The 132,300-nt window shown below is 45.3% G+C and overlaps 2 protein-coding genes and 3 long non-coding RNA genes across 9 annotated transcripts; 4 read left to right on the top strand and 1 right to left on the bottom strand.

The window, feature by feature from the left end:
• The first annotated feature begins 39,187 nt into the window (after positions 1 to 39,187).
• Positions 39,188 to 62,752, top strand: ONECUT1 (one cut homeobox 1). Its single transcript, XM_061446978.1, has 2 exons — positions 39,188 to 40,647; positions 54,840 to 62,752. Exons 1-2 carry the CDS (start codon positions 39,567 to 39,569, stop codon positions 55,130 to 55,132), a joined length of 1,374 nt encoding a protein of 457 aa, XP_061302962.1. The 5' UTR covers positions 39,188 to 39,566; the 3' UTR covers positions 55,133 to 62,752.
• Positions 62,753 to 64,190: 1,438 nt separating this feature from the next.
• Positions 64,191 to 66,239, top strand: LOC133265690 (uncharacterized). Its single transcript, XR_009742081.1, has 3 exons — positions 64,191 to 64,360; positions 64,841 to 65,017; positions 66,136 to 66,239. It is a non-coding gene; the product is annotated as an uncharacterized LOC133265690 (long non-coding RNA).
• Positions 66,240 to 72,325: 6,086 nt separating this feature from the next.
• LOC133265986 (uncharacterized) lies at positions 72,326 to 79,741 on the top strand. Its single transcript, XR_009742213.1, has 4 exons — positions 72,326 to 72,680; positions 73,384 to 73,512; positions 73,837 to 73,987; positions 79,605 to 79,741. It is a non-coding gene; the product is annotated as an uncharacterized LOC133265986 (long non-coding RNA).
• LOC133265987 (uncharacterized) lies at positions 78,902 to 82,591 on the bottom strand. The gene is made up of 2 exons (XR_009742214.1): positions 81,116 to 82,591; positions 78,902 to 79,214 (listed from the first exon to the last, which is right to left on the bottom strand). It is a non-coding gene; the product is annotated as an uncharacterized LOC133265987 (long non-coding RNA).
• Positions 82,592 to 84,533: 1,942 nt separating this feature from the next.
• On the top strand, positions 84,534 to 132,073 carry ATOSA (atos homolog A). 5 transcript variants are annotated; one of them, XM_061446974.1, is made up of 13 exons: positions 84,534 to 84,928; positions 107,539 to 107,626; positions 115,746 to 115,930; positions 116,817 to 117,019; positions 117,440 to 117,565; positions 117,844 to 119,692; positions 120,191 to 120,307; positions 121,252 to 121,331; positions 122,081 to 122,189; positions 123,006 to 123,164; positions 125,036 to 125,104; positions 125,935 to 126,134; positions 131,475 to 132,073. In XM_061446974.1, exons 2-13 carry the CDS (start codon positions 107,575 to 107,577, stop codon positions 131,626 to 131,628), a joined length of 3,303 nt encoding a protein of 1,100 aa, XP_061302958.1. In that variant the 5' UTR covers positions 84,534 to 84,928; positions 107,539 to 107,574; the 3' UTR covers positions 131,629 to 132,073. The 5 variants fall into 5 exon arrangements, with proteins under 5 accessions (XP_061302958.1, XP_061302959.1, XP_061302960.1 ...); XM_061446973.1 differs by lacking the exon at positions 84,534 to 84,928 and adding an exon at positions 96,583 to 96,628; XM_061446975.1 differs by lacking the exon at positions 107,539 to 107,626.
• The last annotated feature ends 227 nt before the right edge of the window (positions 132,074 to 132,300 follow it).

The following is a 132,300-nucleotide window of genomic DNA, read 5'->3' as shown; positions in this document are numbered from 1 at the left end:
AATCTATTCTTCTAATGCTATTGAATTTAATTTGGTAGTCTAAATTAAAACACAGGAGTAAAAACTTAGTGTTTTCAATAAAGTTATATTTGAGCTTAGTCTTTGATGATAAATAAGCCATTCACTTATGTACATCTGCCAGAGCATTCATAGGAAGCATTGGGCTTAAATGAGTTGTGACCTTATGAAACAGTCTACTGTTCGGAGACTATATAGGTGACTGCTGGGTTTTGAGTCTTGACCTTTCTGTTTATATTCATCATGAATGTGCAGATACTTTTATTCATTCTGGAAAAAGGCTGTCAATCTTCACACTAATTTTAATGCCTGTGCAATGCAGAACAGTGGTGGATCTTAGCAGTAACAATCACCGACTGACTAAAATTAACTAATTCAGACTGCTATGCTAAATTGAGTATGAGCGGGTTTGTTTCAGGCTCGGCATGGAAGCACAGGTGCAGTCAATAAATAGGGACACATACGGTGCCTAAATACACTCTTGCTCATAGTGACCTCCCAGAGAAAAAGCTTTGACAAATCACTTGTGACTTTCCAGAGCTCGTCGAGCTGCTGTTCAGTTGATCCGTATTTCTCTAGACTGGAAGTGACAGGAAGAGGCACTGATACTTGTGAGCTCGGACAGGACTTGAATTCCTATCCCAAAATCATGGTGCCTTCCAAGGACTGGCTGTGTGAACAGCACCTGACGCCTCAGGCAGGGACACAGCTTGTCATTCTCTGTCCTTCATCACATCTCCTTCCTTATTTCTACCACAGAAGTTCACTGCTGTTCAGCGACCATCTCAGGACCTCTTCCACCATCTGCCCCATGAAGCTGGGAGACCCTTCTTTCCCCTTTGCCCACCCCAGGCAGGTTCAGGTGGTCTCCTTGGAGTGCAGCCTGGGCAGGTTGGCATCCTGACATTGCTTCTGCCCCCAGAGCTGCTGAGATTCCCCACTGCTGTGAGGTCCTAGCTCAAAACATCCAAATAGCAATGCAGAATATAGCCTAAAATTATGATGACCCTGTTCCAGGTATGTGATACCGAGGTGCCTGTGGGGCTCTGGAGCAGCCACCCTCTGTCTTGCTGGGACAGAGGCACAGGAAGGATTATTTTTGGTAATCTTCAGAAGTGTTCTTCTATAATTTTAACCCAGTCTAGTGCTGAATAGAAAAGGAAACTTCTACTGGGGCTTTGGTACCCTGAGCAGAAGAGCTCTGTGTAAGCCTAACATCTGATTCTGTGTGGCAGAGCTGCCCTGAGCCCTCATTTCCCTATGGTGTTTGTGCTGGCATCATCTGCTCTTCCCCAAAATCCCTCTCTGCTTTTGCCACCCCCTTCTGCGTTCTCATGCTCTTTCTTATCCTCACCAGGTGTTTTCCTCCCAGGTTATATCTTCATGTATAACTTCTTTAGCAGAAAATCATCTCTGTGTTTCTTCAGAGGAACTTCCACTGAGGAAGCAATTATCTGAAGAGGGGGAAAATAGAAAAAGAAAGAGTTTTCCTTGGCTGCCAACTTTCCAGGAGGGGGGGGCAGTCTGAGCAAGGATATATAAAAGTGTTTTTCAAGCAAGTATAACAGAGATCTTTCTCTAAAGGTATATTGGCTTAAAAGGGCTCCAACCCCACTGGTATCTGAGCTTCTTTCACCCAGCATTGCCCAAATCAATGCAAGTTATAGTGCTCTTTTCTCCCATGCTAGCCCAAGTAAGCTTTTATTACCTTCTGTACCTTGCCAAAGTCATTGTGATCCCAGTTGGTACCCAGCCGTTCACTGCTGGCAGCGCTTTTCTGTCTGCCATGCCCTGTGCAGAGAATTATGCACAAGCTGTTTCTTAAGCAGGGTGCAAAAAATACCGCTGTGAGGCAGCTTCAGAACGTCTTCGCTTGCTTGTTTCTACCAATATCCCCATCCTTGTTTGCTTTACCAATGGAAAAAGGTAAATTAAATTATAGTAAAATGTCTTCCTAAATATGCTTTCTCACTCCTCCTTCATGTATACAAGCGCTGCGGACATAGCGAGAGATTATGTATCCCAAAGGAATTTGGTGCAATATTTTGTAATTCTGATTGAAATGTGTTCTGTCTGGTCCCCATAGTTTAATTTAGAACAATTAAGGTTCAGAGTACATGAGCTTGCAAAGCACATTACAAACAATGGCTGCAGAATAAACTGCAAATCAATCCACACTAAATCACCCTGAAAATCCCTGCGAACACAACAAAGAGGTCTAGATTCACAGTCCTTCAATGCAATCTCCTCTGTCTTTGTAGCCATAAGTAGTTCAGCTTCTTCCTTTATGGAAAAATGTGATCAAATTATTTCAATTTGGGTTTTTTTTCGGTTGTTTGTTACCTGAAATAAGCAGTAAAGGATTGTCCTATATGTGTTTATGCAAGCATGTCAAATCAAGCCGCAAGAGAGAAGCCGCTGCTGTGCTTCGTTCTCTGCTTTACCTTGCAACGTTTATTTCTAATGATTGCCTTGCTGCTTTTATACAGGATATAGATGAGCAGCGGGTACTAATATAATTAAACCTGATAAGAGGGTGTCCTGAATATCATGCACGTGCGTGCACAGCCTGTGTAATAGGGCTAGTACATGTTACACATCAACTTTCTATGATTTTTACATTACCTTTATTGCACTGGCTGACACACATGTTCTCTGCTTTTATGACAGTAGCTTTGCATTAATACTGTACCTAAAATATTATTTTGAGTGGGGTGAAGTCAGGTTAAAAAAAAAAAAGTTCCTCTGATCTCTGCAAAGCTCAGATTTTATTTCCTGTGTGTGCAGACTCTTAAGTCTTGGAAGCAGAGAAGAGTATATGATGGTTTTTAGCAGATAGTCTCGTACAGCAGATTCCCATATTCAGATGAACAGGCAGGTGTGTGTAGCTTGCATTGCAGTCGTATGCAGCCATCAGAAAACCGTGGTTTCGTTTCGTTTGGGCTAAGAGAGTGAACTGGGTGCCTCAACCCACCACGGCCTCGTGCACGGTCTCCTCTTCAAACCCTGGACAATAACCTATTCCTCATAATCAAAGTTCAGTGAAGGGAAATGGCTTCCAGGAGAGCTCAGTAGCCTGTCCAGCCCCAGAGCAATCACACTACGTGACAGAAGGCAAAGCAGGAGCTATCAGAATAATTGCCTCTGGAAATGACCACGAGGGAGGGCCTGATCCAAAACCCCCACCGGTCAATAAGAGGCTACTGCTGACGTGGGCTCTCATCATCAGTTGTTGTATCGGAAAGATTTTTTTCTAGGACATTGGCTCTGATTTAAATGTTCTTTGCACAGAGCAACAAACACAAATACCCAGCCACCGGACAGGGCAGAGGCTGATTTAAGGCAGTGATGAGGCTGGCATGTGGCTGATATATTCATCAGCACTTCACTAGGGCCCGCAGGTCTCTCCATACTTACCTTAGTCACAGTAATATTGACACTACTGATACACAAAGAAGGCAGTAAGACAAAAAGATGTGGATGTTTTCCCACATGGCCATTCTGCTGCATCCCCTAGCACTGTGTGTGTGTAGCTCTGTACTCCATTGTGGTCAGGGGAACATATAGCCTGTGTGCTGTCCTTGCAGACAATACAAAACCCACCGCATCAAGACCGCCATCCCCACAGAGCAGATTCAGGGTTATGGATGCTGGGCCTGTCGGGTGTTCCCCGTGACACCTCCCACCACTGCAGCACCCTAAACAGAGTGCAGCCCTGAGCCCCAAAATGCCCTCGGCATATGTCAGTCACATCCCCATTGTGTTCAGCCCATTACAGGTTTTACATTTTCCAGCAAGGGCAATGTACAGCCTAGCTGAGGCCAATCAATACGCTCCAGGACCATTATCCTATAAAATGCCCACTTATTTAAAAAGGGGGTGGGGGGTACAGACCTTCAGATCTGATCCAGCTCTGTTAAAGTCAACAGCCAAACTTCCATTGATTTTCAGACGCAAAGAGTTGGCATGCGTTTTAAAATATTCACAACCCAGGAATAACAGCAACAAGCAGATACAGATGTGGTGTCTTCAATCTGTATGCTATAGTCCGTGTGATACTTCTATCATTAAAAATAAACAATCAACTGTTTGGGAGAAAATAAGTGTGCATAAGCAGTTGTGCACTGCAGAACTCCTCAAAGCATAGGCAATGATTATAAGGGCAAGTCATAAAACCTGGTAGGTGTTTTATTTGCATGTTCTCACACTGGTTTCTGAACCACTTTTTCCTTCCCCCTAGGTAGCACTCTGCTCATCCCTGCTGTTGTGCTCATTAGTTTGGTTAAGCTGCGCTGCAGGATTCAGCTTGTTATTTTAAGTAAAATTATTGAATTAATCTGGGATTCCATAATTATTGCTTTTTGGAAGATAAACATATTTAATCTGAGTACAACAGTGTTTGTTCCTTAACCTGGAAGCCCTGGATTTTAAGCAGAGCCAACAGATGATTTTCAGAGAGGTATTAGCACAGCACTTCTATCTGCAGTGGTGTCTGTGTCATGCCCCTAATCCTGCACTGCCACTGTGCAGAAACAACAGGGAGTGCCGAACTTGTAAAGACCTTTAGGAATTAGGTAACTTCCTCCAGGGTACGAAGCTCTTCTGTCAAAGGTTCGCGGCATCTGTGGGGTTAGTGCTGATTTGTGAGGATTGCATTAACTGATTTTCACTGTCACGGTGCCACTGGTGAAAAGGGAGATGATAAAAGACTTTCCTGATGAAAAAGTGCAGCCATTTTCATTTCAAACAAGGCACTGGTGTGGTTATTTTAGCCTTATGTTCACTGGGACAGCATGGATGAAAAGGAAGCATAAGCATTCTGTTTTGTAGCTGTAGAGGTAATGGCTGGTAGCTTCTGGCAAGCCTCTCCTTGGATGCTGGATCCATGGGGATGGCTGGAGGGGGGCTTCCTCCCATGTGGGTCACATAGCTGGGCTGCTGGGGCATTTCCTTGGGAGCTGCTCACGTGCAGTGGTGATGGGGGCAAGCTCTAGGCAGAGGAAAAAAAAATCACTCTTGTCCTCCAGAAAAAGTTTCTAAAGATTTTTCTCAGTTTGGAGCCATGGGCACTCAGCTGCTCACTCCCTGGAGCTGCACTCCGCGGCTGTCCTTATTCTGCAGCAGGGTTTGTGTGTTTTGACTCCATTCAGAAACGTGTCTGCTCCCTTTTGCTATTTCTCCTGTAAATGCAGTGGTGCTGCAGCTTCATGGGGCCCCACTATGGAGGAAACAGTTTTGTCTTAACAGCCGGTGACCCAGGAGGTTTATATATATGGGAGGACACTAACCTTTGGTCTAACTATTTCATCCTTGTTCTCAGCTCAGAGAGGGATTTTTATTTTCCTCTAAACATCTGTGATATACTTCTTGGCCATTTCAGAGTCCTTCACATGTGTGGGACTTGAAGGGACACTTCCTTCTCTGTCAGTAGTATTTCAGACGCTTTTATACAAGAAGTAACATCAGATGACTATTCGCTTGTGTCTTTTCTAATTACATCAGTCCTTGAATGAAGTGCACAGCCAGCGAGGCCCATCCTGCCTCCTAGGTGTGTGCCTTACTCTCTCAGTGAGGTGGCCGGGCTCATGACTGCTCCTGCTGCCCCCAGGGACCCTTCCAAATTGCATTTCTCAACAGGAGGGGTGAAGAGCAATTTCTCTCCTGGCCTCCCCACAAGCTTTTCCTATAGAAGAGGAGTACAGTTCAGTAGCCATGACATCCCTGTACGCAAGCTTCTCAGGCAGAAGAAGAGAAACCCAGGTCTCCCTCTGCCTTAACCGCAGGGTTTCTCTAGAAAAGAGGCATCACCTCTTCCCCCAGCTGTGAGAAAGGAAAGGAGACACCAGATAGCACAGGGGAGGCTGAGGGTTATGAAGGAAAGCACAGCGAATTGAAGAGCGTCCCCTTCTTGGACCCCAAGAGGTGCCAACCTACTGAGCCTGGTCATGCCAGAGGAGCTTCTGGCAGCATGGAGCTGTGGCCACTCAACCTTCAATTTTGAAAATGAAGCTTAAGCACCTCAGAAATCAAAATACAGCCAGATAGTAATTCTGAGGATGGTATTTCTGGAGTAAGGAATCTGAATTTCACCTAAATCTCTTTTTGGATTAAACCTTTGACAGCTTCTACAAGACATTACATGAAAATTCACTTTGTTGGATTTGACAGAATTTCCACATGATTTGAGAGTGCTGCTGTGTAGGAATGGACAGAAACACTTGCTTAAAGCTTAACCAAATACACAGATGCTCCTTTGAGCTTGGGGTCCCAAAAATATATCTTGAAACTTTTCCTGGCCTGACCTGTGCAAGCAGGAACAGAATGAGGGTCATCTCTTAATCTGTACTTTATCCCACCCATTTTGCTTGTTGTTTTCCTTCTCTTTCAAAGTTGCATTGTAATCAATCAAGTAGAACATTCCCAAGACATTAGTGTATCCTGAACAGGAAAGCCATGCCAAAAAAAGCAAGAGGACAGGGCACAATGGCACCACGTAAGGGTCCTGGCCAATGGCCTGTCCCTTTGGCCACCACCACAGTCTCACCAAGAGCGAGAGGCACAGGCTGGAGCTGCAGGGTCCCTCCCATGCTGGGGCTCAGGGTGGCAGGGCTGGTGGCTGCCAGGGCTGCTGCTGGGTAGAATACTAATTTCATAAGGGATTTATTGAAAACAAGACTTCAGATTGAATTATGGTGTAATTATGAACTGTTTTTGTGGGTGCTACAAGGCTGGGCAACTTGCCACTGGGCACAATTCGCTGTGCATCAAGGAACCACAGGAGAACCTGACAGTGCTGCCAGCCCTCCCCTCTCCCTCAATTAAACACTCCTCCTGACTGCCAGTTACATGAATTAAACTGGTTTAGCCTCATTTACAATATCATAAGAGAAGAGCGACAGGCTGAAACCATCAAACACCCTCAGCTTTCAGCAGCCTTATTCCTGCAATGACCATATGCTTGTGCACAGTTGTCTTTCTCAGCTGATCTGATACAGAATTAATTGACACTCAGATTTTAGCTTTAACATACCAGCTGTTAGCTGTAAAACAACAATCAGGGCCACTCTTTAATCAGAAAATGTACTAGCTACCTTAAGGGTCTAATTTTTTTGACAGCTATGAGTGATTGCTTATGCTTATATGATCCAGGCATGATTTTAGATGAAGTTGAAATACTGCTAAATGTGCTGCTTAGAAAGGCACATCCCCCTCTTTTCCTTTTTGGCCAGATGATGTTTGGCAGTTGGCAGAGAGACAGACATGGAGTGAAAAGATAAAGGATGAGTTGCTGTGATGCTGGTGCGAGGCAAAGGACTGGATTTTTAGCCAGGGAAATCCTGCCGTGGTCCGCACTGATTCTGGCTGCTTCCAACAAGCACCCTCAGTCTATGAATATCTGGGAAACCCTGGACAGCTTCTCAGCTGGTATGATAGAGCACGAGTGATTTACCCCAGCTGGAAGAATGAGTTTGAATTTGGCAAATACATTTAACAAAAAGTGACTGCTCTTAAAAAGCAGTTGTGTCACAGGATGAACTAAGCTGCATGGGCATAAATTGGATGGGGAAGCTGGTTTTTGCAGTACTTGGACATCTCACACGGACAGCCAGCTTCTAAATTTGGGCCCCTAAGTCTCAGCACATATGAAAATATGATATTTCTTCTGTTCTTTTGGTTTTGCTGATCTTCCATCCTGCTTAGAATTATATTTTTCCGTGTGTTTTAATAAAATGAGTTAAATAATTAATGCCACAATCCAATAACTGATTATAGAATTTTTTTCAGAATTGCATGTAGCACTGTTCACACACTAAATCTTTTTGATTAATGACTCCTAAAGAAGGCTTGTTACATTCATAATGTAAAAAAGTAGAGGGATGTGAGGCACTGAAGTAAAATTCTAAATACCTTTAACGAACAGTAATTTATTTTGTTTGATAAGCTTGATTCTTCATGTGTGTGTAGGAAATACTAACACAGAAGAAATATGCAAAGGAAACTGCAGATAGAAGCCTCCTCTTCCATACCCCCCTGAAATCTAGTTTATGTCCATAGGTGAATTGCTGCTGTGAAGCCACTGCAATTTGACTTTGTACAAAAAGGGTCATTGAACAGAAGGTCAGGCAGCTGGCCATTTCCATTTCAAAGATGCTATCAAAAAGGGCAAGAGGCAGTTCATCCAGCAGCCCTTTAGCAAACAAGATTTTCTCCTTTCTCATTTATGATATTTTTTATGCTAAAATAGTTTATAGGCTACTGAGAAAAGGGCCTTGATTCATTTTCTGCGGAAGGAAAGTGGACTAAGTGGAGCTTGGAAAGGACTTTGGTTCAAAAAATCAGAGGAGCTTTTGAGTAATGAGGAGCCATTTGGTGTCCACTTATCAAGAGCCTGGCAGTAAGGCAATAAATCATTACAGGGACTCTCTGCTTCAGCTGAAGACAATTGGAAAAGGTAGCTCTTTTATTACAAATTATGGCTTATCGCCTCCTTAATGGCAGGCCTCAGCTTTATGAATACTTGAGCTTATTAATCAAGATAAACCAAACAAGTTTGGAAAAGTTTGGGGCTCCTGCACACCAACATGCCATCACGGAGGAAAGGCCACCGCCAGGTTCGCAGCACTGCCTGACAGCTGGAGGCTGCCAGTTGCTGACAGCTCAAATGATACTGGTTCTTCTGGGATTAGAGAATTGCCCCTCGCCAGCGAGCAGCTAAAATTTTCCCATTACCGTGATTTAAAAATAGGCTGTTCCTCCTCCAGTACTTAGTGCACTTGTGCAGTGGGACAGACCCAGCCAGAGGCTCTCACCAGCATCTTGCCCAGGCTGGCGGCTCCTGTGAAAATGCCCCTGCTCATTTGGTAGCTTAGTTGGTCATTTTCAGAAAAAAAAACATATCTTGCTCTCAGGGAAAAAAAATGCTTCAGAAAATGTAGGTCCCATATTTTACTCTACATACCATGCTGCTTGTTATCCCAGAGAGCTGTTACACTGCCTCTTCACGGATTTTATTTCACAAATACAAGGAGGGAGAAGGCTATCTTAGCAACATGCTTTGGAGCTGAAACATCAGGCTGCTCGTGTGTCCCTGGTTCCACCATGCAGCCTTTGAGAGGAGCAAGATGCAAATATTGAAATTTCTGAAGGTCAAATAAAGCAACCTTTCTTAGAAATCAGTGTGAGAATTTGGGGCTTCAGAAACCTATTTTTTATCAATGGATAGAAAGGAGGATCATTTATGGGGCAAATTGTGAAAGTGAGTCCGCACTGCAAACAGACTCCTGACCCGTGCTTGGGCTTGTACATGCAAAACAACTGATAACAGCCCAAAGCTCTAGTGAATCTTTGGTCATCCTGCCAGCCATTGTCATGTCAGAGATAACTGAGTGAGCACACAGCTTCCCCACCAGCACAAATATTTTTGGAGGCATGTCAGTGTAAGTTCAAAATATATCATTGTAAAATGTTTATAAAACATTGAGTTGAAAATCTATTGATATATCTGTGCTGTACCAATACATCCTGATAATAAGAATGCTTCATCACAGCGGGTCAATATTTATTGGAGTAAATCAACCCCTTGCCAATGTGGAAGTGAAGGTGTCCGTTACCTGAAATTGGAAGAGTTGTATATTCAATTATAAAAACTAACAAGTGAAGGCTTTAGCTACCATACAACAACATCACTCCATTGACTTGATGGAGCTGCATCAGTCTGAATCAGGTAAGTCCAGTCTTAAGAGCCTTACCAGAATATATGGGGAGGACTTGACTGACCTTTATGCAGCATAGGTACGCAGGGTGGCACAGACAAGTATGCAGTGGGCAGAGCAGTCTCCTGGCACATGGCAGAGGAGGTGTGACCCACCACCAGTCCATTGAGCAGCCCTTAACCATTTCAGAGCCCCTGCCCTCTATCTGCCCCCCATAGCAGTGCTTCCCCCGGCACCCTGAGGCACAATGGTGTGGTTTGGCAAGCCCTCCTGTAATGTGTAGGGAACACAGGAGGCTCCATGGCCAGGGGCAGCATGCGAGGGGAAGATCCTGGTCCTTTGAGCACGCCTCTCCCAGTGCTCTGTGAGCACTGCTGCCAGTGCATCCTGCTGCTGCTGGGGTCCAAAACACTGCCCACATCCAGCAATGAGGTGCATCCCTCAGTGGAGGGTGGCTGAGAGCAGGAATGTGGTAATGGAGGGCTGGCGATGGCTGCACAGAGAGGAATGAATAAATATTTTCTATTATCCCTCCATAGCTTTATCCCTGTTAACAATATTGATTGTGTAAAGTGAAGGTGAAGTATATGATTTTAAATACAGCTGTTGCGAGTCATAATTCAAATAAGAACATTTCAAACATGTCTGAAGCATGGCAGCGGCAATCAGCAGCATGGGGCCATGTGGAAATATGGCCACTAACAGTCGTCTGAAAAGCATAAGGCAAATTGCCAGCTAAATAAGAGCTGGAAGAACACCACAGCCCACTGTGTTTTCCAGAGTGGCCAGTGATGAGTTTTTCATTGTGTCCTTTGGAGAAGTAAAAGCATTTCCCAGCGGCTCGTTTCTCCCATGCTTCTGCCCCACAAGCCTGGCTGCCACTGCCTCCCAAGGCTGCAGAGAAGGGACGCAGTGCCGGAGGCAGCACTGCTTCCCCGGAGGTACCCTGCCCTGCGCCGCTAATGACGCTGCCCCTCTCCTGGCAGCAGCAGCTGATGCTGCTATTGTTTCTTCTACAATAATACAGATTTTAGACTTACTAGTCACGGAAACATTTTTCTTCTTCTCTTCCTAGCGCAGAATAAGCTACTTTGACACCCCAGGGACAGGCTTAGGCACAGCTCTGCAGTAGGTTTGGTGCCGTGGCAGTGAACCTGTGACCCCTAGCTCTGCTGTGGACATGCAAGTAAATTCACAGGGACCAAAGGTAGCTCTGGGGCTCTGCATTTCCTGCTCATTGTCTCTGCTTCAGCATCACAGCTACACACTGTGCCCTCAGACTTACTCGGTTTCCACTTGCCAGGAGGGGAATGAGGAAAAATGTCAAGATCTGCAGATGTAGCTAGACCTCAGAGTGCTGCTTCCCCGGGTGAAGAGCAGGGCTCCTCCGGGATTGTTCACAGCAATTATAAAATGAACCATAAGAAAATCCTCTGGAGTAACTCAGCAGCTCTGCATTTGCTTTGTAAGTGCTGGAAATTGTGGTCAGGTGTTTCAGAGGGGCTCCCAGGCAGCCCTAAGTTGTGACTTGTTATGCTGAGGGTTGTGTTTGGCATTTAGGTAAACCACCAGCTCTACCAGATTTGAAGGTCTTGAGAACGTCAGACTGTCATATTTAAGGCATAATTAATGTTTTGTCCTTAGAGTTCAACAGTGGGTTTTATACCCATCAAAGTCTATGGGAATTTTGTTGACGGTGCCATGCTTGTAAAAATACTACTTGAGGTTTTGTATTTTAAAAGTGTAAAACACAAAGACCATTCTTTCTACGGAGCAATAATGTGTCAGAGATCCATGGACTTATAACCAAGGATCTATACCAAAAACCTGTAAAGGGAAAAGCTAACAAGAAGTTGTGAGAAAAGGTCAATGAAGCTGTACAAAAGGGTAAATATTCTGATGGTTTCCTCTCAAATGCGTTGATATTAGGCTCAGAAAGAATTCTCCAGGTATGTCTGGTGCTCAGTTTTCCAAGTAAATACTGGTTATGTCTGCTTTTAATCCAAGGTAAGGCAACTGGCTGAAGGTCTGAGCAGTTTGTGAAATTTCACCTGAAATTTTCCATCCCTTTCAGTGTGAATTCATCCAGGCTGCAGAGCTGGAACAATTGCCATTTCATTGTATAAAACAAGAACATTAAACTTGACAGCAATTCCAGGGCATAACATTTCAGCAAAGCTGTGGAAGTGGTAGAGCAGCTATCTTCGACCTTTGGTCCATCATAAATGGTAAAAGAGATGTTTGTCTGAAAGGGAGAAAGTATCGTGCTTCTGGAGGCTGCTGCTGCTTTTACTGACATGGCTGTGCTCCTCCAGCACTGCCTGGTGGGGCTCACACTTCCAACAAGGGGGTATACTGAGTGGTGTTGAGGGTGGAAGGCACAATTTGAGGCAGAGATACCAAAACAGGTCTGCACCAAACCCTCTTGAGGGAGACAGGTGGGAAAAGCACCCTGATTAGGCATGTTAGGTATATAAGCTATACTGAGGAATCAGTATGAGATGCCAAAAAGTGGTCACCAAACAGGGCTGATGAGTGACTTATGCTGAGTGGGCGTTGGTACTGAGCCAAAGGTCTAAGTGCTACTTGAGTCCTACTACAAAAACATGGTTTTAGGAGCCTTGAGGCGCTGGGCACAGAAAGCGTTAAAGAAATACAAAGTACCAGAGACTTCTGATTGAGCTGGGGGTTGAGGCAGGTCCAGATTTCAGGGCAGGAGTAACAAAGGAATACCTAAATCTGTGATATCATCTGCAATCCGTTCTTCCCCCCACCTCCCACCCCCGAGCTGAATAAGCCACCGATTATGTTTTGCTTGTGCCCATCAAAACCTCACCGTATCCCTCTCCTTCTTTGCTCTCCAAAAGGCACTCATTTTCCTGTTTGACTGCTAAGCGTGTAAGCAGTTTTTCACATGGACTGTTCTCAGGACAGTGATGAAGCTGTGTTTGCATTCACAGCTTTGGAGCACCCCCCTGGTAGAAATACCTTTTTCTTGTGTGCTGCATGAGTGTCCCCTCAGTACACTGTGAGCTCCAGTTGCTGTCAGAGGAGTGGCAAACCTATCACTGATGTTCTATGGGTATGTGATATAAGGGTTTTTTTAAAGTCCCAAAGCTAGAGCCAGGCAGCCTAATTGGAAAAGGCTAACTGCAACAGTTTTGTTGCCTTTGCAAGCAGAGAGTGAGGAGAGACATGGGTTATCCTATGGAACCCATGGCCAAGACAGACAATATGAAGCTGTAGCCTCAGAATCAGCAGGGTTTGATCCTGGTAGAATTTGTTAAGTGTTCCCAGCTCCAGGAAAGCAACCTCACCTGCAGCCCATGATCGTGAGAGGTCTGTGCTGACGGGGGGATGCTGCAGGGCAGCCAGACACCTCCATGGTCTCTGAAGAAGTACTCAGCCATGGCCATGCCTCCCACCATGTTCTCTGCCCACACGCAACCATGGCACTAAAAATGACAGTTCGCAAGCCCAAGGCCTGGGGAGGAGGTCCATGACCCCACTGGGCTCAGAGCACCAACACACAGCAGCAGCACCCAGGGAAGCCACTGCTTTGCAGGTCCTGGAGAGGCCATGATGTACCCATGCAATGGGAGCCCCTTGGCCAGCCCTACTGCTGCCCTGGGGGCTGAGAGCACCCTCCTCCTGCACCTCCCAGCCCCTCTCCTGGCTGGCTGCTGGCAGGATGCAGTGATGATTCTAGCTCTTCATCTGCTAAGCCTGCAAAGCAAAGATAATCCCCTTCCCGCTCACACAGTGTTTGACCTGCCCAGTGCCCCAAGGGAATAAAGCAAAGGATGTGGGGCGGTGCAGGGCAGGGGGGGGATGGCTTTGTCACCTGAAGGGGGAAGGCAAGAGAATCTAGTTAGTGGAGTTAAGGCTGATTTTTGCCACTAGGCCTGCTTCAGAGGAGCTATAACCTGGTACCTCTTGTTTCTGCAAATTGTGTGAGCACTGAAACTGGTGAATTTGAAACTGTCCTAATGACACATCAAATATTTCACATGGTGCTAATGACAGATGTAATATCACAGTTAAATAATTGGCACTTTTAAAAGCACTATGTTATTTCAACTGTGTTCTTATGGTTCAGATATTCCTATGGAATAGTCATATTTTCTTCTGACACCTTTACAAGTTGGGTTCAAAATGTATCATTTCGAAATATGGTCAGATGCATTAAAATTATAATTAAAAAATTGCTTTTCACCCTGACATGAAAAATTTAAAGCTGGTACCAAGGAACAAAGCACTTTAACCTACTGGATAAAAGGAAAGCAGTGTTTTATTTTAAAAGTGAATTATTTTTCAGGAGTTTATTTTATAATGGTATAATGACATTTGTGGACCCTAAACCAGAAATATTAGTCTTCACAGTTAATTAGCTCTTAAAGGGAATTTTGCACTCCCACATTATGAGTTATAATTGCCTGCTTCTGGGTTCACAGTGAGGACACCAGAGGGGAAGCAGCACCCCCAAAACCTGTGTGAAGGCCGTAGCAACAGCACTGAGGGATCCTCCCCATTCTGCGGCTGCCAGAGGCCACTGTGTCCCTTGAACCACCACAAGCTGCAGCAGTTCCTGCTCCTGGTGCAGGATCCCTCCCTCTGATTTCATGGTAACCCTTTCTGTAGAGGTACAGTCAGAACCATATAAAATGTGCAAAGTCAGGGGTTTTTTTTATTATCACCAACTAAAAAAATAAGAAAGGGGATTTTGCTCTAAAAAGGTTGCACAAAAAGGTTAATTGTGAAGGGACTCAGTGTGCGAAATACGAGCTTCAGGAGTGGTTCTCCTATGAAGCCACGAAGTTACAGAAAGTGGGAGAGGATCAGGACTGACACGGTTCCAAAACCATAACTATCAAACCTGTGTGAGCCGAATGGTCTTGAAGGGGAGAGACGGTCACAACTCAGGACGTGCAGGAAGCCAGAAGAGGGTGCTACGATATCTAATTATCAGAGAACTTATTTAAATTACTATTTAAATACCTCCGTGAAGCCCTCCATCTGTCGTGCACGCAACCCAGCCCCAACTGCTCCCAACTGGGCACCGGCATAAATTCAGTTACCTCAGGGGTCAGTGTGACCCCAGTGGTGTGGACGTTACTGGGTTGATGCGGTTTGGGCTGGAGACTGTGTTCAAGGAGAAGAAAATGCCAGATAAAGATACTGTGCTGAGATCTGTGTGAAAAACACCTCCCTCAGCCCCATCACTTCCCTTGTCACCACTGCCTGCTTTAGATGAGTTGTGCCCTTGACTGCACCCATGGTTTCATCACTTGGAGGCAAGGTTTAGGGGACTGTTGCTTTGTTGCTTGATTTTTCACTGTCTTGTAGTGTTATCTCCAGGTAATCATTCCTCATACAAGCAGTGCAGTTTCAGGGATGCTGTGGTGCACAGGCCATAGTCCAGATGATATCAGAGATGGCAGCTTTGCATCTCATCCATTTTAACTTTCTAAGTTGAACTTTCACCTGCCCAAGAGTGACATAAAATATAAGATTTACACTGTTCATTACTTCAGAAAGTGCCAAATACAGGAGGGTGGGACAAGCCCCATTGCAGATGGTGAATTATTTTTCCCTACTGCCAACTAGGAGGGTGCAGGAAAGGACAAACAGCCCTGATCCCAATGGTAACATGACACAAAAGCGAAAGTCAGTATAAGTAGTTTCTGCAGGTGCAGGTTTCATGTTTGTTCTCCTTGGGACACTGCAGAAGTTCTATTGTATTGAGCATCTTGTGCTGGGCATGTTGACTCTACAGTCTATAAACAGGAATTCTGGAAACGAAAATAAGCACTAAATTAGCCCAATTGCTACTGCTATTAGTAAATGTAAACTGCTAAGAGAGCAACTAGTGTTTTTTGAAGTGTGAAGAGAAGCTATGGCTTCCTCAGGAGCATTGCCACACAGGCACATAAAGCAAGTCAGGCGCAAGATGTACCCTAATACTGTCTGCATACCAGAAGCCCCTGTACAGTAATTACCAAGATGTCTAGAAGCGTCATAATTATTAAGAGCTGTCAGCATTTCCATTACAATCCCCTCTGTGCATGGAGTGAGCCTCAGATGCCTCAAGGCGGTGGGCTGGAGGCTGTGTGCAGACTGTGGGTGTGTGTCTCTGAGCTGCATCAAATCACTGCCCAGGGTTCTCCCTGGCCACCCCAGTGCTCCTAATGCACCTGCGCTGGGCAAGGAGGGAAATAGCTGTTCAACACTTGTGCTTAAATGATGTGCTCAGCTCTTGCAGACATTGAAATGAATCATAGCAAGGAAAGGCATTTCTAGAGGACAAAAGTATAATGTTTAGGATGTCAAGCTAAATCTCAGGTGCTGGGTCTGTGAGCTCAAACTGCTTCCTTCACAGAAGCCGAGTGGCACTGCACACAGTTTCCAGAGCAGAATTCAAAGCGGCAATGGAAGTTGCTAGGAAATACTTTTAAAACTTTTACTTCTTTTCCTAATTTTTGCAAGGTTTTCTAGTTTAGGATTTGTAAGAGCAAATGTAAGAAACAAAAAATGTACAAAATTTTCCCTGCTTTTTGTCAGAAAGTTTGATTATTGACCACATTAATACTTCATAGGAAAAAGATGTTGCCTGGTTCAGTCTCCCTGACCCCCTGACCTGGCACAAGATTCACAGTCTTCTTCCAAAGATGGAAATCATCTATCGTTTTTTGGAGATAATTCTACTGGTGCAAAGGGTTATTGGAATGTGGGACACTACACAGTGTTTTCTTGCCAATATTATATAAGCAGAAGAATGGAGATACAGGGTGAAAATAGAGTGGGTTTTCTTGTTTCTATTCCTATTCTGTTATAGCTCAAATATAGGACAAATATGATTTGATGCATACTACCTTATGAGGGTGGTATTTTAAGCCATATGTTAAAATAGACATAAAAAATACCTGAGTTCTTGTTCTTGTTCTGCTTGTTGCTCCTGTAAGTCTAAATACAGCTTTCTCTCCATAGTAATTTACACTGATAGAAAAAATAGTCAGTGAAAGAAAAAGGCTCAAGATATTCTAGGTAAATATGTGGCAAATAAGATGCTAGTGAAGCTAGGAAGTATGTTAAGTGCCATGGAGATATAAACAGAAACTGCAGGCCCTTTTTCTTTCTGGTCCATAGGGTAGACACAAGTGTGGCATGGATCTATGGAGTCTCTCTTCAGTGTTGGTCAGAGCATTGCATCACCAGCTCTCACATGCACCCCAGCAGGGATGTGCTGTTGTCTAAGGGGATCCACTAAGTCAAAAATTACCCGGAAAATCAGGAGCTGATAACCAAAAGGCATTAGTCTGAAACTACAATAACACTAATGGGTTTAGAGAAGAAACAGATATTAGAAATCCCTTTCAGATTGCGCAGGGAGAAAAGGTGGGGGCAGCTGTTTGTGTTTTGAAGTGCCTTGTTATTCTGGGGGGGGGAGATTGTATATTTGTCACTGGTGAATGACTGCCTCAGCAGAGTGACTTCACTTGTGAGCACTATTTGCTGCATCAGGATCTGACCCACAGTGCTTGCTGGGGCTGTTCCTAGGCCAGGGCTGTGACACAAGGGCACAGCCACCCTGCTCTGTTTCCTGGGCTGAAACACCAGCCCGGGTTTGAGAGCTGCTGGGTGCATGCAAGCAGATGTGAGGGCTATCTGTGCTTGTTTAGTGACTGCTCTCTGCAGGCACTGCATGGGGAATTGAGAGGCAAAGACATCCTGCAAGTGTCCATTTCAGCTCAGCCTAATTGGCTGTGGCCTTTCAGTCAGGCACTTCATGAAGACACTTAGGAGTGTGCCTGCTGCTCTTCTGCATGGGCAAACTGGAGATGATTTGAGCCACAGGTTAAGAAGGGTTGGGCCACCCCTCTGCCATAATCAGCCTTCATCAATCACCGCGTTCAGCGTGGATGCAGAAAGGCTGAAGTGCAGCTAACAAGACTTTGTCAGTTAAAAGCTGGAGCTGAGGGTATCACAAGTGTTAAAACACTCTATTTACTATACGTGAAGGTAAAGCAATCTATATCCCAATCGCTGGAGTCATTTGAGGCGCAGGGGCTGCTGACAAATGTGGATGGACAGATATGTAAAGATGATGCGTCATGAGCTCTGCTGATGAGTTTACAGCAGAAGCCTCTGAATTCACATCAAATGTGTCAAAGGGTGACAGAACTACATCACACAAACTCTGGCAGTTTAATTTGGTGTCAGCTATTAGTGTTGACTTTCAGCACTATTGCTGCTCAGTGTTTCTGCCAGCAAGGTGACATAGCCTCACAGATTGCTAAATTTCTTTGTTGTAAGAAATAGGGTTTGCTCACTGCAGAGTAGTCCTGTAATAGAGGAAATCCAGAAGGTCAGAAAACTATTTTACCAGGCTGCAGTACTCTATTTTGTGACCTAGACTTTTCATTACATTATTTTTAGTTAAGTACTTGATTGTGTCACTACATGGAGAAAACGTCTGTGTTTTGGATTTTTTAATTATCCTTAGTTGCTTGGAAAGGTTTTATTCGTGTTATGGGCTCAGCCCACCAATGCTGGAATTTACCAGATGTATTTGAGGATTGTGAAAGTGTGGAAGGCTTTGAGAACTGAATTTTCCATTCAAAGTGTTTTTCATGGCAAAGTGGTATTTTTTAATATGTGTTGCTCATCAAACACTTCCTTTGGAGATGGTTTGGCAGACTGGCAATAGACTCAAACCAGAAACATTACAGCCTCTCCTTCTTCTATCCCTTCTTAGCTATTGTTGCTGAGCTTTGCAAAGGATTGAAGAAATGAATAAAGTGGAGTATAGTGGGAAGAGTGGGAAAATGAAAGCTGCACTACTTGAGAACAGAAAACGTTTTAGGGAAAATACATCCAAACCCAAAACATTTCAAAACATGTTATGTAAAATGGTTTCCTTCTTCAACAGAATAGGGTGGGCAGAAAGAACAGTTGTGTCTTCTTGAAGGACTTAAAATGGTTGGTATCCACTTGCAGTTCTTTAAAACTGCCCAGTGTGAACACCCAAATGTGAAGGCAGAGGTACCCAGACCCCCTGCTCCAGGAGCCCCTGCCGGGCTGACAGTGAGGCGCGTTGCTGCAGTGCTCCCAAAGCTAGAGATGAGAAAATACAGCTCCCGTTGCAATGAGATTGTTTAATACATACTCTCTATCATTCACCAGCCGAAGTTTAAGCAGCACATAAGCCACTTTGACACAGCAATATATCATTCAAAAACAAAACCTGTGCACTCTGCACGGGGCATGGGCGGATGGATAGCTCATCAGAGGGAGAGAGAGTCTTTCATCAGCTGCCTTTCACCGGGTGATGACAATAATCATTTCAACACAGAGTACACAACCTAGAGTGATGAAGGCAGCAGAACACATCTGGCCTGATCTCTTTAATACCGAATATTTTAAAAACCTGAGAACATTTGTCGGGGTGGTTCAACACAGTGCCTGAGCCATGGGAGAAAAGGTTACATTTATTAAAAGTGGAGCCAAGAAAAAAGAAGACAAACTGCCTGTGACAGAAAAGCATGGCTTGTGCTGCATCCAGCTCTGAGCGTGCTAGTAACTTCACAGTGGAGATGTCAGAAGGCCAAAACAATTTTACAGCTTTTAGCATCTGATCCAAACCCGACCAAAGTCAATGAAAAGCTCCCATGTATTTCAATAAGCTTTGGCTTGGTGCAAAGTAGTTACATCAACCAAGTGCTGTTCTACACAGCAATATTCAGTCCTTACATTGTGTTTGTCCTCTGGGCACAGCAAAATGCTGTATAAAGGTGGTCAGCATCATTCCCACAGGTTACCAAGCAAGAAATGGAAGCAGAGTAGTGAACTTGCTTGACCAAGGTCACCCAGGAGATTCAAGGAAAAGCCAGAAAAACTCTGAGACTTTAAGCAATGCTCAAGTGTGTTTGGGTTGGTTTCAGCCACAGAGCAAGCTGCCAGGTCTGGAGAAGGATTTTGCCCAGTGCCGTTATTTGCTTGTCACTCACAGGTCCAATACATGTGCAATCCCATATGAGAGCTGCACATGGATACCTCCCAACACAGCCTTGATGGATGTTTTTGGTCTAGAGCTCACGGGCAGTTTGCTGCTTGTCCTCTCCGCTCAAACAGGACACATGAGAAGGAGGTAAAGACATTGCCCAGCTTCTGTGGTAGCCAGTAAAGGATTCGGAGTATGGGAGGGAAGGCTGCATGAGGGAACATAGGGGCATGAGCTTTCTCTGCTGTTCAGAGACTGATGTGCAGGAGGAAACAGCCTGTCACAAGCAAGAGATAGCTTCTTAGTGTCTGAAAAGAACTCAGTGGATGTGCACACATGCAGCTCCCAGGACACACTTTCATGTGGAGTACAAATAATGTCTCAAAGAAATCTGTTCACATTCAAGTTAAATGGCAATGGGCATAATTTAGGTTCTTGATGACCTTCAGGAAAATAGGAGAACCTCAGCAAGTCTAGAAATAAAGCACTAAAATAGAGCAAAATATTGTCTTTGAGTTTCTCCAAGAATTTCTTCTCAGTGTCATCTACATACAAACCTGTTCTCTGCTCTGCACTAGGAGGTTTTCATTTTCTGTATTTGACACAGAGCTTTTACTAAAAGTCCTCTGTTAAAAAGGCATAAAATCGCAGTTAGAAATGGATTAAAAATGAATTAGTGTATTAACATGCTAGTCAGAAAAAAAGGAGATGGAGAAGGGCATAATAAACAAGACAATATGAGGAAACAAAGCTAATTGCCAGCCTGGGAGAGCCGTGCAGCACATTCCTAGTAAGCTGTCTGTCTTAAACCCTCTGGATCAAAAAGTGATTAATCCTACAGACAAATGTAGCCTTGATGGTAGAGATACGCAAAATCCCCTAAACAGAGCGGTGCAGTGTTGTACTTGCCATTCTGAAGGCCTCAATTACAGGGTCTTTAACTCCAGCCTTTCCCATTATGTTCCCTGGCGCACCAGGGAGCCCCCTCCTCACAGCAGCCCAATCTGAGCCTCAAAAAAGATGCTCTTGGCAGTGCCTGATGCTGCTGAGCCAAGCTTTATCCCTCCCTCAGCAGTCCCCTTCCCTGCTCCAGCACTGAATGAACCAGCCAGCCAGCACAGGGAGGAGCAGGCACTTCAGCATCCCCATCACCCCACATCTCCTGCAGGCCCACAAAGCCCAGCAGCTCCGAGGCAGCCCTGAGCACTGTTGGCACAAAAGCCAGGAGGTGCATGAGCAGGGGCAGCAGCAGGGGTGTAACAACACACAGGCTACTGCAGGACACATCGGTTGTGCTGTGCACGAGCAGGGGCACGGGCTGGGGGACAGCGTCTCATCAGCCTCTGAGAAAACCTAACAGAGAGTAACTGGGACAAGGGAAGCAAAATGGGAGTTTCTATGGTGCTGTTTCAACCTATAACCACAGAATTTTAACCATGTTTCTCGCCAGAAGGACCACGTGTCTGCAGGATGGGACCAGGCAACACTTGCTGGCATGTGGGGATTTTGTCCTCTGGAAGGGACTCAGGCTGGTGCCAGTGGGAGGCTGTGGGAAGGAATCCCCAGCACTGCCCTAGCTAGGGCACGGGAGCAGCACTTGGGAAGCCTGAACTGAGCAGGACTTCATTTGCTGTGCTAGATCCTTTTTAGAGTCTCATATTATCTTGTGCTCAGCTCTAACCATGCTGATCAAAACTGTTTTCTAGAGCACTCTTCTGATCTCTGCCTTTAATTTGATTATGTCCAAGGCTGCCTCTATAAACATTCTCTTTTTGTTTGTGGGTTTGCACACTCCTTGCTTATACGAGACAGCCAGCTGCCCTGGGCAGCCCTGCAGAGCCCACCCTGCCATTCTCTGGGGTAGCATCTGCCCTGAGCTGCTCCCTGCCTGTGCACAGGCTCCACCACCACTCTCCTGGCCAATGGACCTCTGCCTGGGAACACAGCCCAAAGGCAAATTACATCAGGTTAGACACAGCTCACTGAGAGCACTTCTACAAAACGTGGTTTTGAAATGGAAACTATTTTAGATGCTTTTTAACTTTTTTGCATTTTTGTAAAATAATACCAAACCCCTGAAAATGACACTTGAGGAATCAAAAGATCTCAGGTTAAATGTAGGTGAACAAAAAAACTTCTCAAATTATTTACTTGTTTAAATGAATATCTACATTTAGGAAAAGAGGAGCTATTTCTGGAAAAGATCTTTTTTAAGAAGTAAAAGGTATTTCCCTCTTTAAAACATAGAGAGAACTTTTTGACTGTATCTGCTAGATTTTATAACTCAGTACCTAGTAATAAACCTTTTTAGTTTATTACACATTGCGTTAAGTGAGTCCTTTTAGACTCATCAGTACATCACTGGTACAATGCACTAAAAGGCTTTAGAAAACACATCACGCTAAAAGTATGGGTGCTAGAGAATGCTCTGGGCATTATATGGCAGAACACAGGACTGAAAGTCTTTATCAAAGCCAGACATCCATTAAACAGGTCGTTGCCTTGCCAAATGCCAGCCCCTTGGCTCTGACTCTGCCATTTAGCACCGGGTAGATGCTGCAGTGGCAGCTGCTGAGGAAGGTGTTTGCTGGTGGCTCCAGCCACCACTCACAGTCAGTCTCAGTGTTAAAGAAGGGGTCAAAACAGACTTGCTAATACAGTGAGTGAAAACACAGGAAGGTGAGGAAAGTCTAAGCAAGCACCTTCAGTGACTGAAAAATTGGGATGCAACTTACATGGCCGTGCTTCGGCCATTCAGAAACAGGAGGTTTATACATCCAAGTCCAGGGGGCTTGAGCAAACAGACCCAAAGTGAGCCCCATATATTAACTGCTGAGGTAGGAGATAATTGGAGTGAAACAAATACACAGTTCAAATCTTTCACTGCATTTACCAACCAAAACCAGAGTTCCTACGCTTATAAATAAGATCCTTGCTCTGTTCCGTGTGAGACCCTGAACTTTCCTGCAGCACTGTGCTGTTTTACATCCCAAACACTGCTCATCTCCTGAACCAACCGGAAAAGACAGTGGTTCCCAGGGGAGGAGGGCAGAGAGTGAATACCTTCCTGACCCCTACAGTTGCTCATTTTATGCCGTGAAACATGAAATTTGATTACTCTTATCATTAGCTTAGCTCACATAGCTACAAATGTTATTAGTAGCCATAAAATTATCAAGGCCCTTTTAAAATCCATTTTTAAAGAGTGTGTGACATGTATTAGCAGATCTGAAATCCTGATTTCAAATACCCTCACTCGAACATCAGAAACAAAATGTCGAGCTAAGCAACAGTGACAGGGCTTGAGAAGCACTAATGAAGAGTGGTGCCATTGCCTAAGAGAAACATTACAGATTATTAACACATTAGCCCGCTAAGGCACTGTGCCAGCTGTAATAAGCAACCAATTTGGCATGCTAACTTAGATACACAGGACCATTCAGAAAATCTTCCTCCGTTTTTTAACTCCCCGGTGGACAAACACATGGTGCAACCTGTTCCCAACTCTCTAATGCCCAGAAAATCGCTGCTTAGCTGTGCCGTAATTCCTGCGCACGGTTGGCACCTCGCTGTTAATACTTTGACACCGATCTTTCCGACGCAAGGTCCAGTTCACAAATTGGCTACATATATTATCTGTGCATGGGAGTGCGGGAGGGATAAATCATATTCATTATTCACATTCATGAAATTCCAAACACATGGGAAGTACTGATGGTGTCCTTGGGGAACTAGAAACAGCTTGTCAGAGATATCCAAGTAAAAGGGGTGCAAAATCAATTATGAAAGGAGGTGTTTCCTGCTCTAACAAGCTAATTACTGTACATCAAGTCACAAAGGGAAAACTGATGCTTTTTATTTTTTTAATGGAGGTGCTGTCAGATTAAATCAACTTGGGAGGACGACTGAGTTTAATGTATTCCCTCAGCTGATGCTCTCTTTAACACATTTACATATGCAAACATGTTAATATTCCGTCAGAACCCATGAAATAGGAGTGACAGGGCAGAACCTAACAAAACGGTTATGTGACCCTGCTCTTGCAGCTTATTTACGTCATTTACATAGGCTGGTAGCTCCAGCTCACACTGAGAGTGATTGGCTTGGGAGTCGCTCCTGTGAAAGCAGGAGCATCTCAACAGGGAAATGACACATCCCTGCTGCTGGAAGGATCCATTTTAGGAGGCAAACCAAATGTATAAATTGCTAATGAGCTATCGCTTCCTATCCAGCACAGCTAGCAAACTGCAGATGGCTGATTCCCCCTGGGATAAGAAATAGGTGAAGCAGGGGTATTTGTTAGATGGCTTCCAGGTTATCTGCCAGGAGCAAACAGCTATGTCATGCTGCCTTTTCTGCAGCAGGAATCAGAGAGAGGGGTATTTGCTGCCTGCCTCTCCCAGCCCCTCTGCCAGGCTGCACCCAGCAGAGCTCCCTGGCTTTCCTCGGGGTTCCTGCCCCACTGCTTGCCTATGATGGATATGATGGCTCTCTGCTTCCTTATATCCATTTCTCCAGCCTTCTGGGCCTTTCCTTACAGCCACACAAGCCTCCAGAAGCTAGCAGTCAGCAAAGGGTCCCTGTGCAGACAAGCCATTGCATTGGGCAGTGATGCTCACCTGTGTTAGGGCTCGAAACACTATGTTTCCATTTGCTGCTCTCTGAAAGACTAATTGTTTTCATGCAGCCATCTGCACCAGAGACAGGGTTACACCCTGCCTACAACAATCTTGTGTAGGAGCATATACCCAGAGAGCAGTGTACAGATGAAGGCTTGCTCCTCTCAGGCATCCAGCTGCTTCCCCGGCATGATACTTTCCACAGCATCAGGGCTGGATGGCAGGAAAGGGATGCATTGCCTGATGTGCCCAAGAGCCCTTGCCTGCAGGCACCAGCCTGCTGCCAGCAATCACTGCCCTCAGCACAGTGCCAGGGGCTGCAGAGACTGCTGCATGGAGAAAAGGTCATGTCACCCTACGTGCCTACAGGACAGAATCAAACCCTGTCTTAGGTCTTGCTAGCTCTTCAGAGCAGGCTCAGTAGAAAGCACCTTCAGCGCTCTGGCTGGGCTCTCCTAAGCTGGTGGCCAAACCCCCACAGCCAAACCACTTCCAAGGGAAACGTGCAGGCTGTGCCCTGTGCCTGCTGCAGCTCTGCTGGACGGCATTTGCAGGCTCCAGCATGATGGCTGCACCCAGCTGTGTCAATCTGTTTCCACCTCTGAGCTGTCTATAGCTGAAAGACAGATGACCTGTTATATATTTTCTTACCTTTTAACTATTCCCACATGATCGGAGTGTTTCTGGGATATAGATAATGGGTCCACTCTTGAAGTCTTTATCGGGGCCAGGTTGTCGCTGGTCCCTGCAACACCAGGTGTACAGGGGAAGATTAGGAGGAACAATCAGATTTCCATTTGTTCAGAGCAAAGACAGGAAAAATTTCTATACTTAGAGGTGGTAATAGGCTGCTTTCTATTGTATTCAGTGGGGAAAATCTTGTCCTAAAAGAGCTGGAACATCTCCCACTGCATACCTCCCACCTGCAGAGCAAGCCAGGAGAGAAGGCTGCATTTTCCTGAAGGTGTTTCAGCTTGGATGCTATCACACTGCTCTTTTGAAAGAGGAATGTAATCACAGTCCTTATTCAAGCAAGAATTCCAGCATAGCTCCATGTAAGTACAAAGGGAGTGAGGATTCAAAAGCTGTTCCAAGATCAGCCAAACATCTGTTTATTTGCCTGTTGTCTTCTCTCCTATTGAGTAAGCATGGGCAACGCTAGGGAAACCATGTCATTCATAAGGTGGATTGATGTCCTTGAAGCTGTTCAACTCCTTCTTGAGGAAAATGCACAACCTGTGTCTTACACTCAGATGGATTCACTCACTTGTGGAATTTATCCCTTGATACTATTGCCTGACACAGGCTTTCCTTCACACACACATCTGCAGACAGCAATTTCCTATTATAGATGTTGCCTATCACCTCCATGTTCCTTTCTTCCCCTCACAAGGAATTCAGATGTAGGCACTTGAGAGCAAACTGTAATGGCCAAGGGTGTCTGGCCCCAGCTTGCCTGTGGTTTAGCACAGAGAAAGGCCTTGTGGAGAGGGCAGATTCCAGCCAGCACACTGTGACCCAGGCCAAAGGCTGCTGCACGACAGAGCCCTTTTCTCCAGGCTCCATTTGCGGAATGCTCCCTGGCAGCCCTGGGAGCGATGTTATTGATGAGGGGCAGTCCCTGTAGGGAGTGGGGTGGCTGAAACCTCCAGAAATTCATCCCAGAGCAGCATGCGGGCTTCCAGGCAAATGGGAGAGGATGTTGCTGTGTGCACTGTGCAACAGTAAGCATGAAAACACAAAATAAAGGGAGTGGGAGCTGTTGGGTGCTTCAAACCTGCCTTGCCAGAGAATGCCCACTTGCTTCTCCATGGCTGGAGCAGATGAGTTGGGCATCTGGGAGTTCTCTGAAGAGCTTGCATTGACCCCACACACTAAGGTGCACTCTGCAGTGAAGTCTGTCTCCTCAATAAAGGAGAGAATGGAGAAGATGGAGACATCTGCTGGGAAGCTGTCAGATTTATTAGACACATGCGGGTTTGGGGACGGCACAGCAAGAGGATCTCAAGGAGTCTGAGCTCAAAGAAATGAAGGCAACTTCAAAAGGCACAAGCAGACCAGCAGAATCGCTTAACAACAGTATTTTTTTGCTAACAATACAATTGAAAACACCTGAGAATCAAATAGGGATTCAACCTATCCCCCTGCCTAGAATTGCAGCTGCTATTGATGCTGGGCGGTAGATCTTAGGAAAGCGCTGCACACTCCTGACACTGGCCATTACAAGCGATCCCAGATGTGGAAGGATTTATGGGATCCCCACACTTTCAAATATGTGCATATATAAGACCGTGCTGATTCTAAAGATGGAGGGAGATCCACTCCACTCTCCTCGGTGCCAGGGTGTCACAGCAGTGCCACTGGTGGCAGGGGCAGGGTGGGAGCAGCCTGAGGACCCTGGAGCTGTGGCAGCTCATAGAGTGCCCAAGGTGTCCACAAGTGTGGACTGGGAAGAGCACTCCTTTATAAATGGTCTGTTACAATCCACGTGAAATGGCTTAGCATCTCTCAGGAAACCTGGTGCAAACCACAACTGCAGTTAACAGTCCTCATGCAGGAGAACTCTTTCTCATGACTTGAGATACCTTCTCTCCATGGCACAGAGGAGGAGTGGGCACCCCTCTCTCATGTGCTGGGGGAGCCCGAGTGCTGGGACAGTGCTGTAACCTGCTAGAGCTCCTACATCCCACAACTCTCATCCAGGGATTCTACAGCAGAAATAGGGGGACTGAGGAACGGAAACAATATCTGTAGCCTTTGCAAAGCAAAAAAGCAACCTGGACCACCTTCCACCCAGGACAGGGCCCCTAATACGGGGAAAACAATTTGCCTTGACTCAAGTAGGGACAAGATCAGCCCCTTCAGGCTGTCAGAATAAATGAGGGTGTTCACAGTGGTAAATACTAGAGAAGGCAGCTTTTTTTCTGTGGTAAAAGGCAGGAGTGTATCTCCTCACTGTGTACTCCAGTGAGCATCACTGCAAACAGCAGCATCACAAAAGGCAGGTCAATGTCATATAAACTCCTTGTTCTTTGTCTTTAACAAAAGAGTAGTCTTTAAGGTAAAGAAATTAAACCCTACCTGCTTGGAAAGCTGGGTGTGCAGCCATTTGGTAGGGCTTGGGTTTGGACAGCAAATAAAGGAAAACTGTGGCTGCCAGCTTGTATTCACACACATTTCTGAATTGCCTGTGATGTCTCAAAACTAATGATCGATACATTGTCTGTCGTGGTAAACAGACATTTTTAAAAGATTCCTGCTTCATAGTCCACAGAAGAATTTGATTTCCATGCCTATTAAATAATGATAGATTTTATGACAGCAAATGTAAGATCTATCATGTGACTGGGATTAACTTTAGCTGATAATCCAATATCTGACCCCATAGCAAAGTAACTGGTGCTTCATATCTCTGGTGCGGCACCCACGCCCCTTTTGCAGCATGAGCTCAGGGCAGGTTTCAGGCTGGATCCTCCCTTCTCCTGGGACCTTACCAGCCTGCTGCCAGCTCGTCCTGGGCAAGGGAGAGTCAGTGAACACAAAAGTACACCAACATCCCCTGTGTTTCTAAACAATTGAGGGGTGAGAGGGGGGAAGGAAGCCTCCCAGATTTGCAGGATCATTCCAAGATATCATTTCCTGTTCTTGTGTGTATCTTAACGTAGGGATTGATGTCAGGTCCCTGTGTGTGCTCAGGTAAAGACAAGCCACAATTATTCCCATTCTCTTGACACAGCTAGCACAACATGAGCTGTGAGCCCTGTTTGTGTGGTGGCACATGGTGCCCACCTGAGCCAACTAACAAAACACCAGGGCACTCTTCCTTAGAGGAGAACTTCACTTTTTGCTAGCAGGTGAGAGCCAGGATCAGGATAAGTAACAGGTGCCATAAGTGTCTCATTAACAAATTAACAGAGCTCAATACTAGAGAAGCAGTATTCCAAGATCCGCTGCTTCTGATAAGTGGCACAGATGCCACACAAATGCTTTAAAACTGCCAGCCCAAGCCCCAGCTGAGCTGTTGGAACCCCAGGCCCCTGTACCACTCTGAGTAACATTTTCTTTTGCTTCTACAGTCTCTAAGGTGAATAACTCGTAAAACTATTACAGCCAAGGGTATCAAACAGCTGCTCAAGCCCTTCACAAAAACCAAAGCTCTGCAGTCACTAACAAATACTTGTGATGTGCTACCACACTGAAAGAGAAAACTGCTCCCTTTCAGCAGCAAACAGTAAGTATATCAAACAAGAAAATCTATCAAATGCTGATGTCATGAGGGTATATAATCTGTTGTCAAAATGAAGGCCATCAGGTTCTCTTGCCAGGTATCATCCCACAAGAATAATAAATGTTGTGGGCTTGCACGCAGCAGTTCCCCTTGAAAGAGAGTGAAAACTCATCCTTCGAGGGCTTGATCCCAAATCAGGAATCTCTTCCTCTCTGAATATTGAAACCTGCTGCAAGCAGAGCAGCCCCAGTGTTCAGTGATGTGGCCACAGTCCCTCTCTGAGGTGGGGCACAGTGTTAGCATCCTCCTAGCCAGAGCAGTGCTGCATCTCTGCCTTAGCTTAGCTTCTTAGCACACGCAAATGGAGGCAGCCACCAGGGAGGCCTCAGAAATGAGTCAGACATAACAAGACCCCCCCTTTTGGATCCACTCAGCTCCCCTGTGGGAGGAAGGGGCAGGGAATAGGATGCTTAGATTGCCCCAGCCACTTCTGGGGCAAACGTTTAGTTTAGATTAAGTGGCATGTAAAGCAGAGAGAGGAGCGCTCTCTGGCTGGCTGCTAGGGTTGATAGTTAAATATTTATAATGTCCAAATTAGCATAGTGAAAGCTCAATTCATCAATTTGTTCTGGTCTGTTTGTAAGAGGAGGGGGTGTCAGGCACCCGCAGGAGATGCAGCAGTGGGTGGGCAGGGCATGCAGGCTGCCTCCATCACCAGCCCACATCCCAGCTCCCTCTGATGCTGAGACTTGTTGCCCTGGTCAGGACTTGTTACCCCGTGGTCAGGGTAGGGGGAGAGGCCAGCTGTGGGGCAGGGCTGCAGGGATCCTTCCTCTCCCTCAGGCCCACCTGCCAGGGGGTCAGCCCCCGGCTGCCGGGGATGCTGCGGGGAGCAGCCTGGCCAGGGGAGGGGCTGGGGAGGGTGTGGGCTGCCCTGGAAGGGTTAAGGCTTTTCAGGCCAAAATCCTCCAACAGAAGGCAGGGTCAGCCTCGGAGCTGAAATCTAAGTGCTAATGACTGATGCCCTTCACCCCTCTGCTGCCTCCAAAGGCGAGTGCCCTGGATGAGCCGGGGCCGGAGAGCATTTAACATTTGAACTTCTTCTCGTCTGCGAGGCAGCAGGCCGTTGTGTGCTGGGTCGCTGACCCCCAGCCCCGCTCCCCACAGCCCCTCAGCTGCCTCCCAGCCCTAATTGAATGACAGATGGTCAGCGGCAGGGAGAGGGCAGGAGCAGGGCCCCAGCCCCCGGCGCTCCTACCCGCACAGCCCCAGGCTGCCCGGCACTGCGCCCCGCAGCCGCAGGGAGTTGGAGCAGGGCTGGGGGTGGGTGCTGCACGGGGGGGGGGGGCACCCCGGGGCCAGCCCGACCCCAGTACCCCTCTAGTCCTTGTCCATCCCCCTGTCACACTACAAAACGTCACCGAATTCATGGATACCTGATGGGTACAGAGTGGCCAAGGCTTTCGCTGCTCCCGGCAGTGCCAGAGCCGGGGACGGAGGAGAGCTGCGCTGAACTTCCGGGCCTCCATAAGGACATGGGTCACCGCAGGGAGCTGCAGCGCTGTGGGCAGCCTCTTCACCTGCCTGCACTCCAAGGGCTGCTCTCTCCCTCCTTGCCCCAAGCGGGGGCTCCAACCACATTCTGCCCCGGATGGAGGATGCCACAGGTGACAAGAGGGGCCTTACTGCAACCACAAAGGGGACTGAGGAAAGGCCTCTCTGTGGGGCCAGATCTTGCTGCTGCCTCCTGCCCACAGCCCCTCCAGCTTCCATCAAGACAGAGCTGGGGGCCTGGGTGGACCCTTTGGGTGCAGGAGCTGTGCTGCCCGGCTGCCGAGCGCAGCCGCTTTGCCCCCACTGCAGCCCGCTGTCCCTTTAACAGAGAGCCGTGATTCCCACAATTACTGGGATTACAAGGAAAGGATTATCGATTTGCAGCCTGCACTGTGTGATCAGCGCCCTGGCGGCCCCCCCGGCCCACCTCTCCTACTGTAAGCACGAAACCATTTATAAATGTTTTATTTCACTGATCGCCTCACCCTTGCTGCATAATAATAACCCCAGCAGCATGGTGATATATTCTCTCTACTCCCCCTTTCCCAGTGCCCGCAGCCTGCAAAAGGCACCAACGTGATATGCAGCAGCCCCTGATTTGTGTGTATGTTTTAATTACCGCAGGAGAAACCTGTACACAAGCATAAAAAAGGGCGAGGGAAAGGGAGAGCAGGCCCAGACAGCGGAGGCAATGGCAGCCTAATGCACCGCTGGCTGACAGCGACTTCCGCTCAGGCACCTTCTCCAGATCGAACCCTTCGATTGTAACTGAAACAATTTGCATACTGATTCCTCTCATAGCCTCCCGATCCATAACCAGGCAGGCAGCTATTCAAATGCAAGTAGCATCCCTAAATGCAAGGCTAGGCTGACCAAAATGCGCTGTCCAACAAGCAGGAGGAGAAGAAAAAACCCCTTGATTATTATTTCTATTTTTGTTCCTTTTAACCTTTAAAAGATGTAGCTGGAAGCTGTTTGTTTATGGCTGGGGATGTAAGGGAGAGACTTGATCCTGGACTGGACTTAAAGATGGAGCAAAATGGGGCGCTGGAGAGATTTTTCGTTGAGCTTCTTTTTCTTCCTTTTTTCCTATTTTTGTTTTTACCTAAGCCACAAACTGAGGCTCTTTGGGGGAGAAAGAGGGTTTATCCCCTCTCCCACCCCTTTCCTCTACCAAAACCACCTCTGCTCCTGCAGACCCAGGGAATACGCAAACTGCTGCCTCTGCCTCTGGTGCATGTTGGGCTGATGAAGAACGGGTAATTCTGGCTGTAAATTCTTGCGTTTAAGTTGGTGCAATAAAAGATCTCTCCCACACCTTGTGAGGGTTCGGTGCTTTATTTTTTAACGGGACTGGCGTGGCAGCCGCGGCGGTTGCGTTTTTTTCATTTTCTTTTTCTTCTTCTCGTTCTCACTTGAATTGATGCAGGTAGAATTTTTTTTTTGTTTGTTATTTTGATTTTTCTCCTCCCAGGGGGCAAATCTAGAGGCGACCCCGCATCGGATGCCCGTCCCGGCGGCGTGCGGCGGACGGCGGGGTAAGCGTGCCCAGCGGGGCACGGGCCGGGCGGGGCGGGGCGCAGCGGCTGCGGGGGGTGGCGGAGCGGGCACCTCCGGATGCCACGCGGCGCTCGCAGCCTGCTGCGCACCCGCGGAGATGGTTGCACGCAGGAGGGACGGGGGGGGGGGGGGAAGCCCCGTCCGGTGGCCTCCGCGCCCGCTGAGCCGCGGTCGCTGCCCTGCGCCGGGACAGGCGCTGGGCCGGCGCATTTGCCGTGCGCACCTCCAGCCCCGTGCTACCGTCCGCACACGCTCCGCCGCCGCGCAGCCCGGCGCATGTTGTGGCCACTGCCCGCCGGCGCGGCCGAGGCGAGAGCGGCCCCCGAGCTCCACCAGCCTCCATGTTTGGGGCTGCTCCTTGCGAATTTCACCGCCAATATCCCTTGAATCGATCCCGATAATTTTCTGCTAACAAGGGCCCCGCTTTTGTTCCCGTTGGGGCGCGGAGCGGTGCTGCGGCCGTTGCGGACCGGGGATCGATTGCGGGCCGGTTTCTCCGCATGTTCGTGCGCGATGGAGACCAGGAGCACGGATGCCTGAGTGTGTGTCCGCCGTGTCGCTGTGCGCAGTAACAAATGACTGGGATACGTGGGTATTTTGTTATTTAGCCACGGCTAAGGGAAAGCTTTCAGGATGCTGTGGAGCTGTGAAGCTGGCTCCTCGCCTCTCTAAAATCCCAATTTCCCCTGGGCCGCGACCCGTTCTTTGACCTTTAGAGACCCCCGAAGATAGCGGAGTTTTCCTTTCGAAGCAGCAATAAAGCGGCCCGGGGGGGTGGGGGGGGTGGGGGGGGGGGGGTGGGGAGGGCGGCCCTCACCTGAGTGCGGGGCTGCGGGAGTGCCGGGCGGGCACAAGGCTGAGCCCCGGACACACGCGTTCAGTTTGGTTTCATTTGAGGACATTTGGTGGTTGTAGATCTTTCTCTGGTTTGTTGCATCACCACAGCTCGTCCCTTAAAACAGTAATTCAAGATGTAAGTAAAAGTGTTTTCATTTTTATTGATCCTGCTAACATCTTTCATTACCCAACACGTAACCACAACAAATGATTGCTCATTTGATACGGAGAGTTTTATCGACGCTCTCCCCGGTCGGGGCGCGAATCCTAAATCCCGGCGGTGCTGGGAGCGGAGAGGCGCGGAGCTGCGCGGCTGCGCAGTGGGGAGGGCTCTGCCCGGGCCCCTCCGGCCCGGGGCCTCAGTGGGACCGGGACCGCCTCCCCCAGCACTTCCCCCGCCGAAAACCGGGGAGGAACCCCCGGGGGTTGGGGTCAGTGCACACCCCCCTTGTACCGGGCCCGGTCTGGGGGTGCTCCCGGACGGAAGGCGCCCGCCCTTTTCCGCCCTTGCCCGCAGATCCTGTTCCTGGCATCGAAACCCAACAAGTAGCGGGAGGAGAAACGGCCGCGCAGCCGGTCCCGCAACGGCCACCGTGGGAACGCAGCAAAGCCAGGCTGTGCTCTCGCCCCGCAAAGCCAGGCTGTGCTCTCGCCCGCTTTTTATTCCCCCCCCCCCCCCTTTATTAAACACGCTACATAAATAAAGTGTTTTCTAAAAGGGCATCTTGTTTAAAAACAAAACCAAATACAAACAGAAATCCACAAACCTGAGGGTTAATCGGGGATACCGGGCGGTTGGAAACAGCAGGTCCCGTTTCATTTACACGTTTCCTTCAAGTTAACTAATGACGTGAAAGGTTTTTCAGCCATCAAACAAATGCTACTATTTTAACTCTCTTTGAGAATATTGTTGTTTCTTTTAGTACTAGAAGGGAAGGCAAGTTTATGAGAGCGAGGCTCGAAGAATTGGTTTCGATGCAAGAGACCTACGGTGAAATTAAACTAGGTGGATTCTTTATTAAATGATTTTCGGTCTTCTGTTGTTTTATGAAAATAAAAGGCAGCACTTTGTCATTTTTAAAAATGTAAGTAGGCAATAAATCTAATTTTCACATTGATTTCTGTAGGAATTAAGTGATCTGCTGTGGATTGTTTTTGGAAACAAGTGCGACTTTCTCCTAGCAGAAGCTGGTTTTAGAAATAATAATTACAAAAATATTTTTAAATATAGTGTTTTAAGGCAGCAGCTTTTTAAAGCATTAAAAATAATTCTCTACGAGCTTGATGCATATCTGAGAAGGGATCCAGACAAAGAGTTTTATAAAACGCGTTACGACGGGCACAGCAGAGCGTTGTACGGGAAGTGTCTGTTGCGAATGGACTGGGGAGGGACCCGCTGACGGAGCCCTTGGCCGGAGAAGGGGAAAAGGGGAAAGAAAAAGGTGAGCGACTGTATTCGCTCGTGCATGTAACTAATAGAGACCTCAGAGCAGAGAGCAGCCCTGCCTGACCGGAGTGTGCTCCGGCCTGAATTGATACTGCAGGGCACACGCTGCCTGCAGCCTGCCCTTCCCGGCAGAGCCTCATCCGGAGCCCGCGGAGCTCGGCCGCACCTTTCCTGAAAGACCGAGCGCACGGCGAGCCCTGGCCGAGGCTCTGTCCGTCCCGCGGGGGATTCCGCGCTCGGCCGGCCCCGCACGGCTCGGCGCTGGGCTGCTTTCGGGGGTTCCACGCGTGTCCATGGGGGTAGAGGAGCGAGTCGGGCCCCGGGTCCCGACGGCTGGTCTTGCCCCACGGCACACGCTCCGCGGGCGGGAAGGCCCGGCCCGGCCCCCCGTGTCCGGGGCACGCCGTGAGCGGCTGCTGCAGGCCTCGTGAGCTGCCCCCGTCACGCGTAACGGTGCCCGTGCCGGGAGCTGGCGGCGGGCCCCGGGAGCGGGCCCTGCGCCCCCCGCGGCGAGGCCCTGCGGGTTTCCCGGGGCATCCTCTCAGGACCCGAAGCACCGGGGCGCGGACCGCGTGGGTCGCGCGTGGATCACACGCACCCTGGGGGCCGGGGAGCAGCGCCGGTCCAGTCCCGACCTGCATCCGAGCAGGCGGCGGCGCAGAGTTCAAACGCATCAAACTCTCAGAAGTCATTTACCCGGTTTCATAAATAACGTCCTTATTATCTCCAGCCACCGTAATTCATGCTCCCGTCCGCTTGATTGCGGGGTTTCAGCAGATAAAAAGTTTATAAGTTGGTCGGGTTCTTGTTTTCCTTTTTCCATCATTAACATCATTAATATAAGCTATCAATAACCCTGTCGTTTGGAGCATAGCTTCACAGTATTGATCTGCGCAGCTATTCATCTCTGCCATGGAAGACACGGAATAATTTTCGCATTACAGTAGCTTGGATTTGCTTTTAATTCATATTTAAAGCTGCAACTGGCTCTGTGGAGCTCTCTGCGAAAGACTAGAGGCGCCTAATTAATAATAAGTTAGAAACGAAGGAAGGCACCAGCGGATAAATAATTAATACAGACATCTCTGTCTCTTTGAATATTGCTACTTTAAAAATTTAGGCTTACCAGGGCCATACTGTAAGTCTGCAAGTTATATTGAGGAGGTGATTTAAGAAAGCTATTTTTTTTTTCCTGAAATACAATGCTAAATTATTTACGGTGTTTTGCAATCTTCCCTAAGTTCCTTCATTAACAAGCGCTGCGGTTTGCTCCGGGGGGTGCGAGAGAGCGCGGCTGCAAGACGGACCGAGGCGGCTCGGACGGGGGGCGTCCGGACGGGAAGCGGGGGGAGCCGGGACCACCCCCACCTCCCCGGGCAGGCACCCGCCGTGCCTCCCGCCGCGCCGCAGGCTGCCCTCAAAGGCCGGTCCTGCCCCGCCGGCCCCGGCCGTGCGGCCCCTTTCTGTGCCTGCCCCCGACAGATGTGTGTGTTTTTGTCGCCAAGCAAGTTTCCAAGAAGCTCGACAGGGGAAAGTCTGGAAAAGTTAATCCCCCCCGGCAGCTGTTGGCTTCGGGAGCCTTCGAGCGTCACCTTTGACACGCTCCCCGTGCGGGGGGACCCGATGCCGCAAGCTGTCACTGCGCAGGAGGCGCGGAGAGCCGCGCAGGGCTGGGGCAGCGCAATTAAAACAAATAACGAGAACTGGGGGAGAAAAAGGGAAATAATAATAATAATAATAGTAGAACCCAAACCCCTGTCCGGTCCGCACCGTGACCGCTGTGTCCCTGACTGGGCCGCCCCGTCCGGGCTGGCCCCGGTGCACGGCGGTGTTCGCTGGCGTCAGGTGGGAGATTACGGCCGTTTCACGGTGTCATTATCTCGGATTTAAAAAGCACACACACGCAACGCAATTCAAACAAGCAAAGTTGCGTTTTAAGTCCGCTCCGAGTATCTGCTGATCAAATAAAGACTTAAGGGCGGTAACGATTATTCTGTTAAATATATGGTACTTGACTGCACAAGCAGTAATTGATTACCGCACCGAAATTATCTCTCTCCGGCTCTCCCCCCTCCACCGGCAGGACCGGGGGCTCCGCGGAGGAACCGGATGGGTCCGCGTAAAGGGGAGCCCGCTCCGGACACCCCGACGGCTGGAGCCGGGGAGCTGGCCCGGTCTCCCTTCCCCAGTCCCGGACCCCTGTAAACCCACCGGGGGGACTCGGGGCTCCCTGCGGCCGAGACGGGCCCGGACACCGTCGGGGAACGCGGCACCGTCGGGACAGTGCCCAAGCGCTGCCCTCCGCGCCGCGGCTATTGCGCACCGGGGCTGCTTCGTCGTGACCCCCCGAAGAGTAACGGGGAGAAATAGTTTTGAAAGCACAGAGGCGTGTGGGAGCGGAGAGGCGGGTGCGGGTCTGGGGTTAGGAACCGGACCCCGGCAGAGGCCGGTGCATCTCGGGACCAGATAAACTGCGGATGGGTCTGAGCTCACTGCTTGAAGAAAAATTTGATGCTGTAATTTCCTAGAAACTCGAGGGAGTAACTTCCGAACACCCGCGGAGGTGCTCGCTTTGGTAACCAGTCGCTAAAAGCGTGCAGGTGAAACATTTAAAATCAAACTGTAAATTGTATACAGGTCCTGATGAAGAAGAAGCTGGCAACGTTTCGATTAGATCCGTGACATCACCTCGCGCTGGCCTGGGAAACAATCACAGACGTTCACTCCGGTCGCGAAAAGCTCTCGATGATTTTGTTTTATTTTATCCTAAACATTTCCTGAGATCATTGATTAGGTTTCGGGTCTATTTTTAATTCTCCCGCAGTTACACCTCTCCTCATCTGTCCCTCTCTGTAAGAAATGGAGAGTCTGTTAACGATAACATTACAAAAATTCAGAGAGATGTGGAAGCGTTTAGGGACGGGCAGTACTGGAGAGAGACCGGAACTGAGCGGGATCTGTATATGTGGGGTTTAGCGCGAAATAAAATACAGAGGAGCTTCGTGCACCCCGGGGGGAGTGATCGGAGGTGAGTAACGGATGTCTCTCGGACCTGTGGGTCAATGGCGCTGAATTCTTACAAATCCTCGTGTGTGTGTTAATTGTAGGAAGTGAATAAACCCGCTTTGGAAATTCTGAATTTATAGGGGAAAACGCTCATGATGCGGGCTTGCTTAGCAGATAGTTGTCGTGATTCTAAAAGTTTCCTGCGAGCTTGCCCGGCTTCTGGGGCTGGTTTTAGCTCACCGATAGCGCACACACTGTCACAGACTGCACTTGCAGACACGCACATGGCCTGTCCCTGGCAGCAGCCCCCAAGCCGGGCACCCAGGGCACGGTGCCCTGAGAACCCCACGGGGTACCGCTACGTTCCATAGTGCCTAGGAGCGAGGAGGGCGGCGGGTGCCCGGTGCGGGGAGGCCGGTCCCCATGCCCGCACCCAGCGGGGTCACCTCTTTCCCCCAGGTGCTTGTTGGGGGCGGCCGGGGCTGGAGCGGGGCCGGGCCTGGCTTTGCCTGCGGGACTCCTGGCCGAGGCCCTTCCGCGCCCCCCACTTCGGCCGCTGCCGCGGTGCTTCGGGCTCAAAGTGCGGAGCGAGGGGTCTCGGTGCCTGGCGGAGGGAGTGCGGGAGCAGGTGCCCACACGGGGTCGGAGCAGCGCGGCGCCCTCGCCCCCAGGGAAACCTCCAGGGGCCTTGGCCATAGAGCTGGGGCAGCAGCTCCAAGGGAAGTAACCCCAGGGTTCAATTTCGGCTCCCTCCCAGGGTGACTCCCGGCCGAGGACCGGATCCAGTCCCTACTACTGCGGTCTTCATTCCCCGTGGGGTCGGTGCCCCGCTGCAGCGGTCTCCTGGTTCTCAGCAGGGAAGGGGCCTAGGCTCTTTTTGCAGGTGGCATCCCCCTGTTACAGACCTCGGCTCACACCGGGCAGCGGCGGAGCGGGGCTGTGTGCTTTTTCACTTGGCATCCCGCCTGCGGGGCTTTGCAGGGGCAGGTGCTCCAGCCCTGTCCTACACTCCACAGAAAAGACACCCGGTCCCTAGGGTGAGCCCCACCGCGGCGGGGACCTACTCGCTCTCCCAGGGCCTCGCTGGGGCGAGGGTCCCAGGCGGCTCCGCGGGTGCCCAGGAGCTCCCTCGGGCTCCGACGGCGAAGAGGGGGGAGCGGCGGCAGCAGGGGCGGCCTTTGTGCACGGCCGGCCCCGTGCCTCCCGGCTGCGGCCCCGCGGATCTCCCGCGGCGTGCCCCGTCCCTCCCGCAGCTCGGCGCCGCGGACGCGCGGCACTCTGCCCGGCGTGGTTCGTTATTGTTAATGGGCGAACAATAGGCACATCTGCCCTTTCTTCCAGCATAAAGGCACCTTAGCTAACGAGGGGGGCTGGCGGGTGCGCTCGCTTTTTCTTTCTCCTCCTCCTCCTTTTCTTTCTTTTGGGGGAAAAAATAAAAGAAAACCAGCGGCACGTCCGGCTGCCGGGCGCCTCGGGGCATATGCTCTCCTTGGGCCGCTGGGCACGGCCCCCGGGCCATCGAGGTTTCCGGAGGGGGCTGAAGGGGGGAGGTCCCCGCTTCGCATCGACTGTCTGGGCCCAGCGGGATCTTGGAGGGGGACACACGGGACAAGAGCTCTGGGAGGGGTAAGCGGGAGCTGAAGCGAGGGGAGAACCCAGCTGGACCCGGACGCAGCGCTGCGGGGCTCCCAGCGCTCTTTCCCAGGACGGATAACGGGAAGTTCCCCGGTAGGACAGCGCAGAGGATAGGTCTCGGGGCTGGCGTGCGTGCGGGAGCCAGAAGGATACTGGGGGGGGGACACAGAAGGGGCGTAGGGCGGGCATAGCCCGCTGGCTCCCGGGCCAGGGGGTGTCTCACCCCCCGGAAGCTCACTGTGAGGTGAGGGCGAGGAGGCTCCGCGCTCCTGGAAAACGAGGAGTCACCGAAGGGGCGGAGCGGAGCGGGGCGGGGCGGGCAGCCCCAATACCCGGGAGCCGCCGGCCCGGGAGAGGCGGAGTGCGGGAGGGGTCGGCCCTTTGTGCCCGAGAGTGAGGCGGAGGGGGGGCGCTAGGGCCCGGGGCGGCAGCGTAAGACAGCACCGGCTCTGGCCGCCGCCGCGCGGGGCTCGCCTCCTTAATAGGGGCGGTGACGTCACGGAGGGGGCGGGCCCGCGGTGGGCGGGGTGGGGGCGCCGTGCGCATGCGCCGTTGTGGCGGCCGCGGCGCTGCAGCAGCCGAGCCGCTGCCCGGGCGGCGGAGCGCAGAAAGAGCCATGGCTCGGGAGGGCGAGCGGCGCGGCAGGCTCCCGCCGCGGCGGCGGGGCCCGGCCTGACCGAGCGGGGCCAGAGCAGCGGCCCGGCGGCGTCACCCGGCAGCGGGGAAAGCAACGAATAAAGACAGAGCCGAGAAGAAGGGGAAAGGAAAAGAAAAAAAAGGAAGATCCCGCAGCCCCGCGGCAGCAGCAGCAGCACCGCCGCCAGCCCGCAGCGCCCACCCGCCGCCGCCGGCTCGCGGGAGGAACCGGCCCGCGGCCGCCGCGAAGAGCCCCGGGACGCCCCGCTGCCCACCAGATAGATGTGCGGTCCGGCCGCCCGCCTGGCCGACGATGAACGCGCAGCTGGCGATGGAGAACATCGGCGACCTGCACGGGGTGAGCCATGAGCCGGTGCCCGCGGCTGCCGAGCTGATGAGCGGCAGCCCCCACCACCGGAGCGCCGTGGCCCACCGCGGCAGCCACCTGCCCGCACACCCGCGCTCCATGGGCATGGCGTCCATCCTCGACGGCGGCGACTACCACCACCACCACCGGCCGCCCGACCACGCGCTGACGGGCCCCCTGCACCCCACCATGACCATGGCCTGCGAGACCCCCCCCGGCATGAGCATGAGCAGCACCTACACCACGCTCACCCCGCTGCAGCCTCTACCTCCCATCTCGACGGTCTCGGACAAGTTCCCTCACCACCATCACCACCATCACCATCACCACCACCCCCACCAGCGGATACCGGGCAACGTGAGCGGCAGCTTCACGCTCATGCGGGACGAGAGGGGTCTGGCATCTATGAACAATCTCTACACCCCTTACCATAAGGATGTTACTGGCATGGGGCAGAGCCTCTCTCCGTTGTCTGGATCGGGCCTGGGGAGCATCCACAACTCCCAGCAAGGGCTGCCCCACTACGCTCACCCCAGTGCCACCATGCCCGCCGAGAAAATGCTCACCCCAAACGGATTTGAAGCCCACCACCCTGCCATGTTGGCCAGGCATGGCGAACAACACCTCACCCCCACCTCCGCTGGCATGGTGCCTATCAACGGGATCCCACACCACCCCCATGCCCACTTGAATGCCCAGAGCCACGGGCAGATCCTGGGCTCTGCCAGGGAGCAAAACCCTTCTGTAACTGGTTCGCAGGTCAACAGTGGAAGTAATTCAGGGCAAATGGAAGAAATCAATACCAAAGAAGTAGCTCAGAGGATCACCACCGAGCTCAAGCGGTACAGCATCCCCCAGGCTATCTTCGCCCAGAGGGTGCTGTGCCGCTCTCAAGGGACCCTCTCAGACCTGCTGAGGAACCCCAAGCCTTGGAGCAAGCTCAAATCCGGCCGGGAGACCTTCCGCAGGATGTGGAAGTGGCTCCAGGAGCCGGAGTTTCAGCGAATGTCTGCTCTGCGGCTGGCAGGTGAGCCCGCTGCGGGGCGGAGGGGGCACCGTGGCGACGGGGCTGGGGCCCCGGGCCTGGGCAGGCCGCCCCGGTTTCTGCCTGCCCCCGCGGAGAGGCCCCAGCCCCGCTCCGCCGCTCCGTTTCGCTCCGCGCACCGGCACAGTCCGGCTTCCGCGCTCCCGGCTGCCAGACAAAGCCGAGCCGGGGCCCGGGCTGCGCACTGCGGCGTTCCGGCTCTCCCCGTTAGCTCGGGCGGGGCGCACCCGCCAGCCTCCCCGCCGCCAGCGGGACGGCGCCCACCATGTCCGGTAACGGGGTGCGGCGACGCGCACGGCCCGCCGGCAGCGCTGCCCGCAGCGGGCAGGGCGAGGCGGAAATGCTCTGCTCGGCGGTTCTCTGAGCGATCGTGCCCGGCACTGCCCGGTACGGCTCGCTGACGTGGGGGAGGGAGCCCCGGTAACGCTCTGCCGAGAGGTGTCAATGCGTCCGCTTTGTGCCGGTGACAGCGACCCCGGGCTCCGGTGCAGCGCCCGGCGGGGTTTTGGCCAGCTCCAGCCCCGCTTTCCGCTTGGGCTGGGTTCGCTGTGCTGGGACGGGGTTTTCCCGCAAGCGATACGTGCCCGGCGTGTGACTGCGGGCTGAGAGAGGCTGGTGGCTGGAATCGGTTCATTTACTTAATTTTTTTTTAATTGGTTGTGATTATCATTAGGCCGTGGAGTTTGAATTGCGCGTGGATGCCCCTGCTGAGACTCGCAGTCCGTGTCGTGTCTCCGAGCTGCTCCGGAGACATCCCCCCTCCCAGCGGCTCCGTGTTGCCCGCCCGGAGCAGTCGTCCGGTCCCACTCGGTGCCTGCTCGCCGCCCCCTGCCTCCTGCGCTCCCAGCGCGGAGCCCGAGTTTAATATGCCGTGAGTGAGGGTTTGTTAATTAAGTGATAGGTCTCCATTAATTTGTCCCTGGAGAACGCGAGGCAGTCGATCCGAGTTGGAGCCGGGGTCACTGATCCGTTTCACAGACAAAAATAAGGGAAGGGTTGAATCTTTCTCCTCGCAAAGGCACAAAGGCTGCTGCACTTTCGACTGCTGTGACGGTGGGAACTGGGAGTCTGCGGGGACCCGGCTGGGCCACATCGCGCTCCTTACCCGCTTTCAGCTCCCTTCTCTTTTCTAAAGCCTGAAGCGGTATGGGGAAGGGCCCGGGACAGCATCCCCCTCCCGCCGTCCCGGCCCTGGGGTGCACGCCGGTGGGAGGACGTTGTTCCCTTTGGCTTCCACTCCTGCCGAGTCAGTTTCTAAGCTCTCAGAAAATGCCCTTTCCACCTTCCCTTCCTCGACAGCCATCCCACCAGGAGAAACCCCTCGTGTTGTTGGTGCTACCCGCGGGAGGACGATGGAATTTGTGTTTGCAGTATCCCCATAACGATCGCTAAGGCGAGCTTTCTTCGATTTGGAACGTATTTTTACGACAATTCGGTCGACCTGAATCTCCGCTCATTTGCATAGATCGATACTGGAAGCAACCCCTCTCTCTGGAGTCTGCTGGCCTCCCCTTGCTGGCGCTGCTGGCAGCGGCTCCACGGCCCGGGCCGGAGGGAGGCCTGGGCAGGAGGAAGGGGACAGTTCCCCGCGCTCTGACCCACTGCCGTGTTCGGAGGGGACCCATTGTTCTCTTCTGCCCCTGCACTGCCGCTTCCTCCTGCCACCTCAGTGCTGCACTCTCACGACCGGATCCCGGTAATCCCGTTAGACAGACAAAGCCTCATTATTCCGCCTTCCCTTCCTGACGAAACCCAAACGCTGCCACCTCACAGGAGCGGCCGGCCCGGGCCGCGCGTCCCCATCCCGCACGGGCCTCGAGAGGCGCTGCCCCACCCGCGCGCCGGCTGCCCCGCAGCACGTGGACATTTGCATAACGCGGCGTCCCAGCCAATGAGGGCGGCCGCGGAGGGCCCGGCCCAACCCCGCAGAGGATGCGCGCCTCTCCGCGCTGCCGGCGCCGTACTGCACATGCAGCAAACAAGTATCGATCCCGGGTTGTACACGTTTTAAATGTGTGATGATCTTACTAAGTGGTAAAAATCTGCCCCAGCTGATATTGATGTATGAACATCAATTCAAAATACTATAAATTACTCCAGCCGACGCAAATTAAATTTCATGTCCAAATTATAACTCGCTCCCGGGCATTCAGAGAATTATCAGGTAGATAAATAGCCAGAGCAGAGCCCTCTCTGCCTTCATTTCTTGCCTTCCTCATTTCCTGCAGGGAGCGGCAGGAGGTGGTGAGGGGGATGGAGCCTTCTTATTTCAGGCCTCACGGTCTTGCACGGCACTTTATCTTGAGTATTTGCCCCTTCCAGCCATCCCTGGGGGATCCCTACCTCCCAGATTACAGAAGCTCCGACAAATAGTGGAAAAATTGGTAGTTACATGGAAGCAGGATTGAGGTCTTGACACTTCCTGGGCTGTCTCTTGAAATGTAAGCAGAACTGCTAATTGCAAAGCTGACCTCTTCCAGCCTCCATCTTATTCATCCCATCTTCCTTCCCCTCTCTTCTCTTGTCCTTTGTCCCACTCTCTCACCCCCTCGATCGCTGAATATTTATCTATTCAGCCATTTCTCTCTTAGATGGTGTTCCCTCCCTTCCCTCGTTGTCATGGACATTTGGCAGGGCAGTGAAGTGATACGGAAAGCAAAAATACAGTTCAAAGAGAATGCACAGCCCTTCTGCAGCCTGATGGGATTTAAGGGGAATTTATTCCAGGTTATTTTCGAATAGGGAGGGAAATAGGAAGGGATAAAGAAGGCAGAACCCGACTCCTCTTGTTCAGGAAAACCCAATGTGCCCTGGGCCGTGGCCCCGCGGGAGGAACGCGGCAAATAAACATTTCGGGAGCAGGCGAGGGGGTCCAAGGGAGCACAGAGGCCTCTCTGGATCCTCTGCAGCAGAGGCCACCTTGCCGAGGTGTACCCTCCGCGGCGACTTCCAGCTCCCAGTGTCCCAAGCACGTCCGGGCAAGAGGCGTGGGGCCCATTCTGGCCCTCCGGAGCTGCTCGGTCTTTGCCTGCGCTCAGGCTGATATTTTCCGTAGTCGCAGCTCTTCTTCCCTTCTCGTTTCCTTTCTTCCTCCCAGTCTGAATATCGGCGAAGCTGAAGTCTTGGGAAGCCGGCGAGAAATTCCCGCCAAATTAACTGTAAAGAAATCGATACCGTAATCAGAGCGTTTTCCACATTAAATATGAAATTAATGAGCGCCGCTTGCTCCCCTCGCCACGCCGGCCGCCCGCCCTGCGCCGAGGAAGGTCGATGCCTCCCCGGCCCCGATTGCCTCATTAGGGCCTGATTAATATTTACCCGGCGGGGACTTTGCATAAACGCATTTGCATCAGGGAGGCGGAGGGCATCGACCGGGGGCTTGGCCGATGACAGCCTGAGAGCGGCGTGGGCCTGGGGCACAGAGCCTGTCACTCTCGGCCCGGGCTGCCCGGACGTCGCGGGGACTGGCGCGGGCCTGGCTCCGCGCACCGTGGGTGGTGACAGTGGCCGATGCGCAGCTGCCGGCGCGGTGCTGGGCCCGAGACGAGGTGCCCCGGCCCGGTGGGATCGGAGGATGGGAGCGCAGCCCGCCCCCGGAGCGGTCGTGCCCCTCCGCACCGGGCGGGCCCTGGGGCCGCTGTTGTTTGCCGGCCGTGTCCTTGTGACGGGATTGATTTACAGCCGCTCGCACATAGCTGCGTTTGCCCTTCGTTAATGTTTGCCCCGCGGAAGGAGAGGGGCCGGGCGGCGGCTGCCAGCCGCGTTCCTCCGCACCGGGCCGGGCCCCGTAGCACGGTTCGGCCCCTACTTGTTTGCTCACTTGTTTGTTTGCTTTAATTACCCGCCGCGTGGGGGGGCGGCGCCGTGGGCCGTGCCTCACTCCCACCCTCGCTCCCGTTTGTTTGAAGCAGCCTCACAGCGGGGCTGCTCCCCACCGAGGGCACCGCTGTGGTGGCCCCAGGGACGGGGCTGCAGGCGCGATGCCGGCTTGGCCGGCCGCGTCTGCCCGTCCTCACCGGCCACGGCCACACAGCTGCCCCTGGTCCTCGCACGTCGGCCCGCGCTTCCCGGGGGCTCTGCGCCATCTGCTGACCGTTGGACAACGGGAGCCGACCCCACCGGCCCGGGCACCCCACCCGCACAGGGCCGGGTTGCAACGGCGCTGGCGAGGGCTGCAGACCGACCGAGCTCTGAGGGGTGCCCTGTGCCGGAGCCCGGGCTGCGCCTCCCGCGGGTACCGCCCCGAGGCTTCGGGGCGAGCGCGGCTCGGGTTAAGCACCGTGGACAGCGACTCCCGGGAAGTCCCGCCCTGGAGCAGGGGCTGACCGGGCCAGCGCCGCGCCGGTGAGGAGGAAAGGAGCCGGCAATGAGGGCTGTGCGGCCGCGGAGGGGGCAAGCACTGAGTGCCATCACCCCCCTGGCTCCGGGGCCGGGATGCCCGCGGGAGCGCAGCGGCTCCAGACCAGGCACTGAGCCCCGAGAGGAGCTGGTTTGTGGACGGGTGTCTTCGTAGGGGTGCGTGAGCAGAGGGAAAGGGAGCTTCCGCAGCACTGCATCTGGCTGGAAGGGTCGGGGTGGCTCAGGAGGAGGAGGTGAGGGATAGGGGAGAAGGACGGCAGCGTGGCGCCCGCCGCAGATGCCACGAGTGGGAGCCCGGGCACTGCCAGGCATGCCCCCTGTCCCCTACACCGCCGGGAAGGAACGTGCTGGTTGGAGTAAGGCAAGATTCCCTGGAAATGCACAGGCCGGGCACACATCGGTGCCTGTCTTTGCGTGTTCCAGCACTAAACTAAAGCTCGTGCTTTGCCTCAGGCAGCCTGGTCCTGTCCTCAGTGTAGCAAAAGGATCCCCATAACCTCCGCACAAGGGACAAGTTCGTTTCGAGGGACACCTAAGGTGACTTTTAAGCACAGGAGTTATTGTTGAAGTGCTGGTGGCTTTAACCTGAAGACTGCAGGCATCGACGAGGGATTTCCTGAGGACCGAGCACAGACCTAGCATGGCATCACGTCGGGTTCTTCCATGATCAAATCGATAAATGTTGATTCGCGTTTCAAACATAAATCTATCTGGATTAACCATACACTGACAGAGAAGCGACCGATGCTTACTGACTTTCTTCGGAAATGCAGCTTGCTTGAGCCATTTTGCTTAAGAGGAAGTCAGGTTTATGATGCTGAAAGCGTAATTTATAGGAACAATTTATTAGCTCAACATTAGTTTTGATTTTTCCCATTTTAGGGCAATAGAAAGTCTCAGCGGTAACATTTTATGTGGATGGCAATTCAGACGTGGGTGTTGCCTTCTCGCGGGCGTACAAGCAGCACTTCAAGCTGCTGCGGGCTGGGGTGTGCAAGTACCTTCTGGGGCATCAGAAACGCTGCTACTCCGAACAGCCAAAAGCGTTCTGTCGGATGGCGCCGGGGGTTTTCCTTAGTTACTTCGGTGCAGCAGCTGCTGCCGTGAGCCCGCCCCAAGGCCCGGGTGTCTCTCAGGTGCAGCAGTGCCGCACGCGTTTACTGCAGCCTGGGGGTGGGGGTAAGGAGATTCTTTCCCCCCTTCCCCTCCCGTAGGGCGATCCTCGCAGCCCCTTCCCCGGCAGAGACCGGCTGCCGCGGTGCTGCCGTAACGCCCCCAAAGCGGGGACTTTCCTCGTGTCACCGCGGCCGCATTTCTCGTCCGTTTGAGACTTATCTCGTTGTTGAACACACTGTCGGAATTAGCTGAAGGCTTAAAAACTGGAGCAGGGGAAGTGGGAAGGGTCAAGTAGGTCCTTAGGGAAGGGGCGCGAGAAGCTGGCCGGGTTTTAAGTAAATTCGACGATCCTTAATATTCCAGCGAAGGTTTGGCAACGCACTGCGTCGCTTCCACAGCTCAGAAACCCCATTTTCGGCGGCTGGAGCAGCAGGAAGGGGCGGAATAACCCGGTCAAGCGTCGAGCCCGTTACAGAAGCGCCTCGCCCGCCCCCCTGGGAGGATCCGCTCCTGCTGCGGTAATGAAAACAAGCGGCAGCGAGCAGAGGCCAGGCCGGGCAGGGCCGACGTGGCCGCGCAGCGAGATGCGTCCGCACACGGCGCGGGCGGGGCCGGGCGGTGCGGAGCGGTGTGAAGCGGCGTGGAAAGGAGCAGACGGGTGCGGAGCGGGCGTTGCTGCCCGGCTGGGCGCGGTGAAGTGCGGGGCGAAGCTGGAGGCGCTTCCTGGCGGAGCGGCCGGTGCGCCTGGCTGGGAGATGCTGTGCGGAGCGGTGCGGTGCGGAGCGGAGCGGTGCGGGCCCCCCGCTGGGCAGCGGCCGCGGCAGCGTGGGGAGCGGGCGCCACCCAGGGGCCGGGGGCTGCTTGCGCCGTGCTGCGGGGTCGAGGGGGGGGTGGCCGGGAAGGGCTAACACGATTAAAATATTGATGTAGTCGCAAAAATCGTTCATTAAGGCAATTTAATCTTTGCTATTAAATGTCCTTTCAATTCATTTGGGGTAATTAAGATGCAGTTTAAGTGATTAAATTCTAATTACTTATGCTGGACAAAGAAATATTTGTCACAGTAATATGGTTAACTAAAGACCCAGCTAAAGAAATTTAACGTTTACTTTAAATGATATCGTAGGAAAATCGGGTGCTTTCCCCTGATTGATCCACTTAACAACATATTCTGTAATGGTGATGTCAGCTCACTCCAGTGGTTACAGATCCATCAACACTGTAAGTTTGTGTAAACCCCAGAATCCCAAAGTGTTGAGTCAGCGCTCTTTAGTCAGATTGACTTTATTATTCCAGGGCCAGCAAATTAAGGTCACTCGTTTTAATACAGTGCACGGAGTGAAATGTTTACAATCCAATCTCAGCTGGGATCTATATGTTGGCAGGTTGATGTTACTCTGTGAGCATATAGGAATGTATTTTTTATCTCTTTTCATGTTATGAAACAACGAAAGAGGAGTATTGCCTGGGCTCAAAGGCAGAGCGATAAGATAGAGGTCAAATGACCTCTGAGTGGATGTATGCACCAGCACTCTAAATAAATGTAAATACAAATCATTAGACTGACAAGTGCAAAATGCTGAAGGGTGCTAGGAGTAGTAAGGCCAAGAAATACTTTAGTGTGGGTTCAGACATTTCAGAGCAGTGTTCTCTTCAGCCGAAAGGAGAAAGTTTTGGGGAGCAACAAATGAACTGCATCACCCATATAGGCTTTCATCACTGACACATGAATGGCCTTGTTCTATGGTGGGTTGGAGCTTTTGGGGATGCTCTTTGCAGCACCATTGCTGCCCATTGCTTACTACAGCAGGAGCACGTGGCCAAAGCTGTCCTGATGTGCAGAGTCTCTGTCTCACACCGCATGTCTCTGGAAGGATCCCATCCCCAAGGTGCCTGCAAAGGCCCCAGGCCAGTGACAAGGGGGCCACCAAATGGTGAGGTACCAGAGTGAATGGTACACAGCAGCTGTGATTATTCATCCAGGCCAAACAGATTTGCTTGCTTTTTAGTTGGTGTGGTGAAGTCTGCCTTCAGGTAGCATGTGTCTTATAGGCACCTTATCTCGTTCTCATATTGCCCCAAATGTAGAGTTTTTGATAATTAGGAAAGATCTGTCATCGTCAGTCTCTCTGCACACTCCAGAGGTGTTATTTGCATGATAAGGATGGAGCTTATCATGCTTTATTATATATTATCATCACCATGAATTTACTGTAAACTTTTGGTGACTTGCTCTCAGTGAGCTGTTGTAGGCAGTGTGATTATGACTCTCTCTGATGGCTGAAGTCCTTAAGTGGCTTCAACCTCCAATGAAAATCCTGCTGCCTTTTCTACCCAAAGGTAGAGCCTCCTTCAGAAGGCTTGTACCAGTGAAGTTTTCACTCTCTGAAAGTGTTACTGGGTATTGTGTGATGTTTCAAAACTAGAAGCAGATGCTTTAGGAAGATTCCACTTAGGTCTTAGTGGGCACAGCTCAAACTGTAACTGGGGCAGGTCCTGGCCTTTGTAGACCTGACACAACAGAGGTTAGAAAATACATATAAGGAGAGGATTCTGAAAGGGTTTTTTATGTCTCTAAGACATGTCCTGTACACACGAGGTTGGGATAGATAAAAGACTTTGCAAGAGGAGGGGGGAAACATGATAATCACAAGACTTCAGAGAACTCTTTCCAGGCAGTCTGAAATACATCTCCTTGTCTCTCCTATGACCCCTGCAGAAATGCAGGGCTTTTGGTGCACTTCTTCAAGCTGGGCTGCATCATTTCTTGGGGGTTTCCCACTAATGGGAAGGGTGACTGGTCTGAACCCACAGGAATGAAGCTTGTAAACTCCCCATTGCTTTTGTAGAATCTCACACTGAAGTCTGAGAAAGCATAAAAGAGTTCTTTTTTTCTCCTACCTGTCTGAAGCAAATATAATGCTCATGCATAGTAAGGGTGAGGAAGTCCCCCAAACTAAACCAGTCCGGTGAGGGTACTGGTGAAGATCTCAGAGCTCAGTGCTGACTTTACCTTCTGGTGTGAAGCAACCAGAAAGTGCCTCATGAGGCAAGGCAGAGCGAGCCCAGAGTCATGAGAGATCCCCAATCATTTTTACTCCCCAAAAAGCTACAAATGAGTTCCTACAGACTCCTTCTGTCCATAGCGTCCGGCTCAATCTTCCAGCCACAGCACTAATTGGTGTCAAACAGTGTGTCAAATGTGATGGAAATTAGCGTGTGTGTTGTGAACCTGCTCAGAGGGAGCTGAACCAAGACCACTACCTCTTTCGTACAGGGCACTCAATGGCCGCAAGCAATAATGGCTTGTGGTCAGCAATGACCTGGGCCAGAGCTGGAAACATGACCTGTCACTTCAGGGTGAAAGGCCCTCTATCCCATCACTGGTGGATATGGCCTCCTCTCCATGCCAACCAGGCTCTGAATTCAGCATAACTGGAGACATTACTCTGTGTGTGTGTCTCCCCATTGCTGGTCTGGACCTGCTCTGGATACAGAGAGGAAAAAGGGCTCCCTGTAAGCAGAGACACACTGTGTGCCTTGGCTCCCACCTCAGTGGGGTGAGAAAGTTCATGCCAAGGCAGTGATGGGACCATTCCAAGAAGAGCTGTAATGCTGTGCTGTTGTGGTGCACTGGGGTGGGAGTGCTCCCTTCTTCCTGCCCTGTGTCTCTCCTCCCTTTCCAACCGCTTTGTACAGTTAAAAAAGCAATTGTGGCCATTGCATGTGCCTGTCCTGGAGTAATGGGAACTGCTGCTGGCAGCTGGTGAGCAGTGTGACCTGTTGGTGTGCATGGAATGGCATGGCTTTCTCAGTGTCAGGTCTGAACCCCCCTAAATTCACCTTCTTCCTCAGCATCTGCTGCCTTTCTACCCTGTGTCTGAGAGCACACACTCGGTGATGTGGTTGGCAGCCAGCAGAGCAGTGCCTCTGGCAGTGAGAGTGGTCTTCTGCCTCCACAGCTAGCCATAGGGCTTGGGCTGGGGTTTGCCCAAGTAGGGTTTTCCATTGCCTTTCCCCCTACACCAGTGCCATTTTTAACAAAAACAGCCAGCAGAACTTGTGGTGATATTTTATTCTCCATACCTGGCAGTGTTCAAGGCCAGGTTGAATGTGGCTTGGAGCAGCCTGGTCTAGTGGAAGGTGTCCCTGCCTGTGGCATAGGGGATGGAAGCAGATGAGATTTAAGGTCCCTTCCAATCCAAACCATTCTGTAATTCTATGATTCTATGGTTTATTATGTGCCCAAAACAAGCCAGAGGGTTTGTTGAGAGTATTAGTGGTTTCATTCTGTGCCTCTGGTTCTTAGAAAGGAAAATTTGTGTTTGGCAGATGCAGATAGGCACACGTGTATGCACCAGGTGCTCCTGAAAATTGATTTATGGTAATCAGGGTTTTTTCCTTAGATTTAAAAGAGAAATCCACTCTCTAGGGATGAAAGACTAGATCAAGCATCAGAGTTAACACCTGAGCTTACTGTAATGTTGACTTTTAGACTGACAGACCAGTGTCGTTCACATCACAGGTGGGCAAAACATCCTCTTTGCTATCTCAACCTGATGATGCAATTAGTGCGTTTTCAGAGGGGACATGATCCTGCCACACCTGTGGCAAAGCAGGACTGATCCCGCTGTGCTGTACAGAGCCAGACCAGCTGGGTGCTGCAGGAGAGCAGTGATAGATGGTGGAGCTGCAGCAGTGAGACCTGGTTCAGCACCACGCACAGGCAACCAGGCCTCAGTGAGATGTACAGACCTTACAAGGTTGGCAAGTTAACTCAGCCAAATCCCTCGGGCTACTTGGAAGGAACAAAGGGAGACAAAAATAGATTGATGGACTGCATCAGGAGAATTGCAAGTGTCAAAAATATCTGTTGCTCAGGGCAGAGGAAGATAGAAGTGACTGGAAGAGGCCAGAGTTCAGCAGTGGATTTATAAGGCTCCTTCTGGCACCGATAATATTACATTGTCATATCTGCACATGTGTTGCCAGAGCCATAGTGACTTTCTTTATCCTCTGCTTTGCTTTTTTCTTAACTAGACTTTGTTAAGGCTTTTTCAAAAGGCATCACAAGGAGCACCGCTCAGCTGGGGCAGCCCAGAGACAAAGAGCACGGCTGTCTGCCATGGGGAGACAGGGCAGCATGAGAGCGGGTGTGCAGGGGAGAGGTGCATGCCTCTGGGGAGCACAGCACCCCACAAAGCACCTGAATTCAGCTTTTGTGCTGTGGGACAGGGTCTGCTCACAGTGCTAACGGGTATGGGCACATCACTGCAAATTACTTTTATTATCTTCTACTAAAATCCAGATGAAGGTGTGTGATAAACGGTTTTGAAGACAGGCTCTGTTTTTTTTACACAAGAAAAGGGTTTCAGTCAGTGTTTCCGGAGCCTCTGACTGCAGTGAACACCATTACTGGTGCTGGAGGAGGACCTGGCCCAGGCAGGCATAGCTGCTTTGTCTGAACTGGCTTAGGCTGCTGTAACTGGGCTGGATGGTCCCTATTTGTCAACCCTTGCCATGTGAGCTGGCTGGTCTCTGTGCCTGCTTTGGGTAGACTCTCACGTTGGAGCAGATTTTATCCTGTGGTGTACATTTGTTCTCTGGCAAGCTGGAAGCTACAATTTATTATTAAAATTGATTGGCTCCAGTGCAGGAAAAACGATCGTAAGGAAACCCTATTATGGTTTTTCATTATCACCATTATTTATTTTTAAGTGCTATTAATATTTCTGAGCCTGGACAAGGCAGAAGATGAGAGGTGGTATCCACCCTTGCTGCTCACAACCTGAGGCCTTGCAGCACTGTCTGCAAGTGTGCTGTGAACAATTAAATGTATTGGAAAGTCTTTGCCCTCAATCTACCTCTGGTGAATGCTAACAGGGGTAAAGCTCAGAAGACAGCAACTTTAGCTTTGAATGGAAATGATCCAGGTTTGGAAGCCATGCCCCATCATCCCACGGTGAAGAAAGGCTCTGTGGTGTGCTGCTCAGCCCAGGCTGGCTTGGCCGGGCTGCTCTGGGCAATGCCTGCCTCAATTCCACCTCCTGGGGCTGTGCTGTGTCCAGTGAGAACTGAACTTGTGCATGTGGGTCTTCGTGTCTTAGATAAGGTCCCAATTGCAACCAAGTCAATCTCTCTCTTCCTCTGAACTGGTACATTATTAGCACTTAATTCAAACTAGAAGAAAGAAGAACTCCAACTTGGATGTGAGGATAAGAATCATCCTATTTCATAGGCAAAACTAGAGCATATCTTCCCTCGCTCCCACTAGGTGTGGACCAAGCCTTAGGAAACCAGCAATCCTGCAGGATAGTTTGTTAAAAAATTGAGTCCACACTGGTTTGCAGGAGCAAGGGGTGGCTCCCAGCTTCTCCAGAGAGCACCATGGGAACCTCAGTGCTTGCTTTCTGATGGGTTTGACTGAAATGAAGTTTTATTTGCAAAACACTGCAGTTGGCCTGTTTGTATCATAGACTGGAGAGGATTTATTTTTTCCTCTCCAGTAATGAGCACTTTTTTCTTACCTCTGTGATGTTACGAGCAGTAATTATAAGGTCTCTGATGCAACAAGAGAAGCTGTAACTCTTGGGAGTAAGGAAATAATTATTCAGGAATACTATGTTTCAGGAGGTGAGCACAAGTTCAGGAAGACAATGTGTTCAGCAAGTTAGTTTCACAACGGACTGTTGTTTTCTTGTTATCCTCTGTGATTTTGGAGAACTCAGGTACTAGTTTGTGATGGAAACCCCAGAGGTTTACACTGCTAATTGAACTAGCTTTGTATCTACTGCTGTGACTGTCATTTATGATGTGACTATTCCTGCTGAAGCATCTTGCAGAGCCGACTCAGATCATGCTATTTGTGTAGTTAAGATTTTGTGACAAGCCCTAGACAGAGCGTCTGGGTGAAAGCTGGAATTTGTGTCGTCTTTGAAACAGGAAGGTGCAAAGCAGCATAAGCAGAAATCATTAGGCACAGCAAACCTTGCCTGAGCTTGGTTTTTCTCCTTTGCTGCATTAGCCTGTCAGCAGGGCAAAGTCAGAGCTGGAGACTGAGGCTGTTACAGAGCTGAGCTCCGACATGTGCTTTCATGGGAACTCGTGATTTTCAAATGGATAGACGTGTAAAAAAGATTGAGATGCTGTTGATATGTTCTTTGCTCCTTGTTCCTAATATATGCCAGTAAATAACAGACTATTCTCGCAAAAGTATTTTTAATCCTTGAGTTATCAATGTTAACTTTCACTTGGGGATGCAGAATTATTTCAGCAGGCACTGATCCCCACAGTGAATTCAGCAGCTTGACTTCAGTGGGGGCTCACTTCCATGAGGAAACCTGGGTTTCAGCCCAGAAGCTGCACAGAGTTTTAGAGGTCAGGATGTAACTTCAAAGCACTCTTCAAAGGGTTTCATATAAAATAACTGTAGAAGGTATGAGTTTGGTATCCCAGTCCATTTGATTCATGTGTCATTGCTTATGAAAGAATGTGTGGCTGGAATACATACTGTTGGGGAGCTCTTCAAAAGCTTCTCCTCAGAGGGGGCTGAGATGCCAGTGTCTTGGTCGCTGCCCGCTGGGCTGGCAGAAGGTGCCTTTGCATCTCCTGAATCTTGCTGTCTGATCTGTGCAGTTGCTATTTCTCTAAGTACAAAAGGTGGATGACTATTTTTATACTTCCCTCAAGCAATTAAACCCTCATGCCAAGGCTGGCTCTAGGTTGCACTAACAGATGTAGGAAGGACCTTTGTAAAGTAATTTGCTGTTTTCATTCCAATAACTGTGGAATAGGTACACAAAATTCTTCTTCATATAATCAGCACTGATCTCAACAGAATTCAGGACTAGGCAGGCACAGAGACAAAACATCCTTATTACCTTCAGAAATACATCTCTGAATCAGCATTAAAGGTCATTGTTAGAGAAAAAAGAGGGAAACAAACTTCAGAATCTTTTGAAAGCGAGACAGAGCAATCTGCTCTCCCAAGGAAACCTTTATCCTAGCAAAATGCTAACAAGATGAAGTGGCAGGCAGTCAAAGGCTGGTGGGGGGGAATCTGGGAGTCACTCTGTCATCCTGTTGGATCCTACGTGGCAGGTGATCTGCAAGGCAGATTCAAATTGTGAGTGCCTTTAGTAATATAGAGCAAAATGGTGTTCTGAATGGGAAAGAAAGGATGATAGATGAAATAAGGTGAAATTCTGTACGGAACATTCACTATACCATTTTTCTTCATGTTGAAACGTGGTTTATTTTGTTCAGAATACGTAATCATCTGGTGTGTAAGACTGTAGTAGCATCCTGGTTTCTCCCAGTTCCATATTTCTTAGACAATAAAAAGCTACAGAAATGGATTGACAACAAATAATGAAGGTTGAAGAGGTTGGCAAGGTTGATTTTAGAGCTCAGTGAATTTCCACTCCACCTCATAGAGATATTACATAGTTAAAGTACCAGCAGTAATGACTGTTACTAAAATGTAATAGCATTTGCTGAGTTTTATCAGACAACAACAAAGGTATTTTCCAACTTCTATTCCTTATCTCTTTCTGTAGTTTATAGTAAGTTAAAAAGTGTCACAAATCATCTCCAAATTTAGAAGCTGACATGAGCAGTCCTGTATCCCGTTTGTCCTGTTCTGTGTACCAGTGCACTCCTCTGCCAGCCCTCTCTAACCATTCTCCCCTTTCTTGCAGCATGCAAGAGGAAAGAACAAGAGCACGGAAAGGACAGAGGGAATACACCCAAAAAGCCTCGGTTGGTCTTCACGGATGTCCAGCGTCGAACTCTACATGCAATATTCAAGGAAAATAAGCGTCCGTCCAAAGAATTACAAATCACCATTTCCCAGCAGCTTGGGTTGGAGCTGAGCACCGTCAGCAACTTTTTCATGAATGCACGGAGGAGGAGTCTGGATAAGTGGCAAGACGAGGGCAGCTCCAATTCAGGCAACTCATCTTCTTCATCAAGCACTTGTACCAAAGCATGAAGAAATAACCACGAACTAAACCTCGGTGGAAAAGCTTTAAAAATTAATAAATAAATAAAGACAGACCAGGACCTCAAGATAGCAGGTTTATACTTAGAACTATTTGAAATAAATGTTATTTATAAGTCCAAAGAAACCAAAGACATATTTCACCTGCATTATGACTTTGTTCTAAGACACACACTTTAGTAGGATGACGACTTGCAAAGAACAGAGAGGAAGAAGAAAGTGAAATGGAGGGAATGAAATGGAATGCAAAGAGAAGAAAAGCAGACCACTGGTTTTACACCTTTGCCCATTATCATCTTCACCGTACTTGGCTGTTTAGTGGTTTGGAGCATAGTGATTTCTTGTCATTGAACGGACATTTCTTCAGATATGGCTCTTCATTTCTACAGCAATTGCCATGAAGGTGTATAACGTACACACCAGTGGTTAGGGACTTAGTCAGGGCTGGTCTTCAGAGAGGGTTGTGCCATGGCATGACCTACAAAGCGTGGAGTCGTCTGAATTCATTTGAACGGTAGTGTGATTTTTGCTGTTTCATGGTTTGAACTTAACTGGTGCAATGCCCGGAAGCAAGTTCAAACTAGGCAAAGAAATTTTGAATGGTACCTAAACCAGTGCATTCTCTTTGTTTGTTAAGGAATGTTCAGATTTAAAAAAGGAAAACTATTCCATCCATTAAAAAAAAAAAAAAATCGACTAGCTACCAAAGAACACATTTAATAATTATATTGCAGGTATTTTATTGCAATGATTTTACTATTCCAAAGCTATTTTTACACAAAATACTATGTAGAGTTATAGGTATAAACTAATCTAACTGTATAACACATAAAACTTGTAATCAAGACTGTTATTTGCAATTAGTAAAACCACTAATTCTGTGATTGGCAAGAAAGAATGTCATCTGAGGAGATCGCAGCCCCTTTTGGAGCACAGGCACTGATAATGGGATGACGCTTCCATTGAAGTCAGTGAGCCCTTCTGCCGCTGACTGCACTGGGAGCAAAAGAAGGGCCGCTATTGCCACGTGTAAGGCAGCGTGGCAGCTGTCGTGCCTGCATCCCCTTATTACAGTCTCCCAGGCTGACATTGCTGGAAGCCCATTGAACAGCGCTCTTTGCAAACCGTGCATTGTATATAAATGCAGCTCAGCTCTGCCATCTAGCCTGCAAACAGGAGACCTGAGGCACTTTGTATGCAAAAATGAAACGAATTACGAAATGTAAAACCACAGGGCTCAGCATCTGATCAATACTCGTTGACATTAGTGAGCTTTTTTTACCTATTGACTTTACTAGGCAAAGGAACAGCAGTAGCTTTGAAGGCTCGTGGTCTTTTCTTATTGAAAAAGGTGGTACAACATCAGTTAATGCTGGTGAGAAGAGCTCCAACAGGAGCTGCAGTAGTGGTTTCGGAAGGCTAAATCATGATGCCTCTGAAGTCAATAGCAAAATTCCCATGACACTGAGATGCAAGCCTGATGTTTCGTGGCTTCCTATCTGTGTGTAGCAGGCTGAGCTTTTGTCCTGTGCGTTCTTTCTTGCTCATCTATTAATCAGGATAATGCATGAAATAGTTTAACGTTTGTAGCTGAAAAGCTTTAAATGCTCTGTTGCTAACAGACCCGTAGAACAGAAATCATCCCATTCCTACTCTGATGAAATTAAAAAGAAGAGCGTGCAACATCTGCATATTAAATTCTAGTGTAAGGGAAAAATAGACTTTAAAAACCGTACATGTGCCTGTTAGATTTCTAACTGGTGTTTCAAATTACAGAGGTAATTCTGCTAGGTATATTAAATTCCAGAATAACCAAATATGCACGTTTAAGCCCAAAGCAAGGATTAGAAATAGATATTCTTACTTACACCCTTAAAAAAAAAAAAAAAAAAAAAAAAGAGAGAGAGAAAGGAAAATTCAAGGTAAACTAGAACCCAGCCACCACCAACAAAATCAGATACTGGGTTTTGGGATGAAGCCCACTCAAAATAATAGCAACACCAAAGTTGAGCAATTCTGTAGCACCACTTATTTCCCAGAGAGGACAGGGTCTAGTCAAGGTTCAGGGTATACAGTTAATTTCCAGTAAGTGCTTAGAATGCAGCTGAAATATCTCTATATTAAAATAAAGTGAAATAAACCCAAGCTTTTTGGCACTGAATATTTCTCCCCATTTCCGTATGTTAAACCCACTTTAAGACTGACAAAGCAATTGCCCGTGAAAACGTAATCTAATCTGTGAGTTTTTTGAGTCTCTAGCTTACCTTAAATTTTAGCAGCTTTCTTTTAAAGTGTTCCATCCACACAGAGACATAATTGACATGGAAACATTAATAAGCTGACATACAAAGTATCTCATGGATGCAGTCTCACTAGTGTAAGGTTAATAAAGGACGGTGATAACTAACTTTTTAGGTTTCTTTCCAGCAAAACACTGCTTTGTAACATACCTATAGTTTAGAAAAGAGAGCCTTATTTATTTAAAACTTGAGAATTTAAAAATGCAGGGAAATTCAAAGTACATTGCCGCATTTTTTAGTATTTCCATTGTATTGTCTTTAGAGACTACTTGCTGAAACCAAAGAGAACTTTCATACCAGCATTAAATTTGCACCCAATATGCAATTTCAGGATCTCTGATACACACACATGCAAGTCCCTCAATAGGTCTGTGTATATATACAAGCACACACATTTTTATGGAGTGCTGTATGTATGCACGTGCACACATGTATCCACACACACAAAACCCGATGCACAAGTTATAGATTTTAAGTGGTTTGGGTTTTTTTACATGTCTGTTTAAGTATATAGAAACGTTTTGGTTTTTTATAAGCCATTAGGAACAAAACTCTTCCCATGAGCAATATGCGCCTCATACTCTGAACAGGCAAAGAACACACTTTTCTTTAATTCTTTTCAAAACATGAAGCAAATAACTATGGAACTGCTCATTCTACCTGTAAAGCTGTTTTACCTCTGAGCAGACTGCCTGGCCGCACCAACTGAAGCATGGACAGGTTACCTGGTGCTCCCTGGCTTGGACCATTGCCATTCCTCAGCAGGGCATCCTTAACAGGGAGCTGCTTTCTGATGTTGTGCTTAACGTTACACAGGAAAGCTTGTCTCTGTCTTATCAGTAAGTCTTTTGGTTCACTTCATTCCTGATAAAATAGTTTCAAATTCAACAAAGGGACCTAAAAATCTGCCAGGAAGGGTTAGGAGAGGGAGCAGAACCTGAAACCATTTGGGAGCATCAGGAGATGGGGCTTCAGTCAAAGGTGACTCCATGGGCGAGAGGGCATTAGGAATGTGCATTCGGCTCATAGCCTGCATCCAAACCTGACCACAGTAACCCACGAGCGGAGGCTGGCCGAGAGGTGAACTGTCCACATCCATCCCCATTGTAAATGGCATTATTAGCTTTCCAGGAAAAGAAAAATAACCAAAAAAATACCCCCCCTTCAGAGCAACCCATTCTGCCGCGATACCCGCACTGCTTTCAGGGGCATCAGCCTCCTCTCCTTACTCAGGTAAAGCAATCCCAACAAGAGCCAGCCAGGAACAGGGCTTTTGCTTGAGAATTTGCTCCTGCTCCCACTGATGCCAGAAGCGAATTCCCAAGCAGCCAAAGTGGCTGGGGGTGCCCCGTCACAGGACCAGGCCCAGGACTGCCGTGGGCACTGCTCTTCTCCTGAGAGGGATTTCAGGATAAGGCCGTGGTGGTGGCGGGCTCTGCCTGGAGGGAACACTGCTGAGCTTATACCAAAGAGTCTTAGGACACCTCTCCTCACCTGAGTTGTAAACAAGACATTTTTACCCCGAGAAACAGTCCTTCTTTCTACTACTCTTCCTCCTATCCTCCTCCTCTTCCTCCTCCTTTGTACATAAGGATGATAACTATGCATTTAGCAAACAAAGAGAAAGCACTTACCCTTTTCTATCTTGCTGCGTTTGGGTGCATTCAAAGGCCCAGGGGCTAATTTTGAGACTTTGCTTAGCCTCCTGGTTTATTATTGTGGTGTGGTTAGCTTTACAATACATTTGGTAACTATTTGCTAAAGACAAAGAAGCAAAAGGTAAGGAATAGCTACTTCCACGTGTTAAAAAAAAAAAAAGAAAAAAAAAAGAAAAAAAAAGTGTGTAAAGATCTACTATTTATAGTGTGAACCAAAGACGCTACCTCACTCGATTTCCATTGGTGATTTTAATCACATTGATGATACCAAAGAATACCAAAGATTTTTCATGCACGGCCTCAGTCTGGAAAGGGAACTCATCCTCCTTCTTACCCCCGACCCTCCTCCTCACCTTCACTCAGTGCGTAACCTTGTCTTCATTCTTAATGGTAATGCTAATAACCTTACGAATACTTCTCTTGCTACAACTGCTACTACTGATGATGATAAGGATAATAATAATAATAAAGCTCTAGGCAAACATGTTGCAAACTTTGTAAACTCATAGGACGAGTGCCTTGCTTGAACCAAAGTGTTAAACCGCTGTTGACCTCTTTATCTCTCACCTTATACTCTTTGAATACCTCAGCCTCTTAGAAAGGCCACTAATGAAAAAAGGAATAATTCTTCACCGTGGTGCTTTTTGCCGTGCAACCATGCAATGAAACTTTCTTTGATACCAAAGGAAAATGTTTTTTTCCACTTTCTTGCTGACAAACCAAAGGTTCCCTCTTCTTTCCCCCAAAGCAGCTTGAGTCCCTCAGCCCAGACAGGCCGTGCATCGCTTTTACCAATTCCTCCAAATACCTCATAGTAATAAATCTTTAGGGTTATGTTGTATAGAGAGTCTATGTGATAAGGCAGAACTTACTAGTTTGATAATTGTTAAGGTTACTTAAAAAAAGCTTTATAATTCTTATTTATTTTGTAGGGGTTGTTTTGTTTGTATGTTCCTTTTATATCGTTTGGTTTGGGTTTCTTCTTTTTTCCTCTTTTTTTTGGCAGAACTTCTCTGTTATACTCAAGGAAGATCTTATTCCTGGGAATGTTTCAAAGTGGGTAAAGATCGTTGTTTGCAATGAATGCAAGAAAGGGAAACGTGGCTTCGATTTCTTTTGTTTCAGCTAGGATGCTTTGCGTTTGCTAGTCGATGTTCTTTTCACAGGGTAAAAAAAAGATATTCTCTGCTGTGATAAATGGTTCCTATTTTTTCTCTATAATGTGCTGTGACTTTAATTTAATTACATTTTGTATACGCTTATTTAATCACTGCTTTAATTTATGACTATGTAGTTTAAAAAAAAAAGAAAAAAATGTATATAGTAGATTCAAAAATGGCCAAAGCTTTATGTTACAATCTTTTCATTATTGATGCCGAGATGAACTGAAGGAGAGTGCTTCTCTTGACTGCAGGGTGTATCTTCAGCCTCGTCTTGGCATGCACTTCCACCCGTGTTACAAACACTGCCAGGTTATCCCCCCGGGCCTCCTTTCTCCCCAACTTGTACATGCCAAAATGAGTGTTTCAAGGTAGTACTTTTGTCACTTAGAAAGCAGAAAGGCATTATTAGTGTGTTTTTCCTTTAATTTATTTGTCTTTTTCTAGAGAGGTTGCTTTGTGGGTGAGACCCACACATCCAAAGAATTTAAAAGTCGTTTAATGTTTAAAAGCACTGGCATTTGTGAGAGACTTTGCTGAGTTTTTGTTTTCCTTCGCCATTCGCACGGGTAGCGCAAGTAGCGGGCGTACGCCTTGGGAGAAAAGCTAACTTGAATTTGGAAGCCTTGCTCACGGAAAGGCCTTCGCCAGCCCCCCAGCACCCAGGGCTCTCCTCCCTGGAATGCACGGGGGAATGTCCAAGGGGCAGCAGGCAACGGGACTGTGCCAGCCACCCCAGCTCAGAGAGTGCTCGAGGGCTTGGGCCACCGCTGTGTCCCTGCTCCCCAGCCAGGGCCCAGGCAGGGATGGGTCAGGTCCATGGATGCTGCTGAGTACCCTGGGAGCTGTGGCTGCATCCAGGCTCAGGGACCACGGGAGACCTCCGGTGCCCTGGCTGCCGGTGAGTGGGGAGGGACCTGTGCAGCATCCCTCTGAGGGGACCAGTGCTGGTCTGCCCTGGGTGCCCGCAGCTCGAGGGAGGAAAAAGCAGTTTTGAGTTGAAAAGCAAAAAAAAAAAAAAAAAAAAAACGGAGTAATGACAATGATAATTCTGCAAAGCTGATGTTGGCATCATGGCACAGAAATAGGATGCCACTCACCTGTATTTTATTTGCGTAAAGAATAGGTTCTGTTTCAACTAAATGTTGTGTACTGACATGGTTTGTGATGGCTGTAAATATTTCCTTTCCCCACATGGTAGCTGAGCTCCAGGTGTACCTTGGTTTCCTTTGGGGAGATAGCAGAGGGGTTGAGGGAGGGAAGGACAAGGGCAGGATTTGAGCTTTTGGTCAGAAGTTACACTTTCTAGATATGTTTTTGTACTTCAAGTATTGAAATGGGACAATAAAGACGCTCTGAAATGCAGGATCATTAAATGGTCTGTTGGTAAGCATTGGCTAAATGTCTGTTTTTAATACCTAAATTAATGCCGTGCAATGAGTTATGCTTCACTTAGAGGGGGGAGGCAAAGTATTAGTCTATAAATCCAGCATGAGCCGTCGAGCACTGGACAGAACCGTACTTAGGAAGACATGGTTTCTTTTCCTGTTCCGGTACTTTGATTTTTCACAGCCTGTTCTGCATTTATCTCATCCTCCCCATGGAACCACATTAGTTTTGCAGTCTGACCCGAACAACAGTATTAAATGAAAATAAACGTTAAAGCATTGTGTTTTACTTGCTTTGGTAGTTGTCTTCATAACCCCTGCCCACAGTCCAGTCCCAGCTGAGCCGGAGCCTGGGTCCCCCTCGTTCCCTCCCCCCCCCCCCCCCGCCTCCCTGTTAGCTCCATCCGCTGCCGCGCAAAGAGGGCGCCAGAGACAATCACAGGTCCCAGATCCGTAGAGGTAGGAATTCTTCCAAGAGCAAGAGGGAGTTGTTCTTCCAGAGCAATGAAACAAAACCAAAAGAGAAAAAAAAATAAATAAAAAAATAAATAAAAAAAAGAAATAAAGAAACCAAGCGAAGATTTTGATAAACGACGTTGCTGTCATTTTTAGTTTGCCCATTAGGAAGCAGTAGTAGTTTATGCGTTGCATCTGCATTTCAGACTAAGTGATTATTGTACCTAATTACGGTTGATTGCTAATATTTCCTCAATCTCTCTCTCTTAGTCAAGCGCTTCTTCTTCTGTATTTTTGTGTGTAGCAATGACAAGTGTAATGCGCTAGGCATTATTCTGGTTTGGTTATGAGTATCTCCTGTACTGCGTTAAGATTTCCTTCAGTTACTTTTTTTAAGCTTTGCTACTGTTCTCACTTTATGCCGTGCAATATCATCTGCTGTGTTTGCTAAGCAAAGAAAAAAAAAGAGAAAAAACAACAAAAAAAGGAAAAAAAAAAGGAAAAAGATAAAAAAAAAAAGAAAAAAGCAAGTGATGATGTCATCATGCTTTTCAGTGTTACAATGTTTCAGCGTTACAATGTTTCAGCGTTTATGTAGTCACAAAAATGTAGTAAATAAAAGGTTGGATTTTCCAGCACTTTAAATTTAGACATTTCTTGCCTTCTTTTGTTTCTCCATGTACAGCTCTCCCCGGGGGGTCATGGGAGAGGGACACAAACCAGCACCCTGGCTTCATGGGGCTCTGTCTTCTTTTCTGCTTCCATCCATGCTGAGTTCTGCAGCCCCCACCCCAGCTCCCGCCATGCTCCAGGGCAGCGCGTGCCGTGTGTGGAAAGGGGAGTGCAGTGGAAAGGGGAGTGCGGCTCACACCAGGTGCATTTTTCTAATTGAGGGGGAAAAAAAACATTAAGAAAATAAGTGAAGCAAATAATGTCGGTTTCCTTCGTACCGTGCTAGGATACGGACGGTGCCAAACTAATTCACTGAGGTGTTTCCTTTTGTGTGATGGAGTCCACCTCAGGCCACAAGGATCAATATTTAATTGTTTAAAGGGATATTGTATTCCTTTCCTGTCACTGTTGTTAATGCCTCCGCACTCTGTAATCCCACGGGGTCTTTTCCCGGGGATCTGATCAGAGAGATTACCCATCACTCGGGAGTGGTGGGAGGAGGGTCCCCAGCCGTAAAAGATTCAGCAATGCATTGAACCGCTTTCTCTCTATCTCCTAATGAAGTGATGGAGCGTGTGCCACAAAATTTAACAGGGTTTTGTGGCAAATCAGGTTGTGCTGCTGAGAGGAGGATTAAACCTTCATCTTTGTCCCATAAATCATGGCATCAGCTACATTTATTCTGATGGATGGTCTGGACTCTACTGACAATATTTTATCTCTGGAAGCGCCTGCAGCTTCTGCCCTGACGTGCAATTTCTTTTTACTGCTAAGCTGAGGGAGGCACTGAGCGCATCCGTTCAGAGGGCTCCCCTTGGGCTTGGTATCCCAAGACCACACCAGAAACCAAAGCATCACCAGCAATCCACATCCAGGGCAAGAACAAAAGCTAAGGGGAGATGGGAAGCCAGGAATGTCCTTTGTCCACAGGAGGGCCTGCGGGATTTGCTCTCTGTAGCTAATTTAGGCCAAGCCTGGGAATATCTGGCACTCAGTCATGTTGGTAGCTCTGTGGGGTGGTGCTGGCCAGGGCCACAGTGCAAAGTGAGGGCTCCAGCATACCCTGCTGTGTGCAGCACCCTCACCCAGGGAAGAAAAACACCTCCAGGGACACAGCAAAGTGCTTTTTTCTAGACAAAGTGATATGGAGATGCCACAGGGGTTGAAGCCCATTGGGCAGCTGTGGGGACCATTCTCCAGGCCTGGCTCAGCTGCAGCAGGTCCCTGGCAGTGACCTCTCTCTTCACCTCCCATCCCATATTTCCCTCTCATTTGAGTGAGGAACAAAGCAGTGGTGTCTGGGTGCTTCTTCACCCACTTAGGTGGCATAAGGCCCATCGTGGTGGCAGCACAGGGTGATGCATCAGCTGCAGCCCATTTGCAGGTGATCAACCCAGGCCAATAAAGCTGCCAGGGATGGGCTGTGGCCCCCTCAGGAAGCAGGGCTGGCATATTTGGAGGGAAATATGGGCTGCTTTGTGCTCGGAGTTAAGCTGTTCAGGGCTCTGTGTTTGGATGTGCAGGGCGGTGGCTCAGGTGCCCTGTGTGAATGGACCAGTGCCGCTGTCAACGTTATAAATTAACAGTAAGTGCTAAAAGCCTAAAGTAGGAGGAAGGCCAATGGGGCAGGCGGGGGGGTGGAGGAGGGAGGTGCTGCCTGCGGGAATGGGAGCCACAGCAGGGAACACCCCTGTGGGGAGGGGGCTCCCGGCAGGTACCAGGACAAGGGATGGCTCTGCTGGGGCTGCCCGAAGGCCAGGGCTGTGCCGGGACAAGCCTTGAGCAGTTTTCTCCCCACTGGGGCACCGGTGTGGGAAGAGGAGCTGCAGAGCACCCAGTGCCTGGGTGGGCAGCTGGGCTGCTGTTCTCCCTGGGCGACAGTCACTGCAGGATGGAGACAGCAATACCGCACCCGTGTGTCTGGGAGCCGGGTACTGTTACTGATGTACAGGAAAAAGCCTTTTGTAAAAACCTGCTTGTTCATCAAGCAAAATAATCTCCTGTGCAAGGGAGGTGTCTGGAGTTTGATTCTCAGTTATGCTTTTGGTACTAACAATCACTTTAGGTTAAAGATAATCGGGAGGAAGAATTAATCCTTGTTATCAGCTTCATTAGGAAGAACTACTGCAATGCAAAATATAAATGTCTCATGTGAATGAACTCCACAGTGGCTACGGACACATAAATCACATGAAGCTCAGGACAGCAACTCAAAAGGGCTGGCAGCAGGAAGAGTACAGAGGTGAGCTGTTGCTGTGTGCTTTGTGCTGGGCACCCAATGTTGTCCCTCTGGTCACACAGAAGGACCTTTAGTCTGACCGATGGTGGCTACTCTTTTGTTCTGGTATCCTTATGAACAAAGCACAGCCCAAAACTTAGCAGCTGTGTCCCCAGAGCAACACTGCTTAGCCCAGATTTGTCTGCACAGGTAGGCAAGGCTGCTTGAAAAGAGCTGCTGTAAGGTGTATGAGAAGGTTAATGAGTCCTTCCCTGTAAGGGTGAAAAGGTTTTCAGGTGTTTGAAAATAGAAGCAGGATCTAAGCTGGCAGTGAGTAGCCAAGCTACATCACTTTGTGACCATGGGTAAAGGTTCTGCATCTCTGATGTCACTTGCAGGTTTGGGCTCCTGGCAATCCTCTTGCCAACTCATAGAACTGCACTTAAGTTTTTCTTTTGGTGGACAAGGATGGTGATTTGAACATGTGCTGGGCACAAAGTCCTATGGCTTAGAGTACTGTAACTCACCCCTGCTGTGCCTGGCACAGGTAGCAAAAGGTAGCAAAGCATCCTTTCCAAATTTGCCAGTGGTTGGTCTGTGAGGAGCAGGGACTGTAAGGCAAAAGGAAGGCCAATGGCTGGACGCTGCATGAGCCCCCTGCCCTGAAGCGGTGACTCCTGCAAAGGGCTGCGGGCAAGCAGGGAGCAGCCGCCTCTCCCCTGGCAGCATGTGCTGCCTGGGGTGACTTGGCTACAGAAGCAACCGTGCTCATCGCAGATGTCCCCAGCGATGCGGGGACAAGGCCAGTGAATTACTCAAATTACTTGAATCTCCCCAGCGGTGTGCAGAGATTCAATCTTGGCATGGCATTAAATCAAGCCAGTGACATAGATCAAAGGATACTGCTTTAATCACCTCGTTAGGCCACAGACATCATTAGTTACTCATTATGATGTGTTGATACCAGCATTCTCCCTAACACAGTTATGTACACTCCCTATCAGACATTTTTCTCATCAAATGGGATGTCAATACCTTAACATCTTAATGAGTTACAGTCAATATCCATTGCAATAAAGCTCGTGTTTTCTCCTGATTTCATCTACCCTTAGGGTTTTGATTAAAATGGCTGCTTTTTCCAGGTAATTGAGGAACTATGGAAATTCCACATAGGAACTAGCACATGCTGCTACACAGGCTCCAAAAATCTTAGATTGGTTCCAAGTGCTTTAGAGACTACAAGGTAGTTTGCTATTTTAATATAGATTTTTGGGTACTGTTGCTCAATTCTGCTTTCCCAATCACTGGTAAAACAATTTTAGCATCAAAGAAAGTAATTAAAATATCCAAGAGTGTATTGGAAAAATGTTACAAGCCAGTCATTGGTTTGCAAATGTCTAAGAATGCGAACAAGTGCTGCTGCCAGGTGAGCACGGGTTCAGATGAAGGTTTTCTGATTTACTGCATTGGCAAAATATTAAACCATTTGCAGGAACATGAAAGCAGCCAAAACAAGCTGCAGTATTATTTCAGGCTCAGGTTTGGCAAGTGGAAGTGTGCACAAGTCCCCAGTTTTCCAAGTTAGGGATAAGGAAGCAACTATTTAGGCAAAGCAGACTTTTTGCCCAGTGAACTGTGAGGGACCTTGTCAGTATAGTGGGAAGGAGAAGTCCTGAAGGCTCCCCAGCTCACTGACCACCTCATAGTTTTCCTCTGAGGAAAATGTTAATGCATCACCAACAGAAAGAAATCAAGTATTGAAAGGAAGAGGAAGCAGTAGCAGCCATCCACCGGAACAGACCTGTTCCCCCATGGCTGTCTCCTACCCAGCTGGACAAAGTCAGATGCCAAATAAGACTGTCCCCACAAGTGGTTTGCACTTCATACAGGCTGTGAGGTCAGTTCTGCCTGCCTGGTCCATACTGTTTCTTGGTCCTGTGTTAGTCCCTATTCACTCCTGCATAGCTCTTGGTGAAGCAGTAAGGTTAGACTCTCATTCCCTAGCCTTCCTTTCCCAAGCTGGCTGCAGCCACACTCATTGCTGGCACTCCATGGACTATTTTCACAGTCTCTCCCTTATTAAACTTGGGAGAAAACCATTTGATTTTTTTGAGTGCTGGTGTGACAGCTTTGCAGAGGAAGCTCTTGCTAGATGCTTGATGTGCATCCACTCCAGCTCACCACTGCTACATACTAATGCCAATCCTTCTCCCAGATACCACCAAGTGAGCTCTGACATCTAATACATCACTAGTAGCAGTTCCTAAATCTTTTCTCCCAGATGGACTTCTTTCCATGTGTAATCAGGGATTTACATATATGAAGATTTACAGATTATGGCATACTTACACATAAACATCCTACTGTGTGTAAGATCTTCCATTGCCACAACTGTTCTTCTCCTAGCTCTGGGTTTTTAACTCTGACAGCAGCTGCAGCTTTGCTGCTGCATTCTCTGGGCAAATCCATGGGGCTTACACCAAGTACCTTTTCTTCCCTCCAACTCTGATGTGTGCAGGGCCATTTCTGCTGTGTGATCTCTTCATGCTCTTCCATGTCCTCTGCAGCCAGGATGCCCTCAGTGTTGCCTTGCCTGCTCCTTTCAACCTTGTCTGCCTGGACTGCAGGGACAGAGAAGGATGTGGGCTCAGCCCTGGGAGCGGTCCTGCCCCTAGCAGGTAGGAGGGAGGTGCCTCTGTTGGTTATCAAAGACCTTTGGTTTGTCACAGGTTACCTGCTCGGTCCTCCTCTCCTTCAGCCTTCTGGAGACATTGTCCATGTGGATCTGGGGAGCTTTTCTGTGCCAATTCAGAGTTTAGCTACCTCAGCAGCTCAGTGCACTCCTAAGTGTGCCAGAAAGAATGAACAGAAACAGCATCCCAGTGTGTCACACACTGGGCAGCATCCCAGGGTGTCAAGGGAAGACCAAGGCCTCAAGCCTTGAGACTGACGGATAGTACTGCCAGAGTGCTGCATATCCATTGCACCTCCCAGCCTCATTGCAGTGTATGGATCAAAATCTGCTGAGGGATGCCTCTCCAAATTATGTCACGTGAAGGGCTCATACCAAATGGGTGAGCATGAGCTTTAACCAGTGGCAAAACCATCCACCTGTATTTTCAATCCCCCTGGCCCTTCTCAATCCTCTGCTGTTCCTTTGGGTGGCACCTGAGGCAAGCAGGGGCAGAGCTCTGCCTGCAGCCCAGAGCACCCGTCTCCTGCCTCGCTGCAACCCTTTAGTTACAGCCCTCTGGGAGAAACCCTGGCTCCATGAAGATCCCCGTTTGTCTGTGTTTTGACCTCTGACTCTTTATAAAATGTGCAAGTATATTTCTAAAATAACAGTTGCTTTAGTAATTTCTTTTTAAACAAACATCTGTGATATTTGACACTTCTCCTTATGACAGACCCAGGGCTGCAGTTTGGGACTCTAAAGCCACATTCGAACTGCTTTTTTATTTTAAAAGCCCTCTTTTATACAGGAAAAGCCAGCAGAGGTTTCCTGGATCTAATTTAAATCCTGGATTGGACATTACTGTTTATGGTAGTGAAAAACTGTGTGGTTGCTGGATTCACCAGAATAAGAGAAAATTTGTCATATTCTTAGCAGTCACTGAAAATAGCAAATGAGCCGTTGTGATTCACATTGGAAAGCACCAGCCGTTTCTGCTGTTCAGCTCGGCAGCCTGGAAAGGGCGAGACCCTGACACAGCCCAGCCATGCTGGGAATGGGCAGGCACCTTAGGGAGCACATGGCTCAGGTGCTTTGGGGAAACCCTTCACAGAGCTGCCTGTATTGCCCTGCCCAGTACACCCCTGATCCATGGAGTATATGAGGATATACAAAGTGAAAGTATCTGGAGTTTTGCAGAAGAGTGTGGCCCCAAGTAATGCACATGGAGGTTAGTGTCATGCTGAAAAGTATATGGAGTTGCCACCCCAAACCCATGGTTCATCTTCAGGGCATCACAACCCACAACCTAGGGGCCTCCTCAGAACCTCCTCTGAGAGCCAGGCTTGAACTGTTTCATGTACAAGTGGTTTCTGGTGATCTGTCCTGTTGTCCTTGGAGAATTACACACTGTGGTAAGGGAGTGTGGAGTTACCAGCAGAACTGATTTCTCCTGTTATCCAACTTGTCTGGATCACTGGAGTCCCAGAGTGAATAAACAAGATAAGTAATCTTCTTGGGAAATACTCTGGATGAAAGCCCAAAGGAAAAATGTGGTTTGAAGTGTTCCCTTACACAAGAAGGAAAAACCTTCATCATCCCTTTTTGTGCAGAACTGGCCCCTTTGGTTGGGTGGCTTTGCAAAGGTACTGGAAGACTTTGCATATTTGTTTTGGATAGGAACATGCAGATGATGTGCATGTAACAATGGAGATAGAAACAGCAAAGGTGCCTGGGGAAGCACAAATATTCAGAGTAGTGAGGAGATGTGAGATGCTTTCCAAATAGAAAAGGTTTCTATGCTTAGGGATGCAAAATGTGATGACAGCCCAACAGCTGCCCTGGAGGGTGAAGCTGACCCCTGGCTTGGGAGCAGGTCCATCTACCAGCCTTACTTCCCAGCCTGCCACCAGCTCCTCCTGGGAAGGCAAAGGGATGTGTGAAGGAGATGGCTGTGCGGGGCCGGGAGTGGAGCTGGGGCAGCATCTCCCTGTGAGTGGCTCAAATAGGCACTGAATCTCAAGTGTAAGATGCAAGGGATGGGCTGTAGCCACAGCCCCAGCTCTGCCAGAGAGCTTGGAAAAAGGGTTGGATGTGGATCGGATGTTTTATCAGGCTCCTCTTAGTAATACCTGGTATGATCCAAACTCCTCTGATCCAGATATGGAAACTTTGCAATGAGTTTATATCCCTAACAATGAGCCTATATTCTATTTCTATTCAGAAGTCTCACAAAATTAACCTTTCCCTAAAGCCTCACCAGCTAGAAGTGCACAAGTAGAACTGTACTTTCACTTGGGAGGATGCTTCAATCTCTTGTGCTTATTGTGAAAATCAGAAGAAATCTCATGATGGTAAGCACTAAAAACTTCAGAACCAGCAAGCACATAAAACATTCTAAATACCATCACCTGTAGCTCTTTTTCATTGAAAATTAATGTTGTGAGGTTTGAGGGTTTACTTCCTGGTGTTAATATTTGGATTTAGTTACAGTTTTCTCAAGCTGGTGGAGTTTGCCTGCACCTCTGGAGGGGGAAATTAGTGGCAACATTGACTGCCACTAATCAGGCTCAATTCCAACTAACTTCAGTGGGCTTTCTATCAGCTGGGTATTGGTGGCTCTTTCAGCTCCACTCACTTCTAAAGGAGGTCTGCCTATGGCAATCAGCTCATGAAAAGTGTCATCCACAACTGACAAATTATATGTTCCTTATCTTTTTAATTAGAGTATATACAATGTTAGTAACGACATATTATGTATGTATTAATTTGAAAGGGTTGCTTTGGTGTCAGGCTTGCTTATGTGGGGTCATCAGTATGAGGATATGTATTAAAAAAAGATTTAAAATCCCTGAAGAGTTATACAGCCCTGCTTTTTCATAGCACTACACATTAGAAGGCTCTAAGTTGCTCCTCTCCTAAGCTTCACTTTTTTTCTTCTACATTGCACCTCACTTGACAAACACTAAATTGCAAGAACCCACATGCAATAAGGGATAGAAAAGTTTATTTGGCTGTTACTGTGGTCATTGGTGTGATGAAAAATAGAATGACAGCATCTGAAATGCTGAGGGGACCCTCAGCTTTCATCTAGGGATAGGCTCCCTCATCATCATGCTCCTGAACATGAGGTTTATCTCATATTCAGGGGCATGTGCTCATGTAATCCTCTGCTGACATCACATTAGCATTCAGTCCCTTTTTCCGAAGCTTAGCGTTCATTTGGGAACCTGGATGTTTCTTTCACATTGTTTGTTGTAGCCTCACCATGCCCTGCAAGAAAAATATTGTCTCTGATCCAGGAAGGCACTACTGGGGGAGTGCAGGTCCTTCATGAGGTGCATCACAGACAGGCGACGCTTTGGGGCTGGGGCAGCCTCATGTGTGCCAGCAGAATAAAGCCCCGGCTTGGGCAGATGTTTCTAGGTATTTCTAGGAAAGCAGTGTTATGCTGGAAGCCTACCCTTAGGAAAGAGGGAGCAAATAGGACACACGTGATACTTGGATGTAAGTTTACTGCCAGTTTTGTAAGGATTTCAGCCCGGAAGTGCTGTGTGGTTAGGTATGGAGCAGCTGCCACAAGCCCTCTGTCTCAGAGTACCAGCCCTAACTAAACCCCAAGAGCCCATTTGAACTTTCAACAGCCAAACTGGAGATGGAAAGGCACATCAGTGTGATGAGAGGTAAGCTAGGCAGACCTGGGAAAAACAGGATTGAAGAAAGACACCAAAGAGCAGGTTTGAGACATGATAGCTGCCTCTGAGCTGTGGTAGGATGTCGTGGCAGGGCTGTGATTAGATCTAAACAGAGCTGAGCTCTGTTCAGCGTCCTGCTGCACGGGGTTTTAACCAGAGACAGAAACCTGAATCATCAAAAATGTTCACAGACCAGAAATACCACTGTATGCTGACGTGTTCAAGCATCTCATATCAATGTGCTTAATCAAAACAGTGCAGCCTGGCACTCTGAACACCAAACTGTCCAAGAGTAAGCCAACAGTAAGCCACACTTCCCCATTGCAGCACACTGACAAGCAGCAGTCACAAAGGTTTGGTGTCCTGCACAGCCCTGCAAACCACATTTCCTGCTGGCACATTACCTTCCACAACTCATCCAGGCTCAGGTGACAACACACCACACAGGTGAGACTTGAAGATGTGACCTTATTTTTAGGGAAAACAGCATACAAAAACCAGTCTTTGTTGTTAAAGTGTGAGTGGTGGGGAACCTGTGGTGTTTTCCCAGCTGCAGCCTAAATTGGCAGTGTAGTTACAGCATCTTTCTTAGGCACTATTCCAGCAGAACACTTGAGTATGTGCTTAATTAAATCATGTGAGAAGTTTAAAGAGCTTGAAAGCACGCAGCTAAATGTTTTGTTTGGGACTTAATGCCTCAGTTTCTCTTCTCCAACATAGAGAAAGAAATATTTACTTCCCATACAGGGTGCTGACAAGCTTAATTCAATCTTACTTGTAAAGTGCCTTGTGGGCCTAAGAGAAAAGGTGCTATAAAAATCAGAATATTATTCTACACTCCTTGGCAAGACAGCACTTAGTTTTATAGATTATCCTGCTGGTGATACATCTCCCTCTGGCTGACAGCAGAAGCAGATAATATATATAAACCAAAAGAGGCCGTTTAGAAGGCTTGTGCTTCAAGTAATGTGTAAACACCTGATGACAAATCCGAATCTGAAAAGGTGGAAAAGGCAGTGGGTTTAATGGGTTTTAACGCAAAAGCGTGCATGTGTTTGAACTCAGAGCATCAAAGGGAAAAGGGCTGTTTCTCCAGTAATGTATTTTTTATTCCTCATTCTTTTTTATAGCCTTTGCTATTAATTTTTCAGATTTTCTGGTCTTTTACAAGTTAGCAAACTGTACTGCAACACTTGTATTTCAGATTTTCCTAACTGGATTGAAAAGAACCTGGAACCGACCTCAGAGGCAGCTGGAGTTAAGTGAAGTCAATGGAACTGCTGCCAAGGAGAGGGTTGCGAGTGCAGCCAGCATGGGAAAGGTTGTGACAGGGTTGTTTTGGGGTTTTTTTTTTGGTTGGTGGGGTTTGGGGTGGGGGGTGAGGTGGATTTTTTAGTTGTTTTCTTTGTTTTTTGAAAATCCACAATATAATTTAAAACAACTTTCTAATTGTGATTCTGCATTTATCCATGTTGAAAATACTGTTGAGGACAGAGTATCCCAAGCAACACACATTTTCCCTAAGGTTCACTGGCATTTTAGACATGTTTAATACCCTGTCTTTTCATGCATTGAAATACAAGTGCACTGTAATGACTGCTCCTTTGCCAAAAGTGAGTGAGTGTAGCTGCAAACTATCTCCTCAGATTAAAATAACCAATTGACTAAAAATGTGAAGCTCCTCACCAGTGGTTACTGTGAACCCTCATTTCCTGCCTATATTTCTGCACTCTGTATTCTGACTGACCTTAATGGTTTTTCTTATTTTTGTCTTCTTGCAATGACAAATGATACTTACTCTACCACATCGCAAACACCAAGAATCACAGCTACTCATTTATTTTTAACATTCACTGTGTATTTCGTTTGCAGTATGATCAGGATGGAAATGAGTTTTAATAAATTTCTTGACTACATGACAAATAGTGAATAATGAGTGGGGTTTTTTTTAATTAGTATTATTTTTTTAAAGTATGAACATTGCAGCTCCCCTCCCTGTATATGTTTCTGCCCTGCCTTTCCAGGATACAACCTCTATGGAAACGTTTCCTCCTCTGTGCCTGCTGCAAGTGGCACACAATGGATCGTCATTATTCAACAGAGACTCTAAGTGCCATGAAAAAGAAATAATTAAACTACAACTATTTCAGTAGGTAAATACTGCCTTTCTCACTCCTGTGAATAAAGCAGCCAGTGTTCCACTTCTGGCAATCTCCTCTGGGGGTTCAGCCTCCTTGAAGACCCCTGGCATGAAACCTTAACGTCCTGACAACGCTGTTTGTCACCCCCCAGGGCTGTCCTGGGGCAAAGGGGAAGGTGTCAGTTGGGATACGAGTCCCCACCATCTGCTCTGGCTATTGGTGGAGGAAGTTTATAATCAAACTACATGTCCATCATCCTCATGTAGAGCTACAGTTTCTATGTGTGCTAGGCAGGTGTTCAGTTTCTACTCCCCCCATGATTTTTCTTTAGTTCAGATAAGTTTGGTTTTATGATAGCTGACACGGTACATGGCCTGGGAGTTTCGCACAAATACTTTAGGAGGAGGAAATGCTGTTTAACTTCCATTGAAAGAGAGAAGAAATGCACACCTGCATACCCAGGATTCTCCAACTCCACAGCTGGGAGGTCAGTGCTGCCCTTGGCAGTTCCTAGCAGCTGTGGGTAAGGACAGAGCGTGGGGGATCAGTGAGGACCCTGGATTTGAGGGTCAAGTGGTAATGGCTTTAAACTGAAAGAGGTAGATTTAGACTAGATATTGGGAAGAAATTATTTACTATGAGGGCAGTGAGGCACTGGCACAGTGAAGCTATGGCTGGCCCATTCCTGGCAGTGTTCAAAGCCAGGTTGGAGAAATCAGGTCTAGTGGAATGTGCCCCTGCCCATGGCAGGCGGTTGGAACTGGATGAGCTTTAATGTCCTTTCCAACCCAAATCATTCTGTTGTTCTATGATCTATTACTTAGTGTGTTTTCCCCTTGTTTCTAATGCGATGCCCATTTTGCTCTTTGTAACTACTGAAAATATATATTCACTCATCCCAGAGAAGCATGAGGGAATCTTTGGGTTTTCTCTTCGACATAAACTGTAGGTTCTGTGCATGCTGTGGCAGCTCAAGTACTTTATTTTAGAAATAATTTTCAGGGTACTGCTTTGCTAGATAATACATACATAAAAAAGCACCCATGGTGCTTTTGGTGTTTGAGTAATGATGCAAAAAAGGCCAACACCTCAATTTGAATGTAATTTCTAAATCACTGAATTTGAACTTTCTGATGAAAGTTGTTTGAGGGAGGGGCAGGTTATGTCAATTAAAACGTGTGGCTCTGGCTTGTGTAAGGAGCGCGGGTTTAATCCCTGCTAATGCTGTACAAGTATTGTTGATCCAATGTTATACAACCACCTGGAAATGCTGCCAGGTAAAGCTTTTGGGTGCCTATTGTTCAGCTGGAGGAGACTGTTATCAGAAGGGGAAGTTCTGCAGTGCAAACAAGGAACAGTGCTTGAAACCTGCAGAGGGAAATGGGAACAGGAGCAGCCAGGTAGCAGCCAGTGAGTACGTGGCATAACGTGAGTGGTGGTGGTGGTAGGGTTCACAGATGCTCTGGCAGCAACTTCAGTGCTGAGCTGCCACTGTGTCCATGCAAGCCTGGCTCACCTCTGCTGTGCATGACTGACTGCACTTTGGCAACGGATGGCTGTCACCAGGGCAAGTTTCCATTGCAATGAGCAGCTGGCTTCCAGTTTTTCAGACATAAGGGAGGTGAATGCAGAAGATTCATAACAAAGCAGTGATGAAGAATCAGTGCTACAGTGACCAGATCCATGGAGGAAGCAGATGAAATGACTTCATGCAGTTTATGGCAGGAAGGTATCTGCCATAAGTTAGAGTAACCCTAAGGATGCTGCCTCCTAAGGCAGTTCAGAGCAGAGGAGCTCTGTGAATGTATCCTCTTCCCTGCTCCCAACTCAGTCCCTTTCACAAGCAATTTATCTGTTTATTTAGAGAAGGGAGGAAAAAGGAAAAAAAAACAACAAACAAACAAAAAAGGATTGAAAGTCTTGGTATGATGGATGTTTCATTTGCCAAGGAAAAATCTGAAAGCATTAAATGTGCAAAGTGATTGTCTTGGTGAAGCAAAAGTGAGGAATGGCCTTAAATGGGCCATGTATTTCTTGCTGGAGCTTTATTGCTGACAGCTGAGGACAGTTTGCTACTGGCTCTGGACAGTGGAAAAAGTCATCTCAGTGGCAGCAAATAAACAGGGGGAAAACCCTCCCATTCCTTAAAATCGGATCAAGGAAATGGCCTCTTAGCATGATGGGTTGTGACTAGGCCCTGTTTTTGAAATGTGATCTGTGTGTGCAAATCCCACACAGATTGGATGCCAAACTGCAGCGCTTCTTTGACATTTCAGTTGAGAAGGAGAACAAATGTGTTCTGTACTCATCTTTCTTTTTTTTTTTTTTTTAAGCAAAAACAATTAACTTTGAAACAAGGGCTTTGATAGCTATCTCACGACGTCAGCTTTATATTGATGTAATTCTATAGAATGGTGGAATCACTGCTGATTTGCACTGGTGTAAGCAGGAGAACAATTGGGCTCTGTGTCTTCCAGACAGTGAAGTTGCTTATGTTTTGTGCAAAGAAAAGAACTCAGTTAAACAACTTAAAAGGAAAATAAATTAACCAAGAAATCCAGAAGGAGCCAAAAGCAATATAAGCGCAGATACAGCTACAATGTTCTAACTGTATCACTAGTTTAAAAAAGATACCTAACCTAATTAAGTAAAGATTGATGTTGCTATAAATATGTACAGTGATCTCTCTAACTTTCAAGTTTTAATTGACATTCAAAGATAAGCTATTTCATAACTTACTGCAATTTCTATTTTTTAGTGTACATACTGTACTTTATTACCTTTGTTTGAGACCCGACCCTTGAACAAATGTCAGCTTCCCTTCCCCTTCAAATGTTATACAACACAAGAATAAATCAACCATAGGATTACAATTACAATTGATCTGGTGTGAGAGTAGCAAAGAAAGCACTACCCAATATAGCCTGAATTGAAATCCTACCTCCCTCTGTATGAAGGGAAGTTGACCTTTGTATATGGGCCAAGGATTTCACCACTGATGGCATTTGCCAGGCATGGATATTTTTTCATTTATAATTTTTACACAGTGAAGTACAATCAGGCCATTCAGTGCTCAGCTTTTAATTCTCTCTCTTTTTTTTTTTTTTTTTTTTTTCTCTAGTTGCTATTATGCTCTCACTTTTAGAGAATGCCAGGGTCCTGAAAAGAAATTGTTTTGGTTTAGGTACAGTAAAGCTTACAAACACTATGCTTGGGGTGAGACATGTAGGCTGGGTCTTTCTCTGGGGAATTTTGGTGTATGAAGAGAGTGGAGCTGGGCCCAGGACTGCTATTAGTGACCCTGCCAACAAGTGAGGTAAGCCACGGCATTCTTCACTATGGACTATACAATTACAGGACAGCAGCTAATGAGTGAAATTTTAGGGAATACTTTTTTAGTCTAAAAAAGGTAAAAAAAGAGCAAAAGTTGGGCACCAATGAAACCTGAATCTGGGTAATTTTCATATTTCTGTATTGAAAAATCAGTCCTGATGACTATGTGCAACCCATTCTGTTCAGTGCTATTTCCATTTTTACTATTAATACGTACTATATGTCACTAAATGGCCATCAATGTATTAGAAGGGCTTTGGCTAACAACTATGCAATTAAAATGTTTAGAACAAGGCCACTGCAGTTTTGCAATAGCTCTGGCATTTACCTAATAAACCCCAACTCACTGCTTTAGTAAATGATACGTAACTTCTCTTGTAAACCATGCATGTGGTTACATTAAGCATTGCCCTGTATTTAACGTGCTACTCTCCTGCCCTACTCTCTCATAAGTGTAGTAGGAGCTGTGGTATTAATTTAGCCTGGGTGGAACTATAGGCAGGACGACTTGTTCCAGCAAAGTAATCACTTCTCTACATAAATGAATTATCCTTTTCATCTACAGTGCCTGTGGAAAGTTGTGTGTAATTTCAATACACGTGGCAGTGTGGCTGTAGTAATTCTCTAATGTGTTGTGAATGTGCTCACTGTGTCAGTTCTCTGAGGTGCAACAGCTATACTTGCAAGGTGAGATTTACAAGATGGCCCTTTGGAAGGATGCTGGCTCTGCTTTACCTGTGGAAGTGGTGGACTGTATGAATTGTATGAAAAGACATGCTGGACTCTTCTGTGAAATGTGTGCTAATGTGACAGAAGATAAGCACTGCCTGAAACTGAGAAGTCTGAAGATCTGCCTGAGAGGCTGGACAGGATGGCAAATCTGCAGACAGCCATGTAGGAAAACTGGGCAAAAGGTGGTTGTGGTACAAACTTCATATGAGCAGCCAGTAGCAGTGGAAGTATGTGTGGGCAAAGGCTCTGGATGTTGAGTCCTGCCTTAAATGAGAGCTGCCCGAGCTGGGAGGAGCTGGCTGCGATGTGCCACCAACTTGTTGGTACAGTGCTAAACTATGACCCAGCTGCTGTGATAGGGAAAGTAAACAGGGCTGGCGGAGGCATCAGAAGTTGAACTTCACGAACTCCTACCAGATGGAGTTACACCAGCAATTAATTCAGTGCAATTAGTTGCACAGAACTGTGTTGGCAATTATTGCATGATAGATCAAACCACTGGCAATAGCAAAACAGCATTGCAAAACTCTAAACATCTTTCCAAGTGTTATGCGCTCTCTTTCCAATGAAATTAACAGAAATAATATAAAAGGGGTGCTTGGATTCCTGTTGGATCACTGCAATGAGTAATTGGGGTACAGCTTCTGGATATACCTGCTCAAAAGTAAACTGAGAGTGCTGAGCGGCGAGAGATGACCTAGACTGGAAACAGTTCTTGTGTTTCTATTTTCTCAAAGCCTTCTACTGTTGGCCACATCTTGCTGTTTCTCTTGGCAAACATACATCTCTAGCTTCTGTTCAGGGAATGCCAGGGCTTGCTGTTGCTACAAAACCTTCCATTATAATCTGTAAACCTATATATTTTCTGATTAATGTTTCCATCAAGCTTAGTACTGGGTAAACATTGTGTAATGTTAGCATTCATCAGTGAACCTGCACAATCCCCTTGAAAAGATACTGAAAAAAAAACCCAACCAAAACTGCTTCCAGTCTGGAATGAATATTACAGCCAAAGAAAAGATCTTATATGTAAAAGAGAATAATTTCTCTCTTTCAGAAATTAGTGATCTATTCGCAAGTAGATAGTTTACTTTTTAGTGCATTATTGTCTGATTAGTCAGGTGTTGATGCAACAAAACTTAACAGTTGTGATCTTACTGAGTAGGTATCTTCTTAGATTGGCATTTATAGAAAGCAGGTGGTTATTCTTCTTGTAAAGCAGAACCTTTATGTGTCTATTTTCATAATTCTATATTCATTACCACCAGCCACCACTTCAGATGAGACAGCACTGTTCTCTTTTGGAACTGGCATCTAATTACACATCACAGATTGGTTACTAAAGAAGTATACAAGGTTTATGAAACGTCATTTTAAGAGTTGCTCCAAACAGGGATTCATACAAGTTACTGTTTCCAAAGCAAATTGTGGAAATGTAGGATAGGCTTAATTTCTGTTGGCAAGAAGGCCTGACTGCTAGACCTCAGTCTCTGGAAGAGTAGCAAAGAAGAGGTTCCACCCTGAGAGGTGCTAAGCTCCTGTTGCTGCTGCCAGAATAGTGGAGAAGGCACAAGCCATTCCATGTGACCCAGGGAACTTGAGCAGGAGCACAGGACAGGGGCCCGGTTGCTTTCAACTAAAGGAATCTCCTGTATGTAAACAAGGTTTAGCAACAAAGTGTCGAATACAGGAAATTATTTCTGGTGAGGAAGATAAACTTTCTACTGTTCTCATAATTCCCTCTCAACTTAGTCTTGGCTGTGTCGCCAGTGAGAAAGTACTATTTGGAACATAAAGCAATTTGAGAGCACACATGGAGGGGATGTTGTTTTACTAATTTCAAAAAGTGGATTTAGAAAGTAAGCACATGACAATAGCTATATAGTTTTTACTTTTAAGGCCAATTAGTAGTGAAATTTAGCAATAGAGGGGTTTGGTAGGAGCTGCATAAAAAGATAAATCCCTGTAAGTTAGCAAACACAAGGGTCTAACACCTGTTGATTTACATTATGTGTATTTACTCTCTTCAAAATATTTAGCTCCAGGACCATGGCTTGTGCATTTCAAAGAAAGAAAACTAAAATCCTGCTGTTTCTACTGTTATTTTTCCCATCTTGCCAGACTTTCATATGACAGTCTGTGCTTGGGGACTCAAAACAAAAAGATGAGATTAATTTACTTTCCTCTCTTTGATCCTGAGGCAAGTCCCAAATGTAACAGAGAGGCTTAAAGGCTGTTCAAAATTATGCTGGTGAGAAGCTCTGTGGAGGAATTGGAGATGAACAGAGAACAAAACCTCCTCTGTGGCTCCCACCACCAAAGTCTTCTTGCCTCTCAGATCAGCATGAAACAAAGCAAGTGGTGGAACGCCGGAAGCACTGCCTTAATACCACTCAGATATCTTGGCATGATATAATGAGCTGTGTTACCTGGAAATTGTAAGGTTGGGGCATGGAGTTTGGGTGTTTTTGATGAACTTTTGAATCAGTTTGGTTTGATGGTATTAAAATACTTAAATCTAGCTGCTAAATAAAGATGAATAGGGCTAAAGACACATACTCAGAGGCTGAAGTTAATGGTGGTAACATGAAAGTTGGCAAGAGTGCAGAAAAAAATTTTCTCAAGCTATTCTTACTGCTGTGGTTATAGGTATTTTAAAGGATTATGATGAATTCTCTTCAACTAGACCCACTTATGTGCATATACTGACAAATTAAAAACCAAACGCAAAATGGTTATAACCCCTAAAACTAAACTTTTACAACCTACGGATATTTTAATTACATTGTTTTATTCTCTCAGTTTCAGTGACAGCTTGTAGGGATTTATTAGTTCTTGTGGTATTTGTTTCTACTTTAAAGTTCTTTCCAAAGTGATTACTACTGGGGACAATTACATTACAGTTGATTCTTTGCAGACTTTCTCTTTTAACACATTTTAAATTTGTTTCATTGCAGACTGTATCTTTTAGTCTATTTCTCATTGTCCTCATCCTTTGGCTGTAATATTCTCCCAAGTGTGGTGGCTTTATATCACAACAGCCATGTCAAAAGCAGTTGTAGCACGTCATTTAACAGGCAGTAATTGTCTCCAGGAATCACAGGAATCCTGATCTGCTGCATCAGACATTACTTCTTTGACAGCTGAAGCTGAAAAGACTTTTGGGGATATGACCTAAAATACACTCTGTCCCAGGTTACAGGGACTGTGCCAAAAGCCTAAAGGGCTGAAGTTCTGAAAGGAAACACAGCCATATGTTTATCTTAATTTTGTTTAAAAACTTCATTTCTACATGAGCAAGGTTTATGTGTCATGCTGTCCAGAGTAGGGATTATTTTAAACCTAGTGGCCAGTTTGAGCCAAGCCTCACATGTGGGTAGGGTTTGTAAGAGAAGAAAGGTCTGACACATTTCAGGAAAAAGAGGCAAGTGGCTCTACTACGGTTTCCACTGGGAAAGAGCCTGCCACTGAAACTCATGGCTTTCAACACTGGAGACTGCATGTGCTAGAGCTGCTTTGATGGCACGGGTGCTGCAGCCAAAGCTCTTACCTGTCTAGGCACTGAAGTTAATCAACCACCAGACACAAACTGATCAGAATCCTGATTTTGTCCCTGCTGGTGCTCCTGGAAGCACATGTTGGTCTGTACTTGGCAGTGGGGGTGCAGTTAAAGTTCTGTTAGTGTTCTAAGCTAATCCTGCTTTCGTGTGATGCATAATGCAGCCATAAGCTTTTCAGACTTTTTAACCTGATATTCAGTTTCTGAGGTCAGAAATGCATTTCAGTAGTGTCATTGTTCTCAAAAAGTCTCCAAGGATGTGTAAGTGAATTCCCATGGTTGAAGCCCCCAATGCCATGTCTTTTCCGGCTATTCATACAGTGCTCATTGGTTGGTGACTGGGAGGAAAGTTATGAGTTCAAGGCCATTTTTAGACATTTTAGACACACTAAGTCCAAGAATTTGTTTGGGATGCTTACCCTTACTTTGCCTTTAATAGTGTACATAAAATATTGTATAATTAGATTTCTCTAATAATTCTTAGTTTCCTGTTTCGCTTTTTTCTGATCTGTTATATATCTATGTGCTCAAAAGGGAAACCATCCGTTGTCTGAAGTGAAGCAGGACCTGAAGGATGTATCTCAGATATACCCGTTGCTCTCTGGGTCCAGAAATGATCTGACTGGAGGGGAAGTTGACCTTTAAATCTCCTGTGCGGTCACATAGAGTAGGACTGCAAACCAGACTTGGCTTACTGTAATCATATCCCTTAGAACTTCCACTTCCTTTTTTTTTTTTTTTTTTAATGGTAAATGGTTTTCAGAATATATCTGGCATTTTCTTGAACTCCTAAGAACTATGAAGTAATGGAAAACTGAGCACTTAGTATTTGGCTCATTAAGTGCTTTGAGAGAGCATTTTCATGGAAGTTGGGCCTATGTATATCTCATGAGATGTTAAAAAAAATGATGCTTAAAGTGAGCTTAAAACTTCACAAACTATTAAAAATACTACATGAGGCATAACAGTTAAATAGCTACAACTGTAGTTAAACAGTAGAAAGGCAGATTTGATTTTGACTGTAAAACCAATATTAGAGCAAGCTACAAACTAATTTGCAATGTCTTACAGCAACAATTAGTGGCCTAAAGGATGTGACTTTTCATTAGTATGACTATAACCAGTAGGAGGATCTGACAGGTGGCTGAATCATGACCCGTGTAGTCATGCTGAACTTCACATATACATACATCTACAGCATTTATTGCTCAGTCAAATTCCTCCTTTTATAATTTTGGATTGCCACATTTGCAATTATACTGCATCCGGCAGAGTGCTCTGAGATCTGTAATTACCAAACACATCTACAGCAGTCACACAGCAACAGAAGTAACACTCATGTACTTATGAGTGTAATATCAAAGCGTTGCATGTGATACCCTCCTACTTACCTATGTATTTTGGGGTATGACTGAAATGAGAGATGTTTAATGGACAGCTTGTTCTCTGAAGCACCCTCCAAGTGTAATGATGGGACATAGGTGCAGTTCCTATGAGCTGAACAGTGTAGAATTGAGTTGTTTGGGAATTCTACATTCTCTGCAATATCTTCAGTGGCTGCTTGATTAGCTGTGAGAAGAGGGAGGCTACACGGATCCTAGGTGTATAAGCATCTGTGGGGCTCCTGGCACACCAGAAAGGATTGGGAGTTGACTGACTGTATTTTCTCTATATAAAAACGGCAGAAGACACATATTTATAAATCATCTTGTAGAGAGTGAGTGTCCCCAGTAGTGCTCAGTCTGTAAGATGGAAGAGTTTGTAAACAATAATCACAGTGGCAGGGATTTGCCAGTGTAATGACTGGAGGTGCAGCAGTGTTTGTGTATATCCCAAATATAGGACCACATTAAAGTGAGAGAGGTCGGTATCAACTCATCTGTCTCTTCTGACTGCATCCAACTGAGAGCATTATTGCTGTATGTGGGGCTTTCCCTGGCCCTGGTACAGTCTCCTTGTGAGTTCTCTACTGTTGGGAGCCTAGGATACCACAGTCACTATTGCCCGCATGGATCTGGGTCCCTGGTTTAGGAGGGAGCCCTGTCGCCACTGCAACTTGTTCATTTCCAGAGGAGGCATTAGCAGTGTGTCTGCACCAAATAGAGCAGACTCCAGGCACAGAAGGCTCACATTCAGTGGCCCTGGCTCCTGAGCTGCCAGGCAGCCACGCAGGCCTTGGAACGAGGCATGGCGCAGGCTGCTCCTTTCAGGTACGCTTGCCTTTCTGCTGGATTGAGGCGGTTGTAACCACAGCCCAGATGGCCCCATTGTCTTTGCACACAAACTGTTACTGGTGTAAAGTGAGCGTCGAGCACAGGGCTGCTGGGCAGGGCAGGCAGTGGGCATGTGAGGGGCAGGTATCAGGGCGGCGGCCTCCCCTGGGGCCAGGGGCACAAAGGCGGCTTCTCCCCTCCTTCACAACTCCTCTGGGCAGGTGGGGGCACAGACTCCCGCGGCTCGGGCCGTTCACACTTTCAATCGCTGCTCAGAGGATGCCTATATACGCAGCTATATATATAGGTCCCTACAGAGATGAGCACGCGGTCGTGTGGAGACACGGGGTGTCAGCGCGGGAACACCTCTGTGGCTGCACAGGCCGAAGAGCGAGAGCCGGTGAGCAGCTAACGGGAGTGCGGGACAGGCCCCTCGCGGGAGCAGGCCCACGAGCGGCAGGGCAGCCTATGCCGGGTGAGTGAGGGTCCGGGGGCCTGTCTGCCCAAACACTTTTTGGGCGGGGGCTATAAGAGGGAAGGATACTGGTAAACTGGCAAACCGATAAACCGCGGCAGCTCCGACCCCCGCCGAAGGGCCGGGCCCGGCAGCGCCAACAGGCCTCAACCGGGCCGGCGCTCTGTTGCTATGACAACCGAGTTGCCCGGCAGGCGGGCAGCCAGGCAGGAAGTGGATGCACGCGATTGGCAGCCGCGGAGCACGTGAGGAGGGCGAGGGGCGGGGCGGTCGGTCCGGCCTGGGGGCGGGATGAACGCGGTGCCGGGTCCCGCAGTCCCGTCCGGTCCCGTCCCGTTCTGCTCCGTTGTTTTGTACCGGCGGCCGCGAGGCGACCGAGCGCGGCGGGTTCCGCGCTGCCGAGCGGACGTGCCCGTAGCCGCCGGGCTGTCATGTGTGTGCCCCGCTCGGCGGGAGGCGGGGAGTTCCCGGCGGAGAGGAGGGGAGTTAGTCAGCCGCGAGGAGGAGGAGGAAGGGCGGGAGGCAGAGCCATGGAGAGCAGCACTCCGCGGCGGCGGGAGGGGCGGGCTGTCTGACCGGGGCGAAGCGCGGGGGGCACGGCCCGGCAACCCGGGCGGCAGCGGCGGGGCCGGGGATGAAGGTGCCGGGCAGCCCCCCGCCGCCACCCGCCGGCCGGTGACGGGGCAGGGCCCGCGGGCTGCAGGGCGGAGGGGGTGTGGGGGGTCGCTCGTTGCCCTCCTCGGGGCAGGCGAGAGGGAGGGGACTCCGTCCGGGGCCGCCGTCGCCCGGGGCCGCGGTGACTCAGAGCCGGGGGTGAGCCGAGGTCTGTTGTTGTGGGATTTTTTCCTCGGCAGGTTATAAATAGCCCCGCGCGGCGCCGTGTCACGGAAGGACACCCTGGCCGGGCGCGGGGAGAGGCCGCCGTCGCTCAGCCGTCCCCGGCCTGCTGCCTGCCTGCCGGCGGGCCCTGCTGCCAGGCAGGGGTCCGCTTGCTGTTCGTACGGCAAAGAATCGCTCTCGGGTAGCTGGAGGCAGCGGCAGCCAGCCTTCGTGGGGGGAGCAGCGGGGCACGGGGGCTCCTGCCTGAGGAGACGGAGGAAATGAAGCCGGAACGAGGTAAACGGTTTATCAGGATATTTCTTTGTGTGTGTTTTGTTTTGTCGCGGATTAGCCTGGTATTTTGCTTCGGTGTTATCGCTCTATTTCCTTATCCCCTCCCCTGTCATTTTGGGGGATGGGAGAGAATCTTGGTGCTCGGCTTCACTCCCATTAGCATTTCCCGAGTTGGTAGACTGGATGGTACCCCGGGAATGTGTCCAAGAGCCCCGTGTCCTGCCTGCCCTTCAGCTTCCCATTGTCTGGGTTGGACGGAAGGGAGACAAAACACCGTAGCGAACTGCTTTTGCTCTGGGAATGCTGCAGTTGGTGTGTCAGCTACAGTCGGCTTGTTAGCCAGGACTGCAGTGCTGGGGCGGGAGTCGGTCAAAGGCAAATGGGACATCGACAGACAATGCCAGCACGTGGGCAAAAATGACAAAATGTACCTGAAAAAACACCCTCGGAAGAGCCGTAACTTAATTCTGTGATGTTTTGTAATCTGGCAGAGGGGTTTGTTCCGGTTATAAAGGAGATGTATCGTAACAAGCATGCTGAAATACTATTTTTTCGCCATAATTTAGTTCCATCTTAATCTGGATTACTGACATCTGGATTTACAGGAAAATAAAGTCGACTGTCTACGTATGTGTTTGTAACACTTCAGCTCTTTTGCAGTATAGCAACAGCTGCTGATGCCCCTAGAGTTGAAAATATGTCATGACTTCTATCTTGATCGACAAGAGCAGTGATTATTGGTTCCTGTTACTTAAAGCAAGGTTGTTTTTTAAACAGATCTTATGAGTTCTCATCGTAGAAGTGAGTGTTAATTAAAAAAATTGCTTAGAATTATTGCTTAGATATTTGGGTTTCTTAAAATTTTTGGTGATTCTATTGTTCACCTGGTTGCTTTCAGTTTTAAAAACGCATTATTTTTTTTGTGTTATAATCACTGGTGTTTTGAGAAACACTTTAATATAGCTTAGATATCCGTGTGTTAAATGCTAACACGTACATGACATACACAGCTTAATTAGGTTTGTTAATGACATGTTTGCTAATAGTGACACTGCGTAAATGACCACTCTTAGGTGTATTTCTTGTATGTATATGCTGTAAGGATTATATGATGTGGCAGTAGCACAGATAGTACAGAAATTATCACAAACATATACATAAAATAATGGGGTTTAAGTACTAGGGTTTCAAAATGGGCTTTTCTCTTTGCTTTCTTCCTTGTTTCTTAGTTGTGTAAACCTCTACCTGATCAGTTGCAGCAAGGCACATTGTTTTCAGAATCTCTTTGTTTTAATACCAGACACTGAAGTTTGAAAGGTGTTTGCTGTCAAGGTGAAACAAAACTTCAAAATAGCCAGGTAAAACCCAAGTCAATATTTGCAGCTTTAAGATGTTCTTCTGTAGCCGTTCAGAACCTCCATATGACCTGTGCTTATTCTTTAGTTTCCAGGCAAAAAAGTTAGATGTGAATGTCTATCATTAACTGGGTGAAACACTTCAGAAGTAATATCTTGGAATTCTGTTAAGATTAACAAAAAATCTCGAAATATCTCCAGACCGAGAGTATCTCCAGCCGTTTTAGTAGATACGTGTAGCTTAGCTGTGTGCTAATGTAATAAAGCAATACCGTGCACAAAGGGGGTTGTGAAAGTGCTACCCTAAATACCACATGCAGCCCATAGAGCTTCTTAGGAGGCAGGAATTGTGCACATATTTACATGTGCTGCTTTCTGCATAGCAGCTGTACCATGGGATACAAGCAGCCAAGTGTGTAGTCACCTGCTTCCAATCATCCCAAATTAATAGCAAAGAACAGGGGAGAAGCACACTCAGCTTGCCACAGTCTGCACTTTTCTATAGACCCTCACAATCCTGAGAGGACTGCAAATCCATGCAGCAAGTAAAAACAAAGAAACAGACTTAAACAGACTTGAAATATTTGAGGTTTTTTTCATTCTTGCTAGTAATTATATCAGAATCCAATTAGAGCAGAGATGTAGTTTTTGTAGATAGAATTAAGCATAAAATTATAGTTAATAAGATTGTAATGGCCCCACCTTGCTGGGGGAAGTTATGGTTTAGCCTTTGTCATACTAGTAGTAAGGGTGGTGCAGGAGAAGAAAGGGGAGATCTAAATGTGCAACCACTTTAACAGTGGGAAATGTTACAGAATACTTGAAGGAGGTGAGAGGGATGAGCGGAAATGAAGAAAAAAGGGAAATCCTGCCCTAAGGTACTTACCTCCCTTTATATTGTGGAAAGTTTGAAAATTACAGCTCTAAACATGTAGTATACGAGAGCAGTATGGAGAAGATGGAATGTGGAGTGTTGCATAGCAAACCAGTGGAGCAGTTTTGCAAGTGAGGAAGAGGGGTTAGAAAGTGCAGGTAAAAATGTGGTCTTGCTTCTTTGCCATGCAAAGGCACAGGCATTCACAGGATGTGTCTCATGAGCATCATTCAGGACTTGCCCATCAGGTGGCTTGTCAGTGTGGAAGGGCAGTGGCTGCTTTAAGCATATTCATGTAAACATATACCTGGTTTAGGGAATGCATTCACAACAATACTGGTGGCTGCTGCTTGGCTTTACCTTTCCTATGCTGCCACTTTTAAAGAGAAGTGTCAAAGCATCTTAAAATACAGTGGACATGTTGGCTCAGCTGAGGCTTCATCAGTGCAAAGAATGATGTGTCTCCTTTTCTTGAATACAATGTTTCTGAAGTGATGTTTAAGTTTTGTTCTTTCCGGTTTGTTTTTTGTCTTCCTGCAGTAGCAACGTATCAGTTTACCTAGCTTTAATCCATAATACCATCACCATTTATTTTCTGCAGTACAGCTTCTTAGTCAGCTGCTTCATGTTGGATGTTTGGAGCTCTGTTTCCTTCCTCAAGTACAGAGCTTTGCTCTTGCTTCTGTTGAACTTCGTTCTAATGACTTCTGATCACTTTGCCAGTTTATTGAGTTTGGAAGACAGAACGAGGCTTCGTAGCAGAGTGCTTGCAAGCTTTTCCAGCTCAGCTTTGTTCATAAACTGTATAAACACACTGTTTCACCATCTTAGTTAATGAAAACATTGCATAATGTCAGGGTGATAGCTTACTGCCAAACTCGGAAGGATTGTTTTGTACTCTTAGAGTACACTTGGTGCACAACTGGAAAAAATCTTGTGGTTTACATGAATCTACAGTATAGTCATATTTAACTGTGGGAATGTTACGAGACATCAAAAGTCTTAGTATAGTCTAAGTAGCTCAGAGTTATTGCTCCTTCCTTCTCCCTCCCCCTCGCTGTTAAAGGAGGAAGACAGGCTTGTTTGTCTCTAAATGCATGCTGGCTGTTTTTTATCACCTTATTCAAGGCTTTTCTTACTTTTTTATTACCTTGCTTTGTTTATTCCTTGGCTGTGTTCTCTGTGTAGACTATTCTGTTTTCACTTACAAATTAAGCTAAAAGCAGTTCTCTCTTACTTTCTGAAGCATTAATTCCCTTCTTGAGATTATCATAATTTAATGAAATGGCTTTCTGTCTACAAGAGAGGAGCAATCAGTCTGAAGATTGCTTTTTCCTTCTCCCTCTTTCTTTGCAAGTCAAACTTGGATACGTGCCTCTAGGTCTGCTTGTAGTAACTGGGTTAAGAAGGTTTCTTCCACCTTATTTGGTGGTTTGGCATGGAAAGAGCTAACTCTCTGGGCCCAACAGAAGTCTGTTTGCTACCTCATACTGGGAGCATAGCTGAAGGATTTCTGAGTGTATCTGTGAGGAAGCTGGAGGAGAGATTAATGCAGATAAACAGCCGATTGAATGCTTTATCTCAAATTCTTAGGAGGAAGGATTGAGGAGGCATTGGGTTGGGAGGGAAGTGAGCTGAACCAATGTGGTTAAGAGTTGTGGAGTTAGCTGTTAGGAGCTCTGGATAAGGACCTTGTTTTAAAAAACAAGATTTAATTTTATGCCCTATATTCACTCTGTGAAAGATTTTTTGGAAACATTTTAGCAAAGATGGTGTGGTACAGAGTATGCAGATCAGGAAGTGAAAATATCTTTTTAAAAAGGATGAGTGGTATTTTAGCATCCCATATTGCACTGTGATGCAGACACTTTATTTTTATAGTATCTTCTCAGTGAAATGTCACGAAGCACTTAAACTTTTCCGTGGTGGAACGATGTAGCCAGTAAACAAAGTAGTAAACTGGAAATGAGGTGCTTCCTGCTTAGTGGAGTTGTCACTCCAAAAGCGTTTGGGCAATGCTTGGGGCTTGGTTGCCACAGGTAAGTGCAGGTTGGGTGATAATGAGGTGGAGGTGACGCTGCTCCCTGGCCAGGGAGGAAGCCGTACTGGCGGACACGCTGCACAGGGCACGTGCAAGAAGGTGCGTGTGGTGAGGGAGGCTGGCTCTGATGGGCCGCAGGGTGTGGGGTATCTGCTGCTCCCAGGTTGGGTAGATTGCTTCCAAATAAAACCAGATCCCTTTAAAAGGAGGAAAACCCAACCAAACTGACAGGTGGTGAGGATACTGCACTCGGATTCCATTTATAAGGCATGAAGCCATCTAGCTCTAATCTTCAGGGAGAGCAGATTTGGCCTGATAACAACTCATATGTAAATGGAGAGGATAAGTGAACAGGAATATAAGCTTTTTGTTGTTTTTATTTTTATTTATTTTTTTTTAAGTGAGGTTGGAGTCTGGATTCTTTCAATGCAGCCTTGTCCTGGCATCCAAGAAATAAGAATATATGTTCTGTTATTTCTTCTATGGAAATTTAGCTTAGGAGAATTCTTAGCTTTTAGAAGCTTAACTCCTCTCCCTCTCCCCCTGCCCCCAAGAAAAAACCCAATAAAAATCTAAGGATATTAATTTACAGACGTCATAGAATTGGAAAATCTTACGTTTTGAGTATGTTTGCTTAGGTTAAAATTTTCTTACTGTTCTGCAACTCGTACCTGGATGTTGATAATGAGGTGAGTTGTCCTGTTGTAGAAATAGCTCTTGGGTTGGAGGAGCGCTTGTATGTGTGCTCAGCAAGGAGAGTTCTTCACTGTGTGCCTGTACCTCAGAGAACAAAGCATAGTAGTAACAACTTTGCCATTTTCTTTTTGTTTATTTGGTGGTGTCCATACAAGTTGCATTTAGAGGGGCTCTTGTTGCTAAAATGAATGCTGCTGGAGTGGCATTTAAGTGGATATTTTGGGGCTTGTGGATATGCCAAGCCCATAGGTTTGGGCTATACAACAGACACTTCTGACCGTATTCTGTACTTGCTGAAGTGAGAAACTTTGGCATGCCAGATCAGATCCCTGGGCTGAGGCGTATTACACTGGACTTTGTTGTTAAGGGCAGTGTTGAAACTATTATTGGAACTGAGGTCTGCCAGCTTCTAAATGTTTTTAAAAATAAGCCAACATTTATAAATACAGATTCTCATGAGAGATGTGAGTTTGTTGCCGAATGAAATTCTGCTTATTAAAATTAGAAATCTTCTATGAAAACAGAGTAACTGATGGGAACAAACCAGCTCTATGACATTTGTGAAAAGAACTTGCTCTGCTTCACTGTTTATAAAATGTTTCTTTGTTATTTTGACAAATGTGTACTAATAGCAAATGTTAAATGGTGGTGAAATAGCCATAGCTTTTCATTCTACCAGACACAGGTTTAGGATAGCAGTCTGGCAGTTACTAGCTGTTCTTTCAGTCAACAAGATCTTGCCATTTAACTGTAATTATAGCTGTAATAACTTCTCCATTCTGAATTGATACTTGGTAAATTCTGCTTTTTAGATTTTTGAAGGTGTCTCACATTGTTGTCTTTCAGGATGGTAATAAATTGTTCAGTCTTTGCAGGTCATTTGTATTTAATGTTTAGACAGAAGATTTAAATTGTTTTAGGTTTAAATTGTTTTAGAAGTGCCTGTACAATCGCATGGTTACCTTTGTACTCTGGAGTACAAAAACTTCATGTAGAAGTAGGCAGTTAAGGATGTCTATAAACCCAGGTGAACGCAAGTACTGAAGAGTGCCTCTTGGACTTGGGGAGGTAGTTGGACTTTGGAAGACTTTGCATTCATTATGTGTTCCTTTTCCTGCTGGTGCTGAGCAGGGTAGGATGACTGTAGCTGTGAGCACACAGCCAAAGCTGTATACAGTTACTTTTTATCTGCATGCACAACTGTACCAGGATTGGAAGAGATTTATATATATATTTAAAGGCTACTTGTAAACAGCAAAACTGAGCTGTAAGACAGTCATGAAAATTCTTCATCTCTTCTTAACAATTCAGTGTGGTTTTGACCAAATCAAATAAAACTCACTTGCATTAATACATTTTCTTCCATGTTAAATCAGCCTGACTAGTTCTTTTGGCTAGTGGTTGTTGCGTTACCTTTTATTGTTGGCTCTGGGACCAAAACTATCCAGAGTTCCTATCTGGACGGTATTAGTACATTATGTTGACTCAAAATGGAAAGATGTAATAGAATAGTGTGAGAATGTTCTCAGTGATAATTTGAAGAGAAGAGCTGTGCATGAATCAGTGGAGCCAGATGAACACAGGAGGAAGGAAGCACCCCACATGTGAAGTACTAAAGACACTAAAAGCACTTTCATGTCTGTTCTGAATGTAAGAATCCTTGTTAGGAATCAAGGGAAACAAAAAGTGTTACTGAGAAGTCTTCTGGACAACTTTGTTGCTTTAGGAGCAGTAAGGGGAGTTCTTCAGATCCCACCATACGAATTTCTTTTGATTTCACCACTTTTCAGTTAGTAGGAAGGCATCCACTTTCTGTCCAGGTATACAGTGTGGGGCACATAGACTTCTCTCTTAGCAGTGATCAATGCATTTCCCAAACCTATTGCCAAGTACAACTTTTTTTGTTCCAAGGGAAAAAAGCCAAATTGTTTTCTGAAGTAAAATAAAAAAAGAACTTATCTAAAATAAGGAATCTGTGGTGCACATGAGCCATGTCATCTGTTTTATGTTATGTATCCTGTGAAGTTACTGAGGTTTTTTCCATTAAGATCCCAGAGATCCAGGTTGGTAAGTCAGTCCATTTTGGCTTAGAAATTTAGTGAGACTGGAAGCAGGTGACTGCTCAAGCTAGTTTAGCCTTTTATGGTGCTGTGCATGCAGGGATTCCTTTTTCCCACTGAGCCTTGAGGATTTCTAGGGCATGTTTCACACTTTCTCTGTGCTGGAATAAATTAAGTTTCTTTCTCAAGGTGTTGTACAAGTATCATCTTGTTGTTGGGTGTAATGGGGGAGGGAAGGGCAGAGAGGGAGCTGAGGATGGTATTAGTTGGTACCATGGTGGGAGGTGGCAGGGTGGTGGTGGTTTCCTCTGAAGGTCAGCAGAAGGAGAGGTGAAGGAAGACCTGCTGTGGTCAGCACTTTTCCCAGTGATGGGAAGCCCTTCTCCCCTGCTTGCCAGGTATTGTTCTCCTCGGTTCCCTGCCAGGGCACTAGCCCAACAACCTAAGTGAAACAAACCTTGGCTCAAACTCACGCTTCCAAGCAGGTCAGCAAGTTTGCTAGAAGGCTTTGTCTGCAGACTTGGAGGGGTGGAGGGGTGGCTAAGAGCAGTATCTGACAAATGCCTGTGATGCCTACTTGTTGAGGGCATAAATTCTGTGTTAGCAGAAAGTGAATTTTGGTATGTTGGGTTGATGTTCTTTTCCTGTGCGGTTTTTGTAAAGACACAAGTATCAATGCATGGTTTGTTTGCATGACGGATCTGAATATTTATTTGCAATGTAGTCCCAGTAAGATGTCCCATTTACTCACTCTTTTTTGTTACAGTTTTTAGTTGAGCTTTTAATTTTGATAAAGTTGGACTTGGGAGTAAGGGGGAAGAGCACAGATGCATCAAGAAGAGCTTTAATAAATATTCCAGTGATGTGGAGTAAGAGTTTCCTACCAGTAGGGACTGAGCAGGGACAAAGTTGTCAAAATCAGTATGCACTGGGAATGCGCTGTCAGGTCAAAGGAATTGATATCAACACTCATGCTACTCAAAATACTCTGCTGTATAATTGTTTAAAAATGAGTCTTCAGGCATATTTCCTATGCAAGGTTTCCCACTTCAGTTGCCTTTTAATAAAAAATATGGCTTTGTTTTGCTTTATTTTGAGAGGGAAACAGCTTCTTCCTTTTGAAGCACTTGCTGTTTGAACAGGCAGAGAAGTTTTGTTTCCTGTGGAGAAGCAACAAGAAACAAAGTATCTGAAGGACTAGAATTGGAGGAGTGGCCTGAGTAAAGGCTGCTACCATAACCACGCTAGTAGCACTGCTCACAGTGTAGCTGCTTATGCCACGCTAACGCAGGCAAGGTGTGGAAGACCCTTTATTAGAAGTGTGCATGCTGTTAAAAAGTGAACAAATAAAACCAAGTAACTGGTTTATGAAGCTGAAACAGGAGGAATAGTTCATAAAACTAGAAAAAATTGAAGGTAAAGATCAGGAGATCAATGTAGAGCCAGTAGGGTAAACATCTGCCTCATCTTGCATAGTGATTAAGTTCACTGTAACTGGCTGTTATTGTACTGACTTTGATAGTCTTACTGGACAAACAAGTCTCTACGAGAAAGTATTTTGGATCCACTAGAGAAAAAGGTTAAGGGACGATGCTTGATATGCATTGTATGTTTTTTCATCCCGTCTTCATGTTGAGGCTATGTAATGGCCTTTCCTAAATGTTTTAGGACACTTTTTATAAGCTGGCCATATTCATCCTCAGTCAAACTTCTTGTATGAAATTTTGAACAGCTTTATGATATACACTGATTTTGTTTTGTTTTAAAATGGTAGCAGAACTGTTAGTATCTGATGCTACTTTTCTAGATGTGCTGTAGCCAAGATGTAGTCTTTCTCACTCAAGAAGTCTGAGTTTAAACATAAAGGAAAACTATACATAATTATTAAGACTGTGAGTAGTATATCTTATGAGCTCTTTGACATGCATTGCAAGCATCAAGAGCTGACCTCAGCTTTGTTCTGAGGAAGTAAGCATCTGAGGAGGGAGAAGGGAATAGGGCTGCCTGCATGAGTGTTTTCTCATTTTATACTTTTCACATTGATACCTCAGTCCAAAATGATTGTTTTGAGCAAGGGATACATTGCTAGGAGCGTGATTTTTGTTTTTACCTTGTCTCTGCAGCTAGGCTGTGTAAACATAAGGTGTTATGAAGTCACGCTGTGCTTCTTAGAGGTCATGTGCGCGCTTTGCTTTTCTCACTCAAGACAGGGCTGGAATTGAACTAGGGTGTTTTTCTGAACTAGCTCGTCATTAGACATGCTGTGCTTTGGCATGGCCTTCCAAAGGCTGGAGTTGGGCTTTTTTTTATAACAGGGGTGATGCCAATTATGTCTACTGGCAAGTGCCTCTGAATTCGTGCACAGCTGACTTGATACCAAGATGAACCACACTTGGCTGTGATTTCCTGCTTTGTGAAATGTGTAGGACTGCTTATTCCTAAAGTTTTTGTTGGAATAAAATCCATTCTTCTTAAAATCCTCTCTTTTTATTTTAATAAATGTTACCCTGTTTGTGGTAGAAGGTGGGGTGCAATAGTCCGTTAAATTCAGTCTTGCTTGTTTCTTCTAATTTTGCAGTGTTAAAACTGCAAGGGTAATAGTAGTATTCTGAGTGCAGCTCCTTTATGATGATGGAATATGCAGCTGAGGAAAAAGTCCTATGAATATCTCTGTGTTGCTGTACATACTGTACATCTCATATTCAGTCATGCTACCAGTGTCCTTTTATATGTATCTTGTGCCTCTGAGAGTTTGTGGAAGAGTATGAGATCAGACTGTGACAAATGAATAACGTGTTTCAAGGTGTTTTTTTTTTTTATTTGTGGCATTTCTAATATTATAGTTTCTAAGTTTAGCATTCTGCTAGGCCAGATGCATTCATTTCTGGGGTGTTCTTCTACAAGCCGGCACAGAGCTCATCTCTGCATACCTACAGCTGGCTTAGGACTTTAAGCTTAAAAGCTGTGGTGTCAACATGCTGTCCTGCTTTTACTGTACTTGAAGACTGTCAGATGTAAAAAGGATCTTAGTGGTTGCGCCCTAGTGTCCCAGTGTGGGGAGGCTGTTCAGGAGCACTGTGGTGGATATGCCTGTCATCCAGAGGCAGCTGCTCATCACTAAAACATTGTCAGTTGGCCTGTGAAAACAGCTGGTGGCTCCTGAATGCTGTCTGTGTCGGCCCCTGTGGGAATTGACTTGGGGTTGTTGCTTCTGCCTCTTGTTAGCAAAACTTTTAAACATAGTGTGTTTACCAACACGCTAAATATTCTTCTTACCCCTCCCATAGATGCTGAATAACTGTTCCATAGAAAATCATCTGAGTACTTTTTTCAAAGGCTGGGTGGTTGATTGATTATGAAAACTTGAAATTGCTTTTTCAGACAACTGTGTAAACTTCTGGTGTTTTTGTAGAAGTAAATGTTCCATGAAAGAAAAATACTTGGAAAGCAAACTGAGATAAAATACACAGGAAGCTTGAATGTCAGTGACTAATGAAATGGTATGCTTCGTGTCTAACTTTCTGTAAGCCACTATCTGTATCTACAATCTTTAAATGGGCCAGCTACTAAAGGGTATCCAGCCTTCCTCAGAGAAAATGTCTGCTTAAAGATCTTGTATAGGCCACGGCTTTGCGCAGCCGCAGCTAAATGATACTGCTTTCTAAAATGTGAGTGGGGAAAAGGTATTGTTCCGTGAACATGTTCTCCATGCTCTTCAATGGGTTAGTGAGTACTACTGGATTTTGAATGTGGTTGTGAAGTCTAGTTTGATCTGGACTTACAGTTTCATGGCATCTAATTACAGAACAGGAGTTGTGGTCCTGTTTTGTAACGTGGTTAGGCTGACAGTACTTTTTCTTTTTTTTTTTTTTTGTGCTGATCATGTTAATATGGTGCATGTCATCTGATTTAAGTTCTTTTAAATAGGGAGAAACTGGATGAAATTAATGCAGACAATATGTTGCTTAGACTTCGCCTCGAATAATACATGCTGTTTTGGGACTGTTCTCTTGAAACTTCATAAATTAGTCCCCAGGATCGAGGAGGGAGTTGTAAAGAACGCTGAAGTAAGGAGCTCATCGGGGGGGTTAAGAGCTGCGGTGATGCAGGGAGAGCCAGTGACGGTTTCCGTGGGGTCAGAGGGATGGGGCCGAGCCGTGTCAGAGGCGCTGTGGAAGCGGCTCCTGGGGCTGGCGGCAGGACGGGCCTTCGCCTTTTCCACTGCAGCAGCCGCGGGTGTCCGTCCCCCGGCTACGCGCCCCTCTGTGTGAGCACTCGGCGCGTGGGGCCGGGCTTTCGGCGGCGCTCGAGGGGGAGCTGGACGGTGCCGGTGTTTGCCCTCCCACGAGTGTCGGCAGCTCCGCGGCAGGGCACGCGTGGCGATAGCGCCCGCCCTTGTGGACGGCAGCGCCTCAGCACCCGTGTCGGCGGCTCCCGCTGCCGTGGGTCAGTGCCCGGTCCCGCCTCCCCGCTCACCTGCCGGCGGGGCGGTGCAACCGGTGGGGCGGGCCCCGGCCGTCCCGCCCCGGGGGCGGCCGCTCTCCCGGCGGGGCCAATGGGCGCGGGCCCTGTTGCTATGCGCGGCCCTACTCTGCCTCCTTTGTGGAAATGCCGTGGGCACCCACCCGTGGCGCGCCGGCGGGGCTCGCTGCGGGAGCGCCGGGCCGCGCGGAGAAGGTGTGTACCGGCGGGGAACCGGGCCCGCCGCGCCCGCTCACCCGCGCTTGGCCTGGGGCGGGCCACGGCGCCCGTTCGCCTGCACTTGGGGTGTCCTCGGATCCGGTGGCGGAGCAAGGGGTTGAACCGGGCGGTTCGGGGGCGAGGGGCAGCGGGACGGGGGTGCCGGGGGGGGGAGGGGGGTGGACAGGCGTCCCTGGCTTGAAATCAGCTCAGGCTGCGGAACCGTGAGGGCGATCGGCGGTGTATGTCGGTGTTTTGCTGCGGGAGGTGATTTAAAGTCCGTCTGTGCTGAAGTTTGCCCCTCCGGCACCGTGCGGGAGCGCGCTGTGCTTGGGCTGTACATAGTTCCTTTAGAAAAAACAAACAGTTTCACCATATGTTCTCTCTTTCGTTCCGATTACTGAGCATAGGAAAGGCTGGGGCTTGTGAGATCTCTTTTTAACAACTTCCTTTAAAGGAAAGTAATGGACAACCTGAAAATTAATTCTGTTTATTCATTACATTGTTAGGGCAAAAGTATTAAGTAACCTGGAACAGGAAGGTGATATTTTTAAGCCTTAAAATTGAGACATGTCGTTAAAGTCAAATCTGCAAACGGTTGTCACTGTAGCCATATGCAACTGCTTGACTCTTCATTGTTACGGAGGAGAAAACTTTCTCCCCTTCCAAAACCACCCTGAAGCTTAACTGAGTTTCTTCTGTGCCTTGTTATGTAGGTCAAGTTTCTCTCTCTTTTTTTCTCTTTTCCTCCAGCAGGAGGAAACTATTACAGTATTTTGATTTCTGCTGGAAACAATGCATGAAAGCACTATCAGCCTTTTGCCACTGCTTGTTTGTCTTGGGCCAAATGAAGCTGATGCAAGTATATCAGCTTTGGGGGCAACTAAAAATATGTATGTTTAATTAGCAGCTTACTGGTTGCTTAACTGTAGGCTGTGTTTAAAGCTAATTAAATAGCATATGAGCTCAATGCTGAATTGAGGATTATCCATTTCTTTTTATGCCAACCTGTTCTCTAAAAATGCAGATGTTGTTCCAGCCAAGTACTTGCATGTCTTTTCATCCTGGGTTTGAAGCTTGTTCTTCCTCCGAAAGGTACCAGAGCTCTAGCTTCAGTGAGATGGCTGCTATTAAACATTCACCTCCCGATATGGGAGGAACAATTCCACTAGTGTACTCTTGTGGTTTGTGTGGGAATATTAGTTTTGACCCAATGAAACATCGCTTTATAAAGTAGTGAGGAATTTTTGAGAGAACAATGTGAAATTTCATAATTGCATAAATTGAATTTTAAATGTGTTAATTTCATGTCTGCCAGTTTGCTATGTAGAAAATTACCATATATTAGCAGAGAGGAAGGCAAACTAGATTCTTGGCTGGAATTCTGTTAAGCCTTTCAATTTTGACCCTCTGTAACATTTTATTTTTTTGAGTACCAGAGCTTAATTAAAGCTTAATAACATGGTGTACAATGTGGAAACTTGTAAATAGCTGAATTGTGCTGTATGACACAGTTAAATTCTAAAATTATCCAAAATGTTTGTTCTATGCATACAAAATTCCATAGTAGGCTCTGGTGTCCATTTTAAATTGAGCAGGCTTTTACACAGCGTGAGAATTGTAATGTCCTCATTTGTCCTCCTGAATAAAGTTTAAATACAATTTTATGCTCCTGGCTGTTCTCCCAGAAGTTTTTTAAATGAGAAGCATATATTGTCTCTTTTGTAACTTTTTTACTTTTGCAGGTTACTGTTTAACCACTTAAGGGCAGGCCTTGTAGGTGAAGGTTAATAGCATTGGAAAAACTACCTGAGGAGCTTCATGCTGCTCCACCATCATAAATGTCATCTCGGTTCTTTCAGAGCTCCTTGCCTTTCTGATGAAGAAGCCTTTGGTCTGATAGCCTTATTCCTTTCCCTCCACCTCACCCTCTAAATAATCTGGACTGCAGGTATGGAAACAAACCTGAAGCCAGAGGCAGCCTCACTAGCTAGGAGGAGGATTTTGGGTGGTCAAACATGTTCTGACAAAGTTCCACAAGATAAATTACCCACCACTTAGATGACGATGTTGTAACATCAAAGTTTTGAGAGATGAAGTAGGAAAGCAGAAGATGAATACAGAAAGAAAATGCAGTTGAAGAGGTCAGATGTCATGAAAATAGGTTGCTCTGGGTTTTTTGATTTGTCTTTTTCTCTATTTCAGGTAAAATAATGGGATTCTTAATCTACCTTCCTCACCTGGGGACATTGTGTGCCTTTTTTAAACACCCTAATAGCTAGTTCTGTTCTAGCAGCAGTACTGGAGAAGTTTTCAGCTTGTAGGTGTAATTTCTAACTGACATGATGTTGTAATAAAGATACGAGAGTATCAGCTCCTACTTAACCTGCATACTATATATCTAATGTTTGATGTGCTGTCCATTAAAATAAAAGTCTTAAATTCTTGAGTGTTTCTCTCTTCTCCTCGTGCATATTCTTTAAAAGCTCTGCTATTAACAGCGCATTTGCATTGTTTGGTTTGTTTCTCATTTCCTTGTTTTTCAATTATTCTGGGAAAATAAGAAAACTCTTCCCCAGTGTGACTATTTATCTTGGACTTAGGTATGCCACCAGTGTTCACAGAGCTTCTTGGAGTTGAACCAAGTCTCTGGAGTTGACATGATTTGATAGTCAGAAAGCTGCCCTGGGTGTAATTCACATGTGAACCTGAGTATCTGTGGTGGAGAATTTTTCTGAACATGCTGAAAGAAAACCCTTTTCAGATGCTTCAGTCTGTTCAGTTGCATTGTTCTTGTCAGAACCAGAAGTAATGAATTGGTCTGGGTTCTTGTTTCGATACAGTAGCACACTGGTCTCTAAACCATTGCATTGTATCAGATCTATCCTATACATGTGTGGTTGTATCTACCAAATCTCTCATCTTCATAGAATCTGAGAATGCGTGTTAGCCAGTGCTGTCTGTTCACTGGGTCTTGCGCTGAGAATGCTGGTGTGTTTGCCAGGCTGTTGGTGGTCTTGTCATTTGAATGAAAGACTAGTCTGGAAAATCCTGTCTTGTTATTTGGATGAGTGAATTAGTTTTCTGATGCTCTGCAACTCTCTCTTCCCACATAAATGCTTTTCGAATTTTTCATCCACTTTCAAAGTTCAGAGGATCTGATCATTACTGGCTGTATGTGTGAGCAGAGTGGTCTTAGCTTATGTGATACCATGTTTAAGTTGTTAAATGACTGAAACAAGGGCTTCCTGCTGAAGGCCTCTTACTTGCTCCTAATAGCACTGATCTTTTTTGTGAAGTAGGTTTAGGAACAGTAAAAGAAACAGACATGTTGTTCCCCTTTTGTGATTGAGTAGCCTTCTGCTTTCTTCTGAGAGCATGATGGATGAGAAGTAGGAAGGCTGGCCTGCTTTCCTGGGACTAGATTCAGAAAGAGTCAGTATTTTGCTTTAGGTCATAGAGATCTGAATGTAGATAGTGACGATTTTTAACTCCAAAATTCTAAGCTTGGAAATGTGAGAATGAAGTTTTTTGTTTCCTTAATGTGTACAGCTAGTAGACAAATTTATTTCGGATCCTCTTGGAGTATAAAAGGTAGTATTTCCTTGCTAGTAACCCATCGTTGAGTCTATGCTATTCAGACTCTGAAATAAAATGACAAAACTGTTTTCTTCTGCAATATTGAGAAGGTGGAATGTAGAAGATGAAGGGATACTTTGGAACTTGGGAATATAACACACAGTGGAATACGTTTAAATGGGAGGCATGTAGCCTGTCTTGGAGTTCAGCCACATCATCTACTGCCTGAAATTCTTTTCAAATTGATGTCTCTAACAATAAAGCTGGTGCTTCCAGAGGTTGGTGTCTGTATAAGTGTATGCTTTTTCCTTGGTGAGAAAGGAGAATACTGACCAAATTTAAGTAATGGTGGTCATCCTACCTGAAAGACAACTGAGCCCTCAGATGAATTTCCACATTAGATAGGATATTTACAAAAGGGCTGAAGGTGGGGAGATAGATTCTGCAAACTTAAATAGCAAGCACCAGTGCTAACAATCAAGACTGTTGTTAAATAGTTAATAACAGATGGCTGAACTTCTGATGCAAATGATCAGACAGAACAAGAGAAGTTCTCTGCATCCTGACCCAGTGACTCCTCACCGCTGCCATGGCAACTAACACTTCTCCCCCCCATTTTAGCAAAGTTTATGAAACTAAAGATAACTTGTTGGTTTTATGACTTTAAACTAAATTTTAAAAGGCAAAGCAGACCAGCTGGAGGAGAGAAAATGTAAACTAAGACAATGTGGATGTGAATTCCAAGAGGCCTAGTGTATTCTAGTTCCTATAAGGTTTTTATAAAAGATGTTTGAAACACTGTATACTTTAAAAGCCTGGCTGCTCAATCATTGGTTTAAATACAGAAGTTTATAATCTGAGCAGATCTCTCTTGATCCTTTTCATTTAACTTAAGGTGAAAATTGCCTACTGCAACTCGAATAGCATGGCAAGGGGGAAAATAAGGAGGAGGTAGGAAGCTCTATGTATTTGGCCTGAGCATGGTACACAGGAGCAAGGAAGATCCTGCAGCTTGTAGCGTGGATGTGGCCTTTCATCTGACTTGCACTTGCAGCCAGGTGTTTGTCCTCCTTGGTGGGAATAGGGGAATGTTGCTTTAGGACAGTGGAGGTCTGTAGCAGGTGCCACAGAAGGGGTTGAAGCTCTTTGCCACTGAACAGGGCAAACTTCTCTGCCCCTTTGGTTCAATTGACTGGGAGAGTATTTTGGGGAAATAACCAGCACAGCCCTACTTTGTCTGTGCTCTTTTTGCTAAGGTGCTTGCCTTTGGCTGCTGTGAGCAGGATGCTAGAAGGACCCTGACTGCTATCTTGCTTATTTTTATAGTAAAGTTACTCTACAGTTCTTGTACCTACTATAGTTAAATTCAAATCAGAAGGCTCAGTATCTCTTTTTAGGATAGGGCAGCTGAAGAAGTGTTTGTATAAAGTAAACTTCATAGCACTGAAACTGCTGGAGGGAAGTTCTTCTGAGGCAGGTTTTGATCTGGTCCCCTGGGAAAGCCTTGACCAAGACCTGTGTATATTTGTGAATGCAGGGTGCTTCTCATAAAGCACAAACTCTTGTAAGTCTGTTTCATCAATGCTGTTAGAACACATAGTTTTTTCAGCTCTTGCTGTTTCTGTGAGGGACATCTATGCCTGTGACTACGACAGTGGCTTCTTTACAGAATAAAGTCCTTCATGTAGATCTGTAGTAAGCCACTGTATTCTCAAATTGTATTTCCAGAGTGTATCATATTGCTGTGTTTGATTGTCTAGATGGATCAAGGAATTATTCAGCCTCCAGGTGTCTAACTCAGTCCTAATACTACTTTTAAAGAGAAGGGAAGCAAATTCCTGGAGTTCTTTCCTGGAGATTATAATCTGTTATCTGTGATACAAATTAAGAGGTACATTCAGGTATCATGGCTTGCTGGGTATTATACAAGCATGGAACAAAAGGCCGTCCTCACCTCAGACCTTATGCAAGTATCAAACATGAAATCGATGACTTCCAACAGAGGCCTGTAAGGAAACAAAGGGATAATACTGATGAGACAGATAAACTGTGCTCCCAGCGTACAGGCTAACAAGCCTTTATCAATGTAATGGAGAAGCTGGGAAACAGTCAGTTGCATCAAGTGTTCTTCCTGACTATAGGATAACACAGGGGGGAAGAAGTACAAGTGATTAATCAGAGGCTAATTGGAAGTTTATTGCAATAGTGAGTGGGGACAATAGGAATGGTGGTGAGCTGTGGAAGATCCTGAAAGTTGGGGTTTGGGTTTTGTATGTAAGTTATTTGCTTGTTATGAAAGATGGTATTTTGAGAGGCAAAAAAGAGAACAGGAAAATGTTTTGCTGTTAGACACTGACCAAACCTATCTTCCTCACAAAGCTGGATGCTGGTGAGGCATCGTCTCTTCTTTGTCCCTTTCACACTCATTTTCAGTGATGAATTCCATGAGAAATCCTGTGGGCACTGCTGGCACTTCCCCAGCAGGCAGATAAGGCACTGCCATCTGCCTTCCTGAGCCCTGATGGCATTCACGTGGGCTGCGCCCAGCCTAGAGGTCCCCACTGCAGGGCCTGTTTCCAGCTCTGTTGCAGCTCAGACTGTGAAGGATCTCTGAGGAAAATTGTAGGATTCCAGACAGTGTTTTTCCACAGTTGAGGAAAACCAACTCATGCCAAAAGCAATTCTCTAAATGCTGTTTCCTAGGGATCCAACCCAGTATTAAGGCTGTAGTGAACCCAATTTGCGTGCTCTTCTGGGGATAAAGAGGGTGGGTTGCTTGTTGTCTGGATTCCCATGCCAAATTCTGGTTCTTTCAAGATCAGCCACTAATTCAGATGGTAAGAATAAAATGTTCTGTGCTGAAAATCTCTCGGATATGTTTTTTATTAGCTCTTGAAGATAAGTGATTGCAAATACCAGCTGTTTATAGTAATAGCCAATGTAGTTATGTATTCCTAAATGTAAACTTGAAATCTTTTCGACTACACTTACTCCTTGTAATCTCTTAGGAAAAGATCCTCTTTCTCCAACAGAATTTTGTGTTGATGTCACTTGATAGTAATGAAATTTGTTCTATTGATTTTAACAGAAAATCTCTGGATAATCTTTTTGGTAACCGAGAGGGTTGACAAAACAAGTGTGGCTGTCAGGCCCCTGGGTTCTGTAATGGTTGGGGGAGGGAGGCTGGTTGGTTTTGGGGGTTGTTTGGTTTTTTGGTTGGTTGGGGTTTTTTTTTGTTGTTTTTGTGTGTGTGTTTTGGTTTTGTTTGTTTGTTGTTTGTTTTTCCCAATGCTCAACTTGAGTATTCACAATAATTTATTAAATCTATAAAAGCTGACAAGCAGGCAAATCCTGAATGTTCGCTGAACTATGCTAGTAGCTGGTGTGTAGCAGATAGTGACTTTTTGGCATTTCTGAACTGAAGGCAGCTTGGGGAAATTTTCTTCTGATTTAAGTTTCATTGCATATTTACTTTGGACATTAATACCTTTTCTGTTGGTCCCTAATTCAGCTCCCCCGCCCCCCGCTGTATATTTTGTTTGAATATATTTTTGGAAGTTATCAGGGAAGAGCTAAAGTTGGGGTTTATTTGTTTATCTGTCTTTGCTTATTTCAGTTGTTTTTGCACAAAACACAAAAGAGGCTGTGGAGGTCCTTGAGCTTTGACTGGATAAAAACTGTTGTTTTTCACATGCTGCTCATGTGTGCTATTTTTAGAGCAGTGTTTTGTTTTCCCTAATAATTTATTGCTCTGTATCTTGCCTCACGGGTCACCTGATTTTAGAGCATGCAGACGCAGAGGTTGGATCCTTCACTATTCTGTAAACTGCTAGTTTATCTTGAGGAGCAGGATGCTGCTGCTGCTGGTGAGATTGGTCTGGAAGTGGTCGTGGAGGGGTGAGCCCTGTCCCTTTGGTTCTCTGGAAAGTATGTTCTAAGAATACACAGTACAGGGTGTTACAAAACACACGTGCAACCAGTAAACTTGGAGCGGAGGCCAGGGATGGTGGGTGACTCGAGGTCAGTGCTGTGCCTGCTGGCCCTCACCGTGCCTGTCTTAGCTCTGTGCCAGCAACGGTGCAGTCATCCGTGAACTCACTTTTTCCCTTGAAGGGAGAATTGGTTTGAGCAGATATGAGTACACCGCTATTATTCTTGCTCTAGTAGTGGTAATTTCGGCACTTTGAATGTCTTGCATCTAGCATCGTCATGGACTTGTGTTCCATGAGGTGCTGGATGTTTCTGGTAGCCTTCAAAGCAGCAGCGCGGCCCTAGCAGGATGGCTGAATGAAGCGGAGAGGGAAAGCAGACACCTTTTGTAAGCAAGCAAGTATGTTGTTTGAAATGTCAGTGTTCAAGTGGGCCCAGGTTTTAGAAAGGTACTTTCCAAGATGTGTGTATGTGTGGAGGGAAAACATAACAAGGTCTGAGTGCTCTAGGGTTTCATTAGTCCGATTTTTAAAGTTCTATTATTGTTTTGTTTTTTAAATTTTAAAGTGAAATGTGAACTGTAACAAGATAAATGTCACTCAGTTAAATCTTGGCGATCCTTCAAATTGCTTGAAAACAGAGAGGAATGAAACTGCATCCATCAAGTTATTCAGCATTTGCACGGGTGAAATAAGTCTAGACATGTAAAATGGGTATTGTGATAGAAACAGAAGTTCATTACTGCCCAGGCAGTTGCAGATTTTTAATTCCTGTCCCATGAAGTCTTTCCAGCCTCGTGAAAAACAGCAGAAGTCGTGCAGACTTCTCTGGGATTTACAAATAAAGCAAGTTAACCTTCACCTATGTGGATCTTGGCTTAACTGAAACCGGGATATTGGCTGACCTGGGTAACAGTGGTGGCATTCTCAGGACTTTCATTCACATCATTATAATTCTTATAGGTTCCTCTAAGACCACACAACATTTGAAATTGAGTGTTGTGTGCCTTTGAGGGAGGGGGTTGCTTTTTGGCCGAGTGCAGGGCTTATCGTTGTGCTGGTGAGTTGCTGATAGCACCTCTGTTGCGCTTGTACCAAATATGTAATGCTGGTAATGAAACCACAACCTTCTGAAGGCGTGACACCGCGAGCTGATGCCCCTGAAGAGCTGACATACTGATCGTGCACGTGGGAGGCCTCAGTTGCTTTTTTAATTTCTTTAATAGAGTAGACTCCTTTCACCGAAAAGTAGGCTAGGTCATAGATGTTTTTTTTTTCCAGAACTTCTAAACTTCTGCCCACCCCTATCCCACAGCCTCCTCTGGCTTACTGTTGGTTTGGGGTTTTGCTACCACAGTAGGACTGAGACATTGCAGATAGTGATAGGTATCCTTAAGGAGATCTTCAACATACAAAAGCTTCTTAGTATTTACAGTCATGTGGTATCTTTCTGTACATTGAAAAAAGATCCTTTTCAAGGGATTAATAGGAGGGAGGATTTACCAGGGATGTCTGATTTGTACAAGTTTAAATTAGTTTGTTAATGTCCTGACATCAGAGTCTAAAGATCATGGCTATCGTAAAACCCATTCATTGGGCTTGTTGGCTCCTGGCTGTTGTGTGAAGATGAGAGTGTTTGGCTACTGGTTGTTGAAGGTTTTCAGGCTTTGTGGAAGGCTGAGTGCTTCTGTACTTACAAAACTTCACCTGCTTGGACAATGGTTCTGTGTTGAAGGCTGAGTACTTAGTGAAGGGTTTCCATAATGCGCATTCCTGTAAATCAACATGGTACTTTTTCCAGGAGGTTCCCTTGACTCCTGTGGCTGTAGCATCCCTGCTGATTCCACCCAAAAATGAGTCAGTGCTTTCACATTGCACTTTTCAAATCACTCTGGTTTATATTCAAGAAGTCTGAGTATGGGTTTGAAGCAAATAGCACATGATGTAACTGTTCTTTTTCTTGCAGTGATCTTAGGGAAGAAGAATACCAGTTTATGCATGGTGATCATAAACCACAGTGGAACCTATGTTCACACAGCATAGCTGGCTTTCCCCAGCAGGATTTTTGTATGCTCCCATTAGAGTTTTTCTCAGACCCTTAATGCCTTTTCCAAATCATTCACTCAGTGTGTCTGAGCTGAAGGCTACTTTACATTCCTCCTCAGCATAGAAGTGTTATTTTATCAGTGTTGAGAAGAAAATAAGTACAAGAACACTTTAAAGTGTATTGTCAAAGTTTCTAAGCACGATAAATACTTAAGGTGATGAGATAAAGCATGAAATACTAAGAGATTAACTCTTAGTAGGGGAATTTCAAAACCCATTGTTTTTTGGCAAGTGTAACCCTACATCACTGTGAATGCTGTTCCCAGAGATACTTGATTATATTGTGAAGATGATAAGCTACAGAGGAATAAACTGAGTAACACTTCAGCAAACATCTGATCACCACAAGACACAAACATGTCGCATTTTAAATAGAGGGCTGCTCTCTCTCTGACAGCTCTCATAAGCACTGAAATACCTACTGAAGTATTTTTTAAACAGTCCTGTGTTGTTTTTCAGGAACATCTGAGAGTGATTTATTATTACAAATTACGGCTTTCCATCTTTAAGCCAATCTCTGTATAAAATATTGCGGAAGTCTGCAAATAGTTGAATCTTTGTCAAGCTGGATTGTTAAACAAATTAGAAAGGAAACTTATGTTTGTTGTCATGAGTTGTTTTGTGTTTAAGGCCTCAAATAAAATTTCTGGCATGCATTTTTATTTATGCATTATAAAAATGCTATCACAGCTGGAATTCAATGTAGAGCTGCCGTCAACCTGTTTAATGGGAGGGATGTCTTGGCTTCCAAATGGAATTGGACTTCCCAGACCTCAATTGCTGCAAGTGTTGTGTGGAAGATAGTCCTTCAGAAGGAGATGAGGCTTAGCCAAATACATATGCTTTTTCATAGCTAATTCATGTCGGGCCTCCTTTGAAAAGAAAGCAACAGCTGTGGAGTCGCTGCAGGGTGGGATTTACAGCTATCATAAGGCTGAGTAAATTGATGAAAGCCTTCAGTTTGTATGTCTTCAGCCATGTAGTTGTGGCTAAGTTGGTTCTTGAATGAGTGAGTAACAGCAGTGAAGATGGTCATCATCTATCATAATCCTTATCTCCAAAATGTTCCCTTGGCTGGAGAAGCCTTGACGAAAGATGAAATGGTCATCATCAACATCAGTGAAGGAAGCTGTGAAGTGATAAAAAAAGGAAAATATTGACTATATCTAGAATTCTCATCTTGGGAAATCTGTATTTTAATACAAAAGTATTTAGTTGTTTTTCCACAAAACACCTTAGGAAGAAATTTTCACATGTTCTGTAAGCTTAAGTGCACTCTGTTTTCTGTTCTAGGGTGACACACGGCTCCTTCAGCTCCCCAAACCAAGCATGTTGGACGTGGTTTCACATTATGGTGGCAGTGACTATGAAGCTAGCGTAGGTCTGATCTCCACATTGCCCTTCCTCCTATGAACTAGGGTGGGATTTAAAACAGGAGCATTTCAGTAATTTGTTTTCAGTATAATTCAGCAAAATGTATGTCAGCATATTTGAGGGTGGTAAATCACTGTATTGATGGTGAGAGTGAAGACTAGATACAAATCTTTTATTCCCCTCCAATTACAGCTTAGTGTCTGTTCTATACTTAGTGCCACAGCTACGTACTTACTGAAGAGATGTTTTCTCCTAATGTTTTTTTTTTTTTTTTATGAATTAACATATACCTGAAAAAGAATAGTTTTGAATTGCAGAATTTAAAAACCTGACAAAGCAATAGGATTTCTAAGTGTTTTGGTTTGTTATGTTTTTTTTTTTGTTCAGGTAGGTTTAGGTTTATTGAGTCATGCAGTTTGTTCTAACATAAGCTAATTTAGGCAGAGCATGAGTTAAATCAAGGGAAAAATGTGAAAAGCTAGAGAAGAATGAATGGAAAACTCAGAAATTACTTAGTACGAGCTAATAGGCTTGTTTGTTTCATTATAACTTGATAGTTTTTTGTGTAGTCACATTTAATAAAATCACAATCTAGGAAACCATAATATAAAGGAAAACATAAATTGATATGTGCTTAAGTAAGGGCATTAGCTGAGACAAGTGTTCTTTGCTTTCTGTACCTGTCCAGTTATAGCATGTCAGTACAACTGGCGTCTTTTGCAACTTGTTTTGTAGACTAGGAAGTTTAGGGATCAGCAGAAATGTATGTTCTGTTCCTTCAACTTGCTTATACATAAAATGCTAAACATTGCAGCACTGATAATCTTACAGTTTTATACTGACAGTTCAGCACTTCTTTACCTATGTCAGAATAGAGTTGTATTTTAGAGATCTCTTGCAACTTTTGTTGAACTTAGGTTTGAAATGAGCCTTAAACTTCATATTTTCAGGTATTGCTTTCCATCTATGAAATACAGGTGACGAAATCATAATGACCTACTTCACAATTTGTGATTTCCATGTGGAGCAAGAAAGAATTCAGCTTACATAATTTGTTCTTCAGTATTCCTTTTCTTTGTCCAGTTAAGAGAAAATAAAACCAGTTTTCTTGATCCAAATGCAAATATTGGATCTAGAATTTGGTTTAATGCCAAAAAAATCAAAAGAAGCAGGTTAAACTGTTGTTGCTTAGATAAAAATAGAAACCTACAGTTGGAAGAAGAGAAGTGACTCAGTAAGCAGTATGGTGATGGCAAAATAGGATGTCAGCCAAAATGCAGGAAGCAAGATGGGAACACCCAGATCAGTTTAACAGTCTGCATTTTACACTCTCAAAGAGTGGTAGTTTCCGAGATGACTGCAGGAAATCTTAGCTTTAAATAAATATAACTGGATTTTACTTCTGTACTTATTAAGCTGCTTGAACCTGAGTAAGTTTTACTAAATGTGAAATGTATGGTTTTGGTTGTTTTTTTTTTTTAACCCAGCCCAATTTTAAGACCAGTCTCTTTTTGGTAACTTTATTTATGGTAAAGCTGCCTTGAGTTTAGCTTTGGATGCTGTGAGAGGCATCCAGCAGAAGTGTGTGGTAAGTAGGCAGTGATACACACGTACTAGGGAGTTACTGCGGCACTGCAGTCTGGAGTGGAGCTGATGGCACTGATTGGTACTGATTGATTTTTATTACTCTGGAGCTCTGAGCTAACTTCATCATCTGCCAAGTAGCTGTGTCTTGACTTTTAAAAATCCCCCCTTAGTGGTGTACATGGTTTTGTTTTTCTAATTATAAGCAGGTAAATTTCTTCCTCTTCTGCTATGCAAAACTAAGTAGATTCAGCAATTTTTTATAGCTTATACTCTATATTTTCTTTGAATAGCAGGTATGCATCAATCCTAATGTGAAATTCCTATGCTGCCATTTCCTGCCTACAGCTGAACTGCTTTTGATGATAATCAGGTAGTGGTTCAGTTTGGTACCCTGGAAAAAGTAAGGTGACAGCAAGAGTAAGATGAGGTATTGTGCTGCAGTCCTCATGTTTTCGTAATGGCTGGCCCTGACCTTGAAGATCGTGGTCCCTAAGAATCTAAGGAGTTAATGTGGGGGGAAAAAATGTCTGTGTAGGAGTATTTTAACGTAAGGTAACCAGTTCCTTGCATATGCTTCAATTTAAGTAAACTTAACCAATACTTTGTTTTCTGAAGCAAGTAGACCATCTCATGACTTTACGTCTTGATAGCTTAAGTTATACTTAATATAGCCTGGCTTTTGAAGCGTGTGACTTCAGATATAATTACAGGCTTGTAATATGCAGACGCAATATGACTGCTCATCATGAATTTGGGGGGGTTCAAGGCAACTTTCTTTTGAAGTGAAGCACAACATGGAATTAGTTAACCAAAGCACCCATAGGTGTTTCTAATTCCAGAAGAGAAGCTGTTAGTCAAATGTTTACATTGTGTTTCATTTCCTTTACAGTAGTGTCCTGAATCCCTGCTTTATTCTTAAAATATGGACCTATCTTTACCCCTACTTCTTGGAATAGTGAGCTAATGAAACTTATCCAGTTGACTGTTTTGGGGGAAGGGCCAGAGATCTTTTGCTGTACATTCGTAAATGCAGAGCGATGCCTTTGCTAGGAGGTGGTGGATTCTGAAAGCTGATAGTGCAGCCTGACTGTCCTGCCACAGGACTCTTAGACTGAAGCATCTCCTTACAGACAGCCTGTACTAAAAGCACAAAAAACCCTAAGTACTTAAGGAATATATTTAGTCTTTCAAAGAAAATTGTAACACGTGAAGGAAGCAGAGAGCCGAGGTAGCAACTGTGCCAAGGTGCCTGTTGGACAGCTGGGGTAGGTCAGGAGCAGGGCTTGTCAGCTGGGAATCCAACCAGAACACACCATGCGCTCTAGTCTACTGCTTTGCTTACTGGGTTTCAACTTTCTGAGAAGCGAGGTAGAAATCTGATTATTTTAAATTGGTGGCCTTCAAAATCCATGATGGATGCCCGAAGATTTTCCAGGAAGGTCTAGACTGTTACAGAGCATATTTAAAGTCAATTATTAGTTGTTTTGTGGGCCATCTAGGAAAATAGCCCTCCAAATCTGTGGAGGTCAGGACTAACGGATAGTTCAAGCTGAATAAATTCATCACTTTAGGAAAACAAGCTCTTCTGAAAAGAGGACAAGCTTGGTAGATGTTTGTGGTGTGCAGTGCAGTAGGAAAGGTGCTAGACAATAAAATAAGCATGGACTAAGGGAGATTGCAGTGGCACTGCCTGTTTGTGGCAGGAAGAAGGCACAGGGCTGTTTACCCTTTCACTGTCCCTGCACAGGATAGGGCATAGGACTGCAGATGGCCCCTGGAGCACAATGGGTTACATGGCGCCAAATGTCTTTGTTTCTTGTCTAAGCCTAGAAAATAGATTAAATGCTCTTCTAATATATGTATTTCAGGAAAACGTTTTCTGTAATGACTACAGAAAATGCTGTGATAGGAAAAGGAAGGGAGTTGGTCCACGTAAGTGTGACCTGCTTGGGAAAGGAGTCAGCTGGGTACAAGTGGATTAACTGAAGTTTTGAGAAAATCCTTGGGTGACAGTTAAGTGGATTTGTGACTCACTACTACCACATCCTAGCACTATTACCTAACTTCCACAGGTGTTTTAAGATGTCAGCCAGTTTAACTTTTTGGGTTTTTTTTTGAGTTCTTATTCTTTATTTCAGTGCTCCAGTGATGTGCACGTGTGTAGTGGGTGGGGGAGGACAAGGATTTGAAGACTGTCTTTATGACATCTCTGGGTAAATGGGCTTTTCTGCTTGTCCAGAGTGTGTATGAAATCAGCCTTAGTTGAGGTTGGTATGTGCAGGAGGCAAAGCAAGAAACAAGGATGTATCTTCAGGTTCCAGTTCTCCAGTACTGTGTGTTCTGGGGTATGTGCAGTAGCTTCAGTCTAAATTTGTGTTTGTCTTTTTCCCTCCTAGAGGAGTCTGACATCTGCTATCTCTTGTGACCACCTGGTCAATAAACTTCAGTTCCAATGTATCTGTTAAAGGGCTGTAGTGTCTTGTTACTTTAATTCCAACCTACTCAGTCAAGTAACTGGGTTTTCTTTGCTATTTTAAGGGGAATAAAACCCAGACACTGCTGGGATGCATATTTTATATTATTTACTTGCATGTCCCGTTGCTAGAGATGAAGCAGAAAAGTAATCATTTTTGTATAGTCAGATTATAGGATTGAGGTTTCTCTATGCACAATATATGATGTGTCTCTTAAACAGGGCTGATTCATACACAAAAGAGAATGGTTACAGCACACACACTGTAAGACTTTTTATAACTAAACACTGAGTTTGCTGTTTCTATAAATGTCTTTCCACCCTTGTCCTCAATTACATCAACTTGCATCATCTGTGTCTTTTGTATAGGAACAATTTACCAGGCTTTTCAATATTTATAGGGGTTTTTCCTTTATGAAAAGGGACTAAATGATAAATAAACCTAATGGAGCTAAAAAACATCAATATGCCCATGAACTTTGAAGAAAACCCATCAGTATCCCTTGCTATTTGTGCTTTTTTAGTCCATATCAAAAACTTAGTTTGTTACAATGCTGACATAAAGCATTGCCCCTGTCTTTATAATGCTGTTATGAAAACAGTAGCATTTCCTAGTTGAATACTTGCTGTTTACCATCTTTTAAGAAGATGAAAGTTTTATTTTGAAGCAATATCATGTTTTTGTGACTGCAGCCAATACATATTTGAATCTCAAGCGAGATGTGCCTCCTATGCTTAAGGCAAGAAACTAGTTGCTTCTGAAATAATGGGTCTGATACAGGAACAGAGGCAGCGTTTGCAAATTGAACTTAGAAGTAAGCTTTATCTCTTTACATAAAGTAGTATTGCATATGTATTCTGAAATAATCACTACTCATTTCAGATTTATTTACCTTGCTTTATTCACTAGATCTTGCTTATTTACTACATTCACTGGATCTTAGACATGCTTAGACCGTCTATGGCTTATGTCAGTTTGTGCTACATGTCTGTAAAGACACTGAGTGTTTTAGATATACAATATAAGCTTTGATATCAGATTTTTTTCATGTAAAAAGGGGGTGGGCTTTTTTACCTGCATCTAACCAGCTCAGCAGAAGCACTCAGGCCATAGGATTTATCTGTTAATTTCTGTCAAGTCCAGAAGCTTCTGATCAAATATGGATTTTTATCTTTTTTGTTTCTAAGAAAAGAGAGCGAAGTAATACAAGGTCTACAGCTTCACATAGTAAGCTGCTAATGTTAATTAAAGGGCTTGTCAGTTTTACTGTCCCTTGCTATTTAAAATCACTGAAGGTAAATTCTCAGATACCACATCTTACTGTGCATGTTTCTGTTACATACAGTAAGATCAAGTTTGAGATGGGATCTGTGTGCAAAAGCATGTGCAGATCTTGCTCAAGCTCTTTATTTTTTCTGTAAACCCATAGATGTTTTTACTTATTTTAACTAAACAGAATTCCTCTTACACATTTTCTCAAGGTTGAATTCCCCTTCTGTTTAGTCTGCTAAGCAGGAGGCAATTCTGGTTTAAGTTAGTATCATTCCTGCTGAACAATTTCTAGACTTTTTGAACTTCTATGTCAGAGTAGGAAAATTACTCTAGTAGTGATATTTCCAGCTGTGGCTTCCTTGACATTACCATGGCCTTGAACATACAAAGATGAGCACAAAGCTTGTGTTAGCAGAAAGATCATAGAATCATAGAATGATTTGGGTTGGAAAAAGCTTATCCAGTTCTAACCCCCTGCCATGGGCAGGGACACCTTCCACTATGGCAGGTTGCTCCAAGTGCCATCCAACCTGGCCTTGAACACTGCCAGGGGTGGGGCAGCCACAGCTTCTCTGGGCACCCTGTTCTAGATAAATAATGCTGCCATTATGGTTTTGGTCACCTAGAATACCAAATGCTTTTCAGAGCCCTTGCAAATCGCGTTTCCATATCCTCAAGAATGATTTGCCTACTGCTCATCAGGCTTTCAGCTGGAAAAAAAGAAGGAAAAAAAAAAAAGCAGGTGCCTAATTTTCGAAGTGACTCATAACACCACCAAAGTGTCTTGTCCTTTATTATTTACTATTCCTTTCATGCACCCTTTATTAGTCATTTTCTGCCATCCGTCAGATGAATAACCATTTTAACTCGTGCCAGATGATTTAATGCATTGTTCACGTGCCATGTGGGGTCTTCCAGGGTAATTCATCTGTTCTCTGGTTTTTCTTCTGCCTGAGGGCAGGCAATGGCCAGATGAATTGTCCTGGCAGCACCCTGTTCTTCCAGGGCCCATGGTCCCTTTCTGGTCAGGGTGCCCCCCAAGGTGGGGGGCAGACAGCTATGTCAGAAGAGCCCCTTCCCTGCTCCCCCATGGAGGATGGAGCCACAGGACCTGTGCTGTTTGTGGCAGTCCAGTGGCTAGCGTCTTCTCATAGATGTGTGCATGCAGGTGTGACATGTTTGGTGTGGGTCAGGAGTGCTGCACCACTGGCTGCGTATGGGCACACAGTGCAAAGAGGGGCCCAGTTATAGCCTGTCCCTGCTGCTGAAAGCAGCTGTGTAAGTGCATCCCTTTAAAAGGGTGGGGAGAAAGAGTCAGTGAAGATGAGGATGACTATGCAATGAATTTTGTTCCCTGGCAGTGGGCTGGCTTCTCTTATTTACTTCATGTAGATCCGTCAAAAAGGCTATAAGCCCTGGGGTCTGTGGAGTACAAGCCTGGGCTAGGCAAATATGTACATGCAAAAGCTAGTTTTACACACTTTACAATTTGCATATGCAGGTAATTGCACATTTAATTGCAGCTTTTGTTTCATGCATCTCTTCTTGTATGGATCTCTGAAGCCTGTCTTGCCATGTCTGCCAAACGCTCTGCTATGAAGGAACGAAGACAAAAGAGACTTTCTTTTCTTTCCAAGTGGAAAGGTGTTTTATGCAGGGTAATCAAAACGTGAATAGAAATTAACTCAGTTCCTGTGGCAGTTTTGTTGGATGACTTAGGACATTTAAGCTAAAATTGTAAAGATGTCATGTGCTTTTGTTCCCCTAAAGCATAAAGGTGAAGGACTGCTGGCAGCCTTGCCTCCACCTGCTTTTCTTTGCTGCTCTTAAAATAGACTCTGAAGTAGAAGTAGTTTAGGTTTTTCAGAAAAGAGATTTTCCTGAACCTCTTCAGTAACTAAATCATTTTGAAACATAAGTGTTTCTAAGCAGAGAAGGGAGTGACATGATCTGGTTGTACTCGAATCTGTTTGAATGATGTATGACATCTTCATGATGAGGGAGAAGGAGAAGGGTGGTCATACCATAAACAACACCATAAAATCAGGGAACATTCTCCCTCTGTGGGAATAGAGTGTGCCAGGGTAATTCATGAAGAGCAATGCCAGCTGCTGCTTTGTCTGCGGAGACTTGTTGAGTTTTAATTCTTTGCGCAAGTTTAGACTGACCATGGTACAAAACAATGAACACTCTGTATGTTCCTTGGGAACCTTTCCTGTGTGTTAATGGTAACTGAAAATGGACCTCTCAAGTAAGCCTTGCTCTCAGCAGGAGGGAATCACAGTAAAAACTTCAAGAACATTGTGTCCCACTTTTTCTAATAGAAGTAAATATTTTTTTTCCTTATTCAATCTTTAATGTATTTTATGATGTACTGTGATTTCTCTTTCTATCCCATGATACTAACAATGCCAAGTCATATTGCCGTCAGACTTTCCCTACCAGAACCCAGGGAACTTTTTTCTTCTAGGGAGGCTGTGATCCAGCTGTGGTTCACAGCACAAACCATTGTTTCTCAGCACTGCTGACATCTGCTGCACTGACCAGTTACGATATGAATCGTTCTTCAGAGTATTTCTAATCTTGTCTGCTTGTAGCAACAATGTTATGGGACGAGGAAAATTGTTTTGTGGTGGTACAGTAACTTACAGGGAGTGCAGCCAGTGTGGTACAAAGATCCATTTCCCATAGCTCTCGTTTTAAATGTAAATTGAAACAAAACTGTGGGCTAAGCCAACAACTGAAAGCTTAGTATACAGCAGATGTCATTTCTTTGTCTTTTTGAACTGACAGATACTTTGGATGAATACTTTGAGTATGAAGCTGAGGAGTTCCTGGTCTCCTTGGCCTTGCTGATCACTGAAGGTCGAACACCCGAGTACTCGATCAAAGGCAGAACAGAGGGCTTTCATTGCCCGCCGGCACAATCAGGTCAGCTGCCAACAACTAAGCATGAATGCAGCGACAAACTTGCTCAGGTATGATGGTACTCGTTTCATTTTAAGTGTCATGGTGGGCATCCTTGCTACCCTGATCGAAGTCAGCTGAGAACCCCATGGTAGAGTCACAGTTTAGCACGAGTAACAATTGCTTTCTGTCAATCCCACATTTAAATGACTATGTAATTCAGTATCATACTAATAATAGAGCTGTCCTTAAAATGAGAGATCATTAAGCCTTTTATCCTTGAACATGAAATTCTGCATGACTACTTCAATGCAGTACATTTTCGAGTCTTTATTATGCAAATGGTGAGTGCTATTCTTAGCATTCTTGGTCTGTTTGGTTTTGATGGTTTTTTTGTTTCGTTTTGTTTTTTTTTTTTTTTGAGAAAATATAGGCTGACTTGCCTAACTTCTTGCTTTTTCAGGTATTATTGAAAAGTTAGTGACCCAAAACCATGAACACAACAAATGTAGCTACTCTGTTGGGGAGTAAGGTTGGAGCACCCCATTTCAAGTAAAAGCTCCTAAGTACTGTGAGAATTTAAGCTATTATTCATGTAGAAGTTAGCCTGCTCCAAGACACAGAACTTATAAAGATACTTGAGTGTGTCCATCCAAGAGGATGACTTGTGGAGAGACAAGTACAAGGTAGCGAAGTACAGTTATTGGGGAAACGTGGTTTTATGTGCTCTTTTTAATATAATTGTCTACAGAAGTTGCTCAAATGGCAACCATAAAAGGATTTGTTAATAATTTTTCATTTAATAGCTCTGGAATCTTATCTCTGATTAGTAAAACCTGGTTTACAGAATTCCACCCTTAGCCTTTGCCAGTACTTTGGAACATGTTTTTAAAGTACAGTTAAATCTGGCTAATATTTTTATGGCTTGCATGCATTGACATTTCTTCTTTCCTTCAGTGTCGTCAAGCCAGGCGAACCAGATCTGAGGTTATGCTATTGTGGAAGAACAATATTCCAATCATGGTAGAAGTGATGCTGCTTCCAGACTGTTGCTATAGCGATGAAGGGCCCACCACTGAGGGGAATGATTTAAATGACCCTGCAATCAAACAAGATGCACTGCTATTAGAAAGGTGGATTTTGGAGCCAGTTCCTCGACAGTAAGTTGAATATGAGGATTAGCTGACAGTTGCAAGAATCTTGTCATATTAAAGGCCTTAAAGTTATGAGTGGTTTTGAACTGGTCCATAGCCATGAGGACTGCCCTAAGAAAACCACTATTTACCAATGAAATCTGAACATCTTTTAATCATAGTCATCTACTCATACGTTCTGCAGTGCGCACTCTGCAACACAGATTATGAAATGCTCCTAGCTGAAGATTTTTGTACATGACTTGTTATGTTAAATTGTATGAATTACTTTGTGGATAAAACCAAATCATGTTCTGTAATCTTCAATGTTTCATTGTTTTGTTTGTTTAGCTGTGTTTTATTGTCAGAATGAAGCTTTGAAAATGTTCTTGTTCTAATAGTGTACATTCTTGCCAGCATCCATGTGTTTCTTTTACTCCATTTTAGGAGTGGAGATCGATTTATTGAAGAGAAGACCCTTTTATTGGCTGTTCGCTCTTTTGTGTTCTTCTCTCAGCTAAGCGCGTGGCTGAGCGTTTCACATGGTGCTGTTCCCCGAAACATTCTGTACAGGTATGTCTGGGATGGAAAAAAATACTACTCATTTGCTGTTTGCAGATTGCTGCAACTTGTCTTAAAACCATCCTTCCCTCTAGTTTTCCTGTTTGCTTTCAGAAGGTGCCATGCTGTTGTCCCAGTTCTTTGGTGGTTGTATAGGATTTGTACACTTATCAAAGTACAGCAATTGCTGCTTTTTCTAGTGCTTTTATTTAGAAATTTGTGTTATGAAGTAGATAATTAAAAACTCTTCATTTAGATAATTCTGTAAATGCCTTTCTGTATTGTTTCAGGGTGAGCGCTGCAGATGTGGACTTGCAATGGAAGTTTTCCCAGACACCAACTGAGCATGTCTTTCCTGTTCCAAACGTTTCTCACAACGTGGCCTTGAGAGTCAGTGTCCAGTCCTTGCCCAGACAATCGAACTACCCAGTACTGACCTGTAGTATTCACACCAACCTTAGCTTTTATGAAAAGAGAATGCAAGAGCGTAAGTTACATCAGCACAGTGATTCCATTGTGACACAGCAATGCAGTACTTCCAGTCCACAGCGCTTCTGTGGGAAACAGACATGGACAGTGACACCTGAAGGACAACTTAATGGAAAAAAGGCACCTGAATTTACCACATCTCTCAGAAATTTAAAACTTTATCCATCTACTGGACTTGGATCTGACTTTGGGGCATCGCAGTCTAAAGTTCAGTGCTATAATGCTACAGCAGACAGTAAGACACAATCTCATGAAGCACCTGTCAGAACTTTTAAATCCTTTTCCCTTGCTGATTCTCGTGTTTCGAATAGTCATTGCTCTCATCAGCCCACAGGAGAAACCAATCCTTTGATAGGCTCTTTACTTCAAGAGCGACAAGAAGTCATTGCACGGATTGCTCAGCACTTGATTCACTGTGATCCAGCTACTTCACCAGTTGTTACTGGACGTCCGTTCAACATACATGAAAACAGCTTGGCTACACCGAAAGCTTTTCGGAGTACTTATGAAGACGAAAAGTTGCCAAGGAAAGGCAAGGAGACCTCCTCTGTTTCCAGCTTAGACAATGCGGTGCAAGATGGCAGTGAAAGGAAAACTAGAGCAATACCAGAGATCACATTGCTGGACTCCCGTGTTCCAGTGAACCATTGTGGCCGTCAGTTGGCAGGAGAGGGCAATCCCCTGATCGATTCTCTGCTCCAGGAGCGGCAGGAAGTGATAGCAAGGATTGCCCAACACTTGATTCATTGTGATCCGGCTACTTCTCATGTTACTGGACATCCTTTAAAAGGACATGAGACTAGCCCAGTTACTTCAAAGATTTTCCGAAGTACATATGAAGATGAAAATTTGCTGAAGAAAGGCAAGGAACCCTCTTCTGTTTCTTTTGCTAAATCTGATTTTAATTCGTTAGAAGACAGCAGTAAATCAAGGACTAAGACACCTGATACTCCTATCAGTCCTTCTAGGTTTGATGGAGAATCGAAGCCTTCTCTGAAACTCCAAGCAAGAAGAAAATTAGTTTTATCAAAACCCAGTGAAGCTGTCCGCAATGCATTTCATCAGACTTCCAATAAAACTTCTCATGCATTTACTAACATTCACACATCATCATCATCATGTATTAAAGAAAATAAATCTGAATTGCCAGATAAATCGGAAATGAAACATTCTGGTTGTGCACAGAAAGACCAGATAACCAACAGAATTAAACAGTGTTCAAATTTCAGCAGCATTGATGAACAGATTTGCACAAATAAACTTAAAGAAAGAACAGTTATTAACGAGAACAACAGCACGGACAGTTCTTTTAACAATTTACAGATAGATAAATGCCGAGTACTTGAAGGTACAAAAAAGGCAACTGTGATGCAGGTTTCTGACTCTTTGCACAAAAATGAGCTCAAGTGTTTAGATAAAGACTCAAAAAAACCAATTATTTATGAGCAAAACACTCAGCTTATTAGTATTGAGAATTATTTAAATAAAGACCATGACAGTTTCAAAAACAAAACCAAACAAGATAAAACTAAAACTGCACATGATGAGAATGAAGACCCAATAGGTGTCGATTTACAAAGCACTTCTCAGAAGAAACCTACAGAAGACAGTGTAGTTAAGTGTGAGCGGCTGAAGAACCCAGATGTACAGGTAAATACACAGAGGAAAAAAACAATTCATATAGCTGCTCTTAGTCACATAGCTTATACCCCATATCTGCTAAGGACCAATATGAACATGGATTTAAGTCTGACTTCGTAGAAAGCAGCATGTTGTTATTGCTGGTTTGGTCTGAAGTAATGTTTGGCTGGTAGTGCCTTCCCCATACCTTCTTAATTACAAATTTAACATTGAGGAGAACATTATGTTATTCTGCTTATGGTGATAGCCTTATGAACGACAATCAGGCAGTTAAGCATCCGGTCTTTTTATAAGTACACCAATGTCTCAGATTATGTGATCTTTAGTGACCAGTCTCTGTGACTGTAGATTGAGTCAAGGCATATTTATACTAAGTATTTCATAATATGCTAGTATGATGCAGATCCACCTGGTTCAGAAGTCCTCTCCATCACAGCAAGGAAAGTATTGCCATGATAGGCCATTGAAATATCCCATTGATCTTGGGTAAATTTGTTTTGCTGACAGAAAGCACCGTCTTCAAAACACGCAAATACATGGCGGAAACATAATTTTCGATCCTTGGATGGAACGTCAACCAAGGCTTTTCATCCCAGAACTGGATTGCCTCTGCTTTCAAGTCCTGTAAGTTATTGTTGGAGTTATGCTGAGAAAGGAGGTATTTTGTTCTTTTAGAATCTATGTATGGTAGAAAAATGGACCTGTTACCTAGGTGAAGTGTGTGTGTTTACTTTCAGTGTCAGAATGAATGCTCTTGCAAGTGGAGATTTGAGAGTTAACACTCACATGAAGTCGAACAATAATTCTGGAAAAGAGAATATTAAGGAGGTAGTTGTTGAGATCCTATCAAGATTAACAAAGGGTGACATTAGAAAATTCTATGGAAAAAAAAAAGCTTTGGTGTTATTTTAGAGCACAGAAGAAAGCATTTTGCAAATTAGTGTAAGCTAACATATTTTGTCATTTAAGAGTTTTTGTGTGAGTTATTAATACCTGATTGCCTATTGTTCCAAAGCTTTTGTTTCTGTGAACAGTTTGTACTGTATATTCTTCAGCAATCAGAGATGTCATTGAATGACTCAGTGATACAAAGCTGCTGTGATAAGACAGGAGGACATTGGGAAAGTGTTACAGCTCTTGGTAGGTTGTTGGGAGTCTTTAAAGAAAAAGGGAATCTCAATTAAAACTTCTGAAGTAGTGATGTTTTGTAATCAATGCCTGATATGTTTTATTCTTCAGTGCTTGTGAAAGCTGTCATATTTTCAGGGAACTCGGATGGAAATTGTTACAGCCTGTTTAATAGTAATGTTCTGTACCATTCAAGAGGCTGATGCCTTTTTAGAACGAGTCTTTATTCAAATACTTTTAAAACCAGAATTTACAGTCTTGTCATCAATAATTCTGGGATTTTCTTCACTAGGTTCAGAATGCATAGGAATGACTTACTTCTGCTCTGTGTTCATAGTTTTGTAATGTCATGAAAATTGTTGGGAAACTTGTGCTTACTTGGCAAAATTGCCCTTGCTAGCGGTACAGTTTTCAAATTAGCATGTTCTTTCCCTTTTGAGGTTCCTCAAAGGAAAACACAGTCTGGGTGCTTTGATCTGGATTCATCACTGCTGCAGTTGAAATGTCTGTCTGCAAGAAGGTGTGTTTTATTTACAAGCAACATTAACATTTTTTGGGGAGACATATCCATATGCAACCACAAATCGTGTTAGCAAAGACAGAAAATGGGGGCCTTTCAAAAAGAATCCTTATTTTTGAAATAAGGCTTGGCAGCTGAGTTGCCACAGGGTTCCAGGTTAGCACAGTTCTGGGGCATAAACATGGTATGAGAGCTGCTGCCAGGATGACCTCTGTCCTGGGGGAGGCATGCTGTCATATACACTTGAATTTTCAAACAAAATACAGTAATTGTTGATTCTTCTTCAAGTCAGTGTTATGTATGTGTCTGTTTTGTTCTTGGTGTTGAATGGGTTAAACATTTTACCTTATAAAAGGAACTGACTGTGGCCTTTTGTACATTAATATAGTTAACATAAACAGCTTATAGTATGGTATTTTGATGTTAGAAACATCAGGATACAAGACAAAAATACCTGCATGCAAGAGAGAACAATCTGATACTTTGGTTCCTATTTAATGGAGTTAATGAACAATCTACATTTTTGTTGTCTTCAACCCCTGTAATGTAAAACTTGTGACTGTATTTTTTCAGTCAATTCAAACATGTTTTGCTAAAGTATTACCAGGCAATGTTCAACTGTTACTTCTTTAGGACAATATTTTGTAATGCAGTAAGTAAATGATCCTTTCTAGAGCTCTTTGTACCCAGAAGACAAAAGCCAATGCTTTTATCCTTTATATTTATTCTTTTTTTTTTTTTTTTAATAGCCCACAACAATGTATAAACAGAGACAGGGATCCAGAGAGCCATGGGAAACCATTCCTAAGTTCTAGTGCTCCACCAGTAACAAGTCTTAGCCTTCTGGGAAACTTTGAGGTATTGCATATTCTCTGGAATTCTTGTGGTATTGTTATTATTCTTCTGTACTGCTTTGAAAAGTACTTGACTGTGAATAATTCCAGCCTGATTACAATGTAAAAGTTTATAATTAAATTGAATAAAATTTGTTTTAATTTCCAGCTGTAAGGGCACATATTTCATGCCCCAGACATCTTCTATTTCAGAGATACAGACACAACGCATTGCTTAACTTTTATTTCCCACTATGGTCAAGTGAGGAGGTGTTTTGTTGACTTAAATAAGGTTTAATAATCTGTAATTGTCCATGTATATACCTAGAAAAAAAGATTTACATTTTCAGTTTTAATGACTACTTGATCACAAAAGCTGTATTGAATCAGTGTAGTAAACAGAATGTATTTAAAGTGTAGCCTCCAGCTCTTCACTTTGTGTAGTGTATCAAATACCAACAACTGATAGCAAGTGTATTAATGGGTTGTATCATGCTCTGAAATACAGAGTGAGTATATTGAGAAAAGTTACAGATTCTAGATTCCCCTGCCCTCCCAGCTATTATATGTCAAGGAAAATTGTGCCTAGATCCTGCTGCAATAAAATTCTCTGGCTTTTGCACCGGTTTCAGTAGGGTGAAGACTGGATGTGGATGGTGCTTTCTCTTAAACCCATATCATCTTGCTGAAAGTTCTGCTGTTTATCATAATTCTTGCCTCAGTGTTGATTTCTGGCAGGTCACCTTAGAACAGACCCAAGGTTTTATATAAACCTGTTCCCTGGTTTGCTGCTATATTCTGAGGTGTTTCCAATGTAAGCTCTGTATGTTTTGTTTTTCAGGAATCTGTCCTGAATTTTCGCTTAGACCCACTTGGCGTCGTGGAGGGTTTCACAGCAGAAGTAGGAGCAAGTGGAGTCTTTTGTCCAACACACATGACTCTGCCAGTTGAAGTGTCATTCTACAGCGTCTCAGATGATAATGCGCCCTCTCCTTACATGGTAAGTATGTGATTGGATTTGCTTTACATAAATTCTGATAGGTGCAGATGAAGAACAAGAGCTCCATGAGTAGATGTTCAGCAAGTGGGTTTGAAGGGATCTGTTGTTTTCAGCTGCTTATGATGGAGTTCTGTCCCTTTTCCTTTCCCTAGCTAGTGCTTTTCCTCCCATTGCTCTGCTGCACCATCCAACTGCTCTCACCCTGGGATACTGGACATATTTGTCTCCCTCCACATTGGAGGGGTCAACCCCCACCATCTCTCTTTATTCACCTATCTTAAAATAGGCAGTGAGGCAATAGCTGGACTTAATGGGATACATTTTGTTGTCCCAACAAGCAGCTGTCCTGGGCAACTAACCACTGCCAGAGTGGCTTAGGTGCAGGCCAAGGTATATTTGCTGATGGAGACTTTAGGTACAGAAGTTTTTCAGCCCTTTCTTTTAAAGCAAATAATGTCTCAGCTACTGTGACATGTGGCACTCTCACAAGCTGTATGGTTTGCTGATGTTCACACCAACACAGTATTTGTGTTCTCAGTATTTGTGTGCTAATTCCATGTTTCTACAATGACAGCATGGGTTTTGGATGTCTAAAAGTGCTTCCTTGTAAGAAGCATGCTTCCTTGTAAAAAGCATGCTTCCTTGTAAGAATCAAGGGATGTCTTGTATGATAACATTGAATTAGGCAGCTAGATTTGTTCTTAATACCTGTTAAGGAACCTCAGTGTTACTAATTTTTAGAGGTTTAGTCCATTTAAGTAAGTAAGTAAAGCAATGAACATCTGATTATCCCAATATTGAGATTGTAAATTAATGGCACTTAACATATTTCTCACCTTCTGTTTCTGGCAGAAGGTCAGAGCAATGAAAACAACCTTCAGAAAATGAAATGGCTTTACAAATTAAGTTTGAGTAAACTTTTATATATCTTCTCTTAACCACTGCAAAGAAGTATCTATTGTTTTGCTTTCATTTTTCTAGATTATTTCACGTGATTTTCCAGGAGGTGAAGGGATTCTGATGTTCCTCAAATGGTTAAAGTAGCATTGCTTATTTTCCTAGCTGCGTTTCATTGTTTCAGGCTTTTCCACATGCTCTGAACATGTTATTATGGCTGAGTCTCCCAGGATTAATACAACGTTTGTATAGTGCCTCCATCATCAGAAACATTGTTCATGTTTTTATAGCTAGTTTCTCTCCTCTGGGGTCTTTTTTGTTGTTGTTTGTTTGGGGGTTCTGGGGATTTAAGTCCAGTGCAGTGGGGGCGAACATCTGTGCACTGCAGGTCAATCAAACCTGTGCTCTAGGGCAGTACCCTAAGGGTGGCCTCAGCAGTGTTCCAGCGCACTCGGATGCTCTGTAGTTCACAGCTGGTACAAAAGCAGATGTCATCATTGCTAAAGTTTGGATTGGAATGGAAGATTAAGTGCATCTGCTGCCTTTGAAAAGCAGAAATAAGTTCTTTGAGATATGGGGTATATTGGTGCAATTGTAGGTGATATAAAAATGGAAAGGAGGAGACAAAGTTTCCATTTTAACTTAGGAGCCATGTTTTAAAGACAGCTCTATTTTGCCATAGCTCCCTGACTGCTAGTTTGGAAATGCAGCAACTTGGATCTTTACAAGATGAGAATATACCACTTATTGCACAGCTTCTAATGATCTGCCAAAGTATCTGTAAGGCCCCTACTGTTGATTTTTAGCTGCATCTTAAATTCATTGCCTTCTCTGTATTTTAGTTTTTATGCATTACTAGTTTTTGGGTTTCTTTTGTTTTTAATGAATGCAATTATATGAACAGAATGTTTTGATTTGTTTACATCTCCCCCTGTGAATTAAATGCGTGTCCTTTATTATTATTTTTTTCCTAGGGTGTAATTACTTTAGAGTCCCTTGGTAAAAGGGGTTATCGGGTACCGCCTTCAGGAACAATACAAGTGGTACGTATTCAGCAGATAAGGGTGCCTTGAAACCACTAATATCAAGGAAGTCATGCAGAGGAGATGGGGTTACTGGAGATGAGCACAAAGCTAGCAGTGGAAATGGTACGTCTCTGTAGGTACTGCAGTTATTCAAAGCAGAAATAAGAAGATTCCCAACCTTTGAACCCATCTGTGCTGTGAAGAGACTTAAAATCAGTCGCTGAAGATTAAGAATAGTTGGGGACACTGTGGCTTTGAACATGTAACAGAGAAGTAATTGGGCCACAGTCCAAATTCTGAAATCCTTCTAAAGGGATTAAGATTAAATACTCAGTTGTATCTAAATTTTGTAATATTTTAACACCACCAATTTATTTTTTTTTTTGGTAATAAAGTTAGAAAGTAAATCACAGTCATTGCCTCTTTCTTTTAAGAACCCAATCCACGGTAACACATTTCAGGATTAAAAGCAGAACCCACCACTGTGCTTCCTGTGAGCATATTGTGTGTAGAAAATAGTGTAGACAAAAAGCTTACTGGAAAAGTAAACGGGGAGGGATGCAGATTAGCAAAACAGTATTCATACACTGATGTTTCATTCAGATGAGGTTGTATTCAGTATTATATTTAAAAGTGGGAATTGCTAGTAGCTGAGGTGTTGAAAACCAGAAAGACTGCACAATGTTTTTACATAAACATTTCTATATGGCACCAGAACAAAGTGCATAGAGGATGGTGACTATTTTGGCAGGTGGAGTTTGTTTGGGTTTTGTTGTTTGTTTGTTCATTTATGTTTTATTAATTTGCCATCTCTAAAGAGCATTGCATTGAACTATTTGTCTTTTCAGACCTTATTTAACCCTAACAAAACTGTGGTGAAGATGTTTGTGGTGATCTATGACTTGAGAGAAATGCCAGCCAATCATCAAACATTCCTACGGCAAAGAACTTTCTCTGTTCCTGTGAGACGAGAAGTCAAGAGAACTGTCAATAAAGAAAACAGTCAACAGACTGAAGAAAGGCTACTACGCTACCTCATACATCTGAGGTAAGCCACTCAGAGTTAATAAAAGAAGTACCCAAAATCAAAAGAACCCAGACAAACAAAGCCACAAAAAAACCCCAAGTACCTCACAACATTTATCTCATGATTTCTTTCCCAGCCAACCTTTCTGTATACAGACTGATTTACAAAAAGAATGCCTTTAACTTTGGTCCTGAAGCTAGACAGCAGCGAAAGAAGAGCTAATAAATAATTTGGACTCTGCTTGGGAGAAACGAAGTTAAAATATAAAGCTCTTTTTTGGCATTGAAGTATTTTGTAGAGCCTTGTAAAGCTTAATAGTAAGAGAGATCTAGTTCTGGCTGGATCAACGTACTTTTTTTGAGGTTACATGAAATAGCGAGTGTGGATTTTACATGGGGAAAAGCCAAAACTAAGGATCAATGTAGAGAAGGTGCCCAGTGTCCCACATGCATGCCTCTTTACCAGAATAGCTTGTAATATGAAAAGCATTCTGAGTTACTCCTAAAAATACAGAGGTTAGTGGTAAAAAATGTAAATGCCTGTTCCATGATGCAAAACTGCTGATAATGCCTTTCACTTTATAAAATATTCACACAATCTTCCTTAAATGATTTACAAAGCACTGCCTGAAACCAGATACTGTGCTGCTGCTCTCAGGAGGTTCTGGAGACTGTAGTTTGGAACAAAGGAGGAATGGTGGATATACTCTGTCCTTCTCCAGTGTGCAGACTTTTGCCTGCATTGTGGAAAACAAACCACATATGTGCAGGCCCACTGCTTTCATTGCAGCACTTGGAAAAAACAATGGCAGCTGACATTCTGGGGTGAGCAAGCAAAACAAAATCAAATACTCTTCTCTTTAACTTGTTGTAGAATGAATTCTGATACATACTATTTTCCCTATTTAGTGGTGCTGATTTCTACCCAGCAGACTTCTGAAACACAACTTTGTTTAGGGCAGTGATTCCAGGCCAAGCTTTCCCATTAAATGAAAGTTGAAAGTCATAAAAAAATGCGTTGGTTTACTGGAGCATGAAAATAGCATCCTGCTGAGGCTGCTGAACTGTGTTTTCATTCTGAATTTTAGCCTGGATTGAAATTCACCCTTTTGGGCTGCACTAACTTGCCATATCTAACTTGAGAATGTGGTTCTGGGCTAAATTCTGAAAAAGAATGTGTAGGCCAAATAAAGGCCCCATTCACTTGTATGTTGAGCTAACTGATGCAGAGGAACTGGGGACAAGCATCAGCTGCAGAGGTGGGAAAAAGTCTGTGGCCGACCAAGTCTGGCCTACAGGCATGGAGAATTGTAGACTTGTGTCCCCTTTACATTTCTGCTTTAATGTGGTTTGTAAATTTGTTGTAGACTGGCCCAATAATTCTATTTGAGGTCAAACCTGGGTTCCTCTCTGTTGGCTTTTATAGCTAGAAATCTTCTTTCATGAGCTTCCTATTTCTGATACCTACTGAGAAGCAGAAATGCTATTTTGATTCTTCCAGTTTTGAAATACCTGTACCATTTAGCTCAGCTTTCAGGCATGTAAGAGGGATCAAGTCATGGATTTATAATAGGTAATTTGAAATGCATCCATTTCTGTCTGAAAAAAAATGTTTAGCTGCTTAGTTGGGAAAGTAAGCACCTGCAGAGTGTGCCAGAAGTTCTTTGCTTCAGAGATGAACCCAAACAGTGGGTCCTTTCTCACAACTGGAGAACTACAAAACTCCTTGAAATATTATGGGGGTTTATGTTCATCTATCTTGTGATTTATTAAAGAGTACTTCAGATTTTACAAGTCTCAGTTGTCAATTTAGTAGCCTTCTTTACTAAAGATGGATTTTAATAAGGAGAGTTTAAAAAGTCTTAGTATACTAATTTCTACGTAAGTTGGTTTTCAAACTTCATTTTAAAAAGCAGCAATGTTTCCTCAAAGCTGTTTTACTGAAAACTTATACACAAACCTAAAAAAATTAAACTATTGAGTTTTTTTCTGTTATTCAAGTTGGCTTAGAAAAGCCTTTCAGTTTTAGCTGCAGCAGTTGTTGAAAACAAGCATCTTAAGCTTACATGTTGAAACTTCATTTAAAAAAACAAATGAAGTCACCACCAGTAAGCTGCATTGTGGTCGCATCTGCTTGCGAGGCCTTAATCACAGTTGTCAGCACTTGCATTATGAAAGCTTCTTTTCAAGTGGTAATGCAGCAGAAATGCTTGCACAGGTCTGGAACTTAACATTGGCAGCCAGATTTTCTATAACACTCTTTAAAATGTCGGATTTATTGTGTACGCAGCTTCTGCATGCAGCTTTATATGTTTGAGATACTGTTCAATGTGCCATTAGACTGTATTTATACCCACAGCTACAGTATTGAGATATAAAATGGAGCCTGAAAGGACAGCTGAGCTTCATTCACTATTAAGAAAATCAAGAGTTGCATCTGGAGTTTAAGTCATTTCTTGGAGATGTTTTGGGGATCAATTTTTTGTTGCATGTGAAGCAATGATTTTTGCATTGTAATTTATCTACTATGAGTTGCGAGTCCAGCTCTGCTCATGCCTCATTTCTGCCTATGAAGGTGATGACCATCTAGGTTTCTAGGTCACATTCTGGCATCCCTATAAAAGACAATTAAACAGTTAACCTGCCCAGAGCTCAGCATTTTTCAAGTATTTAAAGCTTGGTCAACAGCTTTAGTTACGGACATTGCCTCTTTTAATTGCATGGAGCATCGTTGTTGTTGCTTAACAGCTAAACAGGGGTTGTTACTGAAGGCTAGGTGGAGGGTAAGTTTGAAACTGGTTGTTAAAAGTAGTGATTCCTCAAGGTGTTATAACTTTAAAAAAGAAAAGATTTTCTCATGTGGCATATGATAAATTTATTGGTGGAAGCTGAAGATGGCTGCTATTACTGATGTACTGATCTCTCTGCTTTTTTCATGATCTTGACATTTGTATCCTTGTCCCAATCAGTTTACTTAGATATTTTACAGATGGTGTTGTATAGTCTTTTCCACTTGCAAAACATGTCTTGCTACCTATGTTTTTGTGCTCATCCTGCTATATCCTGTTTCTGAGGCTTATTCTGTTCTTCGTGAATTTTGATGGCATATAAAATATATTGGAAGGGATTTATGCTTGTATTTGTTATTTCTTCAGTAATGTTTGTCACTTTGTTTCCTCTGTCAGACTTTCTAGCTCATCTTTGTGTGTTTAAGCCTTCCTGTATTTGCCTATTGTAACTGTTCCTAGGACACCATCTGTCAGAGACCTTTGTGTTTTTCTTGATTCCTCTACACAACACTACTGAAGCTGCCACAGCTCCTGAGCCAGTCCCGTGCTGGCCACTCCATTACCACCCCTCACGGGTGGTGTGTGTAATGGTTGTCTCTTGATTATTCCAATGTATTCGCATGTATGAAAAGCACTGTTTCTAAATCCCAATTACTATGATGAACATTTCTCAAAGAAAAAAGGTGGTGGAAGCAGAGATGAGAAGAATCCTCTGAATTCTGTCTCCACTCATAGAATCATAGAATCATCCTCAGTCCTTGTGAAATGTCATGCTCAGAAAAGCCAAGTTACAGGGAAGTGGTATTTTCTGGGCAAAGGGAGTCTTGCAGAATTTGCACTAATAGAAAATAGTAAGCTTGAGAAGTTTAAAAATAGACCTTGCTAATTATTTTCCGATAGATCCACGTGTAAAATGGGAATTGAGCTCTACTTTATGATGGTGCTCTGATAACTAGATCTGTCTGTTCTGGATGAATTAATTTCAATCATAGTTTTGCTGCAAAAGTTCTTCCAATATTTTACTTTTCATTTTAAATTGTCTGAAGACCTACATGCTGAATTAACTGAATTAATATGTTCAGTTTGTCTCTTACCTCTTTCAGTCTTCCTTCTTGTGCTCTCCTCCAGAGTCTTGTCTTAAGACAGAATCCTCTCTCCTTTGCCTATCGGGTAAAGGGCTTTCACACTGACAGCACCAAGCAAATAAATAGTGATGGATGGGAGCTCTGTGGGAGCCAGTAGGAACATTCTGCTGGACCCCACCACGTTTACTGTCATTGACAGCTGTATCTAGGAGAGCAGGATTTTCCTTTGTCTGGCTGTGGGGATGACTACAGGCTGTTTTACATCACTTGCCTGAATGAAATGGGGGCACAGAATCCATTTCTACAACCTGGCTGCCCCAGACGATGAAACCTTGACATGTCTTCTGTAGCTGTCTCTTTCTTCCCTGTCACAATTTCAGCCTGATTATGGCTAGGTTTAATTGAAGAGGTACTACTTTTGCTTCAGAGTGGTCAATGAGTAAATGCTTATTAAAGATCTGTGCTAATTGTAATACATGGGATAATACAGTGTGCACTGCTCTCAGCTTTTGTAATGGTATCATTTGGTCATTAGAATAGCAGTAGCTTTTCTGTTTCTATTTCTGTTACAGTAGCGATAGCTTTTTTTTTTTTCCCTTACTGTGGCATGGAGATAACATCAGCTGCCATAAGAAATGCTCCTTAGGCTCTCCTGCTTTTCCTGGTTGAGGGAAGGAAATTAGGGAGTTCTGCCAGATAAAGACTATAGAATACAGTTCTCTGAAATGCAGATCTCTCCTCTCTATATATACTTGTTAAATCTCAGGGAAAGTGGAAGTGGCACATTCCTGGCAGGTTTGGAGGACCTGAATTAGGCTGTTTAGTTACAGCATAAAGGATAAATGGGCGCAGGAACTGGCTGCTGTTTACTTTGGTGATTAGGCCAGTGAACTGTAGTCCCTTTGAAATAGCTCCATGCTAAAACCTTTCCTGTCTGCCTGCAAAGATCCCTCTACCTACTGCTTCTTGAGTTGGACTTCAGTTTGGCATGTGCTATAAAGCAGTAGTAAACTTGTATAAAGAGAGTAATGAAGTCTGTATAGTAGCTAACAAGTGAGAGATATATATATATATACATAATATGTATATATGTCTTTGTTGATAGCTGAACTTTCCCTTTTCTGTGTGCTTAGGCCACCCTCTGGGCATTTTTAGGAGTGCTCATTGAAGAGCACTTCTTGCCTTTCTAGATTGCTGAGAGCTTTAATATTCAATACACAAAATTGCAGTGTGAACTTCAACTATTCCATGCCACTTTCAGAGCTGTGCACCACGTTGGTGATTAGGAACAGAACATGTCAATGCTGAAGGAAACAAAGCAGATCAAAAACATTAGGTTATTCTTTGTTCTTTCATTTTAACTTGACTTTGTGTGTGTTCAAATGTTGGGTTTTTTTGCCTTAATCTCTTAAAGGAATACATTTTATTCAACCATATTTAAAGATGAAACTTTTGGTTTAGATAATACAGATATTTGTATCTTTTCAGGTTCCAGAGTTCTAAATCTGGAAAGATCTACCTCCACAGAGATGTAAGGCTCCTATTCTCTCGGAAATCCATGGAAGTTGATAGCGGCGCTGCATATGAACTCAAATCTTACACTGAATCTCCAACAAATCCTCAGTTTTCACCAAGATGCTAGCAAACAATGGCAAACTGAAGCATTCATTTTACTGTTGATTACTCCTTACGAGCGAAGGCTGGTAGAGGTGGCAGTATAAAGTTAAGTCTGTAAAGGAATGAAAATAGCGCTCAAGAGAGAGAAGGTTCTTATGTGATCCTGGACCAGTTTTTGAAAGGTTTCTGGAATGAGCTTTGTGTATTCCAAGTAGACTGGAAATATACTTAAATCTAATCTTTTTGTACTGTTTTAAAACCACTTCATTGGATGTGTTGCAATAGCAAATTCCCAAGGTAGTTTAGTGTTTACACTTTTTATTTTTCAGTTATTTAATATTTAATGTTTCATTTAATACTCAAGTGATGTTTGTCTTCAGTGTTCTAATGTAGCATAAATCCTATGTAAAATCATACTATGTATTTTTGGCATTAATATTGAAATCTGAAATATATACAGATGTCTTTAATCTGTGTGATGTTTTAAGTGATATTCATTTAAGTTATTGCAAATGGGGACAACCGGTGAATTTCCATAACATTTCACACTATGCAAGCATTTAGCTTTCTTTTTTCTCTTTGATGGTACCCTCTTCCTTTATTTCCTCACATACAGATTTAATAACGCTTGCAACCATAGCGCAGACTGTTTCTTTACTTACTCATGCATTCAGATCATTGGTTTGATTCATATTTT

This window comes from Pezoporus flaviventris, unplaced genomic scaffold, assembly GCF_033815535.1.
Source record: "Pezoporus flaviventris isolate CSIRO_AGI_PZ_B2104156 unplaced genomic scaffold, CSIRO_AGI_Pfla_v1 ptg000006l, whole genome shotgun sequence".
NCBI lineage: Eukaryota > Metazoa > Chordata > Aves > Psittaciformes > Psittacidae > Pezoporus > Pezoporus flaviventris.
Note: the sequence above shows the minus strand (reverse complement) of the source record. Positions and strands in the feature narration are given on the sequence as shown.

Excerpts from the sequence above, each read along its gene's own strand:
- ONECUT1 (XM_061446978.1), top strand. The coding sequence starts at position 39,567 with ATGAACGCGCAGCTGGCGATGGAGAACATCGGCGACCTGCACGGGGTG. Across the intron at positions 40,648-54,839 it reads GTCTGCTCTGCGGCTGGCAG|CATGCAAGAGGAAAGAACAA; the intron begins GTGAGCCCGCTG and ends CCTTTCTTGCAG.
- ATOSA (XM_061446974.1), top strand. The coding sequence starts at position 107,575 with ATGTTGGACGTGGTTTCACATTATGGTGGCAGTGACTATGAAGCTAGC. Across the intron at positions 115,931-116,816 it reads GCAGCGACAAACTTGCTCAG|TGTCGTCAAGCCAGGCGAAC; the intron begins GTATGATGGTAC and ends TCTTTCCTTCAG. Across the intron at positions 121,332-122,080 it reads AAATGTCTGTCTGCAAGAAG|CCCACAACAATGTATAAACA; the intron begins GTGTGTTTTATT and ends TTTTTTTAATAG.